The sequence below is a fragment of the Zonotrichia leucophrys genome, chromosome 9, assembly GCF_028769735.1.
Source record: "Zonotrichia leucophrys gambelii isolate GWCS_2022_RI chromosome 9, RI_Zleu_2.0, whole genome shotgun sequence".
Classification (NCBI taxonomy): Eukaryota; Metazoa; Chordata; class Aves; order Passeriformes; family Passerellidae; genus Zonotrichia; species Zonotrichia leucophrys.
Window position 1 is genome coordinate 5,642,379 of NC_088179.1, and position 142,675 is coordinate 5,785,053.

General features: G+C 51.5%; 2 protein-coding genes and 1 long non-coding RNA gene across 5 annotated transcripts in view; 1 reads left to right on the top strand and 2 right to left on the bottom strand.

Moving 5' to 3' along the window:
* Positions 1-27,222: 27,222 nt before the first annotated feature.
* On the bottom strand, positions 27,223-107,249 carry EPHB1 (EPH receptor B1). The gene is made up of 17 exons (XM_064721604.1): positions 107,005-107,249; positions 82,177-82,241; positions 78,101-78,782; positions 58,998-59,153; positions 54,604-54,939; positions 51,790-51,971; positions 49,991-50,153; positions 47,439-47,547; positions 47,167-47,231; positions 43,228-43,350; positions 41,900-42,147; positions 41,376-41,591; positions 39,131-39,280; positions 38,417-38,610; positions 37,797-37,952; positions 35,826-37,161; positions 27,223-27,562 (listed from the first exon to the last, which is right to left on the bottom strand). The coding sequence occupies exons 1-16, from the start codon at positions 107,060-107,062 to the stop codon at positions 37,053-37,055; spliced, it is 3,012 nt and encodes a 1,003-aa protein (XP_064577674.1). The 5' UTR covers positions 107,063-107,249; the 3' UTR covers positions 27,223-27,562; positions 35,826-37,052.
* A 22,525-nt stretch (positions 107,250-129,774) lies between these two features.
* LOC135451573 (uncharacterized) overlaps positions 129,775-142,675 on the bottom strand; it is a 24,183-nt gene continuing 11,282 nt past the window's right edge. The window contains exons 2-7 of one of the 2 annotated variants that reach the window (XR_010441360.1): positions 139,945-140,118; positions 136,747-136,901; positions 134,404-134,500; positions 132,826-132,916; positions 132,415-132,542; positions 129,775-129,897 (exon numbers count right to left, since the gene is read on the bottom strand). This is a non-coding gene — a long non-coding RNA (uncharacterized LOC135451573). The remainder of the gene's footprint in view (positions 129,898-132,414; positions 132,543-132,825; positions 132,917-134,403; positions 134,501-136,746; positions 136,902-139,944; positions 140,119-142,675) is intronic. The other variant, XR_010441361.1, reaches the window with a different exon arrangement.
* The window catches only part of KY (kyphoscoliosis peptidase), an 18,785-nt gene continuing 14,526 nt past the window's right edge, over positions 138,417-142,675 (top strand). The window contains exons 1-3 of one of the 2 annotated variants that reach the window (XM_064720917.1): positions 138,417-138,588; positions 139,519-139,581; positions 141,463-141,525. In XM_064720917.1, coding sequence (XP_064576987.1) covers positions 138,456-138,588; positions 139,519-139,581; positions 141,463-141,525 — 259 coding nt within the window. In that variant the 5' untranslated portion in view covers positions 138,417-138,455. The remainder of the gene's footprint in view (positions 138,589-139,518; positions 139,582-141,462; positions 141,526-142,675) is intronic. The other variant, XM_064720916.1, reaches the window with a different exon arrangement.

Here is a 142,675-nt window from a genome sequence, read left to right on the forward strand (position 1 = left end):
GGGAGCTGCCTGCTCCTCCTCTGCCTCACCAAGGGACAGACCTGAGCAGGGATGTTGATGGAAATCCCTCCTCACAAAAGCAAGGGCAAGTTTAAAGTGATTGGATTAAACTGCATTAACCTCTGTGTGGACATGGTCACCCCAGATTTAAGTGGCCATTGCTCAGTTTAACAGGAGCCACTTCAATGTGACCTAATTCACCACCTGAGTAAATAAGGCAAACCAAATAAAGGTCAATGACTGTGAAGAAGTGGCTACCCAGAAGAGGGTGACCCACTCAGAGCCTACCTATCAACACAGATTAACAGCAGACACCATCTCTCATCCCTCTGCTTAGAGCTCCAGCTTGGAAGAGCCACTGAGTCCTGGGTGGGAGCAGGACACCCAGAACCAGGGGGTCACCCTTAATTCAGGCAGGAGCAAAGATCACAAGTCATGTCAGCAAGAACAAACTCTCATTTCCAGGAGCTCAGCCTTTGAAACTCCTTGGCTGAGGCAGCTTGCCAAGAGATGGGAACAGAGAGGAGATGCTCCCACACACAGGGATGTGGCAGAGCACTACATTGAGCTGCTCCCTCCAGGTGCCAGGTTATGGCCATCCCAGTTTGAACTGGAGGAAGCTGAAGTTTGTGACCTGTCACAAAGATGCAGGTGATGATGAAATGCCTGAAACACTTCCAACCTTCCCAATCTCCTTCACCAGGGAAGGCTGGAAGAGGGAGGCTCCTGAACCCTCATACAGAGGTGATGGCACAACACCAAACTCAACTGGGATGTGAGGAATGGGAAATGGGAAATCATCATCAAAGCACGGGGCCAGCAAGCAGCAAAATGGGATTATACAGATTCATGGACTGCAGATTAAAAACAAAAAAAAAAAAAAGAGATTAGAGGGACCAGACAGAGATACTTTCTCCTACCCCCTTCCAGTGACTGGGGGTTCTGGGCACAACTGAAATGGATGGTAAGAGAGACCATTCCTGTGTGTTCCCTTCACAGAGCACCCACTGCTGCAGCTGGAGGCAGGGACCTGGGCTAGTCACCCACTGCTCTGTCCCAACCAGGCATTTGTGTCCCATTTCTTGCAGGCTACTCCTCCCCACACCACCCCATGTCCACAGCTCCTGGCCCCCAGGTGGCACATCCCCACTGATGTGGTGGGCAGGAGTCTCTTGTCTGCCTGTCCAGAAGAGGATGGACAATAGTAATTATTCATGCAACAGCAGCTGCTCTTTCAGCTTTCCCTGAGCTCAGCCAAGTCAGATGTTTCTTCTCCCTGTGCCATCCCCCCTCTTCTCCACCCTGTTCTCTTTCCCCCCAGTTTGTCATTCCCAGTGACATGCCCCACTGGTGACCAGGAGCTGGTGGCCATCTCTTTCTGTCACCAAGGGTCAAGGTGAGTGATCCTGCCAGGTGCTGCTTTTTCCAGAGGATGAAGAGCGACTGAGCCTGAATCCTAATGAGCTGCCACCCCTCCATTGGGGGTCAGTGATGCTTTACCAGTGTCAATCAAGCATTGAGAAGATAAAAATTCCCTGCTCTTCCCAACCCTGCAGAAGTCAGGGATGTGAGCAAAGACACCAGAGCAGCAGAGATGAGTGGCTGTGGTGGAACATGTACCCATCAGCATGGAAACTCCAGCTTAATCACCTACATTAGGTGTCCATTTCCATGAGATGGAGCACACACACAGGGCCAAATAGCAGGGCCTGAAATCTGGAAACATCACAGCTCAGGGCACAGGGATGTGCTCTGTGAAACTCTAATTGCAGGATGTTGGGCAGGACTGTCAAACAGCTGGCACAGCCACCCTGTCACCTCCAGGCCTGCTGCTACCTGACCCGAGCCTGCAAGCACAGCATCCCTTTCCAGACCCATTAATTCCTGCCAAACACTGCAGCTCTGAGGCAAGGCACAGAGGAAAGAAGGCAGCTTGCTAATGCTCATCACATCCCCAGCCCAAAGCAGCAGCAGAGCTCTCCACCAGCCCCACACCCAATTCTCAGCTGCTGCAGAGGATCTGATGTTTGAAAGGTTCTGCCCCTGCCCAACCTTTGGCTCAGGATCACAAGGTCACAGTTAAGGAGGCTCTGGGCTCCTCGTGGCTGTCACTGCTCCTCACTGAAGCTGTTTCATCCCAGCTGCTCTGGTTGCAGGGGCTGTTGCTGGGTTCAGCTCCCAGTTTTCCTTCCCTCTGTCCAGGCACGGCACATCCCTCTCTGGCAGGGAAATCAAGGTGCCGCAGCAGCCATGAATTATTGCTCACAAAAAGGGCCTGGTGCCCTGCAGCTCCAGGGTGCAGTGACCTCCATGAATACCTGTGCACACACCCCCTTTGAGGATTTGGAGTGTGAGCACCAAGGCTGCACAGTAAACCAGAGATTAATGCACAGCTGAGCAGAGCATTCCTAGGCAAGAATACAAAGCAGAACAAAGGCCTTGCCATGCCTTCATCTTCTTCCCCACGGTTTCATTTATTTATTTCATTCACTTTGGAAAAAACTTCCTGAGCACAACTTGTAGCTTACAGCCCTGGCTTTGCAAAACTTCAGTGTGCAATAGGAGACTCCTTCCATTGTAGGAAGCAAATCTCCTGGAAAGTCAAGTCCCCAGCAGACTTTTCAGGCAGTCAACATATTCTGGAAGCCTCACACTGCTTCCAGGGGTCTGTCCAGGCAGACCACTAGGGAAATCTACCCCTTAAAGCTAGTCATCTTCACCAGAGAGGTCTAGAGAGCACCTGGTTATTCAGCAAAACCCATTAAATTCTTGGACCCTTGGCAGGGGCCAGGGAAGGTATTTTGGGATCACTCTTCCACCTGGCTTCAAAGCATGGCAAAGCAGAGCCAAGAGCAAGAGGGAGAGCACAGCTGAGCATGGGGCTTCACATCACACCTTAGCAGAAGGAGATAGTCAGAATCACTGAGTCATTGAGGTTGGAAAAGCCCTCTAAGATCATCATTACCCCAACACTGCCAGGCCAATTACCCATGTCCCACATCCATGCTTATTTTGCCCTTCTCAGGACAACCTCCTCCATGCCTTACTCTACTTACAGAACACTCGGAATGCAGTTACTATAGAGGTTTTCCTCTCAGAAGGTTCTCAAGATCTTCCCCTTGCATCCAAACAGCACAGAATCACAGGATGGTTTAGGTTGGAAAAGCCCATTAAGACCATTGAGTCTGATTATTCCCCTAGCACTGCGAAGGCCAGCACTGACCCATGTCCCCAAGTGCCACATCCACACGCCTGTTAAATCCCTCCAGAAACAAATTCCACCACTGCCCTGGGCAGCCTTTTCTAATGCCTGACAACCCTTTCAATGAATAAATTTTCCAGAATATCCAGCATAAATATGATCCCAAGGCAGGTTTTGGGATGGCAGCTGTCTGCAGCACGGGTTGGGTGCTGGCAGGATAATCCTCTGAGAGGGGCACAGAGACACAAACACACTTGTGACTGTTTTCCAAACAACAACACAGGGTGGAAAGCACTCTGCTGGACTTGGATGGTGGAGGAGCTTGATGCCAACACAACTGGGCCTGACCTACTGACATTTCTGCAGGCTCCCGATTCCTGCATGGGGGCTGTCACTTTAAATTTGAATTGCCTGGGTATTTTCTATCACAACAGCCTGATATTTTTTCCTCATGAAGAATAAATATTTACAAACCTTCACTCTCGCCAACAAAAGCATTCTGTTCCAGAATTTTCTTGGGGTTTTGTTCTGTTTTTTAACAGTTTCAGAAATCATTGCTCAACAATTTAATTTCTCTTACTAAAACAAGCAAGACACAAAAAGGATGCACAAACCAGGGGAAGGATCATGGCAACTCTTGGCTCACATTCCAGTGTTTTCAGTGATGTGCTGAAAAATGGCTGAGAGCATCTGTAGGAAATGCAAAGGATAATAGCACAGCAACTCCAACCAAGGACAGGTCAGGCTGTAGGAAATGTGTTTTCTTGGTAAACTAATGAGGGCTCAACCACTTCACACAACATGGGGCTGTAAAGAGATGAAACAAAATGAGGCAGCGCTGCTCCTCCAGCCAGAGGAGCCAACTCCACGTTCCTCAAACATCTCAAGAGCTTGCAAACAAAAGCAGAGCCCAGCAAAGCAGTGACCAGCTCACCCTTTATCCACCCCAAAGTCTGTCATCCCTAAGGAGCTGGCAGCCCACCCACAGGCAGTGTCCCTGCCAGTGCAGCTCATTCCAGTGGGATGTGAGGGGGCCCAGTGAGGGAAGGGCAGGGTGGGCACCTGGCTGAACACCAGCTTCCAGCACCAAGCTGAGCCACCCACACCCCCTGCCCAGTGGAGCACAAAGGGAATCATGTTTCACATCACCAGCTGGGGCTGGCAGGAACATTGTGTACAGCTTTTGTATTCACACCTACCAAAAAAAAGTCTCATCAGAAACAGCGAGTTCAGACAATAGCTACAATAATAAATTTTGGGTGTGAAAAACCAGCCTTGAGGTGAGAACCTGAAAGAGTTTAGTCCATTCAGTTTGCTAAGAAGGAGGTTAAAAAGCAACTTGATTCCAAGTCCAGGCATTTCTACCCAAAACAATGCTAGTGGCTCTTGCTCACTACAATCCAACAGCCGCAGGCTGGAGTTGCAATGTCCAAATCCAGACCTGAGGTGAAAATTGCTGCCATATGGGTCCATGAGACTCAGATGTCTTTCCAGAGGAGAGGTTCCTACTCACTGACCACACAACCAAAATTTGGGGATGTATTCTCCTGCCTGTGTGATGCTGAAGCCAAGACAGCTCTTCCTGATTTCCCCAAAGTCCCACCCTCACCCATCCTGGCTCCAGAGGTGATGCTGGAGAGCAGCTCAGAGCCTCCATGGGATGTAAAGCCCAGGGTGAGGAGGCCACCCAGACCACACAGCCCCAGGAGCCTCTGCTGTCTGTGAGTTTGTTGTAGGATATCCCATGGACAAGCAGGGACATGGCCATGGCTGAGCTGCTGGGGGACAGCCAAGGGGCACCCAGAACCAGAGCAGAGCTCCAGCACTTTCCCCTTACTGTCACTGGCAGAAGAGAGCAGCCAGAATGGGCAACCAGGCAGCTCCTGTGGACAGAGAGATGGAGAGCCCAGGCTGGGAGCGATGAGATAAATTCTGGAGATAGATGATTTATTGCATAACCCCCACAATATGGAGCTGCTTGACTCTATTAGGTGGATGGATGGCAGGGAATTTAAGAAGAGAAATAGATTTTTTACTCAGCTAATTAGCTAAAAAGGCTTGTCTGGAAACACGGGCCCCATTGTGTCTGAAGTCTGCTGACACACGGCTCAGAGCCACATTTTTCTTCCCTGTTATTACTCTGCCTCCCAGAACATCCCTCAGAGACACAGAGAGTGGGGTGGGATCCCTGCAGCAAACCACTGGCACCCAAGACACCCAAAAAATGTTAAAGTGACATAATAAATACATGAGTTTATGTGTGTATACATAAATAGCTGCATACACTTCCAGGTATATTCATGCACCTACCTAGATATACACAAACATATTACTTATTAATACATTCTATACATGAAAATATCAGTATGCTAAAAAAAAAATAAAGTCAATGAAAGAGCCAAGTTTGCCATCAAAACCAGTTTGCTGCCTCACATTAGCCTTCCCCATAATTTAAAAGCAAACTGGGGGCACCTGATGAAACAAAAGGGCTGTAGATTGCAGAGAAATAAAAGAAAAATATGACTTGACCCAGCACAGTCACTCCTGGAATCCACTACCCCAGGAAGTCATGGAGACGCACACCAGTGGAACAGACATTTTAAAGGACTGGATAATTTTATGAGCATTAATAACATTTGCAGCTATGCAAGCTAATAAAATGTTACAAGGGTAATCAAACTTCATGCTTCAATGTGTAAGTTGATCACCTGTGAGCGCTGAGAAGGAATTTCCTCTCTGGTGCTGTTGCACTGAGCAAGTAGCCAGCTGCGCCACAGGGGTACACTTTTAATAAAAAAATTAAAATACTAAAAAAAATAAGAATCAGTGTCACTGCTCTGTCTTTGCTTGGTTTTCTCCTTCTGCATTAGCTGGCACTCAGCAGAGACCCCAAATATCAGTGAGAGCTTTGATATAAACTTTCTAAGGTGTCCTGGTGCAGTTTTGGGACAGCATATCCAACACAATCCAACAATAATATCACTTTACTCCTGGAGGGTTGTTCCTATAAGCTGGCAGCAGGAATTACACCAAGCTTAACCTGTCCTCCCCACAGCATGGATCCCACACTGACTCTTCATATTTCCATACTGGACAAGTTGTGTTGGCCAGCTAAGCACAGGCTCTTCCAGTAACTCTGAGCCCCATCACAGAGGAACTCCAGGTATTCCCAGGAAAACCTGGCAGCTTTTGAGCTCTCTACCAATTCAAAACTATCCAACATGTTATTTATAATATTCAAGCAGCAACCTTGGTGTTTCCAGTGTTTTCTAGCCTCAGAAGTTAATGCCCTCGTAATTAATGAACTGACAGCAAACGCGGCAATCTGCTGCCACAAGCTTTGCAAAAGAAAGACAGACTTTGCTCCTGTGCCTACCCTTCTGTTCCAGGGAATCCAGGCTCAGTTCAGCCAGCTGGGGAGGAGGCTGAAGGGAGGATGGGACATAACAGGAGCATCAAAATAAACCTTTCACTACAAAACAACAAGCACAGTGGGGTTATCAATACAAATTCAAAGGGTTGGAGGGGACGAGGGTGTGCTCAAACAAGGGACCTGCTCCTGGAGCCTGTTCTCTCCAAAACAAAGAGAGAAAATAGGTATTGCATAGAAGGGATATTGGTAGAACACATGCTCTAGGCTCTCCACCGTGGGCAGACCACAACAGGGTCTGGTGAGCTCTCCTGTGAAGCACAGCCATTGGGAACACAGGGTTACAGCTCCCTGCCACACTCCCTCCCTGCACCATGGTTAAAACCTGTCACAGCACATATCATAATTGAGATGACTACATACACAATGTATTACCATACAATTTCAGAAAGCTTTAAGCATTCTCCCGTACAGAGTAACACCTTACCTCACCAGAAGGCTTCAGACATCTACCTATACACAGTAACATCACTTCAGAAGGCTGTAAGCACTGGCCCTCCTTGTTCTTTAGCCCAACCTTTTATCCCCTCCTGTTGCTGCCCTGCCCCTGTGTGCCCTCTGTTCCCTTTGGTGGTAGGTCAGTGCCCCTGGGCACTCCATGGCTCATTGCTGTCAGTGCTGCTCACAGCTGTGCTCATTGGGGTTGAGGCTCAGCCCCACAAACTGTGTGCCTCCAAAAACCCACGTGTGTCACCATGGTAACCATGCCTGAACCATTCCCTAAACCCAAGCAGCCAGCACCCAGGCCTGGCTTTGCTGCCTGTGCTCCTCCTGCCCTTGGGAGCACCTTTCCCTGAGTCCCAGAGCCAGGGCTTGGAAGAGGCAAGACTCTCCTGGGACCGTAGGAAAATGCATCTCATCAGAACCAAGGGGTGCACCACTTATCACCTGGGGAGGGTTATTCACAAATTCCTCATTTGAGCACAAGGTGTGTTTGAAGGAGAACATGAGGATCCATTAACCACCCTGGCCATGCATGAGTCCATATTTCCTCTCCTTTCTATTTGTCCTTAGAGGAAGGCTGTTCAATATTCCTTTGGGAGAGAGGAGGCAAAGGACACAAGGATTGCATGTGCCAGTCACCCTTTCAGTCCCAAACAATCATTCTCACTCTGACAGTGTCCTCCAGGCCACAAAACCCATATTTTTCTGAATACACAGCACTAAGAATTGCACTCACTGCCCTCCAAAGACCTTTCCAAATGACATTCCCCCCTCAGCCTGGACAGCATTTGGCCTGGAACACGATATGCCCCAGGAAAGCCATAACTTTTCCATCAGGACAGGAAAGCTCTTTAAATCACGGTGAGAAGAGCGCCGTCATCAGAGTCCGGAGCTGAAACCCCATGTGATGTCACACACGTGAACCCAGCATGCTGACAACAGCCATGGGGTTTAGAGTTACAGGCAATAAAGTATGACATCATGATGACATCATGGAAGGAGAAATTCAATTCCCAGCCCAGGGGCTATCAGTTACTGCTTTATTCGAAAACCTGTCACTGTGTGCGTGAGCAATGAGCAGAATCCATCATTTCCACAGGTTTTATGGCCACCATAAATTTGGAACACTTAGGCCTCAGCCACCTCCCCGTGTCTCTCCAAGCCCATCTGTCAGTTCCTGCAAGGCTCCCTCCAGATCCCAGCACTACAAATCCCATTTCTGGGAAAACCAAAGCAGCTCAGGGCTGCTATGAGATCACAAAGATTGGGCTTTGGGGTGAGCAGGCACCTGTCAGCTCTGCACGTGGTTTCCCTCACTGCTGGGCTGACACAGCTGGATGCTCCATGGACAAACCCTCTGACACTTGCACGACCACTAAAAGCCACTTTAAAACCTGTTTTGATGAGCACTCCCAGGCAGATGCTTCCAGAACATCTCCTGGGGCAGGCTGCCCATCTCACCCCTGCCAAGGCACTCACCAATGTATGTTAATAAAGGATTAATTTCACAGATATTCAGCAGGTCGCAGAGGCAGAGGTGAATGTGCTCTCCAGTGAGTCAGGTGGAATATTTGGGGGTGTTTTTTATGATTAGATATCAATCTGTCTACTCTCACAAATATGATCTGGCTCATGTGGTCATACACACATTTAACTCAGTCTTCATAACACCTCAGGCAGCGATAAGGGATGGATTTCTCATAAGATTCCTGACACAGAAGAGGTGTCCTTTGTCTTTGCCTCCTTTTATTGCTTTTATTTCACCTGTTCCTGCAAAAAACAAAGCAGTGCCATGACCCAACAGATATTTCCTGGAGTATATCAGAGACTCTTGACTGTGTCATTTCCAGTCATGAGCTGGGAAACTTCTCCAGTGCAATGAGCCCCTACTTCCAATTTCCTGACCTCCAAAGCATTAGATTAGACCGGTCTGATCTTTACCAGATACCTTGAAAATACAGAAATGTCCTCTGCTTGCTCCCACCCAGGGCACAATTTCCCAGAGTATTGAAATAAAATTTAAATTTCCATTTCCATCCACTACAGCTGCATTTGTCCTGCTCACCTCTCACAGGTCCCCTGCAAAATTGTCATTCTATGCAAAAGTGACCTCGTGCACTACCAGTGTCCCTTGGGACCTTCTAGATATCCTTGACTCAACCCCAAAATCTCTGCCCAGGATGCTTAAAGGTGGTGCCTTTATGGGAGTTCAGCTGATAGACATCAAACACCATATCAAGTTATGACACATTTTTAACTCTTGTTGATGCCCAAAACAACCTTGTTGATGCCCAGAACAACCTTGTTGATGCATAATCCCTGGGGTTAAAAAAAGTCACAGTGACAGCTGGGCTCAAAAAATTCAAGTTCTGCTAAGGATCTGGCAATATCAGCTGGATCATAACCCAGAGCAGGGTTCACTTAATTTTCAAGACATTTCATGAGACAGTCTTTACACTATCTCAGTTCATTACTTCTGTGGAAAGATCAAGGATAACACTGGGGGTTGGAGATGAAAGAACTTGGCAAGTCACCTTCTCTTTTCTCACAGGCAGTGAATAACCAAAGAACAAAGCCACCTCGTTTAAGAAGGCTTGTTGGACAAGCCACTTTTGAGGGAGTCTGTTGGTACTTAGGGAGAGCAAAGAGCTGCTAAAATTCCTCACATAACCACCCCCTTCAGTTCCCAGGTCTTGCAGTCCCAAAATCCACTGTATCATTTCAGCTCTGCACCTGTGATTACTCGAAGCTTTTCCTGAAGTGTGACTGTGCACTAATACCCAGCACTGAGAAGGATTTTAAAATGCCAGTGAGTTTTTCTTAACACAATTTCCACGGTCCCCATCAGTTACACACAATTAACAGGTAATTACGGGCAGGTTCTGAGACAGCAGCCTGTGTGCAACACTCCCCCTGCCCAACGTGCCTAACACACCGTGCAGCTCCACCTTCACCAGCCAGGAGACAGGAAAAATGGGAAAGGGATTGACTCAATAACCTGAGACTTGCTGCAAAAATGTATCTCTGAGTTAAACATTCAGAGCATACACGACCAGAGCACCAGCAATTACTGGATTTGTTACTGCCTCAACTATCATGACAGGCATTGAAATAAATCTCATTTATATGACACACAGTCATCTAGAAATGCCTCTTTTTTTTTTTTAAGAAATTCTTTTAAGATGTCAATGCACTACACATGGCTCCGTTTTGAGACCTCTCCAGACTGGAGATCAGACAAGATATACAAGCCTTTCAGCCTGCCAAGTTTCATACTTGTTAGGAGAAGCCTGAATTCAGAATTTTCTACACAGCGCCTCCGTGAATGTGATTAAGGAAGGCCTCTTGCCACTAAATGTTGGCTGCAGGGATCCAGCTCCCCCTCTCCCACCATCCTGCAGTGTTCCCAAAGGCTGGGCTCATCCAGACATTCATGTTGTATTTCCCTCTCCAGCTCAGGCCTGGGATGCTTTCCTGGAGCCTGAAGCACAGCCCAGATGTTTCTCCTGGCTCTTCAGGCGTCCCCACCACATCTGGTACCCCCCATGCCCTTGCTCACCACACTGGCACAATCACAAGAGGCAGAAGACAGAGTGGGCTGGGGAGCCTCTCAGTTGTTCTGGTCCATGGAGGCCAAGATGTGAGCAGCAGGTCACTGATGCCCAAAGCTGTGCCAGGGAAGGGTTAGGCTGGATAGCAGGGAAAGGTTCTTCCCCCAGAGGGTGGTCAGGGTTTGGATGGGCTCCACAGGGAACTGGCACAGCCCCAGGGCTGCCAGTGCTCCAGGAGCATTTGGACAACACTCAGGGATGCACAGGGTGGGATTGTTAGGGTGTCCTGGGCAGGGCCAACAGCTGGACTTTGATCCTTGTGGGTCCCTTCCAGCTCAGCCTATTCCATGGTTCTATGAAACTCAAGAGCATCTCCCTCAAGAGGTCCTGCCTCCACTGGCATTCCTGAAAAACATGGTCCTAAGGCAACAGCTTCATCTTCACATCACTCTTTCCTTAAACACTTTGGGAAGGGTCATTCTGGCAGATGCTGTAGCTGGGAATCATCACATCCACCCACCAAGCAGCAAAGAAAACCACTTGTTACCTTCCTCCACTTACACATCCCGCTCCCACAAATTACAGCTCAATTAGGCTCTCCTAGAATCCATCACACAGCTCCAGGAGAATGTGGTCCCAGCAACTGCCTCTACAGGCAAGCTGAGGCAGTAAATAGAAAGGGCTAATTGGGGAAGGGGGGAGATGCTGTTTCCTGATGTAAAAATAACTGACACTTCCAGGAAATAATGGTATAAATAGAAAATTAAGCCATTCCTCCTCCAAAAATATTTCATAATTATGTGTCATAAAAATAATTAGGTTATGGTGAATTAGTACAAATGTTTACAACAAAATTGCCATGCAAAACATTATGGGTAATAACATGCTAATTGCTGTAGAAGCAAAAGCTGATTATGTTTCAGCAATATTAAAAGTTGCCAACTCAGCGCCACCATCCAAGCTCCGACATCTCTGAGCAGCACTGAGGACACAGGGAGAGCTGGTGAGGAGAGAGGGACATGGCAGGAGGGCAGCCTGAGCCCTGCCCTGCCGAGCTCTTCCCTTGCTGGGTGGCAATTCCCAGAAAGCTCACACCAGGTAATCCTCAGGGAGCACCCACGGAGGATGAGGCATCGCCCTGGCTCCCTGGTGAGACTGAGGGAACCTGGAACAGCCAGGAGGGGACTCAGCTGGGGCTGCCCAAGGGGTGGCTGAGGTCTGGTCCTGCACAGCCAGCTCCCAGCCAGAGCCAGATGGGATCTGGACCCTGCTCTCTGCAGATCCTGTTCCGTGCAGAGCAGCTGCTCTGCCCCACAGCAGCCAGGCAGCCCTGCAGGACCCCATCCCTGAGCCTGGGCAGGACCGTGTGAGGTGAGCTGATGTGGATTTTTCACCCCAAAGCCCTGCAGGATGGATCTCTCAGTCTCTGCACCTGCTCACTGCCTGGCACATCCCAGCTCTTCCCATCACTTCTGGTGCAGGGACATTCCTCCTGTTCCTGCCACACAAGTGTCCCAGAGGGGTCAGGTCCTGCCACCAAAGGATGGTCTCAGCCCCTGGCCAGTCCTAGAGCAACACCTGCCCTGTTCAGTTCATTTCCCTCTGCCCAGCAGGTTCCACAGGTGTCTGAGGGTGAGCTGCTCATGCCAGGAGGCTGCCACGGGATCTGTGGGATCTGCTGCAGCAGCAGACCCTGCCTGAAGATGGCTTTTGACAGCATCAGTGGCCTCCTGTGTGCAGGAGCCAAGCTGTCTGCACACACATCTCCACTGCTCACCCAAGCCAATGGTTTTTGGGTTGGATCCCCTTGATCCAAGATGTCTCAGGAGAATTGGGGTCTGAGTATTGCAGAGGTTTTCCACACATGCCCATAAATCTGTTTGGTTCCTTGTCCCCTTGTCAGCAGATGTGGCAAACTGCTCAAGGGGAGCACTGGGTAAAGTTAAAGGTGTGAATTTAAAGCACATTGCTTTAAAGTAAGGAAATCCCTGCAGACTGTTCTCACTCAGAACTGAAGTGACACTAATTGGGTTTACCAAGCTCATTTCCAACACAAATGCCGATAAACCGGATTACATTTCAGTGGGGGTGTTCACACAGAACTTCAACATATTTTAGCTAATCCTCTTTCCGAGTAAATTTCCCTTAAACCCTCTAAGTGTCCCATATTACAGTTTCTCCTGCAGGGGAGTTGCTGAGTTTTACCATTGAAAACTTCATCATCTTTGTCCTTGTTGTATTAGGTTGCAAATAAGAGTCTTTCCAAAAGGAAAACATTCTTCATTCCTCTTTTAGCAGTGCCGGGAGCCGAGGCAGTTCTCAGACCATTACAGACCTGGGAAAATTGTCCCAAGAGCAGGCAAAGCCCATCCTTAGTGCGAGATCTCCCTGCCCACGGCTCGGGGGCTGGAACTGGATGATCTCTCAGGTCCTTCCAACACAAACCACCCTGAGATTCTTTGTGTGGACCCCTGACACCTCTCCAAACCCCACACATCTCCAGCGATGACCCTCGCGTGACACCGCGGGCATTGATGCCGCTCCCAAGTTTGCAAATACTGGATGAAAGGCGCCATGGAAATGGTGGGGGTTATTTTTTTCTTTCTTTTTTTTTTTTTTTTAATACAAAGCGTCGTTTGAGATGTTAATTGGGACGCAGTTTAATGAGAGGCTGTGCGGTGAATGGGCCGGGAGCCGCTCGCGAGGCGCGGCGAGGCGAGGCGCCCTCGGAGCCGGCCGTGCGCTGCGCCGCGCTCATTATGCACCGAGTCACACCGGGCAGCTCCCGGCAGAACGCCGAGACAGAGGTAAACCACTGTTTGGAAACAAAGGAGGGCTCTCTCCATCCTAATTAGCGGCAGGTTGCAGGGAGCAGCGGCGGAAGGCGAAGGTCACTTCCCACAAGGCTCGGCTCGGGATGCCAAAACACCCACTTAATTCAGGCGGCTCAGCGGGCAGAGTCAGACCAGAGCAATTACACTGCCTGGATTTCCCCACGGAAGAGTTTAACAATGCAACTCTTGGAAAGAAAGGTGACTGCAGGAGCTCTTTATTCTGCCACCTCGGAGCAGGGGGAAGCGCAGCCCACCGCGCTGCCGCTCCGGCACCGGCACGGCTGTGGCTTTGTGCCTCTGCACCGGGAGCCGAGCTGGGAGGGCCGCCCTTCTCTCCGTTTGCTTTCTCTCTATTTTTATCTTGAGACATGAATAAGAGCAGATTTTAACATTTAAAAAACAAAGACAGAAAGAACCACAAACGTGAAGACCCTTTGGAGTGGGTTGAGTTCCCTCTGAATACTCCCAGTTTTCTTCCAGATGCTGCCGGTGAGAATTAACCTTTAAAGGAACCATCTGAGCATGAGCCCTGGGAGCCTTTTCGGGAGCAGCAGCTCCTCTGCTGGGGTAGTCCTTGCGTGGCTCAGCCCAGAGACTCAGCTGCTCTGTTAAATGGCTCACTGCACCCCAGCCACCTCGCACAGACAGCTCTTCCAAAAGGTCAGAGTGCCTTTTTTGCCCTCAGCTGATATTCCCTCCCTGCACACACCGCGGGTGATGTGAGACCACATCTGCCCTCCTATCACACCTCTCACAGCTCCCTCACACAGCAGCTCCCCCTCAAAGCATCTGCACCGCCCTTGGCAGCTTCTGCTGACGGCAGGAGCATCTCCCCGGGGTTGTGCAGGAACAAAACCACCTTCATCCCTTCCAAAGGCTCCAGAACAGGGAATTTTCAGTGGGAAAGGAAAACAGATTTTTCTAAAGTTTTTATTTTTAGCCTGATAAACAAGGGATGCAGACGCCATCTGGAAACCCCCTCAAAGGCTTCAGATCCAACATGTTGTCCAGACCCCTGTTCCCTGTTCCAGCTAACCAGCACATACTGGATAGGATCCACCCCAATCCATCCTTGGGTGGGAAACAGCTCCAGCCAGCAGCTCAGCAGGAGGCAGAGCAGCCATGGGGTTAGTGCAGCTTTCTTTGACTCGTTTGTGAAATACATTTCAGATCACAACCTAGAATCCTAGCTCTTCTTTCCCTCCAACATGCTCCACGTTGTTCACAATCATCCCCCAGCATGGAGGAGTCCAGCAGACCTTCTGCCTCCCACTGCTGAGCCACAGCTCCCTTGTGCTCCACAAACCCACCCTTGATGTTGGACCAGAGATGCCCAAAACATCTTTCAGAGCTGAAATCCCCCCTTATTTCCTCTCCCAGCTGCATCAGCAGTAACTAATACTGAGCACTGGCATTACAGGGCTTTCCAACTGTTTCCAGCAGCCCATAAAACAGCTGGCAGTGCTTGAGAGAGCTCTGTGTCTGTGTGTCACAGCCATGCCCACTGTTCCCAGCACAAGGAGCGAGCTGGCCCTGCCACAGGGCTGGGGACACACTGGGTGGATCTCAACAATATGCCAGTCCTGCTCGGTCACAGGCTGGCACCTATCCTGGCACATCTCTTGGCATCAGGCTGACTTTGCAGATTTGGGTGGCTGGAGATGAAAGTTGGAGTTTTCTTGCTCAGGAGATGTTTCCAGGTCCTTTCAGAGAGTGCTGAGAGACTGTTTTAGGTGCAGGTCTGCCAGGAACAAAGATGCTCAGCAGGGAAGGGAGGTTTTCCAGCAGGGGCGTGTGGCTCTCCACCAAGCTGGAGATCCCATCATCCCTCCCTCATTCCTGTTAAAATGCTGTTTGTCCTCTGGCTGCATCCCATGGGGATGTCAGCAGCTGCCTCTATTTCTGGAGGTCAGGTTTGCTCCTCAAACCTCTCCCAAGTGATAAAACCTGCAGTCAGGTGAAAGCACATCAGTACCACCACCATCCCCACCCCCAGCACACAGGGAAAGACACACCTTTGCTTCCAGGTCTCCCTGACTCCAGGTGAGATTTGGTTATGGCAAATCAACCAACATTCACAACAACCAAACTGCAGCCAGGGCCCCCTGTTTGCCTCTTCTCCCTGTTAAAAGCAAACTCAAAAAGTCACCAAGTACCTCACAACCAGCAATTCACAAAATTGGCCCCCTGCAGCTTCCTTCCCCTTGACATTCATTGCCTGCAGAGCCCAGATGAAGAGCTGTTTATCTCTCCTCCTCTTCCTCCTCCACACCTCCAGAGCCTCTGCTTCAAGAAGTTTGAGCTGCTCCCTTTTTCTGGGCAGCACTGGTGCTTCTTCACCCATGTTCTCCCCAGCCCCACACGTTGCTGGGAGATCACTCAGGAGACAAGAAGCTGCTCTGCTCACCAAACCTCCTCCAGGCATTGCACAAGGCATCTGCTGAGCACAGCACCTCATCCCAGCTCCACTCATGTCCTTTTTTTAGTGCATCTCTTGCCCCTACCTGGCTTGAGGAGAGGGGACAATTGCAGCCCAGCTCCCTCCCTTTGCAGAGCACCAGAGCCAGGGAAGGCCCTGGTGGATTTTTCCAAGGACAGAGCTGGTAGGACATGAGCACCATCAAGGAGCCTCCCACACTGGGCCAGCACTTCCAGGGATGTTCCTACACACCTGATCCACAGCTGCTGGAAACCACCTGGGAATTCCACCTGCTCTCCTGATGGAAAACACTCTGCCTGCTGTCTCCAGCCCTGCAGGTGGGAGGAGATGCCCATGCTCAGTGCTCTGCTGGCCAGCACAACCCTCCATGCTGAGGGACCTCAGAAACGCCCCTTCTCCACCGCCCACTCCTGCTCCTGAGCAATTAAACCCTGTCTGCCAGGGCTGGGCAAGATAAATGGTGTTTATTGGGATGGCTTTCCTGTGTGCCAAACATAAAACAAAATGCCAATCAATAGAGCTGCCTCACCTGATGGTTTTATTTCTCTTCTCCTCCCGCCCCCACTTTTAACTTTGCTCTGGAGCTCTCGGCGGGGTTTGCACCGTGGTGATAAACCAACAGATCCTCATTAACCCGTGGGCAAGAGCAAGAATTTGCCTTTTCTCTCTCTTTCCCTTTTCCCTTTTTTATTTTTTTTTAAAACTCTCCCTCTATCAATATTTGATGAGTGTAATTTCAAAGACTTGTTTAGTATGATCTCCACATAAGGAGTCCTTGGGAGTGTTTATCACGTTCGAGGTATAATTACATTCAAATGCTGAGACACAGTTGCCAGGGTTACAGCTGCTGGTGGTTCCTCCAGCTTTTGTGTGTCTGGGGTTTCTCACCGCCCCCCGTGCACTCCCACACCCCACGCGCTCCCCTCCTCTGGGGAAGCAGGGGAGGGGGATGGATGGATGGGAAGCTCGAGGAGTGGCCAGGGCAGGTCGCACCAGCACTCCCAGCCTGAAGGAAAGCCAGCATTCCCTTCAGGGTGTACCCAGTGCAGGGGTTTGGGGTCAGGGATGGGGTAGAGTTGAGCAGGGAGTTCAATGTTGCTGACAAAATATTACAGTAAATCCCTCCAGCCATTGCCTTGGGTCCTATCACTGGGGGAGGAGGGAGGTTTATGTTGGATATCAGGCAAATGTTCTTCCCCCAGAGGGTGCTGGGCACTGCCCAGGCTCCCCAGGGAATGGGCACAGCCCCAAGGCTGCCAGAGCTCCAGGAGAGTTTGGACAATGCTCTCAGGGATGCACAGGGTGGGATTGTTGGGGTGTCTGTGCAGGGCCAGGAGCTGGATTGATGATCCCTGTGCGTCCCTTCCAGCTCAGAATGTTCTACTGAACCTCAATGGCTGCAAAAGCTCCATGGAAGGGGAGGCAGCAATGCCTTTCCTTCATCCCTGGAATCCCCAGGTGAACTCTAAAGAGCCAAGGCATCAATTTCCAGTGGCAGAGGCCGGCAGAATCCCAAGGGAGAGGTCCAATGGTGCCAGCACTGGGACCTCCTTGCACTCTCAGCGTTCTCCACCCTGCCACAAGCTCCTCTGCTCTCACCAGCCCAGGAGAATCTTCTCAAGAGGTGTGTGGTGCTCGTGGACACCAACTCTGTGTGTGCCAAAGTGGGGACACAAACTGCAGCTGAGACAACATTGCAGGCATTAACCTGGCTTAAAGTAGGTACACACTAAGACAGGGATGGATGGATGGATGGATAGAGGGATGATCTAGGCTGTCTGCTGGAGATCTGGTCTCACACTGCTGGCCATGCAGAAGGGGAAGGAGCTGCCAGCTCAAGCTCTTTGCTGTCACTTGACCAAAGCCCAGCCACAGCCCAGTGCTGTGTGTGTGAAGCCTCCTGACCACCAGAGCTGGGAGCAGCCCCTGCCCCAGTCCCTGCTGCCAGTGTGGACCTGGAATGTCCCCAAGACTCTGCTGTACTGGGAAAAAAATTAAGACCTGAGCATTTCCACCCCAACACCAGATCCCATCCCTGCTGCAGCAGCGACTTAGAGATCTCCAGGCCAAGGGCAGTGCTCAAGGAGACACTAACACCAACCTCAGGGAAGGGGCACCCAAGGATAAGCCATTCCCTGCTCCTGGCCAGGCTCTGGGGCTGAACTCAGCCTGCCCAGCCAGATTCACCTCCCTTCCCCAGCCTGCACCCAGGAAGAGGCTCAGCTCCTACCTGGCACTTCCTGGACAGCGTCAGTAAATGCAGTTTCAGTCAGTAAATGGCAGCAAGGAACTGGGATTGAATTGCCTTTGTTCTAGTTCCAATTTTAAATAATATGAACCTTCCTACAATAGGCAGTGTTATCACTAATCCCCACAGTTGAGCCTGAAATAAGCTTACAAACCATGCAGTAGCACTGTGGGAAGAACAATTATTCCAACAAAGGATGGAGAGGGGAGGAAATAACCATGAGCTCCTTGGATTAGATGGAGGGTGAACACAATTGTTGTCAATTCACAATAAATAAATAATTATATTTTTTTAAAGCCACCAAAACACAAAACAAACAAACAAACACCAAGAACAAATGCAGCGTGAAGGCCCGGTAAAATATTCACAATTATTTCAATGGGAAAAAAAGGTACCTGCTACAGTCAATAGGTTGTAAAACAAATTCAGATGGAAGCTATTGCTTACCCCTAAATCAGCTCTAATGCACTGGCAAATGTGATTATCAGCATTCTGCAGGGAGCAGCAGCATCAGCATTCATTCCAGGTGTGCTCAGTGAAGGCTCTCTTGGCCACAGGTTCATTTGTAATTATTAAAATGCACCTTGTTAGCCATGCAGCGAGTCCCAAATTTCTGGGCAGCGGCACATGCAGTGTTTGCTTTAATTTATTCTGTGCAATTTCTGCATTATTTTACTGTGTCAATGCCACAGTGCAAATGAGAAACTCCATCTCAAAGGCTCCAAAGGGAAGAGAGCTGAGCACTCCCTGCTACTCGTGACTTGGAGCTGGCACGTTCCTTTGTTCCTGGGGAAAGCTTTTCATCAAGGACAAACAGCCAGAGAGCTGGCAGCCACCGCGGCTGTTCCCACTGCCACGGGTGGGAAAGGGACCAGCTCAGTGCCTGGGTGCACACCAGGGGGAAGGCAGTAATGTAGGGAAGGGAAAGACTGGGTATCACCCCAAGGACTCACAGCAGTGTGCTGCTGGGCCACCCTGCTATCCAAAATTACAGCAGAAAAATGGGGAGAGAAGACTTAAGATACCTTGCAGCATGAGATGTGAGAGATAACAAAATGGTTTGGGTCAGAAGGGACCTTAAAATTCACCCAGTTCCACCCCATGCAATGGGCAGGGACACCTTCCACTATCCCAGGCTGCTCCAAATCCACAGCCACAGCTGCTCTGGGCAATCTGTACCAGGACCTCACCACCCTCCAGGGTAAAATGTCTTCCTAATGTCCCATCTAAACCTTCCTCTGGCAGTTTAAAGCCTTTCCCTCTTGTCCAGCAACACCCCCGAGCCCTTTTCCTCAGGGCTGCTCTCCATCCTGTCCCCACCCAGCCTGTGTTTGTGCCTGGGAGCGCCCCAGCCCAGGTGCAGGACCTTGCACTTGGCCTTGTTGAACTTCACCAGAGGAATGGAGGATGCCTCACCTCCCTTATCCAAGAGCAGAGCAATGGCAAATCCAGGTGAGAAACCCTGAAGCAGGTCTGCCTCAGCTGGAACCAGGAGCTTTTGAGGAGAGGAGCACCTGGGCACAGCTGCAAGGGAAGATTGGCTCTGTTTGTTAAAGGGTTCAGCACAGGGAGATAGAGTCATGGGATCCAAAATCGCCCAAAATGCCCATTACCATTCCCAAAGAGAGGGTCAGGTGGAAATCTGATCCTAAGGGTTTTTAAATATGAGGTAGGAAGGATGAAGACATTGGGATGAGGGTCCAGAGTGGTGCAGAGAGCACTGCTTGGTGGCCTCACCTCCCAAGGCTGTGGCACCAGGCATGCCACTTATCAGGGGAAGGGAAGGGGATTGAGGTGAGCACGGAGCATGTCTGAGCATTCAAATTACAAGCAGGGCTTGTAAGGGACAGGATCTGACATTTAATGCCTCTGTTTGCAAAGTGCTTGACATTCACGATAACAGGAGCGGCACAGGCAGGCAGGGAGGGCTCTGCATTCCCAGGAAAGAGAGTGAAAAACAGCCTGGCTTTCCAAATCCACTGGCTGGGAATATCCCTGGGAGACAGACACAAAGGCAGGGAGCTGTGTGCCTCACACAAACACCTGCAGCACCCCTGGGATGGGCTGCCTGCAGACTCCTGGAAAAGTCACCTCATCCCCTGGTGCCCGAGCTTCCCTCCCCAGCAGATGGATGATCCATCCCTCTCACCACATCCACAGGAGATGTGCCACATGTGTGGAGCACACACCCAAAGCAGCCAGGCTTTGATCTTATCTGGGGCTCTGAGGAGCCATTAGAAGAGAAATAAAGTTCAACACTCAGTCTTCTCTTGGAAAGCTGCAGACTGGATGGAAATAACTTACTTTAAGGTGCCTCTCCTGACAGCAGTTCAGGGAAGAGGGGAAATCAGAGTTACAGCTAATGCTTGGCAGGAGCTGGAGGCTTGGAACCAGTTTTAATGCAGGGCTCAGCCTAGAGGTGCCACCACTGGTGTGGGCAGCTGGGTCCTCAGCAAGAGGTGCCCAAGTCCTAGAAGTGCCCAGATTGCCTGGACAGGGCTTGGAGCAAGTTAGGGATAGTGGAAGGTGGGACTGGATGAGCTCTGAGGCCCCTTCCAGCTCAAATCATTCCATGATTTCCTTCCCCAGGACAGCTCTTGTCCCACATTGGCCTCCAGAGGTTCTCCAGGCATGGCTGGAGAGTGGCCTGCAAGAGCAGATCAGTCTCAGCTGTTCCCCAATAGTCCTGGGTCCTGGCAAAGCTGAGCTCAGGAAGGCTGGTGACAAAACTACTCAGTATTGACACAAAACAGTGCTTTCACCATGTGTGAACACTTAATTCCAGTCTGGTGTTAATGGACTGTCCAGCACAGAGACAGGGCTTGTGTGGTGGCAGGGGAGGGGACAGAGCCCAAGGTCCCCAGAGCACAGCACAGATCCTGCTCTCTCAGCCATCCATCCAGCCATGTCTGCTCTTAATTACATTAAAATAACACTCTCCCACCTCATTTTTTATTATTAGAAATGAACAGATTTAAAGCATTTCCTCTCAAATTATGGTTCACCTGAGTAGATAATTAAAGGAGATACACTTTTATGTGTAATTACGCCTACTTCTGCTGCTGTATCAGGGCTTCAAAAATATTTGCAAAACAGCTCAAAACTTTTATTTTGTCAGTGCAATAATTGCTGCTTGTCAGGGCTATCGGTGCCAGCATCTGCTCAAACAGGAGCAGCATCTCACAGGCAGCCTTGCTGGGAGAGGGAGGAGTGTGGAGCTGCAGAGCATCCCAGGAGATCTGCTGGCAGAACAGCTGTGCACACCCTGCCAGGGAGCCAGCACTGAGCTCATCCAGGGAACAGCTCCTGGAAAGGAGAAGGATGTTTGTTTGAGTTCTGTGGGGAGCCAGGAGGCTGGAGGGAGGATGTTCAGGCTCCTGGCCTGAGCAGTGCAAGGTTTCCCACCCATCAGGTTGTGGAGACCCACAGGGACAAATCTCCACACACTGCTGGATGAATCTGGATTGGTTTGGCACACTGAAGGCTCAGCACAGAATCAGAATTCCAGGATGGCTTGGGTTGGAAGCAGGGACATCTTCCACTATGCCAGGTTGCTCCAAGCCCTCTCCAAGCTGACCTGGAACTCCATCAGGGATGGAGCAGCTTCTCTGGGCAACCTGTGCCAGGGCCTCCCCACCCTCACAGTCAAGAATCTCTTCCCAAAAACCTCACCTCAGCCACTCCCTCTTGTCCAAAGTGCCTCTCCAGCTCTCTTGCCTAGATCTCCCAACCCCTATTTATCCCCTCCCTGCATCTGGTGCTTTTGCAGAGGAGCTGCACCTGTGTGCAGTGGCAGCATCCACATCTGTGTGCAGGAGCAGAGGTGTGTCCATTCCCCTGACAAGGACAGGGAATGGCTATTTCTGTTCCTCGGGAGACTCCCTGTGCCTGCAGATGGAGCACTGGCCACCTCTGCCAGCAGCCAGGAGTCCCGGGCACTGGTCTGGTGTGGGATTCACATTCTCTGAACCTGAGAGAAGCAGTGAGAGAAGCAGAGAAAAGTATGATCAAAACAATTCTTATCTCATTCTCTGCTCCTGTGTTGTGCCAAAGTAGAATGCAATACGGAGGTTGTTTACCCAGAGTGATGGTGTTTTGTTTCTTTGGCCTGTCAGGGCCAAGTGTGTGTGTGTGTGTCAGGACTGTTGGGTGACAACCACGAGATTCTGTGCAGGGGAGTTGAGCTGGGTGCTTGTGCACATTCAGTTTAGACGTAGTGTAATACAGTATAATAAAGTAAATTATTAGTCTTCTGATATCAGTGGAGTCCTGCTTATCATTTCTCCCTGCCAGGGGGGTCACACTGAATGCTATAGTCCGAGGAGGGCACCAGTCCCTCTGGGCTCCCCGGGGGTGACATGGCACAGCCAGCCCGGCTGGGCTCTTTAATTAAAGCTGGGGGGTAATTAGCACAGCTCAAGGAGCAGAGCAGTACCTGGCACTGCCAGCTCAACCCATCCCATCCCGGCTGTGCCTCACATCCCACCGAAATTACCGAGCCAATTCCCCCTGAGGGCAGAGCTGCCAATCCTCCCTGAGGGCAGAGCAGGCCCGACACCTCCCCTGCTGCCCTCACAGCCCCGGCAGGGCCACCCGGGCTCGGCAGGGGAGCAAACCTAAAGAAAAGGGGTCCGGAAGAGGCTGTGGGGACACTCAGAGGAAGGAAATGGGGAGAAAGCATAGAAAAAGTTGCTGACTCAGCACAATGACACCACCTGAAGAGCAAGGGAAGGTGGGCGGGGGGCAGGATGGGGAGCCTGCAGGTCCCAGGAGCTCTTGAGACAGAGGCATGGGACCCAGCCAGTGCTTTCAGAGCCAAGTGACCAACCAGACACTGAACAGAGAAGGGAAGGTGGCTTCCCTGGGAGGATGGAGGTGCTGGGATGAAGGCTGAGCAGGGACCACCAGCATGGGGCCAGCACCAGGCTGGACATCCCCCTGCCCTCCATGCTGGAACACCCAGAGCCAGCTGATGCCCGTGGCCACTGCTGGGTGCCAAACACTCCTGGCTGTGGAACCCCAGCTCTGCAGGCCTCCCAGGCTGCCAACACGCTTTGAAGTCCCCAAATCCACACTTGAGCTCACTGTGTAAAAAGAAGATAAAATATCCCATCTCCCTCATAAGGGCATGGAGAAATAAATTCATTAGTGTTTATAAGGAGCTAAGAAACTCTGATTAGAGAGCCAGGGAAAGGGCCCACGAGGGAAATGAATAATTTGGCATGCAGGAAGAGGGTGGTAAATAATGCATGGGCTGCTGTGGCACCGGGGGAGGAAGGGCTGGGGAGCAGCTCCGGGTGTGGCACAGGGCCAGGCAGGGAGCACATCCCTCGGCAGGGGTGGGGAATGCACCTCCCTGCTATGCCTGAGACTTGAACAAGGGCATGTGGGCAGGGGGGCACTACTGCTGAGCCTGCCTGGGTCTTGAGCCTGGATATTGTGGAGTTTTGGGGAGATCTCCACTTCCCCTGTTCCTTAGAGGGGCAGCAGCATCTCCAGTTGGGTCCACAGAGCAGCAGAGACAGTCCCCAAAGCTGGGATGACAGCAGAGACATTTTCCTACCCACGTTAATGTCAGGGCACCTTACAGCAAAGCATTCCCGCTCCTCCAGGGCCAGGTGGGTGTGAGAGGTATTTCTGAGGGAATGTTCCTGCAGGAAAACATTCTGAATCCTCCCCATTGCTGAGAGCAGGGGCAGAGGAGCCCAGCTCAGAGCACAGGAGCAGCTCAAACATGTCCTCCATCCTGCCCAGATCCCAGGAGGTGGGATTTGCTCAGCCAGCTGGGTGAGAGTGTGTATCTGGGAGCTTCATAGAATCCTAGGAGGGTTTGGTTTGGAAGGGACCGTGAAGCTCATCCAGTCCAAGCTCCCACTATCCCAGGTTGCTCCAAGCCCTGTCCAACGTGGTCTTGCACACTCCCAGGGATGGGGCAGCCACAGCTTCTCTGAGCACCCTGTGCCAGGGCCTCACCAGGAAGGATTCTTTCCCCATATCCCATCTAACTCTGCCCTCTGGCAGTAGAAAACCATTCCCTGTGTCCTGTCCCTCCATCCGTTTTCCAAAGTCCCTCTCCAGCTCTCATGGAACCCTTTTAGGCACTGTCAGGGTGTCCAAGGTGTCCCTGAAACCTTCCCTTCTCCAGTTGAACATCCCCAGCTCTCCCAGCCTGGCTCCAGAGCAGAGGGGCTCCCTTGGGAGCATCTCCATGGCCTCCTCTGGACTCATTCCAACAGCTCCACATCCTTCTTATGCTGCAGGCCCCAGAGCTGGATGCAGCACTGCAGGTGAGGTCTCACCTGAGCAGAGCAGAGGGGCAGAACCCCCTCCCTGGGTGCTGCTGGTGGCTTTGGGGCAGCAAAGGGGGCTGCTGTGCAGGTTGGATCAGGGTAGTACCTGAAATCCAGCTTAAAGAACTGCCCGGAGTAAATCCTGCCCTGTTCCCATCACCCTGGAGCAGAGGGAGGATGTGGCGTCACTTAGGAGGGGTATGTGGGGTGACCACAGAAACAGGAATGAGCCATGTCACAAGAAAGTCACAGGAGGTGACTTTCTTGAGAGCATCCCCCAAAACCCCTCCCGAGAGCCTGGAGGAGATTTCAACACTGCAACAGCCTCAGACTGGCTCCATCCGAGCCCTCCCGGCTCTCCAGCACTGCTGAGCCTCCCTGGCTTGTCCTCCAGGAAAATCCCAGCACTCTTAATAGGCCATGAGGCATCTCCAATAATTCCAGCAGATGCTGCCAGTTAATGTGGGTTGGCACAGAACTTTATCATCGGCCCATATTGCTCCAATTACAATTTAGCCTATGGTCCTCTTGGGCTCATCTTTTATTTGTCTTTCACTGCCAAGTATGGGAGGAAGGGGAGGTGGGAGAGGCCAGGGGATGTGTGTCTGACCTCTCCCTCCTTCCCTGCCACATCTCTGCACAGCCAATACATTCCCAGCCACTCTCTTCCCATGGGATGGGCTGTCCTTGGGCCAGAGCTGGGCATTGGAATAAGAGCAAGAGTCTCTCACCAGAGTGCCCAGGGAAGCCCCTCATTGCACCCCATGGAGCTGAGCACAGTCCTGGCTCAGTTTTCTCCTTGCAGTGGGGTAAATAAGGATTTATTCCAGTGCAGGAGTTAGGCCAGCATCACTCTGCTGTGCTGGAGCACCAGGTGCGTTGGGATTTCTGGGAGCTGCCGCGGGGCAATCAGAGCCAACATGCTGCTCCCATTTTTCAAACCTGAGAGCCATGAAGGAAAGATTTTTCATTCTGAGGGTTAGGCTCTGTTCTGGCAGTGACAGTCGCCTGTGTCTGTATTGAAAGCTCAGGGAAAGTTTCTTTGGAGGCTGTGTGGCCCCATAAATGACATCTTGCTCCAGCTGGGACGCAGGCGGAGATGGTGACTGGTAATCCCCTGGGGGAAATCCAGCACAGCTTCCAGAGCCTGCAGCTGCATAAACCTGAATCGGGGAGTGAGGAGCTGTCAGGGACTGCCTGGCCATATCCAGGCTCTGCCAGGGGGCTTTCAGCTCCCCAGGGTCCTTCAGAGCCCCATTAACCACCACACTGACAGCAGAGCTCCCCCGGACCCTGTTAAAAGGTTCTCCCAAGACAAACTACTTCAGGAACATCAAGCACTGGCTGTAAATGTCTATTGGTTACTAAAGGGGAAAACCTCAGACTGACCTGTGTGAAAGATACATCCTCCCAGCATCCCAAATCCCAGAGGAATCAACAAAACATGAACACTCATTTAAACCACACCAGAAGCCCATTAAATCAAGTGCCTACTCAATTAAGGACACAAACAACTTCACTCTACCCTCCATCAGCGGCTGCCTATTTGCATCTTGAATATCCAAAGATGGCAGAGTCTCTGCTTTCATTTGTCGGGATGGGCTTGGCAAAAAGACATGCAAAACACCCAAAACTACAGTTCTGTCCCTGTGTAAAGTGTGTGGCAGACCTCCCTGTGGTGAGTCTGGGGCAGTGGAATCCTGCCTGCAGAGACTTGGAGTAATCTCCACCAGCACACAGAACTCACTCACTCACAAATCCCTGTAATAAAGACATCCCAGCTATAATAGCCCTGGAGAAGCAGAAAGGAGTTGGAAATCTCCTGACAGGAGCCAGGAGAACACCCTATATCAACACCACCACTGGTGGGACAATTATAGGATGCTGGGGACCACAGGGCTCTGCCAGCCCCACCTACAGCTGAAGCACTGCTTGCCTCCCTCTCCAGGGCTCACCCCAAAACCCCAGCCATGGGAACCCATAACCCCACCTCCAGAGCTCTCAGTGGCAGCTCCAATTTCTGAATCCCCAAATCCCAGCTCATTGGTGGCTGCATATTTCCAATTTACAAAACCTTTAGCCTCTGTTTCAGCCCCTGTTGTCAGCTGGAGGATGTTCCCAGTGCCAGCAGGACCAGCTGCTCTCAGCTTCACCTGGATCAGAAAATCAGAATATCCTGAGGTGGAAGGGACCCACAAGGATCATGGAATCCACCTCCTGAGCCTGCACAGGACCACCCCAAGAGTGTGTGTGACAGAGCTGCATGGGCTGTGTGATTGATCCCAGCCAGACAAAACGCCCAAGTGCAGCCAATGCACGAGGAAGACTCCATTTTCCAGCCATCATTTCCAGTAATCCTTAAGGAAAGCAGGTCCAGGACGAGGTGCACGGACAGGCTCCAGCAGGACTCGGGAAGCTCAGAGCCAGCAGGGACGGCACTTTGATCCCAGGCAGCGCTTCCAGCGCCGCTTCCCTGAGCCATGGCCCAGCAGGGCTCTGAAAGGCGCTCCCTCTGCACAAATAGCCGTGCCAGGAAAACTCCTTCTCCTGGCTTTTTTGCTGCGAGCAAGCTCCGATAGGGATCGCCGAGAATAAAGTCACTTCATTTACAAACCGGAGAGCCAAATCTGATAGACATCAACATTCGAGGTAAAGTCAAGGAGCGGTGGAGCGCTGCCAGCTCCCCAAATGAATATTCATGGCAAACACTCCCCCAGCTCCGAGCTGAAGAGAAGCCGGCAGCAGGAACGCTGCCCCTGGGAAGGGGAAGGCGAGGGACCAGGCTTATTTCATCCTTTTTATTGAGTGCAATTTTCTCTTTAGTACAATATTCTCTGAAAGATACTGTTACAAACTCCGACAATTTCAACACAATCAACAAATTGGGGAAGAAGGGGAGGGGGACGGGGGAGCAAAAAAAAAAAAATTCCAAGGGTTGAAATCTTTTACAGACATCTCACTGGTTATGTACAGGACAGGGTAGGGCTGGCCCGGGACACGCCGCGGCTCGGGGGGACGGGGACCGGGGCGCTGCAGGACCTCCCGGAGCATCCTGGCCTGGGGACAGCCCCTGGGACCCCCTCTCCGACGCTGCTGCCCCACTGCAATGCTGCACTCGACGCCCTGCAAGGCAAGAGGAAGGAGGAGAGGGTGAGAATAGGCACGTCCAGAGCTCAGAGAGCCACACGTCCTTCCCCGCGCCCAGGGAAACCCAAAGGATTCTTACAGCACATCCAGCCTCTCAAAATAAAAAAAGGAAAAAAAAAAAGAAAAAAAAAATAAAAAAGAAAAGAGCAGAGATTAATTAATATGCTGTCAGAAAAGTGATGATTTCACTGAAAGCTCTCCATTTCTCTTCAGGGGGAAAAGAGATGGAATTCTTTGTGAAGCTGAGTTGCTTTAGGGAGCGGAGGCTGGGACATGATTTTGGGGGTGGGAGGGTATCTGTGTCCCCCCGCAGCCAAGATGCCTTTCCACCCCCTCCCACTGCAAAATGAGCCCCCACGGGTGTAAAGCAGGAGCAAAACACCAGGCACCATCAAATTGCTTTTTCCAATGTAACAAAAAAAGAAAAAATTCCCATTTTCTCTGCTGCCAGGGGGAAACCAAAAGGTCTGGGAACCAGAGGAGCAGCCCTAGGAGCACCTTCTCCACACCCTATAACCAACAAGTACCACACAGCAGCAAAATCCCATTATTTAGCCACTTTGGAGAGGCAAAGATGCTTTTAATATACAATTGCACCTTGGAAACATAAAGGCAGCACATTAAATAACAAAGCAATTGACTGCTGGGTCCCTTTGCTGGGTCACAAAAAAAGGGGGCTCACTGGCTAATTATTGCTGGGCATCTCTGTGCCTCTCCAAACATACCAATGCTTTCAGAAACCCACCCCAGCTGTGCCTGACATTTCACTCCTATTAAAATTCATCATTCTCCTGAATGGAAATAATTTTTTTCTTTAGCAAACCCAGGTAGTAATGAAAGTTTTATTTAGTAATGTAGTGTTTCGTGGGAAAAGGGGCAGAGAAAAGGGAAGAGAAATTGAGATTATCTTTTTAAAAAGGGAACTTGAGCTGGGGGAAAAGATATTGCTGGCTATTTCTTGGGCGCAGGGGGCCACTTTTGGTGCCATGCTTGGAGGTTTGGTCTCACGGCTCTAATTAACGTTAGTGGGATCAGAACAGCAAAACACCTGGGAAAAAAGCTGTAACAGAAACACGACTGATGTAAGGATGCTAGAGCCGGGCGGGTCCGGGGAATGGGTGCGAGTCGCAGTGATTTCTATCGGCTCCGGATTCTGCCACATTAAAGCCGGACTGGAGCACGGCTCCGGCCCCGGGCGCTGCTCCCGGCCCCGCCACCGCCTTCCCCCGCGGCATTCCCGGCTCTCAGCCCTCCTTCCCAACCGCCCGGCAGAGCAGGGCTGCCCGAGGCTTTGGGGGTTGTTTGCCCTGGGGAACCCGCGCCCTGCCGGGGGTGGTGGTGGCTGCAGGCTCGGCTTTCCCACAGCAGCTGCAGCCCTTCTCTTCATCGGGCAAAAATGATCCAGGGACAGCCAAGGATGATTTGGGCTGATCCCAAAGGATGGATCTCAAGAGACACAGCTGGATGAGGACTGGGATGGGGGGGCTGGGGGCAGCACAGCTCATCCCCAGCTATGCAGCCACCGAGCCGCCTCCTCATCCTTCATCCCACCTCCTCCTCCTCCCGGCGTGGGAACCCCTGCGAGGCGGGCAGGGCTTTGATCTCAGCCTGTGAGAGCTGGCGTGACACAAATAGCAATGAAAGGGCCGCGTCTGTGCGGTGAGAAGGCGTTCCAAGAGGGAAGGAGCTGTCGAGCAGCGTGGCTGGGATGCAGGCACCGTGTCACCCCCCGGGCCTCTCCCTTTCCACACTCCTGGGAATGGGCAGAATTGCAAATACCCAAAATAATCTAGGATGGGTGGCTCTGCAAACACAGCCGCTGTGCCCGTGTGATGCCATGGAAAATGGTGGGAATGGGTAAGGATGGAGGCAATTCTGGGAGTGACCCAAAGCTGTCCCTGAGCACCAGTCCATTTCCAGACCCTCTGCAAAAGGAGACTCACCTCACCCCCTTTTCCCTGGGGCCTCCCAAAGCCCCATCCCCATCAGGGACATGACATGGCACTGCCACCCAGGCACTAACCCCAGCCCGAGTGCCACAGCAGCCTCTGTCTGGCTCCCAAATATTTAGGCTGTGGAACCTGAAGAGTTCAGCCAAAGCATGGTGGGGAAAAATAAGTAAACCAAGCAATATGTGCATGTTCCACATCTGCCTGTCCATAGAAGCCCCACAAGGATGTGATGTGAGGCTCACCTGGCTCCTCAGACAACACTTGCCATGGGCTGCACCTCCTGCTGTCAGTCCTGCTTGGCACTAATTAGCATTGATAATTGCACTGATGGTGACCATAATTTTCCTGTCCTCTCTCCCTACCTTCACACAAGGGTTCAATGGCCTAATGAGACCCCTGAGGATAATCAGAGAGGAGCAAGTTCCCCCACCACAATGGCAGCTCCTGCACAACTGAGGGGATGGGGGGGAGAGAAGGGAAAGGCACAGCCCAGCTGCTGGATGGGGAAAGCTCTGAGTCTTGTTTACTTGGGGACACAGAGAAAAGTTCACTCCAATTAATTTTTTTAAGTGGAAGGGCGTTAATCTCCTTACACTTATCTAGAATTAACGCAGCCTTAAGGAGATTTTTGCCTAATCCACTTCCACATGCGCCCCAAAAGGGCACTGTCTGCTTTGGGAAGGAGCAGAGTTCAGCTAATCCACTTAAAATTCACAGGGCTGGTTTGTTCAGATTAACCTCCTCCAGCACTAATCCTCCAGAGACAGGCCAGGAGACCTCAACACCATCCTGCCTCTGCCACTGACAGGGCCACCCCTCCACGGCTGTGTTACCTGCAATGCAGCTGATCACGTGTTGGGGTCCACAAGGACACGGAGATGTCCCAAAACAGCCACTACAGCAGAGAAATGCAGCAGGGTGGGACAGCCAGGGGCTTTGGGGCTGTTTGAATTCCAATGGCCAGAGGAAGGAGAGCAGAAGATGCTCAGAGACAGATGGGGAGAAGGGGGCAGCTGTGCCTGGCCTGGAGGGGTGCTCACAGTGCTGGTCCATGGAGGACAGCCAGCCAAAAGTGACAGCCCTGGGATGCCACTCAAGTGCCAGCAGCTCTGACAACCCCAAAAGGCACAGGTGAAGGGCACCATGGTCACCAGGACAGGTGCACTTCCCTCCCCAGCACCAATCTGCTGCTATGACAGGAGCCAAGACACCACAGATTGCTACGGCTCCCACCTCACATCTCTTCCTGCCAGGCAAAGCACAGGAGGTCCTCTCCTGACTGGAGCAGCTCCCCTTTCCATGTCAAACTCTGGGAAGGCAACACAGCCCATCAGGGCCCAGTGATGGACAGGAGCCAGCAGATCTCCCCTGAGACACAGAGCCAAACCCTGAGGACATCAAAAATGGGACAGCACAACCCAACAGCAGCTCTCACACCTCCCAGACAGGCTTTGGAGGAGATTGAGCTCAGCTGGGAGAGGCAGAGCCATTCCCCCATGGCAGGAGGGTTGATGATCCAAGATGATCCCAAGGAACACCCCAAAAATATGAAAAAGCCAAAACAGGAGCAACAAAGAAATCACTGATGGTGTGAAACAACTTGCCACAGGATCCTGTCAGTATGGAGCTGGCCTCTCCCCCATCATCAGCAAGAAGTTTCTGGAACTTCCAAAATTCTGAGGAGACTCACTGGGAATGATCCAAGTACTGGATCACTATGCACCCTGGCAGGATCCTTCACACAAGAGGCCCCACAGCAGACAACAACCTGACCACTAAATCCCCCTGCAGCTCCTCATGCAGTGGGGACACTGGGGCAGCAAGGACAAGCAGCACCTGGATGAGTGTTGGAGCTGAATGTGACTCCTTGGGCCCCACCCTTTCCAGCAGGAAAGGAGGACAGGTGGCCTTGCAGCTACAGAACATTTCTAGGTCTGTAAATCCATTCCTTGTCTCAGAAGCTGATTGATCCTTTTTTTTTTAAACTCAGATTCAATGTTTAAGAGTAATGATTTCCAAGTGAACACAGAGTGGCTCAGATATATCGGCAGTTTTTATGGATCAGAGGCAAAAGCCTTAATTCAGACCTTAACAAAGGGAAACGTGTCTGTCCTCATCTCAGAACAACGGCAGGGGCTGATGGCAGTGCAAAAAACCTTTCCTAGGTGATGCCAAATGATTTATCCCAGAACATGGGCCAACTGGGATGTTCCCACAGAGATGTCCTTGGGATGCAGGCAAACTTATTGCTGAGATTCTGCAACCCAATCCCCATCCCAACCCAGCCCTTCCTTCTCTCTGAATCTAACACCTGGAAAAGCAGAAAGCAGAAGAGATCCTATGGGACTCAGGCTAGGGGGAGGGATGGCCCTGTTTTCTCCTTGGCAAAGGAGCATTAGAGGCACCAAGAGCTGACAGGCTCAGAAATAATGGTTTGAGATCACTCTTATTTAAAAACCAGCTGCCTGCTGTTTTCATCGCAACCCCTGCTCTGACTTACAGAAATATTTAAAATTAAATATACATAAGTGCTTTCAAAGAACTGTTAATTTGAAGGTCATTAAATGGCATAAAATAAATTCCTTTTTTTTATCTGGAAAGAGGCACGTAATTATGCCATTAATACACGCTCTTCTTCCACATTCAAGCCTCGGAGATGCGAGGGGCTTGGGTTCACCTTCCCTGGCAGAGGCACCACATCTCCTTTTAATTACTGCCGTGGAGAAGCCTGCTGCTCCTCCATCACACTCAGGGATGGGCAGTGGAACAAGCACGGAGAAGCCCCAGGGGAGAACAATGCAGCTGAATTGCAAATGGGGATTTTTGGGGGGATGAGGGAAGTAACAGCAGGGCTGGAAATGTGGAGCCACTTGGCAACACCCAGTCCAGTTGTAAGGATCTTGCCCACTGCTTCTCACATGAGACCTTGGGCCAAGCTCAAAGCAGGGGTTTGGTAGCTAAAAGTCCCTTTTTTGATTTAACACTCTATGCAAAAAGGACAAAGCCAACCCAGACACACACACACAAAAAATCCCCTAAAAAGACACAAAAGGGTTGAGGTTTTTACAGTTGCCATAGAAATGGAGAGAAGGAGCTGATGACTGCAGAGCACCAAGTGAAAGCCCAGGATCAGGGGTGAGGGTGAGGTGGGCTCACCCGGGCACACAGCCACATCCATGCATGGATATTCATGTGGGATGCAGCAAAAGAGCAAGGCACTGTGACTGAGCTTCACTGGAGCAGTGGCAAGGGTCAGGATCCAACCCAGTGGGGCTCACCAGCAATGGGCCCCTCCCAACCCTTCCACATGGCACAAGAACCCATCAGGACCCTGTGCGATGGATGGAACCCAGCCCAGAGGAAAGGCACGTTCAGCTGGTCCTCTTTGATCCAAAACTCCTTTTTCTTCCCTTTAAACCATAACTCTACGGGCAGAAAACAGCTTCTGAGCCATCCCTTCTCCTCTGCGATCAAAGAAAGGAAGTCCAACACCAACCAGTGTGAATCAAAAGATGTGAAACTGGAGTGTTCATCTTTACACCAAGGAAGAGGCTCTCGCTGGAGTAGGAGCAACTGAGCAGCATCAAAGAGGTGCCACCCAAGGCAAGGCAAGAGCCTCTTCCTTGGCAACTGACAAAGGAAAAGGAGGAGCAGGTCAAACACAACAGTGCTGCCATGGCCAGGCAGGGACAGCACTGTCACTTCCAGACAGAAAGGCTTCAGTTTGGAAAACTGATTTTTGTGGAAGAAAGGCCTCTAAAGTAACAGAATGATCTGTCAGAAATCATCTGAAATTTTTATGCTGGTTTTTTTTCAAGAAAAAGCAAAAACCAAACATAGCTATTTTGGACTTTGCTCTTTGTTTTCCACTAACAGACTGATGGTCTTTCATGAAGTCTTCTGGTTGAGATAAAACAACTTTAATTGAAAGGCAAGAGAACAGGTGGCCTGTGGTGACCCTCCCTCAAGTATCACCTAGACAGCAACTCCCCTGACCCATGTTGGCTCTTCACTGCAGGGATTTATCTGAGCCCACCTGCACACTCTTTGCTCACCCCAGAGCATCACCGGTCTGCTGCTGGGCTCTTGCATGACCCTGGAGGGGACACATACAGATCCCAGCACAAGGCCAAGATGTAGGGACAGCTGGTGAGGAGTGGTGGCATATGGGAATCATGTGCTCTGACACAGCTCAGGAGACATCAGATGTTGGACAGCTGGGAAAGGGCAACAGAATGGAAGGACCACCAGCCCTGGCAATACCCAGGGCACTGCTGGTGGCCCAGAGCCAAGGAGCATCATCCCTGGGAAACTGAACCAAGAGGGTCTTGGCATCTTGTGATAGCAACTGAGCACCCAGACAGCCTGTTTGATCCCTCAGGGGTACTTGGCCTGCTGGGTGGCATGAGCAAGACTGATTCCCATATCATATTCACCACAAAATGGTCCCAAGCTGTGCCAGGGAAGGTTCAAGTTGGACACCAGGAAGAATTTCTTCACTGAAGGAGTGATTAAACATTGGAATGGGAGGTGGTGGAATGCCCATCCTTTGAGGTGTTGAAGGAACGGTGGATGTGAAGGAACGGAGAACTGTGGCACTCAGTTCTCAGGACTGGCTGACAGGGTGGGGATCAGTCACAGGCTGGACTCAATGGTCTCAGAGATCCATTCTCACCCTGTGGCACTGCATTAAAGGGTTTACACTAAAGCAGGGTTGCCGTGGTGTGCTGGGGCAGGGACAGCACTGCGTAGGCTGCAGCAGCTGCCTCACAGGTGCTCGCAGGGCAGGCAACAGCGGCAGGGGAGCCATAAAGGTGCAGTATTGATATTTAGCCTGTGTGGCTGTCACTCGTTCCTTTAAACGCCTTTAGCTTCCTTCTAATAAAAGAGAAATCATAAAAAAAACCCACAAAGGACCCTTCAGTGCCAGCGAATACCAATGTGGCGGGGCGGCGCATTAGCATGCGCGGCGCCCGCTCCATCTGCATGATGTGTTCCGTGTGACAACATCCCAGAATACAGATTTGGGCCGCCAGCATCCCGAGAGGTATTAGCAATCGCCTATCAGACAGGAAGAGGAGCAGTCCCTGCTGTTGTAAACAAGGGGGATTTTTCTCTGCCTCTTTCTCTGGGGGGAGTTCAGTGAATTGAAACAAGCTCATTCCTGCATCTTGTTAGTTCCCGTTCTTCGGCAGAGTACCTGCCTTGGGCAATGGAAGAATAAAACTGGAGGTGTAGAGAGCACCCCAAAGGGTCCTTCATCTGCTGGTGGTGATGAACCATGAGCACGAACGTGTTCCTCATGAATCACCATGAAATGAGCATGTGCTCCTCATGGGATACACGGGTCCACCCAGCCACAGAGGACCCTATAGCCCCAACACAGGAGGGACAGTGCTCCCACTCAGATGTGGACAGGTGCTGGCAGCAAGCAGAGCACAGACTTCTCTCCTTGTGTTCAGAGGCAGCAAGCAAATCTGGTGAGCATCTCCTGGCATAGATGGGAATACAATAGGGCAGATGGACATGGAGTAATCCCATGGTGTAGTTGGATATGGCCAGCCCCATGGCAGAATGGGAAAAACCACAGCCCAGGTGGGTGTGAGCTGTCCTCACAGCACTGATGGACACAGGACATCACCTCAGCACAGACAGACATGGGCTGAGAAGTAAAGCAGCCCCTATAACACAGCTGAACATGGGGCATCCCTGTGGCTCAGGAATACCTCCAGGACATGGATGGATGCAGGACATCCCCATAGCACAGGCAGATGTGGAGTATTGCCACAGTGGGGATGGAAGAGTGAGAGGGATGAGGGTGAGTGAGGAGGACAGAGGATCTCCATGTACATATGAACCACCACACCACCAAATCCCAGCTGGGACCTGCAGCCCCTGAGGCACAGCCAGCCCTTGCCACTGCTCTGCCACCACGCGGCACAGTGCCAGCGAGAGCACGGTGATGGATTATTGCAACTCGCACACAGCCCTCTAAGTAAAAGCCTTATTAAGAGTTCATTTGTTTTATAAACTCCTGGCGCGATCCGCAGGGGAAGTCAGATGGCCCAGCCTTACAATATTCTGGGTAAACACTGAACACGTGTTGGGCAATTGTAACCAGATCAATTTGCCTAGGAGACCAATGGAGGAACCAAAAAAAAAAAAGAATAATAAAGATTAAATTAAAATATGGGGAAACATCCACTGAAAGAGGCTATAAAGAAGAGCAGAAAAATACAGAGCAGGACGGATGGATGGACAGAGAAACACAAGACACTCGGACCTACCTCTGAAGCCATGAGACCTAAGTCCATAAATCAATATCAAAATCCTTAGGTCCACAAGATGGGGGAAAAAGTCCTCCATAGCCATCTTCCAGACATCACCGAGGCCCTGGAGGCCTGAGCAGTCCATTTCCCAGAGCATCTCTCCTCCTCCAGCAGCCACCAACCCAGTCACAGCCATGTGATGGCTCCTTCAGTCCCGTCCCATCCCCACCATGCCAGCCGGCCCTTGGCATCCTCCTCCCCACGTGCAGGATGCCGAGCCCATCCTCCATCACCAGGTGCTTCCAGGCTGCCTCCTGCCCCTGGGGGCTGTGGGTACAACCCCTGGCCCCGGGCCTGGCCAGCTGCTGGCTGCAGTGTCAGCGCTGGTCTTCGGTCATGGACGAGCAGCGAGTCCACGGAAGGTTGACAACATACACAGGCGCACGAGCGCGCACACACACACGGGAACACCTCTTTCCATTTTCCAGGATGGAGAGTTTGTTTTTTTTTTAATCCTTTTTTTCCTTTTTGCAAAAAAAATGCAAGCAAAAGAGAAAAAAAAACCAAAACCCAAGGTTTTCTATTGAAGGTACATCTCTTCTTCAATATGAAGACATTAACTGGATTGAGTCGGATCCCCCATGCAGTGGTCAGTGAAGTCCTTTGGTAGTTGCCGGAGCGGCACCCGGGTGGGATGGCAGGGAGCTGCAGAGACATCTGAGGACACTTCCACCCAGTCCGTGAGCAGAGAGGGGAGCGGGGTGAACCAGGAGGGCTGGGGCAGGGAGGAAGGGCAAAAGAAGAAAAAGGAAGGTGGTTCCTTCAGACAGGATGCTCCATCTCGTGCCTCTCCCTTCCCCAACAGCCCCTTCCTCCTTCTCAGTTTCGACCACTGCTCACCGGTGGCGGGATTGGAGTCTGGTCTCTAGGGTTTGGGTTTGCTTCCCCAACGCACATTGGTTTGTCTTCATTGATTTTTATGATTTTTTTGTGTTTTTCTTTGCTTTTTAAATATATGGTTTGTACATATTTATACGTATTTATACGCTGTCCCCCATGACATTGGTAAGTGTGCTTCTGTTGGTGAGGAACGGAAGTCACCAGTCAGAGGTGAGTCCCAGGAACATCCTCGGGCTGCAGTGGCAGTCCCCAGGCAGCAGTGGCTCCTCTGGCAGCGCTGCCCCATGTCAGTTCCTCCCCTCCCACCTCTGCCCTCCCCGGCCCCTCCCCGTGGGACAAGGGATGTCATGCCATCGAGGTCGGAGACTGGCTCATCTGTACTCGCATGGACTGCACGCTGTTCAGGATCTTCTTCTGGTGCCCAGCCAAAGTCACCCCTATTCTCAGGAGGTCTCTGGAAGACAGGCAGACAGAGGAAAGTCAATGGCAAGCTGAGGGTGGTGAACCTGGTTTGCTGTTGCTAAGGGACCTTATCACTCTCTACAACTTCCAGCAGGGTGGCTGTAGTCAGAGGGTTGGTCTCTTTCAGCAAGCAGAACCAGAGGGGACAGTCTCAAACTGCATCAAGGGAAATATAGATTGGATATCAAGAAGACGTTTTTTACAGAAAGGGTGATGAAGTTCTGGAATGGTCTGCCCAGGGAGGCGGTGGAGTCACCATCCCTGGATGTCTTTAAGAAAAGACTGGATGACTTAAAGATGGCACACAGTGCCATGGTTTAGTTGAGGTGTTAGGGCATGGGTTGGACTCAATGATCTTTAAGGTCTCTTCCAATCCAGTCATTCTGTGAATTCTGTGGAGGTAAGCTCAGCTGGAACATCCACAGAGCCCAAGCACAGCCCCATGAGCATCACTGAGAGCAGGGAGACACCCACACATTGACCCCCAAATAGTGAATATGGCCACCTACAGACTCTGGGTGACCAATGTAAGGGATGCTCACTCCTGTCCTTTACCCTGAACTGACCTCCCACCTCCCCAGCTGGGCAGCACCCTGCTTTCGGGCAGCCCTGGCATGGCCAACTCACTCAGATGTCATCTGGGCCACCAGCTGCAGGGAGGTGAAGCCAGCGGTCAGGAAGCTGTCCCGGTACTGGCTCATCTTCACAGCGCTCAGCCAGTCGTCTACTGAGGTAAAGGCAGTGAAGTCGGGGATGGAGCGGTCGAGGAGGGGCTGAGAAGGCCTGAAACAGGACACACCGCTGGGGACAAGCCTGGCTGGCACCAAAGGGCTGCCCTGCCTAGCACAGGGACACACTCCCCAATCCACCCCTGCTATCCCTGTGCTCCCCCCCAGCACACACACCCACGGAAGGCCATGAGGAAGGCCTGTCCCATGGGAACAGTGCCATGGCAAGCAGTGCTTTGCACGCTCACACGTTGTATTCCAGCTGTGGGAGCCACAGGGATGAGGCGTCGGCAGAGGAGCCACCACACCCAAATGGTCACAGACCATAAAGAATCAATAGCAAAGAATTATTGCTGTTGCTTGGCTGAAAACCGCATGTTCTTTGTCTGACTGTCAGGCAGAGTGAAGACAGAACTCCCCTGCCCCCATCTAAGGATTTATGGATTCTTGAGCTGCTCAGGGAGCCTTTCCCCACGGCGTGGGAGGGTGGCAGGGAGCAGCCCCACACCCAGCACTCACACAGCGGTGATGGTCGCCACAGTTTTGAGGCTTGCCGGGTTGCGGATCATTTTGTCGAGGGTGTTGACAATCTCGGTGAAGCGCGGGCGGGTGTTGCGGTCCTTCTGCCAGCAGTCCAGCATCAGCTGGTGCAGGGCGGCCGGGCAGTCCATGGGCGGCGGGAGCCGGTAGTCCTGCTCGATGGCGTTGATGACCTGAGCATGGATGAGGGAGGGGAAAGCAGATGAAGGGATGAAGGACTTGGGGGGCTCCCTGAGCTGCTTGTGCAGGCAGAGGGGCTGCAGGCAGTGGGGAAGGGACGGCCAGCCTGGCTGATCAGCAGCCGAGGCAGCGGGAGGAGCCGGGTGCTCTCCGAGGTTAATCTGCGCTCTGATGCTCCACGGCTGCAGTTCCTCCCAGCAGAGAGCTGCCACTCATTATCTCGGCGGATCTCGCCGGAGTGCAGCAGTCACACTTCCAAAGCTCCTTCCCCGCTTGTAAACCCTCTGAACATTTTCAAAGGCCCTGCAGCTTGCTGAAGTCCAATTACCAGCCCACTGGCTTTTCTTTCCAATTTCCCTCCTTGCATCCTCTCACTCTCCAGCCTGTTTCATCTCCAAACCGAGTGCTGCTGAGGCTCCAGGAAGGAGCAGAGAGCCCTTCAGGCAGGGATTTCTTTTGGGAATGAGCCCCCCTCCGGCCCCCAGAGCAGTGTGGATGACCCCCAGTGCTTACATCTTGGTTGGACATGTCCCAGTAGGGCCTCTCCCCGAACGACATCACCTCCCACATGACGATGCCGTAGCTCCAGACGTCGCTGGCCGAGGTGAACTTGCGGTAGGCGATGGCCTCGGGCGCTGTCCACCTGACAGGGATCTTGCCCCCCTACAGAAAAAGGGACTTCAGCTGAGAAACATCTCCTTAGGCAGAGGAGGCTGGATGCCCATGAGTTGGGGCCATCCCACACACACTCCAAACTATGGGCTCCTGGGGACCCCACCAAGGAGCGGGCATGTGGCACCTGATGGGATGAGGAAGCAGGAGCCAAAAACAACTGCATGAATGTATCTTGTACCTACCTAAATTAGCTGAACGAAACAAATGGGTTTATCCAAGCATCTACCCCACTGACTGACACCACCCCAATCCAGCTGCCCTGGAGGACCCAGCACATCAGTGGCCTGTCCCCAGGTCCATTCCCAGGGAGTCACCAGGTGACAAGGCTAAGCACAACTGGGCTAGTGCTTGTCACAGGTGAGGAGCCACAGGCATCCCCATCCTTTGGCCTTCAATGGAAACAAGGCTGAACTAAAAGCATCCTCCACAGATTCACCTGGGCTCCCACAGTTGCCAGAAGGTACTTCCAGCCCAACTTTTGGAGATGAAGGCAAAAAGCAAAACACCTCTAAAAGCAAATGGAAAGCACTGGTGTAGGAAAGTGCCTTTGGCAGAGAGCTCCTTATTTCTCCCAAAGGCTCAAAACCAGGCTCAGCACCTCAAGCCACCTTACCAAGCCAGGGTAGGTCCCAGGGCCAAAGGCCATGCCAAGGGCACAGGGATGTGAGGAGAGGCAGCACACACCGAGGGATTGCTCTCTGGGAAAGCTCCATAAAATAACTACAAAAAAAGCCAAGGGATAAGGAAAACCACAGACACACGGGAATTTTCTGGGGGCAGGACTGCACCGTGAATCGTTTAGCACAATCATTTTCCACAGCCTTTCCGAGGACGCGTCAGCCGCTCTTGAAGGATGAATGGCAAAAAATTTGATTTGAATAACTACAAATGGAGAAATTAACTGCTAGGTTGTTTTTCCTGCCTTTTCCCCAGAGCGAAAAGCCTGCTGTGGGAGGCAGAGTGATGCAATCGCAGGCACAGCATCATTTCCCAGCTGCCGGGGAGATCTATTATGGCCCAAATTAAATAAAAACACAGATGAGATAATCTCTTTTTATCTCTGAAGGTGGGGAAAAGACTAATTCATGCTTCATCTCAGCAGCTACTGCTGGGGTCTTTGAAGGAAAAATAAAAGCCGGGTGTCTGCTCAAAGGCTGCTGCCTGCAGGAAGGGTCTGGGCAGGGAGCAGAGCAAGTCTGGGGGGAACAGGAACATCCCATTGAGCAGGACAGGGACAGTGAGGGGCTGTAACTGGGCCAAAACATTTAGTCAGCCTCAAAGGCATGTCCCCGGCTTTCCCATTTTGGCAACTGGAGCCAGCCCTGGCACTTGGGCACAGCTCAACAGCACAAGGAACTGCTTTGACAGAGCTGGTGCAGCCTCGTGCCGGCACCCACCTCACACTCTTCTATTAATCCATTAGATGAGGTCAGCCTGCTCTCATCCCTGTCCCCTCTGGTCATCCTTAACACCCCTCAGGGGCTCACAAGCAGGACAATGGCCATGGTGGGGAGCTGGGGGTCCCCTGGGGTAGCCAGGAGCAGGGGGAGAAGAGAGCTGCTGTTACCTACAAATGAGTTAATTAAGGAGGAGAAGGATGTCTGGGGAATGGCAGAACTCCCGTTAGGCTTGGCTCTTTAATTTATGCTTGGAACAATTTTCCAGCAGGAAAAAGCAGACCAGACCTGGTGCACTGGGGGAAGGGGTGTTCAAACACCATCGCTGTGCTGCCAGAAGTTGCTGTGATCTCCCTGCCTCCCCTTCCCGTCTCTCCAGGGACTCCTCTGTGCACCTTTCCTCCACAGAGGAGAGGGAAGAGGCTTATCTGCAAGCTGCAGAAGGCAGAACGGTGCTCAGGGAGGAGGGAGGTGAAAACTTCTAAAGAGGAGGAGAAAGGAGGGAAAAGAAGATAATTTGCGGAAACTACAGCCAGGACCATGAGCTTATGTGGACCATGAGCCTCTGTGATGGGAACACTCATGAGGTATTCCCACCCATGGCAGACTGTACACTCAGCACCCTTCTCCCAGGTGCAGGACATAGGGAATGCTGGGCAGGAGAACATCCTGCAGGAGGTACCTACCAGGGAGCTGGTGTAGGTGGGGTCGGACGTGTCGTCCTGCAGGTAGCGCGAGAGGCCAAAGTCGGACACTTTGCACACCAGGTTGCTGTTGACCAGGATGTTCCTGGCAGCCAGATCTCGATGCACATAATTCATCTCTGCCAGGTACTTCATCCCAGCAGCAATCCCTCTGAGCATTCCCACCAGCTGGATCACTGTGAACTGCCCATCGTTTTGCTGCAAGCACAAAGAACAGGCACTGGGGTAAGCATCAGACCCCACAGTGGGACCAGGGCCACTCACCCTGACCTCAGGAGCATGCTGCACCTCCCCAGAGGACTCCAGCTGCCCTGCCTAATTCCAGCAGAGGTAGGCACCCCAAAAGACACATGCTGGAGATGTATGGCACACTCCAGCCAGCTCCCAAACTAAGAAAACAGGCTGGGATTTACAAATGGGATACTAACATCTCATTCCCACATCCCATAGCCCACGTGGCCCCACCTCCCACAGCTTCCAGGGAGATCCACTGTGGCCTAAATTACCCGCAGGAAGGAGTCCAAGGCGCCGTTCTCCATGAACTCTGTGATGATCATGACCGGCCGGCTCTTGGTGACCACCCCCTCGAGGCGGATGATGTTGGGGTGGTCGAACTGGCCCATGATGCTGGCCTCGCTCAGGAAATCGCGGCGCTGCTTCTCCGAGTACCCGGCCTTGAGAGTCTTGATGGCCACGTAGATCTCCCGCTTGCCGGGCAGCTTCAGGCGCCCTTTGTACACCTCTCCAAACTCCCCTGCAAGCACAAGGTGGAAGCATGTAGGTTGGAAGTGACCTCCAAGATCACCAAGTCCAACCTTTGATCAATCAACACCAGAGCTACCACATCCTCCTCCATACTAAACATTGCAAAGAGCAAGGAGTCGTTGCCCAGCTGAGAAATGGCAGCCAATTCACAGTTCAACAACACTCTCCTCTACAAATCTGCCCGCCTGTCCTCTTTAAAAGGGCCACTGTCTGCTGCTGGGGACTTGTTTAGGTTTGTAACCTTCTTCAAGGTGACAGAGCCCAACATCGACATAGGCAGCCACCTGTGCAAACCCCCACAAGGAGGATTTGCAGGGAAAGTGCATCCACACTTAAGGACTACCTCAAATATCAGGTGTCAGTGTTGTTAATCTCAGCTGCCTTTCTGCACATCACTTATCTTGGGGTGGGAAATAATTGGGCTGTTTACATTGCTGCTCTCTGATTTAAAATACAGAGAACGCAGGAGGGCTTTCACTTCACCAAAGCACAATTTGCTTGTGGAGGGATTATATTTAAGCCATGTTTGCTGCCACTTTGCCTTGATGAGCAGCAAAGGCCAGGTGATACATTGCTGAACTTGATCCCAAACAAACTGACTCATTGCTTCCTCACAGCTTCCCCTCCCTGGTTTCTCACTTTCTCCTCTAAGAGTATGACACAGTTATTTAAAAATGGCAATAAAACAGCACAGATCACACACACATACGCATGTGTGTGTATATTTACATATGCAGGGGAGTATGGCACAGACTAGAGTGAGGTCGAGCTTTTCTTGTTATCTCATGGAAAAGCCACATGGAAAATCCCAAGAGGCCCTGTGGTCAAGCCAGTGAATACATTCCTGGAGCCTTTCCCACCTCAGAGGAAATTTGAAAGCATGACACAACCTCATATCCACCCTAACCCACCACAAATCCAGCAAAGCCTGATGTTTAAAGTATCATTGAGGCCCTCCAGGTGAAGGACCGTGTGTGCTTCCCCAAAAAGTTGCTCCAGGTGGGTGCACAGCCACACAGGAGCAGCAGAGAGGGCAGGGAAGGATGGGCAGCAGGACACAGAGACCCACCTGCCCCAATGACCTCTTCAATCTTCACAAAGGACACATCGATCTCCTTGGCAAACTCTCGGACAGCTTCGTTGGGGTCCTCGTAGGTGAAGGGGTCGATGTAGATCTTCATCCCTGGAGAGCCTTGTCACAGGGAAGACAGGAACAGCAGCAAAAGGGAGAGAATTACAGAAACAGAGTTAAATAGAATTGTTTGGCTTGGAAGAAGCTCAAAGTATACCATCCCTCATGAGCAGGGACACCTTCCACTAAACCACTTTGCTCCAAGCCCCATCCAACCTGGTCTCGAACAATGCCAGGTTCAGTGGATCCCCACAGTCTCTGGGCAGCCTGGAAAACCAACAGCAGTTGTACCATGGCCAAGAACTGGAGACCCTTCTGTCCTTACACTCTCCACTAAGTGGCTGCTATCACTGTACTCACCTACCCAGACCCTTATCATTCCCTCCAGGCCACCAATTCACCCAACTCTGCCCTCCACTCCTCTCCCATTATCCTTCCTCCTTCTCCTCCATGGCAATGACAGCAGTTACAGGCCTGAACTACAGCACGCTGGCTTTACAGTGAAGGCTTTACGAGGCTCCACGTGTTAGCAAAGAAATATTTATTTACCCAAAAAGGCCTCTGATGGCTTTGTGGCTGCTACTAAATTGACAGAGTGCAGCAATTATGACCAACAAGCGGTGTGGATCCGTGGAATACGGCTTGGCCGGATGCCGGGACACGCGTGCAGTCCTGAGCCCAGGGCAATGTGTGGTCACAGGATCTGGGCATGCTGCAGGGACATGCACAGAGTGGGATCTTGCCCCTTTCCAAGGGGGAAAAAACAAAACCAGGTTCCCAGATGTCCCAAATGGGTTTGCAGATGTCACGTTTGGATGGCAGGGGCTTACGGAGCTGCCAAGGGCACAGTGAGGACACAGGGCTCAGCTGGACACCAGTGTTGTGGTGCCACCCAAAAGGGACCTGCAACGGGCTGTGGTGTCCCCCAGGGAGGTCAGCTTCTGTGCCATGTCTCACCCAAAAAGGGGACTGTGGATGGCATAGCAGCCCCTCAAGGTCATCTCTGGAGGAGACCAGGAGGGACATCCCTGCCCGGTCCCCTCCCCAAGGTATTTCACCCTTATAGGGATTAACAGCCCTCAGTTACACTGCTCAGGACCTTTCCAAGGCCATGATCCCATCACACCAGTGCTTCCCAGAGTCCCTGCAGAGCTGGCATACACTTGGATGCATGGACCACAGCATCACCTCTGCACCAGGAATCTAAATCAGCTCCCAGCTGTGAAATAATTCAGGAGGAAGCATGAAAGCCTCACAGTGGGCACTGCTGGTGCCAAACAGCCACCAGGGCAGAGCTGTGGGGCATCAAGGACTCAGGAAGGACCAGGCAGGAGCATCCTCACCCCCAAGAGGGCCCTTTGGGGCAGAAGTTCTGCACCTCAGAGGCAGGGGAGGCTGCAATGAAGCCATCTGTGCATCTCCCACTTCATAAATCCCTTTATGGCTCTGTCTCATACACTTTAACTGCCCCATAAATTCTTTTACAAGAGCAGCTGATGCTCCAGCCAGGATTACAAAGGGATTTACAGGATCGTAACGGAGACTAGTTCACTGATCAAAATATTGAAAGAACAGAGGAGAAAACAATGCCCAAGTTTCCTCTTCCCTGTCAACACAGGCTGGTTCTCAAACACCCTCTGTTAGGCTCAATAGGCTCAATAATCACCAGGATGAGCTCGCCTCTCATCCTCATCCCATCCAAAATGAAGGATTGGGCACCTAAACCCACTCCTCATCTCTCCCAACGGATTGGGCACCTAAACCCACTCCTCATCTCTGCCAACATCAGTCCCCAGCTCATCATTCCCACACCAGCAAAAGCTGGGTGAAATTCCAGGTACTGGAGCACACCACCAAAGGCACCCATGGAGAGCCCACCTGCAAAGAGCTTTGTGCTCTTAAAATCATCCCAAGAATCCTGAAAACTGGATTAGGTCATTTTTCACTACTACAGAAAAGGGCAAATATTTTATCACTCTTTAAAAGCTGAAGCACTCTGCACCATGACCCTGACTCCAGTGGCCAATTCCTTCTGGCATCACACTTCCTTGGCAATAAATATCATGGGGACAGAGAAAAACTCTTCCTGCTGAACTGTTGGTGCTTCAACAAGGAGTTTTTTTCCTCTTTCCCCAATCTCAAAGCTCCCAGTGAAGCAATGGAAAGGATAAACCACAAAAAATTACACCCTGAGAGACCCCACCTCACCCCAAAATCCACTTGGAGAACTCTGCCAGCAGCAGGTGATCCCAGGGGGCTGCTGGAGGGATGGCAGAGCTGTGCTGGGAGGCTGTAATTGCTGTGCCACTGAACACATGGTGATTTGTTCCAGAGGATGCTCTCATTACTCCATTAGTTGCTCACCACAAATTTCCCACCTGTTTTGCTCTGCACTGACAGAGTGCCCAGAGGCTCACTAACCTTGACAGGGTACTGCTGGCACCCTGGATTTCTGACACCAGCCATCACAGCCCCCAGTTTTAGAAACACAGAACAGGCACATGCTGCAATTGCTTTCCTACCTAGGTTGAGCATCCTGAATTTTGGGGTGCTTGGAGCCAGCTAGGGATGCATGTGTAGTAGGGAATGCTTCAAAACAGGGGGAAAATGTGAAAAATCAGTCTGTCTGCAGCCTAATGTGAGTTTATCCATCAGGCATCAAATTGACCTTGCCCTGCCCCCCTACAGTGCAGCAATGTGCAGAAAAGAGGGAGGAAAAGCACAGGTCTGTCATCACCCAGTGATGTTTGGAAAACAGTTTATTGTTTCCCAGGAGGTTCAGGGCCCCCCAAAGTGCTGCCATCACTTGGGAGGGTTCAGTGTGATGCCAAGAGGGTCTAAAGAGATCCAGAGTGCTTTGCTCTCTTGGCTGGGCTCTCCTGCTTGTCTCCACTCCCTCTTTAGCTCTCTTCAGCCCTCCTGTTCTCAGCCAGGCCAACTGCTCCATCCCCATTCCTCCCCTCTGCTCATTCATACTGCTCCCTGCCTTCCCACCCATCCTTCCTCCATCCCTGCATCCCACACCTCTTTCTCCCAAGGAGGCACCCAGGACCAAGATGGTTCTTCCCACAAGCAAACTGCACTTGGGAAGCAACTCTAGGAGAGCAAAAATGGGATTTACATCCCACAGGGATGGGACATGGAACCAGCAGACACCAGGAAAATCCTGGCCCCCAAAGCTGCTGCTTTGCTGTTTTATTTTCATTTGCAGTGCTGGCTGCTGGAGGGGCACCAGAGCAGACATTACACACAAATACATCAGGAATTAATTCTGCTGCACAGCTCCACCAGCCACAGAGGTCTCCTAGGGAAAGCTCAGGCTCTCCTAATTGTTTGCCAAGGGAATCAGCAGCCCACAGCCAGTTAAACATTCCCAGTCACTGGCTGCACATCCTTCCCAGAGCAAGGAAGACAGCAAGTATCAGTCACACAGCCAGGACAGCAGCAATGCCAGCAACCTCATGCTTCCAAAATCCAAATCCCTCTAAATGCTCAGCATCAAGACCCAGGCAGAGCCTGTGGCAGAAGATCAGGGGCTCACCTTCCCTCTGAACACCATCTTTCACCCTTCTTTCCTCCTTTGGGAGTCTTCACAGCATCATCTCCCCATCCCTTGTCCCCTGACATACCCCAAATCCATCACCATTCCCCAGATCCCTCCAGGTACTCTTCCACCCACAGTGCTGCACCACTGCAGCCCACCCTCCCCACACCCTGACAGACACATGGACATCTCCACTCCCACCCTAAGGTCCTGTCCATCTGCCATGGGGCTCCCACAACTCCACAGTCCCCCTTGGAAGGGGAGGAGTGGGGCAATGCTGGGAGCACGTTTGGGAGCATCTCCAATCTGCGTTTCCCACTTTCCCTGCTCACCTCTGCCGGTGCTGTAGTGCTGCAGTTTATCACTGTACACGGCCTCCTTGCTGTAGGCACGCTTCCTGGGAGAAGAGGGGAGACAACAGCCAGGATTCAGGCAGCAGCAGCTGCTGGTGGCCCCAAACCACTCCCCTGCCACCAACACTCCATGAGCAGTGGCATTATGCTGCTCCTCCTGGCCACATGGGTCCCCCATCCACCCCTAATCTGCACCTTAGCACCTCCCCTTGCAGGGACACTGATCCCACACTGATCCCACAGGGACCCACCTGCTGCAGACGATGGAAATGGCCACCAGGGAGACGATGAAGACCACCCCAGCCGCTGCAGAGCCCGCGATCAGGGGCAGCTGCTCTCTCAGCTCTGACTTGTAATCGTCTGTGAGGGAAGAGGGACAGGGTCAGTCCTCCCTGGCACCTCACAGAGTGAGAGCAGCCCTTGGCAAGGGACCCCCTCTGATCCCAAGGGGGCTGCTCCCAAGGCAGTGGGACCAGGGGGATCCAGGCAGGAGATGAGCCACTGCCATGTTGCACTGGTGTATGCTCGGTTCATACACCTTTGGCTTAAAGACAGGGGAGAGAACATTCTGGAAATAACATCAGACCGATGTGCATGGGCCCAGTTTCCCAAAGGTGGCTTTGTCCTTGGCTTTGGCATTTCTCTTTTCTCAATAAATTCATTTATTGAGCAACCTGATCTACCAGAAGGTGCCTCTGCACAAGGCAGGGGGCTGAAACAAGATGAGCTTTAGGGTCCCTTCCAACCCAAACATTTCTGAGACTCTATGATTTAAACCTGTTGGCCACTTAGACCAATTTTAACATGGGGTCTCACAGACACAAAATTCCTACAAGTTGTAGGAAAGGAGGAGACCACCATTAATAACCAAACCAGCCAAAGAATGCTGTGCCAAGACTTCACCCAGATCAGACCTCAGAGAGGTCACATAAATTATATCTAAACTCATACAATGGTGAACTTTGGGAGTGAGGCTCAGGAGAACCTGGGAACCCTTACCACCTACCCTGCTTGTAGGTTTTAATATATCAAAATTTGCAGAGCCATGGTACCCTCAGCCTCCCTTCCCCATCAAGAATCCCTTGGAACTTCCTTTGTCTGCTCAGCCACCCCTGCATCCTTCAGCAGCAGGTTGGGGTGAAAGCCAAGGTGGCACCAGGAGGACAGGATATGCCTGGGGGAACCCCCAAAAAGCTACAGGCACCCTCCATGTGTCTCCTTCATTTTTCCCTGCCCCATCACTGGTGTGGGTATTCTCAACAGGCAGTATCCAGCAGATCCCACATTCCTGGGGCTTCTGTAGCATTCTAGAAATACCCCTCTCTCCAACGCCCCATCAAGGTCCACCAGGCTGTGCCACCAGCCACATGCAAGGGTTAAAATAAAACTCATCCAAAAGAAAGCATTTAGCACTCTTTTATCTGTATTTTCTACTCTGCAGTTAATTACTGGCAACTAGATTTATCTCTTGCATGCTGCTTAAATCCTGAGAAATTCTCATCTAACAATCAATTATTATTTAATAAGCTACACAATCCATTCTTATTAAATTTCAATTAATTGCTTATTTGAGGCAGGATTTTTCTTCTCGCTTCTCTAATCCTGAATATTTGAGGCATTGGAGGGGGGTTTATTACCATTTCCTTCCCTTTGGTCACCCAGCATGGCTTTCCTCTTCCCACCCCAGCTGGCACTCGACACGAATGCATGCTTGGGGTGACCCATTTTAGGGAAGAAGAAAAGCTTGAGGGATGAAGAAAAGCTTGAGGGAAGACAGGCAGTGAGGCTGGGAGCCATGGATATCACCTAAGCAGAGAAGGAACCACACCAGCAGCTACAGGGAACAGGCTCTCAGCTGCTCCCAGGGTAGGAGAATGTAGTTGTTTTGGTTCACCAATTCAAGATTTCCCCAATTTTAAAATTTCCCTAAATTCACTAATTTCACCTCCCTAAATTTCCTCCTATTCCAAACCATGACACAGGACTTGTTTCACTCACCAACTTCTGGATAAGTCTTGAAGCTGGGACTCATGGAAAACACTCCCATGAGTTAGTAGTTTCTAAAGGAAGCCAGTGTTTGTGGGTGCAGGGAAAGGCTGGGGCCAGAACAAGCCATGAAGGTCATGAGCTGGCCCAGCACACCCCTTTGGCATGGTAAATCAGCTTTCAGATGGGTCTGACCATCCCAGTTTTGCCCTGATGGCTCAGATGGACTCCAAGTATCCCAGATCATTCCTCCAAGGGTCTACAGCCCTGCTCCCACCCCATCACACCGTGCCAGACTCACAGCTGGCGCCAGGGGCTTCTGTCCCCACAGCTCAAGGCAGCAGGGACAGAAATAAATAGCGGTGGAAAATCTGGAGCTGGGAGATTGAGAGTGGATCCCTCCTCCCACCGGCAGTTAATGAGACACCACCGTACATCACCTGGCTCCTGCCCTCTGCCTGCTGGGACAGAGTTCTGTGTACACAGGCTCCTTGAATGCCATCAGAGCACGTGGAGACACCGCTGTGCTGCTGGGACAGAGATTTGTGCACACAAGCTCCCTGAATTCCACCAGAGCACATGGAGACACCGCCACGGCGCTGGGACAGAGATTTGTGCACACAGGCTCCATCACTCCCACCAGAGCTCACAGAGACACCACCACACCGCTGGGACCGAGCTTTGTCCACACAAGCTCCTTGAATCCCACCAGAGCACATGGAAACACTGCTGTGCTGCTGGGACCGAGCTTTGTGCACACAGGCTCCCCGAATCCCACCAGAGCACACGGAGACACCACCGTGCCGGCCGCACTCACCGTCGGTGAGGGTCTGGAAGCACATCTTGCCGCTGTACTTGCCGTAGCCGGCCACGGTGCGGGCGCGCACCTGCACCACGTAGACCATGCCGGGCCGCAGCCCCTCCAGGCGCGCCGTGTTGGTCTGGCTGCGCGCCATGGACGAGTTGTACTCGTTGTGGTCCTGCGGGCACCCAGAGAGAGCCACCCTCAGTGGGACAGGGACAGCAGGAGGGCAGCCAGCTGTCCCTACTGAGGGCAGGGATGGGGTTCTGCTGCAGGGGGATAAGGAAGAGGTTCTGGTTCTGTGTCAGAAGCATCCCTGACCCAGAGGATCCCACAGGAAAGGCTGGGAGAACTGGGATTGTTCAGCCCGGAGAAGGCTTTAGGGTGTCCTAATTGTGGCCTTCCAGTACCTGAAGGGAGCTGCAAGAAGGATAGGGATGGACTATTCATAAGAACCTGGAGTGACAGGACAAGGGGGAATGGCTTCCCACTGACAGAGGGTACATTTAGGTTGGATATTCAGAAGAGATTCTCACTGTGAAGGCAGTGAGGCCCTGGCACAGGCTGCCCAGAGAAGCTGTGGCTGCCTCACCCCTGGGAGTGTCCAAGGCCAGGTTGGATTTGGCTTGGAGCAACCTGGGCTAGTGGAAAGTGTCCCTGCCTGTGTCAGAGGGTGGAACAAGATGAGGTTCAAAGACCCTTCAACCCAGGACATTCTATGATTTTATGAAACAGGACCCATGAGGAACTGGGGAGGCCCCTGCAGCACGTGCCTCCCAGGCAGCCCCCGGTCCCACCAGAGCAGGGAGAATGGAATAGCAGAGGGAAACAATAAGATCATCCAGAGCAAAAATAATTTATGAACAACAGATTCCTCCTCTTCAAATGATTGACGTCCTTGTGCATTTCAGAAATATCCCACAGTTATGGAAACCTCATGTCCCTGCCCACAGCACGGGGGTTGGAATTGAGCAATCTTTAAGGTCTCTTCCAACCCAAACCATTCTGTGATTCCTCTAAACACCATAATGTGCCCTATGAGACCCTGCTCAAGCAGGTTCAAGGGCAACTCTCTGCTGGGATCCCCAGCCCCTGCAGTCCTGCTCTGCTGGCACAGGTCCTTGGCCTAAACCTTGCTGGAAACCTCATGCAATGACAGTCTCCACTGTCATTTTTAACCACATTCCCCAGTGCTTTGCTGGTAAGAGGCTGCTGATGAGATCATCTAATTATTCATACTTAGAGGAATTCATTAGAGCTGGCGAGACACAGGAGAGATGGAACAGCTTGGGCCAGGCACGGTTCATCGCAGGGCTTGGAAGCGTGTCCCCTGCAGGACAGGACAGCTGCCAGGGACAGGACCAGTGGCAGGCAGTGACCCGGGGCAGGGACAACCTCCATAACCTTCCCTGGTCCTCTCCAACCCCCTCCCCTCCTCCTGATGCCATCCCCATGATTCAGGTTCATCCTAGCAAACACCAGAGCCAAGGCAGCCACGGGCACTGATGTGCTGGACAAATGCTGCCATGGGAAAGGAATGGCTCAGGTCGGACAGGGCTCTGAGCAACCCAACCTAGAGAGAGGTGTCCTATGGCAGGGGGGTGGAAGTAGCTGAGCTTTAAGGTCCTTTCCAACTCAAGCTGCTCTGTGATTTAGCATTTGCAGTCACAACTCACTCCCACCTTCTGCAGGCAGCTCGGGCGACCTGGTGCCTGTCCTGCCTGCCCATTCCCAGCAGAGCCTGTCTCAGAGCCCAGTGCTGCTGCCCCTGCCCCATGCCCCAGCCCAGCCCCCAGCAGGGCTCCCCAGCTCACCGGGGCCGGCCTGGAGCCCACAGTGCTGCCCACGTCAGGCGTGCAGATGCGGCTCAGCTTCTCGTAGTAGCGGATCTCGTAGTCCAGGATGATCCCGTTGGGCTGCTCAGGCTGGGGCCACGACAGAGTGATGCTCCTCATGGTGGCACTCACCTGGTGCATGATGGGCACGGTGGAGGGGGCTGCCAAGGAAGAGGAGAGTGAGAAAATTAATGGAGAGAGATAGGAAAAATAGCCTTGAGGGGGGGGAAATCCCCATGGCATCCCAGATCTCCCATGCCTGTGGCTGGCTTCCCCATGGGACCAGCTCACTCATTAGCAGTGGGAAGACTGCATCTCAGCAGCTTTACAGGGAAGCAGAGCAGCAAGTCACTGAGGGAATTCTGCTATTTAAACCAACTGCTCCTTTTAATTAGGGGCTTGGAAATTCTTGGTGTTCCTTCTCCCTGGGAGTGCTTGCTCCAAGGATGTCTCCCAAGGTGGGAGAGACACAGCAAAGCTCTCCCCAGTGGGGCAAACAAAGGTTTGGTGACAAGGTCCAGCTCTGAGTGACATCTTTTGCTGTAACAGCCTCTCTGGGGAGCCAGCACTCAGCACCCAGGGAGCTGTGCCACAACTGCCACCCCACATGCTCTCAGAAATGGGGTATGGGAGCAAAAATCTGCCCACCCTGAGGACAGTGACAGGGAACCAGGGCAGGGACACCCCAGCCCAGCTTTGGCCTCAGAGAAGCTGCTGGGGCTGCTCTCAGGGTATGCTCATCCTCAGCACCCAAATTTGCTTCTCCCAGGAAAACAGCAACACTGTCCTTCCACCATTAGGGACACTGAGCCACTAAATCAGTCAGGAGACCCTTTTCCAAATGCTTTGTGCCCTCCAAGCTATACTTATAAGGGGCAGAGCCAGCCAATACAGCCCTAATCCTGCACTTAATCCATACTTTTCCAAAAGAAAGGTATCCAAGTCTGTCCACACCCAAAGGGGCACTGGCATGTCCTGTCCACAGAGTCAGCTCCCAGTCCAGCCATCTCTGCCCTCCTCCTCCCCCTCACCATGCCTACAGTGTTGGGCAGGGAAAATGCCTCCCCTCCATGAATCCCAGGAATACCTGAACACAGCACAACCTGCCTGGGGCACAGATCATGCCATGGAGGGAATCTGGGGCTGGCAGGAGCCATGCTTCTCATGGTTCCAATGGATGATGTGGATAGTTCAGCACTGCCTTTGTTTACCCAGAATACTTAATAATCCTATATTATTTTTTTAATCTCTCCACATCTGCTCCAGGAATATGCTCGTGGGATGAAATTAGGCACTCTGATTGATTGCTGTTTTATTAACTCCCATTACTTTGGATGGGGCAGGGGAAATGGTTGGAAAAACCCTCTGCAAAGCCAAATTGATTTTAGAGGAAGAGCACCAATGCCGTGGATATCCCTGGTGAATTTCCATCAGGTTACCCCACAGCCCAGCATTTTCATGTTTGTAATCAGCCTTTGCAGGACAAACAGGGACCACTAGGGTACAGACAGACAGATGAGGGTGACCTGGCTGTTCCCAGCTCCCCATGGTGGGAGAAGAGCTAAGAAACACCCCAAAAATCCACCCCAGGAAAAAAAAAATCCTGGAAACAAGAGGCAGGTTTGGCTGCACGTGGTTCAGCAGACAGCAATGCCAGCCAGGCACAAGTGTAGATTTGTATTCCCTGGAGCCAGGAGACTGAAATATTTACACTGGTTTACACTGAAATATTTACACTGAAATATTTACACCAGGTTTCTCCATTGTGCTATCCAGAGGGAGCAGGATGGTGAAGGCTGCCTGGCCTGGCACAAAGCAGGAATTCCCATTCCCTTTTTAAACCCAGAGCACATGGGTTTCCATCCCCTGTGATCCGCAGGGCAGCCCAGGACCAGTTGCCCCCTTGCCATCTGCACACCCACTCCCCCAGCATCCCTGTTTGACCCAGAGCTGCTCATTCAGCTCCTGATGCCTGACTGGGGACAGGAAAGGGAGCCTGGGAAAGGAGACAAGAGGAAAATTATGGGAGAGGGACGTGCCAGAGCAGACAGAGCCTGGACTCAGCCCCAGGATGCTGCTCCCTCTGTGCTGTAACACAGTCAGACAGCGTTTCAAGGCTGGATTCACCCCATCTCCCTTCTCCCTACTGGAAAAAGGGTGATGCCATTCATCCCCAAGCAATCTAGAGGGGGATAAAAGCAGGTATCAGATAACCCTCCCACCCTGCCCAAGGCACAGGCAATCCTTCCCTATCCCCATTCCTCTTCCTCCCTCTTCTCCTGGCCATTCTCCCCACTCAGGGCTGGGGTTACCACAACCATCACACACCCTCACACCCCCAGAGCTTTTCCTTTTGGACACAGAGTTGGCAGCCAGCACAGGGACAGCCAAACTCCCTGGTGTGACTGTGTTCAAGGGGTCTTAGGATGAGGGAAGAGATGAGGATCTGACTCTATGTTTTAGAAGGCTGATTTATTATTTTATGATATATATTATATTAAAACTATACTAAAAGAATAGAAGAAAGGATTTCATCAGAAGGCTGGCTAAGAATAGAAAAAGAAAGAATGATAACAAAGGCTTGTGGCTTGGACAGAGCTCACTTTTACTGGCCATTAATTAGAAACAACTAACGAGGGCCAATCAAAGATCTACTTGTTACATTCTACAGCAGCAGACAACCATTGTTTACATTTTGTTCTTGAAGCCTCTCAGCTTCTAAAAAGGAAAAGTCCTACAGAAAAGATTTTTCATAAAAGATGTCTGCGACACCCCGGCAGCAGCGGGACTCACCGGCCTGGTTGGTGGTGATGTTGACAGAGACGTGCTGCTGGGGAAAGGGGCTCTTGCTGGACACGCCATTGACAGCCTGGATCTCGAAGGTGTAGGGGGTGTGAGCCCAGAGGTTGCTGATGAAGACGCGGGTGTCGGTGAGCCCCAGCTGGCGCGGCACGAAGTCCACGTTGTCGTCGCAGCGGGAGCAGGCGCGCCGGTCCGAGCGGCACTTCTTGCACACGATGTTGTAGGTGACGTCGTCCCGGCCGCCCGTCTCCCGCGGCGGGTGCCACTCCAGGATGATGGACGTCTCGTTGACGATGGAGATGACGTTGCGGGGCCCGGATGGGACACCTGTGGGGAAGGAGAGGCACTGAGACAGGTCCTTGGCCTCCCATGGAGGTTCCAGCACAGGAAGGACACCCCAGGGCTCTGCAGGATCCACACCTCCTCCCTCAGGAGGGATTGGTGTCCACAGCTTAGCTTAGCTCAGGATCAACTTCCCACATTGGCAACGCCAATCACCTGCACTGCAAACAAGTTTCCCAGATGGAGACGACAATTCCTGTGGTATTTTCGGGGTCCCCCATCATGGGGAGGAAAGATAAATCTGATTCCATCTTCTTAGAAGGCATGTATTATATTATACTATACTGTACTATACTGTATTATATTATACTATACTATATTATATTATAGTATACTATATTACATTATAGAATGCTATACTAAAACTAAACTATATTATATTATAGAATGCTATACTAAAACTACACTAAAGAACAGAGAAAGGATACTCACAAGAAGTATCCTTAAGAATAGAGAAAGGATACTTCCATAAGAAGTTAAGAAGGCTTAACAAGATACTAATGAAAAACTCGTGATTCTCTCCAGAGCCCCGACCCAGTTGATGGTGATTGGTCATTAAGTCAAAACAATTCACATGAAAACAATCAAACAACCCCCTGTTAAATGATAAACAATGTCCAAACACATTCCAAAGCAGCAAAACACAGGAGAAGCGAATCAGATAATTATTGTTTTCATTTTTCTCTGAGGCTTCTCAGCTTCCCAGGAGAAGAAATCCTGGCAAAGGAATTTTTCAGAAAATATGATGGCAACAAACTCCTGTGCCACAAACCCACTTAAGCGTCCAAAAAAACTCCATGTGGAATGCACACAGATCCATCCATGAAGTTGGATCCATTTTAATCCCACCAGGAGATGCTGAGATAACTGCAGTGCTCACATGGAGAAGCACCTTGAGCAGATTATCCCAGCAAGAGAAAAATCACTTAGCCAGCACCATGGAGAACCAGAAAAGCAGCAGGAGAAGAGAGAGTCAAAAATGGAAAGTGTTTATTAAGGGTTCAATATCTCAAGTTGGAAACCTGGGAATGTCCCAGCATGGAGGAAAGCCAGCACCACTCCATGGTTTGCAAGCAGCTCCCATGTTGGACAAGAGAAGAAAATTGCATTGATCAAAGCTGCCAGGAGCCATTGCAAATGCTCCAGAGGATGGGAATTGAATGTGGCTCCGACGGCAAGTGCTGCTGCATGGGGGCTGCAGTCCCTTCATGAGGAACCCAGGAGAGCAGCACTGAGGTACAAACACACAGCTGCACAGACCCAGGGAAGGATCTGGGGTCAGCCAGGACGGCTCCGCAGCCAAAACCACAAAACTCAGCTGCTTGGTTATATTAAATAAGGGAAGCAAGGAATTCCTGATGCTGGCTGGGCTGGGGGCTGCACTTCCAAGAAAAAAAAAGGACTTTGCCATGATACAGGGAGCAATAAAAATGATGGAGAACTTGACCTGCAAGGAAGGGTTAAGAGAGAGAAGCACACTCTGTCTTGGGGAAACCCATCCCTCGGGAGCCCTCCTTGTGTGTGTGTGTGCCAGGGAACATCGTTAGGGCTGTGGATAAATCAGCCTTGTTGAGTGGCCAGGGATGGGCAGGACAGGGACAGATTCATCAGCACCATGGGGATGTGGCTGGTGGGATGGAGAGGTCATTCTGCATGGAGACACTCTGGGAGCCCCTCTAAGCCACTCCCGTGGATAACACAGATGAAAGATTTTGTTCCGTCCAGAGAAATGACAGCTTTAAAAATAAATTAAGATATTAATATTGCATTCCCTTTAACCCTTTTCCTCTTTAGGAGTCAAAGTGTCTGTCATGGAGCAGCCAGCAGTGCAGCATCCTCATTGGAAAAGGTTTTCCTGTACTTGAGGCAGCACAGCACTGCCAGGCTGCCCCATGGTGATGTCACAGAGAGTTACAGGAGGGTTGTAGGGGCCACAGCAGGAGCAGAACAGAGAAAAGGACCTTGATTCCCCAGGGGAACAAGACTGCAGGCTCACAAAGGCTCATATGAGTGATTTACCCCCAAAAATCTGCAACCTGCCTCATGAGCCTTAATCCAAGTCCTTCCTCCATACCTTAAGCTGTTAATATCTTTTCAAGAAAAAGGAAAAAAAAAACGTATTTCTTCCCCTTCCCAGCAGCAAACTGCTGCCTCCCCAGATTCCTCCCACTTTAATTGCAGCCCCTTCCCTCCTCTGCAGGGGCCCAGGAACTGCAGGGATCACCCTTGGAAGGGTTCCAGTCCAGGGCACAGCCAGCAGCTCCACAATGTTATGCACTCCTCTGACACAGAGAAACTTTGTGGGTGAACAGATGGCACCTCAGATTGGAGCACTACAAAATCAAGCACTGACGAGAAGAAATAAAAATCAGCAAAGACACTTTTTTTCCTGTATTCCTATAGTACAGCACTGTTATAAATCAGTTATGCAACGAGGCATAATAAAGATCTGTAGATTATCTGTAGTTGTGCAACCTGCTGAATACCTGTATGAGAGCTCAGCTGATCCAGCAAAACACACAAATCCTTTCCTTGTTTCCTTGATGTGTGCTCTGAGCACTTCCCAGCGTGGAGGTTCTGGAGCATCCATGTGCTCCAGCTCCGCAATAGGCTGGTTCAAGGGCCTGGAGTGTATCTGGGGGGGATTGAGGCCTGAGTTTCCAGCAGGCTGAAGAGCACAGCAGCTCCTTCCTCTCTCCTGGGCTTTTTTCCCACCAAAAAATAGGCCTGAGGACACTGCTGCCGTGCCAGGCAGCTTGGGCAGGCAGCCGAGCAGCGATGCATCGCTGAATACCAATGCTTAATGCAGCCTTCCCCCTATTAAAAAATACTCCATCTGCAAGACTATGAACAAGACAGCCAGAGCAGATAACTTGAAATCCTCATTTATCCTAGGTACTATCTCCCTGCCATCACCACCGCTGCCTGGCTGATGTATAAATCCCAGAGGCTGCCTGTGAGGTGGGATGTGGAGCCACCCCATCCCTCCGCCTTGCCCACCCAGCCGTGCTCTTCCTCCCATCCACAGTGGGACAGGGGGAGAAAATAAAACAAACTCTACATGGATTGAGACTTGATCCCTGCTGCTGCCCCAGGAGGGAGGGGAGTGTTGGGAAGGATGGAAGTTTGACAAGAAAGTCTCGCAGATATGTATGCTTAGCAGAAAGATCTTTAAAGGTAGAGTCTGATGAAAGAATAGAGATGGAAGGAAGTTTTGTTATAGAAGAAAAGAATTGCTGAGCCAGTCTTACTGGCTAACCAAGGAGGCAAAGGGTGTGTTAGTTAGAAGGGGTTTTTATGACTTAGAGCAAAGGATAAACCCATCTCAAACAAGATGTTTTTACCAAGCAGAAAGAGAGCACAGGCAAACAAGTCAGCAAAGTCACAAGTAGAAAAAAGGTCTCAGAATTTTCCACTGCAAGAAAACTGAAAAACAACTTCTAGCTTAAACTGTAATGAACTAACTTTAAGTGATTGGAGAATAGTAACATGAATATGGTAATTATAGCAGTAATGATAGGCTATAGATAATAGTTAAGGTATAGATTGGTTCTACTATATTAAGATGCTCAGCAAAGAAAAGTATATAATGCATTGTAACCAAAAGAAAAGTGTATAATGCAACGTAACCAAAACCAAAGGGTCTCCAGGCCTGCCTGCAGCTGGAGCTGACAGCTGTAGGCACAGGCTCTGTCCACCCTGGGCTGCTGTAACATTTTGTATACAATAAACTGCATTTTGTATACAATAAACTGCATTTTGAAGAGCTGCCTGGAGTCCCACATCTCTCATTTAGGCTCTTGCAGTGGCGCCCAACGTGAGGCACCATTAGTAGGAACCTGATTTAGGGATTTGGGACTCCAGGCCTGGCTGCAGCTGGAGCTGACAGCTGTGGGCACAGCTCTGTCGCCCACGACCCTGGACTGCCGTAACCTCTTGGATGGAATAAACTGCATTTTGTATACAACAAACTGCATTTTGGAGAGCCCCTGGAGTCCCCACACGCCCCGTTTGCGGAGCCCCTGCAGCCCGGCCATACTCACTGGTGCAGGCGGCGGCGGGCGGGTCCCAGTCTGCCCGGTAGTAGCCGTTGCGGCAGGCGCAGAGCGGCGAGGCCTCGGAGCTGGAGCGGCTGTTCGGGGGGCACGGCACGCACAGCCCCGCGCCCTGGCTGGCCTTGAACGTCCCCGCGGGGCAGGCTGCAAGAGAGAGCACAGCAGCTGGGTCTGAGCTGTTCCTGGACACAGGGGAGAGCAGGTCCTGTCCGTGGAATGGGGTGGAAGGGAAGGAGAGGAGAGGAGACACAGAAAAGCTTCACTCTTATAAACGGGGTAGCACCTTCCCGTGGATTAATGGCCAGAATTTTCCATGTTGGCTGTGGATTATTCCTGAAGCCACTAGCACCACATGGCAACAATCTTTAGCCAAGCAGAGCAAGGGGGCTGCAGTAGCTGCTTTGCTCCCTGCTGCTTGCACCCAGGCAGGGATATGGCAGGGGGCTGTGGGACCCCCACCCCCAGCAGCACCCATGGGGGCATGGACAGGCAGAGGCAGGACAGCTCCTCTTCTCCTGATCAGTCCCTTACACCATCCCCAAACAGCCTGGCTCAGGACCCACAGCTCTTTTTCCACACAAAATTTAAATATTTAATTAAAAAGTCGGTGTCACACCCATGACAGTGTGTTATGGGTCCATCCTGTTCATCCCTCGCAGCCTGGGGCTGGAGCTTCCCAGCCTCTGAGTTCATTCAAGCAGGAAATGGCATCTAATTCATAACAGAGAAGATGTTCCAGTTACAGTGAGGGTTTAATCAGCCACAGGGGAGGTTTCATTAATCAACCATCTCGCTGCTCTGTGGAGAGAGGGCGAGGATGGAGTGACAGGGATGGGGTCCCTCATCTCCGCCCCACCCCACCCATCCTCAGCGATGGGCACTGATGAATGATGCTCATCCATCCCTGACATCCAACAAAATCTGATGGAACCAAAGGCTGCAGAAGGGAATATCTGTATTTTGGCACACGTACCCAAGGGGTCAGACTTCCATCCAGCCCAGGAGAGAGTGTTCCTGGCCTCACAGCAGGGTGGTGCCAGCCCTGCCCCTGTGATGCCGTCCCCCAGGGCACAGCTCTGCAGAGAAACACCCGACGTGTCTCATAAACACGGCGATGATTGAGATAATGGAAAGTGCCTCTTAGCCCCTGTCTGCTGCATCAGGATATGAGGCATCTCCTAGCAGCCATGAAGAGGAAATTAATAGGAGCAAGTAGGAGTAACCACTTTGATGCAATTTCCTTGGGAGATAGTGGACCATCTAATCTTTATTGGAGCCCTTTAACCTGTCATTCAAAACTCATGAAGGCCTCCTGCTCACACAGCCTTCCCAGATATTAACAGATGATAGAAAAGAATAAATCAAAACAATATTTTACAATTTTATTATTCAGAAGATTCCTCCCCCCAGCCTGAGGCGCACAACTGGCTGCAATGAACTGTCTCTTTGCAGTGGCCCTGACAGCTGGGTGGAGATGTGACATTCCAGAGGAGCCAGCCACCTTCTCCCACTGCCCTTGCTCTTCTCCATGCTGAGTCCTCCACATCCCACCACAGCCACCCCATGCACGTGGCACCTTAAGGAAGCACTCAGGGCCATAACCCACCACCTCATGCAGTGGGCAATGAGACACACAGGGCCACCATGCAGCCCAGAGGGTCTGAGGGGACCTTCAGGATGCTCCACAGCAGAAAGCAAAGCGATTCAGACCCTTCCCCAATACACACACAGAGCCCTATTCCCATAACAGCACAAGGAGGCACAGAGTTACAGACACACACAGCAGGAGACAAAACCACAAGTAGACACCAAGGCTTTGAGTGTATCTCCTTCCTCACCACATCCCAGCAGCCTCGTGCTCCCACAGGAAGAGGAAGCACCCATGAGACAAGCAAAGGGGGACCTGTGGGCTCTGGAGCTGGATGATGTGTCGGACCTGAAACAGGCCAAATTCTCTGGAGGAGCAGGAAGGGGAGGGCAGTGGAACCAGGGAACAGCCACCTGAGTTTTAATGGAAGAGGATGGAAGAGGGAAGGAGGATGATGAGAGGATTGCAGTGCTATGAACAAGCCTCAGTTTAAAGCTTGAGGGCATGGTGGTGGGCTGGCTGGAGAGGTTTGTTAATGTTTAATTACAATTAATCCTAGTGATGCTTTGTCAAAACACCTGAACATGGCACCCTGCACCCCAGTGTCCACAGGTTTCAGTTATCACTTCCCTTATCCACAAATTCCTGTAATCTGCAGGCACGTGGGTCTTAATTGCTATTATTACCAATTAGCTTTTCTCTCCTATAATTACACTGTGCTTGCCTAAAGCCTCCCACAGTTTCAGGGAGGTGGATGCCTTCTCCTCCCTCCCAAATACACCGTGGGTGCAGCACTCCCCTCTGGCTGCTGCCCCTGTGTCTTCTTTCTGGGGGAGCTGAACCATGAACCCAATACCAAAAACACAGCACAAACCCCCAGGGCCCTGCAATGCCGTGGTGGGATCCATAATCCCTCACATGGCAAACTCACAGTCCAAGTGCAAGGCTCAGATGGAGCACTTGAGCCCAGGAGGGAGCAATAAATCACCCCACTAATGGCCAGTGCAACGTTGCCCTAATTTAAGGGCTGCTCCAAGAGCTTCCCAGAGCTGGCAAGGCCTGCATCCATGACAGGGTGTCACACAAGAGCAGGATGAGGCTCTGCCTCAGCTTTTCCTGTGGGAACAGGCTTTTTCTGCCAGTGCCCAGGCTGTGGCACAACCTGCATCTCTTCAGCCCGGAGGAGAATTAATTGATTGTTGATTATGGGGGCTGGATAAGATTAATGATGTGCTTAACTATCCATTTCCTCACATTTAGGCACCAGGGGTGTGTTTGTAAATGCTGAGGCACAGAACTCCTCCGTGCCGCTCAGCAGGGAGGATGCTCAGCACTTAACCCCCCCACAATCCAGAGCTGCCCACGGATCCATCATCCTGCCTGCACACCAGGAATGCTGCACATCCCAGGTGTCAGTTTGCCAGCAGGACTCCTTTTCCAGGGCTGACATGTCTGGGGGTGGCAGAGAACATCACTGAAACTCAGGCTTCTTGCAGTGAAATGTCATCAGTGGAAGTTTGGGGGGAAAATAGCTGCAGGTTGCTGTCACATCCAAGGGGTGATTGTAAGGACATGGCCACAGGGCTGGATACAACTGGGACTCCCAGCCAGAGCTGAACCTCTCCTATCCCCCCTCAAAGGCTCAGAGGAGAGATGTGTCACATCTCTCATACAAGCAAACACCCAGCGAAGGCACCACAAAGCTGTGTCCCCACTGCCACCTCCCTCTGCAGCTCCGGGAACCACAGAATGTGGGAATGACAGAACCTCAGAATGTGAGAATAACCAAATCACAGAATCTGGGAATCACAGAACCTCAGAATCTGAGAATAACAATCACAGAACCACAGAATCTGAGAATAACAATCACAGAACTTGAAAATGACAGAACCTCAGAATGTGAGACTAACAGAACCACAGACTCTAGGAATCACAGAACTTCAGAATCTGAGGATAACAGAATCAGGGAATCAGAGACTTATGGAATCACAGAACTGGGGAATCTAAGAATGCCAAAACCACAGAATCACAGAACCACAAATATGCCGAGTTGGAAGGGATCCCCAAGGATGATCAATCCAGCTCCTGGCGCTGCACAGCCACCAGAACAATCCCACCCTGGGCATCCCTGACAGCATTGTCCAAACTCTCCTGGAGCTCTGGCAGCCCTGGGGCTGTGCCCATTCCCTGGGGAGCCTGGGCAGTGCCCAGCAGCAGGATGGATTATGGAAGCACTCGTGCCACACAGCAGCACTCTGAGGGCTTTCCACTGCTCACACTCTCCTGTATCCTGCATCATTGTATTCCAGGTGCCAGGAGTCCTAAAAAGAGCCAGAGATAAGCAGGATCTCTGGCTCATCCATCCCTGCTCCTGCCCAAGGCAAGCCACCATCACAGCCTCTGTGGAAAGGGTACAAATGTGGGGATATTCCAGCATGGGGGTATCCAAGCGTTTCACTCTCAAACCAAATCCTCTCAGTTAGCACCTGGAACTTGCACTTTTTAATTACTCTCTCAGGGAAGCTTAAGTCAAAAGAGGAAAAAAAAGAAGAAAGGAAGTAAGAAAGGAGATATTGCCTCTACATTAACTTGCTCTAAAGCTCTCTGGGGAGGCAGAGTGGCATTTCTCCTTCTCAGATTTTAAAAAAGGAGCTTCTCCAAGGAATTACAGATTCAGCAGTGATTCAGAGCCCTGACCTGCCCCAACCCTGAAACCAAGTCAGCAGTGCCTCATCCATCCCATGCCCCTCTGTCCCTGCTGTGGCAAAACCAATCCCATTTTCCAGGTATCCCAAAATCCACGTTTGTTTTGGGTTCCCTTTTGGGTCCAGGGCAATCCCAGTGTCTTTCAGCACACCTGTGGCACTCTGGCACAGCAGGTGATGAAAAGCTGTGTTAGAAGCAGCAGCGCTGCACGAGATGATGCCATCAAGCAAACTGGAGGTGTGGAGAGCACTGTCAGGTGCACAGGCACTAAAGAGCCTGGGTGATCCAGCCTTGCTCCAAAAAGACCTGTGGAAGCACCAGCAGCTCCCCTGGGAGATGGGCAGCAGGGTTTGAGGACAGCACAGGCCAGGAAAAAGGGAGAAACTGTGGCTCATTGCATTTGCAGCCTGCCAGAAAGAGATTCAAGGCCCCACTTCCTGCAAACAATAATTTATCTTTAAGAAAAAATAGTGGCATCTCAACCCAACACCTTGTGCACAAGGCTCATAATATTTTGATGAAATTCCCAAAAAAAGGGAGGAGATGCTTGCTAAAAACCCCTTGTGCATTTTGTAGACACCACCGATACAGAATCTATCTTTAAATGCATTAAAAAATAAAATAAGGAAAAACAAAAATCAATTTTTTAGCCTTCAAACAGGTTAGCCCCAGAGAAGGGTGCTTTAAAATGCTCTCCTTGCCACCCTGCTGTCACCCTGAGTGGCCGAGGTGGCAGCTAGGACACCCTCCCAGCTGAGAGACACCATCCAGGCAATAAACACCCACAGGAAATTGTGTGCTGCAGCAAAGTGTCACTGAGAGGGTGCTGCGACTGCAGGGCAGGCACCTGGCACAGCCTCCCAGGGCTCCTGCTTGCCCCCAGGGCAGTGCCAGGGGCTCTGCTGACACCCTGTTCCCTGGGGGGGGCACACAGATCCCAGGCTGCCACCCAGTCCTGCATTTGGGCTTCAGTGCTTTGATATGAGGCTGACACAGGCAGCAGGTTGGGGGAAAAAGCAGCAGAACTGGGCAGGTTGTCAGCCACAGGCAGGGGCTGTCAGCTCCCACCTTCAAAGGGTGACAAGGGCGCTGCTCTCCCACCCTGCTTTCATCTCCCTCCACACATCCCTGGTGCCAGAGGTTTGATTGCATCCCTGCATGGAGCCCTCCTGTCATCCCTTCCCTCCTGCCTCTCTGCTGGGGAGGGGGGCTGCCAGGTTGTTTTGTGAGGATTCTGCCCCCATCCCTGCTTTTTAATGATCCGATTGCCTTTTCTATTAAACCAAGTGTTTCTCCAGGAACCTCTCAGACTGGCACGGGGAGCCCAGCAGGCAGCCAGCAGTGCCAGGGGTGCTCTGCCATGCCACCCTCCACCAGGCACCCACAAATTCATCCTGAGAGCTTTCCATACTGCAAACAATGCCAAGCCAGGAGAGCTGGGAGGGCACCTATGCCAAGAAAAGAGACTCAGCCCCTAAACACCCCATCAGCCACCAAACCCCAGCATCCAGCCTCAGTGTAGGGAGCAGAGTGTGACCCAGGTGGAGGAACAGGGAAGTCCAAGCATTCCAGCCCTGAAGTATCCTGCTGCTCCCAAGGAGGGAGCTCAGCACAGGACACCAAGCCATGCCAGAAACCACAGCACATGGGGACAGGATGTCACTGTCATACTTTCTGAAAAATCCCTTCACCAGGATTTTTTCTCCTGGGAAGCTGAGAAGCCTCAGAGAAAAATTAAAATATAATTATCTGATTTGCTTCTCCTGTGTTTTGCTGCTCTGGAATGTGGTTGGAGATTGTTTATTCAATATGTGAATTGTTTTAACTTAATGATCAATCTTGGTCCAGCCCTTGGTGTCAGGACTCTGGAAGGAGTCACAGGTTTTTCATTAGTATCTTGTTAAGCCTTCTCTGACTATCCTTTCTCTACTCTTTAGTATAGTTTTGGTATAGCATTCTTTAATATAATATAATGCAATACCATAAAATAATAAATTAGCCTTCTAAGAACATGGAGTCAGATTCATCATTTCCTTCCTGCCACAGGGGACCCCAAAAAAATACCACAGACAGGACAGCCCAGCAGAGCCTTGTCCCAAAACCTCATTTTGGTGCAAACTTCACCATTTTGTAGCCGAACACACCAAATTTTGGATCCCCCAGAGTTGCTCCTGCCTTGGGGGCCATCTGAATCACAAACAGCACCTGCCCCATTGTGTTGCCTTCTTTCAGCACTGTCTAGGCAGGAACTCATGAGATAAACTCATGAGATAAACATGAGCTTCCCAGCACCGGGGCTGGCATCCTGCAGGCACAGGCTCCATCTCTCCCTGCTCCACATGATGCAGCTGCTTAATTAAACCAGCCCTCCACCTCGGGAGGAATAGGCTTAGATCCGCCTTGGGACACATGTAAATTAAAGTCAGAGCCAGCCTGCCATGGTTTATTCATGGAGGGAAGTAAAATTCAATGTGGTTTTACCTTTCTCAGGGCTTTTTTTCTCTGCTTTTCTTCTCACAGTTGGAAATGAATTGGAGCAGGGCAGGATTTCAAAGGTGCTTGCAGGGTAGGGAGCTGTGCAAGGCATATTAGAGGCAACAGGAGTGGATGCATCCCTGTTCACCTCTCCCAAAAACCCACCCCTCTCCCCAGAGGAGCAAATACCTGGCTGATAGAGCAAGGTGCTCACTGACTGAAATGCTCACCAGAGTGAGCCCCATGTGCTTTGCTGGAAGCAAAACACAGTCCACGCTCTCCCAGAAGCAGTTTTCCCCCAGAAAGGCTTACTTGGAAAAATTAGGGGTCTCTGGATGCAAGGGAGCTCCAACACCAAGTGCTCAGGTGACACCATGGCCCTAAAGAAGGAGCTGAAGCCTGGAGCAGGGCAGGGAAGCAGCTGGCGCAGGCTCCCACGTGCCTGGCTGCTCACTGCCTGCAGCAGCCCAACAGGTCCATGCTCACCCATTTAATCACCACTCTGGGCTCCACTCTCTCTGTTTTTCACGGCTGGGAGGATTGTGAAGGTCTGAAGGGAAAATCTGTCCCAGATGGATGGGAAGAGAAGAGAAGAGCAGGCACGCCCTGGGCAGACGGTGCCCCAGGGATGCCAGCTTGCCACGGAGCAGGGAACTCACTCTGCTCTCCAGAACAGCTAGAGGGGGAAAAAACCCAACACTTGTCATGGCCACTTCTCCAAATCACTGTTCTCCCACTCAGGTTTTGCTCTGTTTTAGTTTCCACTTGGCTCCAGGCTCACTGCCCAGTCCCATGCCACAGTTCCCTGACCAGAGCTCCACTTCCTTGCCATGAACCAGCCACTCTGAGTGATCAAAGTGAATAAATTAATCCAACTCCAGGCAATTCACACACATACACAGGGAGGGTCACGGCAGAGAGAGCAGCAGACACGTGGCCATGGCAGTGCCAGGCACAGGCAGCTCCTCACCATCCTCACTGCCCCAGCTCATTAGTCTGAGTCAACAAATGAAAGGGGATGAAGCTGTCATCGAGGATTTGATGCTATTTAACCTCCTCATATTCTTCCTTAAAAACAGATTTAGCAGCTGCAGCCTGACACAGGCTCTTCCCTCTGCCATCCCTGCAAGCAGGAGCTTCCAGTGCCTAAAGGGGCTCCAAGGGCCTGGAGTGACAGGACAAAGGGGAAAGGCTTTACAGGGACAGAGGGCAAGCTTACATTGGATACTGGAAGGAAATTCTTGAGTGGGGAGGCTTTGGCACAGGGTGCCCAGAGAAGCTGTGGCTGCCCCTGGATCCCTGGAAGTGCCCAAGGCCAGTGCCTCACCACCATCTGTCATCCACAATGAACCTCACAACGAGTTTGGAGGAAAAATATGGGGGACTGAGATTCAGGCCAGGACTTCTGTCCCAAAATCACAACCCCAGAGATGATCTACACCCACTCCAGGCATCAGGCTCCATGGAGAAATAGTTTTTCCCTCATGAACCACATCAATGTGAAACTCCAGAGATGACAGACAGAGACTGGAAGAGCCGATACTTCCATGTGCCACCTTACCCAGGACATTGTGTTAACCCCTCAATGCCTGCATAAGCCATTGAGCCACCTCATCAACAGGGAAGTGAAAGGGCACAACAATTCCTGGAGGATCCCCAGAAGAAGCTCTTCCCCAGGTACAGAGCTGCAGGCAGGGGCTGTGGTTATAAGCCCCCTGAAAAAAGATGCATCTTTCCTTTGCAAGTGGGGATTTTGGAAACCACCAATGTCACTCCATAATTCCAGCCCCTCTTCTGACTGGGAAATTGGGGTGGCATTGCCACTGAGCCCCCCAAAGCACAGTCCCCTCCTGGCTGGGAAGAAAACATCTCCCATACCCAACAGAAACCAATTAAGCACCTCTTCCTCCTTCTCCAGCTCATGCCACGCAGTGTCCCCTCAATCTAGAGAGCATCAAGTGCTCATTAATTACATCTGAAGTGGTTCCTCGTTAGTGCTGACACCGTGAAGGAAGAGTCACCTCAGGATGGGGCTGGGGAGAGTTTCAGCCACAGGGCCAGGCTGGCACAGGCAGGGACATGGGGACACAGAGCTTCCCTGTGTCCCTGCCACAGCACTGCAGGACATCCTGCCGGGTCACACTGGGGTGGGCAGATGGCCCAGCATGGAGCAGGACATTGCCATTGCCATCCTGCTGGAGCTGAGCCCTGGGGACTCTGGTTTGGCTGACTGCTCAAGGATTACATCCAGGAATAGATCTGCCATGGGAGAACATCCCAACCAAGGCACATTCCTCATCCACCCCAAGAGTACCACGCAAGGAATTAATTAGAAAAACAATTAAGAGAGCTTCCCAATGAATATTTATAGCAGAGCAAGCCATAATTACTATTCCTGGGAGGAAAGGCGCCCTCCTACCCAGCTGCAGAGAGGACACACAGCACCAACAAGGGTGGCACCTTTGAAAAGCCCTTCCAGTCAAACCATTCCATGCTTCCCACACTGGGTCACCCCTATGGCACAGTGGGGAGAGTTCCTGGGCAGGTAAGGACCTCCTGCAAGCAGTGTGAACACCCTGGCACTGCCCATTTTGGTGCCACCACTGGGGACAGGACAGATGTTCAGAGCTGCAGGGTGGAAGAACACTCACTGACCCCACCTCTGAGTCCAGACAGCTTCTCCCTGCCTAAATTTCCAGCTGTGTCCACGCTGGTGATAGCAACAAGCAGGCACAAAGGAGTTGTCTCCTCCATCCTCAACATCTGCTGCACATAAGTCAAAGCCACCTGAGATTGCAGGGATTTACTGTACATAGGCAGCTCTGAAAGATTTTCTTAGCTGTGAAACATAATTTGCACCTTGGGCTCTCTAAGAAAAAGTTGTCTTCAATAATAACACACGATTAAGAGCTCAGGAGCAGATCCTATGTGAAGCAGGAGATCTGTGATAATCCCAGGTCTCTCCTGTCACCCCCCTGCAGCACTGCCACCCTTGCTTGCCTGGTGTGCTGAAACAGAAGCCCACGGCAAAAACAGGAGATTTGGGTTTAGCCAGAGAATGACCAGAGAGAACCTTTCTGCCATACCCAGAACCATTTCAAATTCCTGGTTTTTATCAGTGCAAAAACCATAAATATCAAAGTAATCCCTGCTTGTAAGGAGGGTGACCAGGTCCCTCTGCACTATGGACAGAACAAATGCCAGTGAGCACCAACCCTTACCAAAGCTAGGGCCAGGGCAGATCTGTTGAGCCTGGATATGTACTATAATAAAGTACAAAATAAAAAATAAAAGCGTAAGTCAATATCATATCTCTCCTCAAGGGCAATTTCCTCTCTGGGCTGCAGACCCAAGAGAGAAATTCAACTCATAATTCCCCCTGTATATCATTTTCCAGGATGCCCCTGCTTTTACAGACAAGTTTTAGGCAGCAAAGCCCAAAGACCAGAGCTGAGGCTGGAGCTCTCCACCTTCAGCTTGGCACACAGCTCTGTACCCCACAACTCTCCCCCCGCACAGCAAGGAGATGGCACAACACAGAGTATCACCATAACTTTGCAGAAGGCTTCAACCCATACAGAGTAACACCACACCACTTCAGAAGGCTGCAAGAGTCTGCTCCTCTTGTTCTTTAGCCCAGCCTTTTATCCCCTCCTGTTGCTGCCCTGCCCCTGTGTGCCCTCTGTTCCCTTTGGTGGTTGGTCAGTGCCCCTGGCTCATTGCTGTCAGTGCTGCTCACCTGCTGCTCACAGCTGTGCCCATTGAGGCTCAGCCCCATCCCAATCACCACAAACTCTGTGCCTACAGCCCCTGCCAGAGCATCATCCCAGAGAGGCCCCAGGGAGGGAAGGGATCAGACAAGACAAGGACAGCGTTATCCCAGGAATTGCTCCCTGCTCACAGGGGAGGTGGTGCTGGGAGCCCAGCCATGCCCAGGCAGGATGCAGCCACACTGAGAGCACCAAGGTGACCAGCCCCTACTCCAGCTCACAGCTCTCCTGCCTCCAATCCATTTCATACAACAAACATGACACAAGCAGATCATTCCTGCGCTGAACACAAAAACAAAACAATGAAGCTCCCTCCATGCCATTAATGAAATTTTCATGGCTGCTGCTGGAACCTAGGGTGGGGAAACAGCAATTCCCCCCTGGGCTGGGTGCAGAACTGAATTTGGGTTATCCACAGCTCTGGTTTGATGCTCCCACACGAAGGCAGGGCGGCTCCTTGGCCGTGAGTGCAGCTCTGGCTGAAGATGGATGGGTTTTCCCATGGCTCCTCCAAGGAAGGGCCTGTTGGAGAGCACAAGCCACGCTGTGATTTAATCTCCCCGCTCCCCTCTGCACACATCCCCTGCCATCTGAGGCACCGGGCGTGACAAATGGCCCCTTGTGCCACACTCAGGGCTGACACCACGGCACCGCTCCATTTGTCACCATCCGAGCGCGCGGCGGGGCTCGAGAGGGGAGCAAATTAAACCCTCCCATTCTGCACTGATTACTTCTGCCTCATCCTAGAGGGCCCCATCCTTCCTCAGCAGGGTCCCAGCTGGCACATCCAGCCCACACAAACTTCCTTAGACAGCCAGGGGAAAGCAGGGCAGCTCCTTCCACTGGGCCATGGAGTTTTCACCACCCTGGGTCTCTCACTTACTAAAACATCATCAGTGAAGGGCTGTTTCTCCAAGCAGGAGTTGCAGGAGACCCACAAAGCCCAACTGCAGCCCAAATGAGCCCAACTACAGTCCCACTGCTGCCCAACTCAGCTTCCAAATGATGCCTTGCACAGGGGAGTGGTGATGAGTTATCTCATGGCCTGAGGGGGGAAAATCCATTTTATTATTATTATTATTACAGAATCACGGAAACATTAGGCTGGAAAAGCCTTCCAAGGTCACTGACTCCAAACATTAACCCAGCACTGCCAAGGCCACCACTAAAGCATGTCCCCATGTGCCACATCCACACAGCTTTCAAACTTCCAGGGATAGTTATTCCATCACTTCCCTGAGCAGCCTGTTTCAGGGGTTGGCAGCCCTTTTGGTGAAGAAATTTTCCCTAATTTAGAATCTAAACCTCTTGAAGCCATTCTCCCTTGTCCTATCCCTGCTCCCTGGGAGCAGAGCCTGAACCCCCCCCAGCTGTCCCCTCCTGTCAGGAGTTGTGCAGAGCCACAAGGTCCCTCCTGAACCTCCTTTGCTCCAGGCTGAGCCCCTTTCCAGCTCCCTCAGCCTCTCCTGGTGCTCCAGCCCCTTCCCCAGCCAGGGTAAAAACTCCTTTTTTTAATGTTTGAAATTATTACTGTTACCCTGCTGGGAGCTGTAGGGTGCAGCACAGCCCCAAACAGGGGTGAGATCCCCACCCCTTGGCAAGCAACCCGCAGCAAGAAGAGCCATTCCCAAAGGAGCTCTCTCGTGACTGGAAAAAAAAAAAACAACCAACAACCCAAAAAAAAAAAAAAAAAAAAAAAAAAACCAAAAAGGAAAAAGTTATAGAAAGGCTTTAAAAGTGCCTGGCTGAGTCACACGGTTTGCCAGGTGCTGGCTATTTGCAAACAAGGGTGAAACAATGCGGGTGCCGGACATGGGCTGGATCCGGCGCTTCCTTGCGGCTCTCCCATTGTCCAGGAGAACAATCCCTGCTCCTGCTGGACAGCAAAGGCAGCAGGGTGAGAGCCAGGGCTCCTGGGCTGGCTCACTGGCTGGGGAAGGCTGGCCAAGATGGGTGGGTCTCACAGCCCACTGCTGCAGGGATGTTAATGGAGCACACATTGAGCTCTGCACCCCAAAATTCCCAAAAACTTAATTTCCCCAGGGTCTACAGCTACTACAGGAAGTTTCCTGACTGGATCATTAACAGAACAAGGGTTTGGAAGCAGTTTTATGCCTCCATTTGCAAATAGTCACAAGGAAAGACCCTTGGGTGAGTGGGAAAATCAAAGGAGGATTTTTCTTCCCGTTTTAAGGCTGGAATCAATGTTATTAACATTCAGAATTCTCATGGTAGGGAAGAAAAATACATAAATGGCCCATGGAACAATTTAAGGAGGAAAAAATTGATAAACTGGAAAACAAAGCCATACATGGAAGCTAATCCCTAATCCCTCTGAGGTCACTGCTGTGATGGTCCAGGTTGGGAATCCCAACCCTGCAATGCTCACTTGGCCCCCACTCACACCTCTGTTTTCTGTGTTTCTCCCTTTTTCCTCCTTCAGATGGGTCTGGATCACAGGGATGGTTTGGGGACAGGGACAGGGAGTGGTGGCAGTGGTGCCCAAGCCTCGTCCCCAACAGCAGCCAGGCCCCATGGACCCTCCCCATCCCTGTGCTGGGGGAACGAAAAGGGCCTGAATCCATCAGAGACACATTTGGGCTAATCATGTCTAATTAAGAGTTTCATTAAAACCCATCACACTCATTAGAAAAAAAAAAGTTAACAAGGTTTTCTGGACATTTTCCTTGCAAAATTATTACAGAGGTTAATGGATGCCTTCACTAAGGCATAATTTAGGAAAAAAAATCACACTTTTTTTTCTTTTTCTCTCTCTTTTTTTTTTTTTTGTCTTTGTGATTCCACTGTTTCTCCTCCTCAGTGTGGCCGTGGTAAAACTGGGCTGCCTGTTCCACCCAGTGGTGGAAGGCGGGAGATCGCTTCCAGGCAAAGGCAAAGCCCCTCCAACAAAGGGGAGCATCCCTCCATCCCTCCCTCCATCCCTCCATCCCCCAGCAGGATTCAGCAGGAGCTGCCAGCACAGCCCAAGCAGGGAGAGCGGCTTGGGCTGATGCAGGATGGGAGAGGGGCAGGAAACTTGATATTGTGCCAAAAATCAAAAACAAAAGGGAAAAGAAAAAAAAAAAAAAAAAAAAAAAAAAAGGCCCATTTTGAGCAGTCAGAGGTTTGTGGCTCAGCTAAGCCTGGAATAAAACACTCCCTGGACATGTGTGCTGCTGTTCTAAAAGCAGCTTTTGGGATGGTTAGTGGGGTAGTGTGTCACAGGTGCCCAAGCCCCAGGGAGCAGAGGCACAGCAGTGCACAGGGAGCAGGAGATCCACAGCCCCAGCGCGCTGACTGTGCCCAGCCGTGGGATGCTGGGCTGGAGGAAAGCTTGGAATCCCAATTCCAACCCTCAGGAAACATTTTCCCTAGAAAAACACTTAAATCATCCTGAGCATCACTCCTTTCTACCCAGCTGCCAGGCAGAGACCACAGTGTGCATCAGCTGTTTGTCCACAGGTTTGGAAACAAACTGGGTGACCTAAACCTGGTCCCCAGTAAAGAGCTTCAGGAAGTGCTGATGGGTTTTAAGCCCAAATATTTATTTTTTGTCCCCAGCCCTGGTTCTACCTGGCCCACTCTGGGATTCTGCTGGCCCCATCCCGTGCCCTGCTAAACCAAATCCAAGGGGAGGTGGAAGGAAACAAGGGCAGGGGAAGCAATTTTTTTTACCTCTTTGTTCTTCCCCTCCTGCTTTAGAGGATAAAATCTCAAAAAAATGATCACTTAGAGGCCTGGAAGGAGCTGGAATGAGATGCTGGAGTGGTGGGGAGGAGAGAGATCAGCACAGAGGCTGGAAAGATGATGATTTCCAGCCACGGGCAAGTGCACGGACCAGCAGATTGGAGAAAAAAAATGAAAAATCAAGCCATCCTTAAATGCAAAAAAATTGGCTTTTCTGCAGTCCCTGTCAATGCCTGGTGTGCTCACCCTGCCCCAGGCATCCAGGCAGCTGGACATGGAGCCGCAGCACACTGGGATGGGACAGATACAGATAAAGGCACGGGGAGCAAGGTCCTGTGTCCCCATGACCTCCCTTGCTGCCATTCACCCAAGGGACAAAACCAACATCACCTTCATCACCAAGGAAAACCTCTCCTGGGTACCCCAAAATGGTGCAGGGTCACCAGGCTGGACCATGGAGCAGGGAAAAGGCAGGCAAGGGCACAGCCAGAGCCCAAAAATTCCCAGTTCTCAATACAACAATTGCATTGGGAAAATCTGACAATTCCCTTGTTTTAAGCGATAGCAAATTGTTCTACTAATAATTGCAGAATGTTTGCAGTTATTTAAAAATCACTTTATAAATCACATTGTTTCCAATCTTCTGTGATGGATAAGGAGAGGGAATCAATAATTATCACCAGGGCTGCTCGGCAGGAGGGGAGGATAACAGGGGAACCAGCGTGGAGCCGCTCACTCCTCAACATTCAAGGTCGGAGCTGCCCCTCCCGCTGCTCCTTTCCCCATCCATTCCTCCACACAAAAGGCAGAAGGGAAGGACAAACAGGAAAAGGAGACAGAGCACTCAAAGGGATGATGGAGATGAGGATAAACCCACACAGAGCTTTGGCAGAGCCCAGCACATCGGCCAGCAGGTGAGGAAGCACGCGGGACCTGGCTGGAGATGGGATAGGGGAGCGGCTGCTGTGTGGAGAGCCAGGGATGCCTGGAAGCAAGGCTGCTGGATGAGCAGCCTTTGCATTGCAGGCAGTGCAGCCCAGCTTTGCTCTTGTTTTGTGGGGTTTATTTTGATTTTTCCCCCTGCCAGGTCAGATTTGCAGCTGCTGGAGCAGACAGGCAGCAGCGGCAGATCGGAGGCTCCCGAACACGCCAGCACAGGAATTCGCCAGGAGGGGAAAACTGAAAGTGAGACAAGGCCGGGAAGCAGCAGGACTGCTCTCTCACCCCTTCTTCCTGAGTTTATAAATACAACATAGAAACTCAGCACAAAGGTAGTTCAGTCCCAGACTTTTTCCTTCTTTGTGCACCCGAGTTAGTGCCTGGCACTGGGAAGGTCAGAGAGAAACCCAGTGTGATTCCAGCAGACAGAAACAGTGCCCAGTCCTCAAACTCAAAAGGGATAAAACCAAGAGACACAACAGCCAACATTCTAGTGAGGGGTTCCTTTGCCATCATCAGGTTTCAAACACCAGGAGAGAAAGGGTTTAAACAATTTTCCTTGGGGAGAAAAAGCGAAATCCACCCAGCCTGCTCATCCAAGGTTTCCCCCGCCTCCCAATGATCCCTGCTGCCACCTTCCCTCCCACCTCCTCCCCAGCACCATGATGCATTGCCCCTTGACCACACAAGGAAGCCATAAAGCAGGGCTGAGGGACGGAGCAGAGCAAGACAAATGGATTTAATATCAGCCCGAGGAGAGCGTGGGCTCTCTCGCACACCAAATGAATTATGCATTTTGGATTGAGGCAGAGCCTGCATCTCACACTGACCCACCGCCCCCAGGGCCACAGGTGTCCAACGGGATGGGCTGGGCAGTGCACTGGGAATTGGCACACAGCTGAGAGCTGTGCCAGGGAGCCTGTGCCAAACCAGCCCGGGATGGGAACAAACAACGGGGCTGATCCACACAGAGAATTCCCCTCTCTCCCACACCCACCCTGGCACCGTGGTGGGAGCAGCCCCCCATCCCTCTGACCCCAAAACACGAGGATCATCTGTCTCCTCAGGGCTCTGAGTACCCCCAGAAGATGACGTTGTGCCTGTGACTCCCCCAAGCCCCAAGCGCCACTAAAAGCCAGGATTAATGAATCCCTGAGTGCCCAAGCTCCACTGTCAGCACAAACCCATTCCAGTCTAATGGCCCCTTGATGGGCACAGCTCCTTCCCAGGGGAGCAAGGATGAGACAGAGCTGGGGGAGCCAAACAATCCAACCCTATCTTTTTCCCCACCACGCAGGAATTAAGCCTATTTTTTCAGCCTTCAAATACTGAGGGATTTTCTTTTTTTGTTTTTTTTTTTTTTTTTCCTTGGTGACAATTCCCACGGGCTTGCTAAGTGTCTCATCTCAGGCTGATGAAGGCTTGGAGCAGATGTCAGGAGTATGTGCTTCCAGGAGCCAGGGGGCAATCCTGGCAGCTTCCCTGCCAGGCACACCAGGCAGAGGACTAAAACCCCTGCCTAGAAAACAAAGTCAAACAGCAAACCAAGGCATTTTTATTTCTAAACTTTGCCATGTAACACCTCCTGCCCACCAACCTTCATGAAGGGCAGCAGTGGGCTTGGGTCTTCCCTTGCCAGCTCCAAGGCCCATGGGGATACAAGGAGGAGCTTAATGGCCAATGAACTACCACAGAGCCAGAGTCCAGCCCAAGGTCAGATTTTTATTCAAATGTAGTTAATTTTCCCAAATTCAAGATGCTAACCCTGGATCAAGCTTTTAGGAGGAGTTTTAGTGAACTTCCAGGGGCTGAGGGATATACAGGACTTGGGTTCCTCAGCAGCATTGAGCAGGGCTTTCAGACACACAGTCTCATTCAATCCCAGCCTCTTCTCTGTCCTGCTGACATGGGAACTGGAAAATACCTGGAGCTCTCCTCCACAGACAGCATCTTACCAGCACACATGGAATCATCAAACAGCTCATTCCTGTCATCACAGACGTGCTTGGTGCCATTTAACACCTGCTTGCCCTCCACCCACAGCATACTCTGGTGCCTTTCAGGATCCTACATGCTGCCAGTCAATCTATAAAGGATATTCCTACTCCTTGGAGCTGCCAGGATCCCTTAATCTTCCCTTCAAGGAGTCTGAATACAAAGCACGCTCCCCATGCAAAGGCAGAATGCTCAGCAGGAGCTCAGCAGTTTCTCCTTGGGGATCAGTGCTGAGGAGTGGGAGCACAGCTGGAGAAAGGCACCAGGGCACAGAAAACCCAACAAACCCCCAATTTCCTGGGGTCTGCATGGTGGAGTCTCATGGATGGCATGAACACTTGACAACCCTGCTGGAGTTTGCACAAGGAAGGGAAATAACAAAAGCCATGGAGATGTGTCTAACACCCACTCTCAGCAGGTTTGCTCCCACACTTTTCATCCTGCTGTTGTCAATCCTCTGCCCCTCTCCAAGCACTGAGAAGGTGCACCACAGTCCTCCCAGGGGTCAGGAGCACTCAAGACCCCACCTTCCTCCAGCTGGCAGAAAGGTCAACACCACCAAAACCCACGGTTTTATATTGTCACTGTTTTCCTCCATTCCTGGCAAAGTGACATTACTTCCCAATTCCAGTGTTTAGCTAAAATTAGTATTTGTTTTCCCATGATGAGAAATGTCATTTTGCCATACAACCATGTGTGCTTTCTGTGTGTTGGTTCAATAGCAGAGGAACGTCTCGCCAGAACCGCTCTGTTTGCAGAGAGCCCTCCCTCTGACTGAGAGCTTCAGCTCCTCACAGGAATCTCCTGGTGGGAACAAAACCACCCTAAAGCTCAGCCACAGAACTCACAGGAATCCCCCAGCCATGCTGTTTGAGAAGGGATTCTGGGGGTTTCCTGGTTGTCAGAGCCCTGGCACAGGAAGGTGTCACCACCCCCACCTTCGCCAGGTGGGAATGAGGCTTTGCGTGGTGAAAACCTACACAAGTTCCCCGGTTTAGAGCAAACCATCAAACAAGCTTCTCCACAGCCTGAATCCCAGCTTTGCTGTTTCCACATATCCAGAGTTACAGGGTGGAGAGGAAACACCTTGAGGGACTCCCCAGGGAGCATCACAGCCAAGCCTGGTGGCACACACATTCCCCCAGCTGCATCAAAAGAGATCCAAGTTGGACCTCTTCCCATCACAACCTGCCAAACCAGCCCTTAAGCACTTCAACCTTCTTCTTCCCAACCCTTCCTTGTCACAATGGTGTTAACTCTCCAGAAGCTATTTGGAACTGATAAAACAGGGTGAGCAAAAAGCCCTCTCCTCTCCCCTCTTTCCAAGCAGCATGCAAAACCAATACCTTAATTTGGGAGAGGAGAGGGAAAGAGTGGCCTATAGGGAAAAAAACCCCAACACTCCACTGGTGTTTGGGAAATATTCACCACAAGGGCAAAAGGAGATGAAAAGCAGTGAGCACTGTTTCCATTTGCATCACCTCACACTGGAGGACTCCAGCAGGCAGCAGCACAGGAGGTGGGGAACCCAAAAACCAGCAAACAATTCCAATTAACACAGGGAATCAGAGCACCCCCATGGCAGCCAGGTCTGATGGCAGCTGCCCAGCTCTGCCAGGGAAATAATCAGGCAGATGACAGAACCTGTCCAGTGAGTGCAGCACTTTGAAGGCACCACATTACAGAGGTGACTTCCAGCAGGGTGGAAGCGGCACCAGCAGTGCCAGCACTGCTCACCAGGTCTGGCCACTGACTAGAGCACACTGAGAAACCACAGGCTGACCACTGCTCCCAAATTCCTGCTGTAATTTCCTCCCAAATTCCTGGCTGCTCCCTGGAGCAAAACCACCTCAGGGGAAGTACTGCCCACCACACTAAACGGTTTGTTTGGGGGCAAGCGCAAAGGGCCTGCTGCCCAAAGCCACCCTTACCTTTGCAAGCCACGTTGTTCTCGGGCTCGTAGCCGGCCTTGCAGGTGCAGCGGCCGATGGGCACCATCCACTCGCCATCGCCGTTGCAGTACAGCTTGATGGGCACGTCCACCTCCTCGGCGTTGGGGATGCAGGTGCCGCGCGCCGTCACCAGGGATGTGCTCTCCGCGCCCGTCATCGTCTCCGGGAAGATGGCGAAGTTCTGCACCACGCTGGGGCACTTCTTGAAGAAGACCCTGACAGACAGCAGAGACATGCAAGCCCCGTAGTCCTGGAAAGCCAGGTAAAAGCCATTGCGGGTCAGGGGCCCGAAACTTCTCACTTCCGTGTTCACCTTCATCAGCCGGCCCCCAAAGTCCACCTGGGAGAAGCTCTCGTCAGCAGCGATGGTGTCCACTTTGAGGTAGGGTGCCTCCGTCCAGAAGGCTGACTTCTTGGTGGCAATGACAGAGTCTGTCTCGTAGTAGTAGAGGTTGAAGGTCTCCTTGCAGGAGCCGGGGACGTTGGGGAGGCTGCTGCAGTCGCGCACAGTGAAGCGCATCTCGGTGTAGATGCGGTGAGCCCCGCGCCGGTTGATGAAGGTGGTGAGGAGCCAGTTGTTCTGGTTGGGCTCGAAGACGTTGCACACCTGGTACGTACGGATGGTGTTGAGGTTCTCGTCGTAGCCACTGACTTCTTCCCACTGCAGAAAGGAACAGGGAGAGGTGGTGAGGAGGAGGAAGAGGGACCGGCGATGGCCACTCACCCCGCACAGGGCAGGGCTGGGAGGACAATCCCAAAGCTCCACAGGGGATGAGGAATGTGGTTATGGACACACAATGTGATGCACATGCAGAAACACCAACCAGGCCAGGACCAGAAGAAATCCCCACTCTCTAACCCCTCCATGCCTCTCCCCATTGCTCCCAGTTGATGTTAAAATGTCTTTCCCACATCAGCAACTGCCTTATCTGCCCTGAGAGGATGTAAAAATGGGAAGAAAGATGGCCCGGGCATCTGGAGGCAGGAGGGAAGGCAGCCCATGAGGCTACAGCTTCATTAAAGGCCGAGCACACGGGCTGGAGAGTGAACCTGACCCCAAGCTCCTGGCACAACGGGATCATTTCCCCCGGCAAAGAAAACCAACTAAATAAAACATTACTGCTGTGGAGAGAGGGAATATAGATTTGCAATTCGATTTATAGAAGGGCATTAATATAATCCAGGCTACAATTTCAATTAAGGGACAGCGGCAAACTGTGAACAGTCTATGATGGCATTAGAGTCCTACAGACAGATTTATAACCTCATAATCCATTCATTTTAACTAATCCATGTTTACAGTCTCCTCATAACAGCATTATTCATATGGCAATCTTTAAGCAGCTCCCTCAGTATCAGGGATAATTTCCAGGAGCAATGCTGCAGCAGCACTCATGCCTGTGTTTACACAGGGCACAACGGGTGATGCCACCCTGCCCTGTCACACTGAGTCCTGACAAGCTAGTGCACCACAACCAGCCCTGAAACCTCACAGATTTTTTCCCTCTTCCCTTTTCCATTGAACAATCACATCTCTCAACTCATCCTTAAGCTTCCCTCCTGTGAACCACAGCCTTGATGTAACAAAACACACGTTTTTGTTTTGTTTTCAAAGCAGGGCCCTCCTCACGCTGCCAACAAGTGCAGCAGAACATTCACTCCCAGGCCCACCTACTCAGCCCTGCTACACTTAAGCCAAGATCAGAACTCAAGGTTGTGCATTGTTGTTAATCCATGGTTACCAAACCAGCAATAAAGCCTCCCTCATCCAGCCCAGTGTTCTTCCTTCTCATCCCATGCCAGGAAAGCACTGCAAAACCTCCTCTCCCCCCTGTGCACAAGGCATGGGGATTCAGTGCCCCTTCATTACCAGACACCTTTTCAGAGCAGAGCTGTACAATCCTCCCTGACCAAGGGGGTTGCCATTGTTTGCTGCTCCCACCTGGGCTTTGCATCACAGCCCTGCCTCCAATTAAGGCCAGACAAGGAGCTCTCCTCCAGCATTAGCACCAGCCCCACGGCTCCACTGTCTTCACTGCAGGAATCCTCCTCTTCATCCTCAAAAACCTCAAAGCCTCAAAACTCAGAGCCTAAACCTGCCAACAAAGGTTTCCTGCATTTAGCAATAACATGAAATGCCCTTGGAAAACCCTCAGCAGAGACCAGGGCCAGATCCTAGCACTGCTTTGTGCATCCCTTTGGGGTGACCACTCCAGGTACCAGGCACTGGGAGCAGCAGGTCCCTGTGGCTGGAAGGATCCACAGTGCCAGCAGCTGCTGCCACCAATGCTCTAACAGCAACAAATGCATCATTTTGATGAGATACTACTAAATAACTCACAGGGAGCTGGGGATTAAGTCAGTGTTGTTCTCTGTTTCCACTGTGATTTAAAGCACATCCATCAGGAAGAGCAGAAGGAGAGCCCACATCCTGCCACAGCCCATCCTGGGACACCACAGCTTTTTACCCTGGCTGGGGAAGGGTCTGGAGCCCCAAAAAATGGCTGAGGGAGCTGGAGAAAAGGAGGCTCAGGAGGAACCTTCTGGCTCTGCACAACTCCAGCAGGAGGAGACTCAGGGACTAAGGGACAGAACAAGAGGAAATGGCCTCAAGCTGTGCCAGGGAGGTTTAGATTTGATATTAGGGAAAATTCCTTCCCAGAAAAGGGTTGTCCAGCTCTGTCACAGCTGCCCAGAGCAGTGGTGGAGTTCCCATTTCTAGAGGGATGTAAAAGCTGTCCCTATAGCTTTTGTGGCACTTGGAAATATGAGTCAGTGGTGGCCTTGGCAGTGCTGGGTTAATGGTTGGATTTGATGGTGTGACAAGGTTTTTCCAACCTAAAGGATTCTGTGATTCGATGATTTTAGATAAAAGACTTGGCATTTTAAATACCTTTTGGAAGATTTAATACACACTCCTGCAAAGCAGAAGCCTCCCCAGAACTCTCAGAGGAGCGAGAATTGGGTGGCTGCAGGGAGGAACGGAGGGATGGAGGGATGCACACAGTGGGATGCAGGGATGGGGCTGGGGAGGGGCTTCACAGAGTTGCTCTGCAGAGGGTGAGACCACCCTGCCTTACAACACAAGCTCCCTGCCTGCCTCACACAGGCTTTCAGTGACAGCAGCTGCAGGCAGCTATTTATATCCTGTCTCCATCACCTGCACGTGCCCCTCCTGCATTTTTCTGGCAATTTATCTGGGCCCAGAATTTTTCCAAAGCAATTCAGCAGCAAAATACCCCAATTCAAGGGGCTCTGAGATGTCTGGAGTGGATTTCATGCCTGCTGCAGGTGTGGCCCGGCTTTGGTGGTGGTGTCCAAAATTTCTTTTGCAGACTTGGCCAAGCCAGTGACACCCAATCAAAGATTCAGCCTGGCATCCTCTCCCCTCTGGTGCCACCAAATCCTGGAGTCCCCAGGGATGGGCCCTGCTGCTGCTCCCAGCCTGCCTGTCCCACCGTGGTGCCCATCCATCAGCTCACATCCCCTCCCACCTGCAGCTCCATCTCTCACTTTTCCTGCCAGGAGAATGTGAGTCAGGTTATTTTATGCTTCCATTCCTCAAAGGCTCGTATTATATAAAAAAGATGTTTTAAGTGCCTCAGGGTGTTTGGTTCCTCATTACTTCATAAAAGTGACATTAATAGCCAAGGAAGAGCACTGCCGAGTGCAATTATGGATGATGTTCCAGGTATGAAAGCTGTTTGGAGCCTGCTAATGTTTCCTAATTATAATCCTTTTGGCACAGGGAGAGGGAAGGCACGAGCAGGGGGATGGAGAGCAGTGATGGGGCTGAACCCTTCACGAGGAAGGAGGACAGGAAGGGAAAGAGAAAGCATGGAGATGGAGACAAGCTCCATCTTCACCAAGCCCCAGGAATGGCTCGGGGAAGGATGCTCAGCCTGGCTCAGCCAGGCCCTGGCACTCCACACCAGCCCTATGGGGCACTGCTGTTCCCACTGACTCCTCTGGCTTCCCACCAGCATTTTACCCCTCTAAATAGGGAAGTTAAAAACGTGGATCCCCCTAGATCACATAAGGACAATGGAACTTACCCCTGAAGGTGGGTTGGCAGTCCAGCCCAGCTCGGCCGTTGCCGTCCGCGTATCCATCAAAGTTTCTGAGGAAACAGAAGAAAAGGAAAGTAGTTATTCCCTAAGTTTTCCATTATTTTATAGCACAGAGATGTGGGAAAACACTCAGTTGCTTTCCCAGAGCATGCACCTGACCCTTGGAGAGCTCAGGAATCATCAGCAGGCGCCTTAATGGACTCAAGGCAGTTTTGCTCTGGGGCAAACGGTGCAGGACAAAACTCTTCGCAAGGAGTCACGGCCTGAACCCAGCTCACACTGCCAGATCTGACCCTTCCCTGCCCAGGAAAGGAAAATACTATCACCAACACAAAGAAAAACCCTAAAAACCAAAAGACGCTGTATTTCATGGAGTCACATCATTTCCTACTTTTAGATGGAAAACAAAAAACCAAAACAACAAAACACAACAAGAATAATAGCGAGAGCAACACCATAAAGAAACAGATGGGGAAAACCCTCCAGGTTTTATTTATTTGTTTGCAGCAAGCAGACATGCAGATTAATTGCCTCAATTCCTGCATCCCAACCAAACAGGAGGAGATGTGCCGCTGGCAACTGGCAGAGCTGAGCATCTCCAGTCCCTCCCCTTTCCTGCCTGGTCCCAGGTACTCACAGCAGTGCCAGGAAAAGAGGTGCAACCAGAGAAATAAAGGTCAGGAAATAAAAATCAGCCCAGGAATCTGTGCTGCCGCCGGGCTGCTGCTTTTTAATCTCTCCAGGGCTGCTGCAGCAATCACAAGCGGGAAACAAGGCTCCAATTAATCTTCCAACCCCTCCCTTCGCCGGCCGCTCCAGGATGCGAGGCTGGAGAAGCGTGACCAGGAACTCCCTGCCCTGACACCAGTGATAAACGCTCCCAAAACCGCTCCCTGGGGCAGGGAGAGCAAGGCAGTCCCCAGGCATGGAGTGAAAAGGGCTGGGAGCTGGCAAAGCCTCTGCACCCCAAACAGGTCCCAGGATGCTGCAGTGGCACTGCCAGGGGTGCTCAAAGCCCACAGCCTCCCTGCTTTGCACAGTGCCAGGCTGCTCCTGCCCACCGTGCCCTCAGAGAGGACAAGTTTCATTCCTGCTCCACTTGGGAAACAGAAAAGCGTGGTGACCTTCACGCTGTCACATGTCACTTCATAGTTTTGGTCATTTTCCATTTGGCAGAAGGCAGCTAAAAATGAATTATCCCAGCTTCAATTCCTCTCCAGCCTTGAATTATGGAATCCAGGAATGGTCTGGGTTGGAAAGAACCTTAAAAGCTCATCCAGTTCCACCCCCTGCCGTGGGCAGGGACACCATCCACTATCCCAGGTTGCTCCAATCCCCATCTAACCTGGCCTTGGACACTTCCAGGGATGCAGGGCAGCCACAGCTCCTCTGGGAAGCTGTGCCAGAGCCTCATCACCCTCACAGAGAAGGGTTTCTTCCCAACATCCCATCTAACCTCTGGCAGTGGGAAGCCATTCCCCCTTGTCCTGGCACTCCATGCCTTATCAAAATGGGGCCAGGGGCTTGTGCTCCAGACCTCCAGCAAGTTTCTACTGTCATCACCCTTCACCTTCCCACCACCTCCACACCTTCCTTCCCTTCCAAACAGCCCAGGCCCTAATTAAACAGACATTAATCCTTGCAACAGCCCTTCAAATGAACAGGAAGATGTCTACAGGCATAAATGGGTGTGGAGGTGGAAGCCACAGGCCATGCAAACATCTCCCTGCCAGCGGGCTGCATGGCAAAGGATGATCTGAGAGCCCCTAAAACACTTGGTGTTCTCCCCCAAAGCAAACAGGGAGTCCTTGTGCCACACAGGGGAAACTGAGGCAGCACAGAACAGGGAGACACGGGGACCATGGCCAGGCTGGGACCCAAGCTGGCTCATCCACCCTCTGTGATAAATAAGGACAGGCTCATTACAGGAAGGGCACTTCTTCCAAAGGTCTATTCAGAAAGACTTTTCACTCCATCATCTCCCTTCCTGTCCCACACACTCAGAGCTTCCTTCCCAGCTCTGACAGAGGAATGTGCTCTTGATAAAGCACAGCTGCTCTGCAGGACAGCAGCACGCGAGGACCAGCCTTGCTTTGAGATGATTCTCACCAGGACCTTCCCAAAACCTCACCCCTTCCCTCCTCCTCCTGAGGTCCTCCCCAGACACTCCACATTCTGCAAGGAAAGCAGGAAGGCACAGCAGCAATGCTGAGGATGACCTCAAAATAACTAAGATAATAGAGAAATTAATTAACAATAAATGAATAAATGGAAAGAAACCGCAGGGAAGCTTTCACTTTGGATACTCCTGGAGTCTCTGGGTGATTCTGTGGCCTGTGATCAGGGAGCTCACATCCAAGAAGTTTCCACCACAGATGCAGAGCAGTGATGCAAAATGTGGAATATGTAAAATTTTCTTAAGAAAGGATGTTCATTAATGTTTGATTTGTAAGTTTCAAGCCTAATCAACAAGAAAGGAGATTTCACTCATGAAACAGCGGGTCACAAGCTCTAAGTGATGTCCAGGTGTTGGAAAGAAATTCTTTTAGAGGTAGAATTGCCTTGCTAAGATCTAGGGCTCCACGTTTCAATGATTTCAGTCCTAGGGGAGACACTGACAATGCTCAGGAAGAAGGACGTGTGTGATGTGCCACTGACAATGGGCACACAGAATGCAGAACTTCGAGGCCACAAGGACATTTGGCAGAAACCCCAAAATAAGGGAAAAACTGATAAAGCCAACCCAGCTGGGTGAAAGGTAATTCTGGCAGGGGCAGGTCATGACCAGTGACTCACAGACCACTGACCCAAGAAACCACCAACCCAAAAGAAGAGAAAGACTGATCATATGGACTAATTAGCATGAGAAACGAGACAGTCTTTAACCAACAGAAGATAGAATATTAATTAATAAGAGAATATTGTAGCCAATAAATGCTAGCTCTTTTGATTGCAAAAATGTATAAATAGTAAAAAGCTTTGATAGTTGGAGTGCTTGAACACCACCAAGCACCCAGGCTTGGGCAACTCTGAAATAAATAATCAATGTCTCTCTCAAGTGTATAATTATTGGCTTGCTGCATACTGGATTCCATTTTTGTGAACAACATTTGCACTTCCATGGCTCCATGTTTCCAAAGCAATGTGCAAAGCAAAGGAAAAAGCGGGCTGAGAGCCTGGCCCCCTATAGACCATCTCCTGCACAGATCCTGTCCCATCTCCCAAGGGCACTGCCATAGAGAAGAAGATCCATAAACTGGAAAAATTATTAACTCGGGAGTTTTTTGTTAAGTACAATAAGATGGTTAAATCCCCCTTCGAGTTCAAATTCCTGCTGAGTTCACCCAGCCCTGTGACTGCAGAGGCACTGGCATCAGAAGGACATGGCTCAGCAACTTCCTATTGACCTCTCCTATTTCCTCTTGGAGGAAACCTTGGCTTTTACTTCATTTTTTGAAATGAAAAAGTGACACTGTGACCTTGGTGGGGCACTAATGGCCAGGCTGCTCGGGGCTATGGCTGCTGAGCACCCTCCTTCAACAGATCCCAAATTCTTGTAGAAAAATGGGGAAGAGACGGAGATCCCAGCACCCACATCTGCAAAATATCCCTACAGGCTGGGGGACACAGGATCCACCCCCCACCCATCCATCACTTGGGATTGGGCAAGGAGGACAGGCAGGGAATGCTGCTAATGAGGGGATTAGTGCACATCAGTGCCTGAGCAGCCCTAATGAGTAGAGAAGCCACATGAACACCTTGCACCTCCCATCCCACCTGCCTCGCCCCTCCGTGAGGACCAGGCCTCGTTAATTGGCATGGGGTATTAATTAAACCCCCAGGGGAAGAGCCTTTCCCTGCACCTCTGACATCCAGCACAGCATCACTGCCCAGGTCGAGTGAACCCTGTCACCTGGATCCAGCAGTCCCACCATGCCAGCTCCGTGCCCAAGGCAGTGCCACCCTCTCCCCTGCCCCAGGCTCGCTCCTCCAGCATCTCCCTCCACCCCTGCCCACCTGCACAGCGGGTACCTGGGGGTGCTCTGCCATCAGGAGGGAGCTCACTAAGTTCACTGGGAGAAGTGTCTGGGATCAGAGGCTCTGCTGGCCAGGTTGTGACAGTCCAACCCCTCATTAGGGAGAGAGGAGCTCTGCTACCAAGAGCTGAGCTCTCTTGGAGTGAAGAATCTTCAGCTGTATACAGTAGATTTTCTTTAATGGACACATTACTTTAAACTAAGCCTTCACCATCTGTTCCAGTCCCTAATTATCAATACAAAAACAAACGTCTACTCACAATTACACTCGTAACAAGTAAAGATGCCAGCAATTAGAATGCACCAGCTTCCCTGCACGGAGCAGCACATCCATCTGGGATGGCACTCTGAGATCCAGGCAGGCAGGGCTCGCTGCTGTCCCGGGCTCCCCACACCCTCCCGAGGAAACCTGGGCAGGGATGATGCCTGCGGCAGGATAAGCTGCGCCTCAGAGGAGTGAAGGATGGGCTGGCATCCTTCCAACAGCAGGGAAAAAATAAGTTTATTTGGGCGAGAATAGCCTTCATCTCACACCAGCTGATGCCGCCTTGCCAACCACTCTTCCCGCAGGATTGAAGCCTCTTCCAGAAAAACCTTCCTGAACTGGCCAAAATGAAGCAGAACTTATTGCCCAAAACTCCCAGCCTGAAACCCGTATTTCAGACCTCCCAAGGGCAGGTTCTTGCCCATCATGCTGGGACAAGGTGTCACTGTTCCCTAGAAGGGGGTGGGATCTGGCTGCAGGCAGACACACAAAGGGAGAGGGCCAACCCAAACTAACCCAACCTGACCGCGTTTTGACGCTGTTATCTGGAAGGAAAGAGATACAACAACAAATTTTCTGCTCAGGGAGGCCACAAAGACACTTCTACAAGTGCACCACTCCTCAGTAATTGCCTCGGGTCTCTCTCCCAAAGCAAGGAACAGCAGCTCTCTCCCTCCTGCACGAAGATAACGGCAGGAACCAGCCTAAGGCGCTCGAAAGCAAATGCTTGGGCATATGTAGAGAGACACAGGCTTGTCTAAGACAACCAAGAGGAAAAAGATAGAAATTAAGCAAAATAAGGAGAGAGGAGGCTTGATAACAACAGATGGGGAGAGGGAGATTTGGAAAGTATGCCAGCTGCTGGAAATAAGCCCCCCATGATACGTGGGGAGCAGGGAGGTGGGTGCTGATAGCTGAGCCTTTGGAGGGAGGGGAGATGGGAGGGCAGGGCACACAGGGCTCAAGTCTGGGGGGTAAAGGATGCTCCACAGGTGGGATCCTCAGAGACCCATCCTGAGGTGCCTCAGTAAGTGTCAATGGCATCAGCACAAAATCCAGCCCCAGAGCACATCCCTGGGCACCCACAGCATGGTTTTCTGAAGGGGAACAATAGCAAGACTTCTTTTCCATAAGGAAAGCACTATATTTTCCCCTCTATTTCACGCTCATAAATGCCAAGCTTGCTTCCTACCTCTTCCTACCCTTCCGAGAGCTTCAGCAAAATCAGCCCAAGGCGAACGCACAGCTTGGGGAGCTTCTGTCCAAGTTTGGTGACATTACCAGGGGAAGGGAATGACAGGGAAACAGCGCCAAGACGCTTTATTCTCAAGCCTGGTGCTAAATAACATTAACTGCTATGGTATCACAAGTTCTGCCTTCCCGGGGCTGCTGTGACTTCGAGCCATGTCCACGTGCAGGTGGCACCATGGCTTTCATCATCATCAATCCATACACCTGTGGTGTGCATCACACCTCTCAATGCCAATGGAAGGAAAGTCCCACATGTGCCAGCAGAATAATCAGAATTTAATTCTCACTGTTCCCATAGGTTAATTTATCCTCCACTCCACTCTGGTGAGATCTCACCTGCAGCACTGTGTCCAGCTCTGGAAGGACATGGGGCTGCTGGAGGGAATCCAGAGGAGGCCAAGAAGATACCTAGAGGGATGGAGCAGCTCTGCTACGAGTTAAGGCTGAGAGAATTGGGATTGCTCAGCCTGGAGAAGAGAAGGCTCTCATAGACAAAGGGGCTTCAAGAGAGCTGAAGAGGAACTGTAGAAAAGGACATGCAGTTACAGGACAAGGAAGAATGGCTTCCCACTGACAAGGGAGTACATTTATGTTGGATATTGGAAAGAAATTCTTCCCTGTGAGGGAGATGAGGCCCTGGTACATGTTGCCAAGAGCTGCTGTGGCTGCCCCTGGATCCCTGGAAGTGTCCAAGACCAGCTGGATGGGGCTTGGAGCAACCTGGGATAATGGAAGGTGTCCCTGGCCATGACAGGAGTCATGAACAATAGGAGTTTTAAGGTCCTTCCTAACCAAACCATTCTGGGATTCTATGATTCCATGAAAGCATTCAAGCACACACCAGGAAGCTGCCTGAGTAATTCCAGGTTCCTCTCTATGACCACACTTCTAACCACAAGTCCAGGGTTGCCTGTGCAAGTTTTTAACATATTCTGAAATTTAGACTAAGCTGAGAAAAAGCAGGAACACAAAATCCATACACTCGGCCACAAGGATTTAGGCAGTGAGCTGCTGGAGGCACATCCCACCCCAAATATCTCTTCTGCTGAGGTCTCCCCATTTGGTTCCTGCTTGGAACTGCGTGTGGGGGGGTTCCATGCCGAGCCAGCACAGCTCCTGCACATCAGGAATGCTGTGGCATCTCCCAGACGGTTTAATTACAGCACTGGAGCGGCAGCAAAGGTACGAGCAGGATCAGCCTCTCCCCTCCAACAAGAGCTGCTGCTCTTCACAGCTTCCTGAGAGCGCTGCCTTCCCCAAGCCGCTTCCAGCATCTCTGCGCTTTCAATCAAAAATATTACAGCAACAACTAATTACGTCCCATCATTCCCAGGGCTCTCTGCCTTTAATGGTGCATTTTGCTGCTACACAGCGACGGTGGAACGGCTCTGGAAGTGCATAACGAGCTCTCCCCATCAATCTCCCACGGGTTCGTTATGAAGGATTACCCACCGAGTAACAAACCCTGCCACGGAGGGGGAGGATGCGCTAAACAACAACAAGTCAACACAAAATATTGCCTTCCTGCATTTTAAGGGTCTGTGCAAACCTCTCAGGAGAGAGGAGCAGCTGAGCCTGCTCTGCAAAGACATCCCAGCCATTGCCAGCATGAGGAGACCTGCGGTGGCCAAAAAGCCCCTCACTTCCAGCTGGAAAGGGAAGGAATTTCTATCCATCAGGCGAGAAGGAGTGTGCTGTGTCAATTTGTGATGGGCTGCATTACGCTGTGGCTGCACAGCACAGGCCGGGCCTCCTCCGGGATCCCCCGTCAATGCCATGGATTTCAGCAAGCAATGAAGATGCATCGCAGCAGGGCAGGCGATAACTTAATGAAGCTCAGATTTGGGGGTGTTTGCTCAGCAACTACAGAACAACTTTATCAATAAAGCACTGCCTGCTGCGCTGTGGGATGAAATGCTCTAATTGCAAGTGGCAAACGCTCCCCACATCGGGATACGTTAAATTGAAATATGCCGGTTGATGTGCCTGAAAGCACCCAATCAAATACCTGCTTCCATTTTTCCAAGTGTTCATGCATTCATACACATGCACAGCAAGAGAAAAACCCAAAGCAAAACCCCAGCCAAAAACAGTTCAGGAGGTGATGCAAAGTCAGGATCATAAGGACCAAGCCCTGTTTACAACTCTCACTCCACCTCCAGCCCCAGCATCTCCCCTTGGTTTCCAGGCTCCAAAGGGACTTGACCCAGCGTGGGTACGTGATGTTGGACAAGCTCAGACGAAGCCATACAATCCATTTATCATAATCCTACCGAGGAGAGAGACAGTAAATCAAAGAGACAACCAGCCTGCAAATAAATTACTGAGGGGAGGGAGAGGGGGAGAGGGATAGAGAGGAAGAGAGAGAGAACTGCAGAGGGAGAGATAAGGGAAAGGGAAGGAAATGACAGAGAATTACCAAAAAATGCATACATCACAGGAAAAAAACAAACAAAGGAGACCAAATCAAATGGAAAGATAAGAGAAAAAAGATAGGGCTTTCAATACCTTTTGTCTTCTAAATTGCAAACCTATTTTAGAAAATTTGGAAACAACTATTTTCAACTATCAGGAACTCATTTGCTCCTGTCATGACAGAATCAGTTGCTGATATCATACTTTTTATAATTGCACACAGGCCCTGGATACCCAAAATCCACACACACCATACACACAGGTCACTGTCCATACATCATCATTTACAGTTTGGCAACTCAAAGTCAAGCAGCAACCAGGGCTGAGACAGCACTTTAATGAAAACCCTGTCCCCCCTCCCAAGACAGACCCAGCCATGCCAAGGGCCCATTCAGGGCAGGCAGATGATGCAGTTTTCTTTCAGGAGAACATTTTCCAGAACAATGTCACTATGCATCTAAATCCCCATCCCTGCTTTCTCGAGGCTGGGCTGCCAGCAAACCTCTCAGAACGCCGCAGCCTGCCCCAGAAATCACCATATGTCAGGCTTGGCATGCAGCTCACTTCATCCTCCACAAGATGTGGAAGAGGAACTCAGCCAACCAGGGATGGGCAGAGGCTCTCCCAGAAACCTTAACCTCCAAAAATCTTTGTGAGATTGCCTCAGAGAAGGTCCAGCTAAGTGGTGGGGAAGGTCTGGTTTGAAGGAAAGATCACTTAGGTTGGGCAGAGTACTCATCTGCCCTTCAGCATCCATGAGGTCAGCCCTCAGGAGCACAGGGCAAAGCAGATGAAGGCTGAGGGTCAGGTGCCTGAGGACACACTGTCTCTCGTCCATGTAGTCAGGTGGTACCAGTATAGGCTGGGCACAGCAGCCTCACATCACTGGACTCTCTGGGTGGAGACCAGCTGGCTTGGACACCCATTTCACTAGCTGAGAGAACAAGGAGGAGCCAGAACCCCACCCATCATATGTCCTGGGGGAGCACCGAGTCTTGAGAATAGTCCAAACATTGTTGGGTAATAACACCAACAACTTCCTGTTTTCCACTACTTTTCCACAGCTCACATCTTGGTCAACATCCAGTTACCCACATGGGCTGCATGTGGTATGCTCCAGCCAGGTGAAATGGAAACAAGTCAGCTCACCCATAAGGATCTATTCTGCCAGGAGCTCCCCTCTTGGGTAAAGGGAACTTCATCACACTATCAGAAAGCAAACAACTCCAAAAAGAGATAAAAAAATAATAAATACAAGCAGCCTTGAGATTTTGCAGACAAGGGCCATTTGAAGCCTAATGAGTTCTGTGGAAGTGGGCTCCTTATCAGCTGGGATTCCCCTGGAAATGAGAGCCTCTAAATACAGAATTAGTCATCTGAGAAGATAGAGCTGCCATAAACATCAATAGCATCTGCAATTACACGTGCTAGGATGAATTACAAGGATACACAGTCTTCATGCCTGGATCCACGGGGCCCATGGGATTGCAGGGGATCTCCCAAGCAGCAGGCTCACATATGTCTTACAGGGGCACATGCTTGACTCCAAAGCCAACTTCCAGTGCTGGAGTACTGTGGGTGCACTGAGCTTTGGTGAATTCCTGTGCCAGACCTGTCCCTGCCTTTCCCCACAGCTCTCCTTCCCCGCTGGATTTATTTTGCCTTACTCCAGGGTAGCACCGCCTGTGAGGAAAACTCTAAAAATCAAAACATTTATCCTGCGTTTCCCTACACGCCTTTATCACATCTTTAGAGATTCAGGATGAGTCACTGTCTTGGACCACGTTCTCCAGAAAAGCTTCACGTTCGCTACAAAACCAGGCATCTCATGGAGCCCTAAATGTGAAATGCCAGCCCAGCTGTCAGAGAGCCCTCGCACCCAGAGCTGCACCTGGCACCGTCCAGCTCCTATTTACTAGATCTTATTTTAAAATGTCACAGGGATTCTGCGTGAGCCACAAACATGACAGACTGCTCAGAGCAAGCACTGCCAGGGCTCTTAAGCTTAGCACAGGCACAACTGTTCCCAGTGCATCCAAGGGCTTGGTGCTTCCCCAGTCACCAACACTTTTCACCCCAGCACAGCCCAGCTGCAGCCACACTGATCCTCTATTTTTCAATGCAGCTTCTGACGCATACTAAAGCCTTCTGGGGGGCTAGCCAAAAATTTCACTAGTAAGAACTAAAAAACAGCATTTCTGGTCCACCCACGCACAAGGGATCTCAGGGGAAGAAGAGGGAAAGCAGCAGGGCGAGCGTGGAATCGCACCGGGATGCTCGGGCTGCGCTGGGGATGGCGAGCGATCCGCAGCTGCGGGAGCAGAGCCCTCAAGGAGAGGAGGTGGAAATACTGAATCTCAAACGGAGCAAGCTGCAAAAGCGCCGCCCCCCAGCCCCGTGCCGAGTGTCATCTCCCCGGCTTCTGCACCATATGGAGTCAGCTCGGAGTGCAAACGAGGCAAAGAGCAATAAATCTGTGCCACCACAGCAGCACGCGGCTGCCGGCAGCACAGGGAAGCTCCGTCAGGACACGGATGGGACGGGGGAAGGCTCTGCCTGCAGCCCTGAGAATGCCTTGGTGGAGAAGCCCATCACCCACTGAATCCCCACCAACAAAAAGGGACGTGGCAAAGCCAATCGGTCCATTGGAAAGGGCAGAGCACCCCATTAGCAGACCCTGCTGGGTTCTTTGCTCTGGCTCCACATACAAATGCTGTGGAATTCTCAAAATGTGCTGGAAAGTCGTCCTGGGCTCTCCCAGCTTTGCCTTTTCTTCTTCTTCTTCTTCTTCTCCACTTTTAGATTTAGACAAAACAAGCATCAGCCAGGATCTGTAACCATCCTGCAAACCACCCAAAAAGCTTTCCTATCAGTCTGAGCCGCCTTTAGCTATGTACACACGCAGCTGGTCTGGTGAGTGTTTGCTGAGATTTCCAAACACCGATTCACACAAGGTGCCAGCTCCACAGGCCAGTGGGGCTGGGTTAAATCCTTGACTAAATTCACCAACAACAATGAGCAACTGTAATCACCTTGGAAGACTCTATTCACCAACAAGGGTTCAGGACCCTTTGCTGTAAGCTCATGGTGCATCATCCAAATGGTGCCAGAAGCAGTGGGCAAACAGCTGCCTGCCCCCCAGCTCGTGCCAGCACAGAGACAGCACCAGGGATCCCTCCATGCCAGGAGCCTCTTCTGTGAGAAGGGAAGAAACACAAGCACTCCTCTATGTCAAGCTTAAATCACAAGATTTTGCTCCGCGCCATTCTCAGGCCGAGCTTGTCCTGCAAGCTGCAGTGCCCAGCTGAGCTGCACAGGCACAGCTCCCACAGGCCCTGGGGGTGAGGAAGGGGAGGAGGAAGAGGAGGATGCTGGCAGGAGGTGCCACTTGGCAGGCAGCCTGCCTGGCACACCCCTGCCTCCAGCCCCAGCGCGTGCGCAAGCTGGGAAAAGGCTCCAGCATGAGGACGGCCATCTGCGTGCCGGGAGCCGCGCCAAAGCCGGTTCAGGGATTAGTTCTCCCCCTCCTCCTCAGGACAGCCTCCTGCCCAAATGCTGACTTTACACACGGGTGACACCTCACCAAAAAACTTCAGCACAACTGCAGGAGGTAACCAAGGAGAAGTCCCCCAGTCAGGCAGCCCAGTCACTGACCAGAGCCCAGGAGGTGCCTGCGACCTGCTGCAGGTGAGGGATGGTCCTGGCACTGCCAGAACAGCTCCATTTCATGCAACACCAGCTCTGCTCATTTTTAAAGCATTGCTGGTTGATGATAAAGTTCCCCTGAAGCTCATCTCCATACCCACCTCTTCTCCTGATGACGGTGACCCATCCTCCCTGATTGTGGTTTCCTTGCTGAAATAAATCACTTTAAGTGCACATTGTGCTCAGGGTCTCATTACTGTTCATCATCTTCTGCGCAACAGAGCTGTCACATCCTCGCAAATTCTGTCACCTGGGCGACACAGGAGCCATTTGGGAGGGCAGGCAGGTGGGAAGAAGGCACCCAGGGCTTGACAGGGTACCAGCTTCCCATTCCCCTCATCTGCAGCATTTGAATAGTGGGCTCGCACCCCTCATGGCACAAAAGCTCAGGAGGACAAAAGCAAGAAGGAGCAACACATGTCCAAGATGGGATCAGTGCACCAAGGCCCCAGATGGATGGTAGCAGGAGTGGCACAAGCATCTTGATGGCCAAGAGGGCCTTACTTCAGTGAGTTATGTCCCTGCCAGAAAACCTCCTCCAAAAGAAGTGGAAGAAACTCTCCTCCCCCAATTTGGAGGAGAAACATCCAAAGAAGGGAAGAAAGAAGAGCCAGGCACAGGGGCAGCAAGATGGTCACCAATCCTTCTTCTCCAGGTAGATTCTAGGCAGCACCATGCTCACCTGTGATGAGCTGCCTCATCACAAATGAGTGCTTACAACTCCAGGAGGTTGCTCCAGATCAATCCAGAACAGAAGACTGGGTCATGCTGCACATGTAAATTAAAAGCTCTTTGCCAAAATCCCACAAGCACCCATCAGATAACAGCAACACAAAAGCACCATTTGCCTGTCACATCACTTTTGAAAGGCAAACACTCAGGAGAGAAAGGGAGTGATTAATGCTGCTGCTAATCTTGGAGCGCCCACAAAGATGGGTCTGCTGGGTTTTTGTCAAGGGCAGAGTGTAAGTACCACCAGCCCCAGATAGCCAGTGGTCCTGTGAGGGCTGGGACCAGCCTGGAATAAAAGGCCAACTCACACAGCCAGGAAGGAGTTGCTCACCCATAGCCATGTGGCCAACTCCTGCATCCCTGTGCATCAGCACAGCTCCCTGGGGAAAGAGGATGTTTCCCAGCCTGATGTCTGGGAGCCTGCAAAGGTTTGGGTTTCCCACCAAATACTCAACACCTACAAAAATCCTGGAGCGCAGCTGTGGAGAAGACACACTGCTCTCACACTTTCCTCAAGTTTAACATTTGTACTTCTCTAAAATTCTTCATCTCACTCATCCCATCACACCTTCACAGGAAAACACCTCCCACTGCTCTGGTGACCAGGGCAGGAGAAGATGCCCAGAAATGTAAGCAGGAGAAAAGCCCCACACATGCAGAAGAAGATCCCCAGATATGTAAGCAGAAGAAAAGCCCCACAGATGCGGCAGGAGAAGACCCCCGGACACATCATCCATCACTGCCAGGAAGGGTTCCCCAGGTGGTCCCTGGGGCTCTGCTCAGCTCTCCCAGCACCCCACCCCAGCACCCCAGGCATCCTGCTGCAGGCTGGGGACCCCCGTGCCCCCTGCTCGCCCAGGGCACTCGCACACATGTTCGCACACGCCGGCACGGAGCGGGAGGGGAAGCCGGGCTGCAGGAATAACACAGGCACACAAACAAAAGAGCACAAGCCATTAATCTGGGTGAACCAGAGGAAATGAAATCATTATGTCTGCAGCTACAACATCCCGAGGAACAAATTTCCTGCCTGGATAATAAATGGATTCTTTTGTTTCACATTGGCCCCAACCACGTGACACTCTTGGCCTATTCCTCATCCAAAACATCTTGCTGTATAAATACCCAGACGGGTTTGAATTTCAGCTGCTAAAAATATGTTTTAATTATAATAATATATAATAATAATAATAACAACAAAAAAAATCTGGATCTACAGGCTCCCCTCGCCTCCTAAACAACCTCTGAAGACTTTCCAGCAGGCAGGCAAGCAAACAAAAAGTCCCAAATTGCCAAAAAAAGCTGAACAGTACAAATGCAGCCTTTAAAAAATGACTGAGGCACCTGAAAGCAGCTCCAGGTTAATGCTTGCAATAAATAATCCCTGCCAGAAAGAAAAATGACGGGTGCATGAAGATTTGAAGCACGATGGCCCAGAAGTATCTCCTAAGCACCTCCCAGCAGCGGGACAGGACCAAAGCCACAAGGCACATCAATGACAGCTCCAACTTTGGGGCTGTGCAGCTTTTCTTCTGAGCCAGGTTTTCTTCTGGTAGCTCACCAGGGCTTGGGATTTGTCCATTGCATGGATGGGGGGAATGCAAGATCTGGCCTCCTCTGGCTTGGCAAGGTGCTCCTCAGCTGCAGGAGTCTCCAGGGATGCAGACCTTGAAGAGAGCTGTGTGAATGACTGGTTCCAACTGTTCCTTTAATCTGCAACTCCATCACATCACTCACTTAAAACCACTTTTGCATCTAATTGCATATTTTGCTTCTGCTTTCAGCTTCTTTTTGCTCGCCTTCCCAGCTTCACCAACACATTGCAAGCACTGCAACAAGTTTCAAAACAAGAAGCGGTTTTGAAGCCAAACATCAAAGCGCCTTGGTCTTGCACAAAGTCTAAATTGTTGGATGTCAAAGAGAGACCTCCACACAGGGAAACATGCTCAAAAATTCCCTCCAGCTAGCAGGCAACCATGAGAAGAAGATCCAATCAAGCCCACCATGCTCACCCACTGCTCCTACTCGGGGTTGAACTTGTTCTCCATCATCCCAAACATCCCAGCACCCAATGACTTCTCTTCAATTCCACACACACACAGAGGAAACCTCTGGTGCATCACACCAGCAGAACCTCAATTTTGTTTTCCTTTTAGGATCATCTTTAATTCCAATTATATTTTGGATGCTAGGGAAAGCATACAAAAACAGTTGCTGCCTCATTTCTATTGCTTATCGCCGCTGTTACTTCAAGGAAGGGGAGGAGGAGAAAAAAAGAAAGGGAAAAAAAAACCCCAGTCCTTGGAAACTAAATATTTACACACCCACATAAACTAATCCCAGCAGATCCAAGGGTGGGAAGCCTATTTAAAAAACATCCCTAATTACTTTCCCATTTTAAAGGGAATAATCTGGCCATTAGCTTGAATGCTTTACTTAAGTAATCACTTATTTTTCAAGAGGAATAATCTGCTGGTGTTTGCACAGACAGGACAGGGGACTGAGAAACCATTTTTATACCCTTTCCTCAGGTACAGCTGCTAACAGCCAAGTGACATGGAGGGGCTGATGGAACCGAGGGCAGTCAGGAACTCAACGCATGCCACCCTTGGGAGGCCACCCCTGGAACATGGACAGGGCCACCGCATGATCTGACACCTTGCTGGTCCCTGCATTGCACCACAAGGAAACTGTTGGGAAAAGGGGGGATTCTCAGGGCAAAACGGGAAAGAAAAATGGGAACAGACACCAAACACCTCAAAAGGCCACCAGTCCCCTCACAAAGATGCTCTGGCAAATGTCCCCATCCCTCCCAGCAGTGCCAGGAGCAAGGAAACACAGCAGGTTGATATTGCAAAACACTGATTTATCAAGAGCATATTTCAGTCCCTTTTTGCTGATGTATTAACAAAACGTTCTCTTATCAGAAAATAAAGTGGTTTCTGCTGGAAAAAAAATGTCAGTAATCCGGACATAGGGATATATTGAAGGATTCCTAACAGCAAAGCAAAGAGCAGCAATTTGCTAATTGGCTGCTGAAGGAAAGGGCTGGAACCCTGAGGATGGGCAGAGGTTTGATTATAAGACACGCACGGTGGATCATTTAGAAAGATAAAACCGCGCTCGCTCTGCCGCAGCCAGCTATTAAAAGTGGAGAATGTTATTTCAGGTAATAAAGAGCAGGACCTGAGGACCAGCCTGGGAATTCAAATTTACAACTTGTATCAAATTCATCTGCTGTAAAACTCCACCTAGTTTATAAGTTTCTCACCAACTTCATAAAACATGTTTTATTATTATTGTTTTCTGACTCTCCTGCCTTAATAAAATTCCTCTCCCAGCCTGTGTGGGTGTTGCATTATAAACATTTGCACTTTGATTCATTCAAGACTGCAGAAAGCTTTCAAGGTAACCTATTAGGAATACTTTAAATGGTTCAAAGACATCCCAGTTTCCCCTGAATGCTGCAAAGCTTTAAAGAACAAAATAAAAACGTGTCTTGCTGCAAACCACCTCCAAAAATCTACTGGGCTGGTGACTCGGGAGATGGGAGTGACCACATAGGTCAGTGAAGAGGGGTCCAGAGTGGGAAAACACACGAGTTATCAGGGCACAGGCTAAGGTGGGCACCCACCCATCACTCCCCAAGCCCCCTCACCAGGGAACTGGAGGGACTTGTTAACAAAAGATTCTCCCAGGGATGATGTGAGTGCATCCCCCTGGCAGGAGGCAGGCAGACCACTTTTGGGGATGCTGCTGAGTGGTTCCCACTGGTGGGAGGCAGCTGGACTGTTTTTAGGGATGCTGCCAAGTGGTTCCCACTGGTGGGAGGCAGCCAGACCATCTTCCCACAAGTTAAGGATCTGAGTGTGCAAAAGGAGGGATTTCCTCAGCGCTGATCAGCGCTGGCACACAAAGCAGGGCTGGAAGGAGCGTCCTTCTCCAAGCAGCCCCTTTTCTCCCAGCTCAGCCACAGCCCAGTGAAGTCAAGGAGCAGCTTTCCATGGCTTTGAGCAGGCTCTGAGCAGCCTCCCTCCCGTGGGCACGCAGCAGTGCCGCCAGCGCAGCAATAACCCACGCACGGCACGAGAATAAAAGCTGAGTTTTAGAGGGATGCTGAACACAATGAGCTCGTGCCCTGAGAACTCCCAGCAGCAGCAGCCACCTCCTCTCCTCCACTGAGTTAGCTGCAGCATCCAGGGGTCAGGGGGCACTGCCAGCCCTTGGACAGAGCATGGGAGGGCTCAACCTGAGCTGGGTGCAAAGAAAAAGGCACTGATGCCTTTAATTCCTGCTCAGCTGCTGCTTTTCTCTGCTTGACTGAGCAAGAGGGAGGTTACCTGGCACAATGCACACGGCTCAAGGAGCCACACACCCCTCCCCAGGAAACACAGTACAGAACTGATCCTCCTTTATTTCACTGCACCAGAAATTACCACCTTACAGTGCATCTCTGGTCACAATAACCTCATTGTATGTGACTTCCCAGCGCCTCTGTTTAGAGTCTGATGGCCTCAAACATCTTAGACCCCCACCAGCAATTTCAGCTCAAAAAGCAAAGCACAGGCAGCAAAGGCCAGGAGATTCACCCACTTGTGTGGAGCTTCTGGAGAGCTTCAGCCAAACTCCACAGGCTGGGAAGAGCTCTGTGCTCCAGGTTCACTTGCAGCCAGGTCATGCCCATAATTTCCAGGACTAATAAAAACTGCTTTAAAAATAATCACAGCATAAGAGCAGGGATGGAGTGGCGACGTGGTGAGGGCAAACACACCTATGGAGCAGCCTCTCCAGCTCCATGGGCACATCAGGGGAGGGAAAGGTCCTGGACTAGTCAAAACCATTACAAGAAGCACTTCTGACAGTACAATTGTGACAATTTTGTTACTTCCAAACACATTTGTTTCAAATGAAAAGCAAAGCCACAATCAAACAGAGCACTGCAAGAGCATCCCACTTGTGCTCTCTCCCTACACATCCATCCTGTCCCTTGGGCATTTGGAAATAAGAAAATACAAATTTTTGGTGAAAGCAGCAAGGTTAGCCCCAGAGTGCCTCCAGCACATCAGGCTGTCTCCCTCTCAGTTTCCCCCATTCAGAGGGCAGGGAATGCCCAGAGCAGCCTCCCACAGCCAGCCCCATTCTTCTCCTGCCCCCTGAGGACACTGTTTCCCTTTTAACTCTTCTGCTGAGTTCCCAGTTTTCCTGGGGAAGATGTAATTCACATCCCTCTGCCTGTTCCACAGTGATTTAATGTCTTTTGAGCAAAATGCAATTATCCTCATATCAACAGGGCCCTAGTGAGGATGATAATGAGGCGGCTCCAGCCCCGCAGCTACGGAAGTGGCTGAAGCCAGCGGAGGCCTCGAGTAATCAAAGGCCCATCCCTGGCCTCTGATTGCTGAAAAAGAAATGAAAAACCTCCATAAAACTTCAAACACAGCCTTTCCCTGCTCCATCCCTCCACCCTTGGTGTGGTTTTAGCAGCAGGAGACAAGTGACCAACAGCAGCTCTGGGTACCCCCAGGTTCATCACAGCCTCCTGCATTTTGGGTGTCACCTATGCCAGAGAGGGAGCACAGGAGGGCATCAACCTGCTGCTCAAAGCAGCCCTGTTTGCCCAGGTTTTGGGGCTCAAGAAGCACCCTCTATGCTGAGTTGAAGGTGACTTGCCCAGGACACACAAATAAAGGTGTCCCCCTGCTCTGTGGTACTCACATGCCCTATGAACAGAGAGAAGCAGAGAAAAGAATGAGCAAAACAATTCTTATTTGCTGCTCCTGTGTTTTTGAACATGTGGAATGTATTGGAAGATTATTTACCTGAAGGGATTGCTTGACTGGATTCTGGTGGACATTGTTTATGTTAATTAGCCTGTCAGGTCCAAGCTGTGTCAACTTTCTTCAGTTTAGTATAGTTCTTATTAGTGTCATACAGTGTAAAATAGCTATAGTATAATAAAGTAATTAATTAGCCTTCTGATATCATGGATTTCTGCAGATCATTCTTCCCAGGCATTGGGTTTGCCCTGTTGTAAATACAATTCTGCTCAGGAAAGATGTGGGTGTGCAACAGGTCTTGGGCTTTGCAGGACTTCAGAGGCTTCCTGGGAGACAGCAGAGCCAGGAGCAGGGAGCATCCAGTGGGCTGAGCTTTTCATCCTCTCATAAAAATAATATATAGTCAGGCAAAGACACCAAAACCTGGCTGTGCTTGGAGCAATCCAAGGAAAATGCTGGTTAGGTTTGAATTATCCAAAGCTTGGTTCCCAGTTGCTGCTGGAATGTGGCACATTGGGTACCAGTGCATTGGAAAAGCAGGTGGGATGAGGGAAGGGCTTTTGAAGCGAGAGTATCATAAAACAAACCTTTGAAGTAGTGATGAAACCCCCATCAAGGATGGCAGGAAACAGCCTGGAAGTGAGGATTTCCACAGCCCCTTACCTATTCCCACCCTCCACTTTTACTCATTGCATAACAAATTACGCTTCATCAGCTCCAACCACCAGTAACCCTGACTGGATGCCTCCCCAGGTAATAAACATTTCCTTCACCAACTAATGAGCACATACCTGGGGCTCTACTGATGCCTAATTACTTGGCCTGGATATTTCAAAATTTTAAATAAATAAATTAAATCCTAGAATCCCAGAATGGTTTGTGTTGGGAGAGACCTTAAAGATCATCTCGTTCCAACCCCTTGCTATGGGCAGGGACAACTTCCACTAGATCTTAGTAATAACCTAAATAACCTTAATACTGTTAAAAATCACCAAGATTAACTTAATACCATTTTTTTCTCCCCCCATCCAGAAAGGCCTTGAAAGGACTCATTCTGCTTATTAAGGGGAATGACTGAAAAGAGGAAAAAAAGCAAATTAACACTCATCAATTAACTAGAACCAATCTTAATCCTCACCTCCTCCAAACGACTGCTCTCCATGACCATCCATTGTGACCTAAGTGCACAATATGGAGATGTCCACCAAGGGATGCTCTGGGACTCCCTTCCTCCCAAACCAAGAGCATCCCTGGTTTAAGTTGGAAGAAGTGAGGCTGAAGGACATTCATCTTCCTTGTCCAGGGCTCAGCACAAGCCCCTTCCCCTTTGAACTGTTGCCTCTGTGATTTTTCACTGCGGGGCTCCCAGCAGGAACTTATTAAAGCCAGACCAAAGCACGTCTTGCTTTAATAGTAATTAGGTCACCCTGGGTTGTGGGCTTAGCAGGCAAAACTATAATTATTTAGAAACATCAAGTTTAAATGCCAAAGAATCTTAATGGAGCTGAGCTAATTAACCAATTTCAACTAAGTAACTGATTAGCTTAAAAAGAAAAAAAAAGATGAATCAATGATCATAGACAACAACATTTTCCTTTAACAGCCTTTCTTGCAGCAATTCTCAATTGCACAAACTGAGCCCAACAACCCCTGCTAACCAAATATTATTGTAATTAAATATTCAACAGAAAGCCTCTTCAATTATTCAGAAGACTGATAACACTTGGATTATAATTGGGGTGGTGGGAGAGGTTTCCAGAAGCAGGGATTGCGCGCACCACCCAGCTCCGGTGGCTGACGCAAACCCAGGGCTCGTGGCATCAGCACAGGGCACCCCTCCCGTGCCTGGAACCAACCTGGGGGCAGAAACGTGAGCAAACAGACCAGATGGTGCACAGGCTTTCTGCATTCCTGCTATTAGAGCAGAAATTTAGGGGACTAATGGCCAGTTTCCAGGTTTCACACCGTTTTCCAGTGGTAGCGTTATTCCCCTGACAGAGGGCTGGGATGAAAAGCAGGCCCTGGTGTATCATTATAATTCACTAAGCAGCATTACCATAGGAAATTACAAATTAGCTTTTCAGCAAAGGATAGGGACGTATTTAGATCAGCCATAGAGAAACTACAGAACCTTCCAGCCCATTCATCAAAGCTCTTGTAGCTCCAACTTTCAGGGAAATGAAACAATAATAAATATTGAGCAGGGAAAGTTAATCTCCCCTGAATGCACTTCAATAATTCAAAAGTTGTGAGAAATAAATAAATAGAGCACAGATCCTTTCGTGCCTACAAAACACGTGTCCTGTTTTTCTCACTATTTCTCATGATGTGACTTGGTGGGAAAATGGATGGTGACCAAAATAAAAGAGCTCCAAAAACTCAGCTGTGGCTGTGAGCAACGTTTACAAGGAAAGGAGGGAGCCCATCCATGCTTACCACTTATCTGGAAAGCCATGGAGCTGATTTGGGCAAGAGTTTGCTCCCATTGTCCCTAAGGAAAAGGCTGTGCTGCCTCTACCTGCTGTGTGTCCGTTCCTTTCCCTGCACACTCCCAGGCAGCCTCTCAAGCTGCTCATTTTTGGAATGTCTGTGGGTTTACCCCTAAAAGCTGAACAATGCAACAACCAGCTCAGGGTCCATAACCACCCAAGGTCCCAGCTCTTTCCTGACACTACTCTGCCATCACTCCATCCTTTTCCACACTCTTCTGCTCTCACACCAACCTGGGACCTCTGTAAGCAACATTCACTCCAACCTTCCACCATTCCAGAAGGAGATTCCTTCCCAAATTGCCACCCAGCCAACATCCAACCTTAACATTTGCCTTGCCCAGGTATTGTGTGCATCGACCCTTAATAGCTCTGTTTGCAGCAGAACAAGGTCAAATTGAAATGTGCTTTCAAATCTTAAGTAATATTTGGGGAAAGCATTCCATCACACAACCCCAAGTATTTACTCAGCCTTGCTGTGCGGTTAAATGGCTCCTCACACCAACACTGTCTGGAGGGAACAAACCAGCACTGGGGTCTGAGACTTTGCTGACCAGATCAGCATCGCATTACCCACTGCCCAAGGTACCACGTCCCCCTTTCCATCAAATCTGAGCATTTCTTTAGCTTACAGAACCCACCTCTGCTAGAAACAACTATTACTCAGCACCATAGCCTGGATCCAGACAAACATATTTGGCCTCTTTCATCATCCAATATCTGTATTTTCTTCTGATTTCTAAGACCAATGGACGGGTTTTATCCTATCCTGTTGTGTCAGGAGCTGCACCCAAGATGGGTTAGAGGAGACCTAGCAAACCCTCTGGCAGTTCACAGCACAGCAGTCAGGGATGCTTAACACACAGGAGAACATGCAGCACTCCAATATCCAAAAGAACAGGAAAACACAATCCCCACCTTGTCCATGAGCAGAGATACTGGAAGTTAGTTAAAAAAAAAAAAAAAAGAAAAAAAAAAGACAACATAAGCACCTGCAGCATCAAGCCCCTTTTCCATGACTTGACAAAATACCTTCCCTTCAGGCTGACAAGATTTGGGCTCACTCATCATGCCAGGAATAAGGGTTCCCCCCTTAGGGCTTTCTTTTTCTCCTCAGTTAGTTTGAGCAAAGAAAGCAAGAGTAACCGGACTGCTGAACAGTAACACTTGCAAATTCCCATGAAGGTTACCACTTGCATTTGCAAATTCCCTCCTGAAGACTTATTTCTGGCTTCTCCTTGAGAAGGGCTCAGCTCGGGGTGGAGCAGCTGGGCAGAGGTGGGAGCCCACAGGGTGCTCAGGGAAGCTCCTGCTCGGCACAGGCTCCGCTCGGGTGCCTGGCAGAAGCACAGGAAGCCCAAAGGATGCCTGCAACAGATGTGTGCATGCTGAGCCAACAGGGAGGAGGGCAGGGCAGGGCAGGCATGGAGCACAGAGCACGAACCAGGGACGTCGCTCTCCAGCCAGATCCCGTCCCTGCTCCTCTCCCAGGCAGCAGCTCTGACAACGGTGTTTAAGCAGGGGAAGAAAACTAAGCTGGATTCACCAGCCCCAAGCAGAGCTTTTCACCTCCCTCCTGTGCTCTGCTTATCGTGATGCTGCAAGCACAGAGAGAAAACCTGGGTTTTAAAAGAGCAGGCGCAAGGCAGGGAGATGCTGGAGAGGCGAGCAGGCCAGGCAGGTGAAACAGAGCAGGTGGAGGAGCTGCACCGAAATGGTCACCAGCCCCATCTGACCTACCAACAGCTCCAAGCCTAGTTAAAACATGTAATGTCAGTCCATTACCACCCTCTCTATATGCTAAATGGATTATATTTGGTTCAGCTAACACAAGAGAGAGCACGCGAGCGGCTCCTGAGTGATTGCAGGCTGTGGGAGAGACAGGGTATTTGGTGCTGTCATCTTCTCACATCCTTCTTCCTATTTGCAAGCCACAAAAAATTTTTTTCAATTATTACAAACATCCAGGTGTCCAGCAGAAAAAGGTCAGCTAAGCCACAGGATTTAGTAAAAAATCAAGGAACCATAAAAAAAGTCAGGTAAGTGACTCTATAACATCCAGGTTCGCATGCGACAGGCAGTGAGTTAGCAAGGTTTTATGGAGAGTAACGAGCATGGCTTGGAGGCAGCCCGTGCCCTGACTCCAGCTGCATCCTCCTCCCCCTCCAGCCGGGTCCAGACCTCCCCCACCATCACAGGAAAGACTTTTTGTCTGGCTGGCTGATTTGGGATGCAGGGAGCCATGCCTGGCTCGGCTGCCTCTGCAGCTCAGGGCAGAGCAGGGCACCGGCCGTGGCTGTCAGAGAGGGCTGCTGGCTAATCCAGCCTCGCCGATGCTCCGGGGGAATGCCAGACCCCAGGGCAGGGCAGGTCCTGCGACACACTTCAGATCCATTAGAGAAAACCATGTTTCAATCCAGCAAATTCAACCTCTGTATCAAGAGATCCAGTAAGATTTAAATAAACCCCATAAAAAGGCATTTTCTTTATACGACCATATCATTAGACTCTCGCCTGAACTCCAAACCGGATTCGATTGCTCTACCTCAGAAATCCCCCATCCAAAATTTTCCCTGAAATCTGAGATCTCTCCTAGGATACTACTTTACTATCCAAGCAACTTCCTGAGCAGAGTAGAAATATCACCACTCCTCGACAGGTTCGTCCTGGGCAGGGACACCGACTGCACCAGTGCTCCCAGGGAGACCCGGGCAAGCTGGGGAACACTGTGGGTGACACCCAGGAGTTTCCCCAAAGCAGGAGGGAGCCCAAGTCTCCCGTGCAGCCGCAATTCCAGCAGCGTCTCAAGCCGCTGTCGCTGCCAGCCAAGCGCTGCTAACAGGTCTCGCCTCTTCACGTGCGGCGAGCAAACCGCGCTCGCTGCATCACGCTCCGGCATGGCACCAGCACTCCCACCGCCAGCTATTCCCGCAGAGATGCCATGAGGCAGCCCAAGAAACACGAAAGGCAAACACGTGTGCCAGCCAAAAGCCAGCGGGAAGGGGATGCTGCATGGAGCGGGCCTGCCCGCCGCGATCCGGCAGCCGCGCTTGCGAGCGGAGAGGAGCTGCGGCCGAGCCCCAGCGGAGCAGCATTCCAGCTCCCGAACCAGCTCCTCGCTACCGGAGCTGAGCCGGACTCTCCTGCCATCAGCTTCCAGCCATACTCACATTAAACCCCCCAGGAGGGCCCAGCCCCGGCAGGTTTGAGACCCCGAGCACCATCTCCCGCACCCCGCCTCTCGCTGCTCACAACCCCGGGGCTGCACCACGTCCCCTGCCCGCAGCCACCGCTCCGCCGCTGGGCAGCCCCTGCCGCGAGCTGCTGCTGTACCAGCAAAAAAGGTGGCAGCGGCAAAATAAAGAGAAATAAAAAAAATAATCGAAGCGATACTTCAAGAGCTGTGCTGGACACGGAGCAGCGACACAGCACCAAGGCTGGGGCGGGCTGGGCTGGCTGTCCCACCAGGCCGATCGCCCGCAGCCTGGCTCTGGGCTGCAGGCACCTTCCTGCGGGAGATGGGGAAAAGATCCCAGCGCACTAGCACGGATTGTGCTGAGAGAACGAGCACGCACCTGCTCCGTGGCTCCATGGCCGGGGAAAGCGTCCCCGGGCTCAGTTCATGCCCAGAAACGGAGACCACCTGCCCACGGCTACCGGCGCATCCATCCCCCGCCGGGGCTGCGAGGAGGAGGAGGGTGGGCAGATGCGGCTCCGCGCACCGCCACGGCCCCCGAGCCGGCCCCGGGGACCAGAGGGGACCCAGACGGGACTCCGGAGACGGCCCCACCGCGGCCCCGGGGACCACAAGGGACCTCGGAGGTGACCCCAGCGCGGCGCCGAGCAGGGCTCCGCAGGGAAGGGGAGCCGAGCCGGAGCTCCCCCCACGCGGATGCGGGCGGGTTTTCTCCTCCATCCCCGGCCCTCTCCCGAGGGCACGGGCTGGCAGTGCCGCCCGCGGGCCGGGTTACCCGGGCTGGCACAAGAGGCCGGGGCCACGGGGCCAGGATCCAGCCCGGTGCCCGTGCCTTACGGCGGGGGAGTCGCTCCCTGCCTGCTCCCCAGCCGCAGACGCCGCGGGCGGCGCAGAGACCCTCGGCTCAGCATCCCACCCACTCCCGGTAGTCCCGATCGCCGCTCACCTTCCACGGCGGCCGCGGCGGCGGCCAGGCAGAGCAGCACCACCAGATCCGCAGCCATCGCCTCCTCGGGCCCCGCAGGCGTCAGCCGCTACCGGCGGGCGGCCGTGAGCGGGCATGGGGGGTGCGTCCGCGGGCCGGGTGGCTCCGGGGCAGGGCGGGCCGGGGCCGCGGACGGGACGGGCCGGTGGCGGTGCCGGTGCCGCTGCCCGCCCGCCCGGGTCACATCGCCGCCGCGAGTGGCGCGCGCGGCCACGCCGCCGCCGGCCCCCGCCGCCGCCCGGCCCCGCCCCCGCCGCCGCCCCGCCAATCCCCGCGCCCGCTCGGCCACGCCCCCGCCACAGCCCCGCCAATCCCCGCGCCGTTCCCCGCCTCGGCCACGCCCCCACGCTCTGCGAGCGCCCGTGCGAAGGGGGACGGCGCCCCCTGGCGGCCATGGCCGCCCCTCACGCCGTGCCTCCCCTCAGCGGCACCCGCGACGGGGCGGACCCGGACCCCGCGGAGCCGGGACGGGCGGCGACAGCACCGGGGACGCATCGGAGAGATCACAGCGCCGCAATCCCGCTCCCCTCTCTCACCCCCAAAAGGAATCTGGAGCGAATTCACGGCCCCACAGAGACAGGGCCCCTGTTCCCAGCCGCCCCCAACGTGGCCGCTTCCTTCAGGCTCAGAGACCGCAGGCGCAGGGATCGGGCACGACGCGGAGTCCCCTCAGCCTCCTGCCTTCTCCTGCACCGCGCTCCCCCTTCACTGGGCATCGCTCCGGGCGCCGCGGCCACATGGGCACCCGGCAGCAGCGGCCTGGCTCGGGGGACGCCGGGATGCTCAGCCCCTCAGCCGCAGCCCCGTCGCTGCCAGCCCAGGGCCGTGCCCTGTACGCACAAACCTAGCCAGGAGCCATCTACACCCGCAGCCTCCACAAGGAACCACCCAGGAGGATGCTTGCCCGGTCCCGCTCACCACCCACTGCCCCAGTCAGCCTTGGAGGGCTCAGCATCCCCCGCTGCTCCGCTGCCCACCCGACAGCAAAGCTGAGCCTGGCCCGCCCCGTCAGGGATCCCAGCACGTCGGGGTTAGGGACAGCAGCACCCGGGATCGGGAAAGCAGTACGGGCTCATTCTGGTCACGGCCGCACGCCACGCTGGGACCAGAAACCCTGCAGAGACACTGAACGCTGGAATATCATCAGCTTTTCAGGGAAAGAGCGTGCAAAAAACAGTCAGAGGTGCCACGGGAACAAGAGTTTTCCTTTTGCGGTTGTGCAAAATATATTTGCAAGCAGCTCCTATTCAGCTGAGCAAATAACAGAAAAAATTGCCAAGAAGCTTCTGGCTAAGTTTTAAGGAAATTTGCTTTCATCTTGACAACCCTTCTTCATTTCCTTCCCATGAATATCTCAGCAATCCAGTTTACTCACTCAGAGGATCACAGAAAGAAAACTGTGAAGTAAATGTCAGTATTATTTGCATCTTTATCCAGTCTGCCATAAAAGCAACACCATGTTATTTATCTGATCTAGCACAACTCAGTAACAGCTCAAGTATAGAATATTCATGATGTGCAAAGCAAAAAAATGTTAATCGTTTGAGAATACAAGAGACGAAGAGCTGAGCCTGTGAGTTATCCAGAGAAGTGCCTCATTTTGGGGAGGGGGGGTTTCCTCCCAAATAATAGTTGTCAACTGAAAACCTTGCATTCAGAAACTAACATTTGACCAAAAAAAGCCTGACAATTTCTGTAGGGTAAAAAAAAAAGAATAATACATCAATATTCTTCTGATTTCTTTTCAGCTGGCCAAAGAGTTGGCTGCGCTGGGTGAAAGCCAGCTGTGTTTGTTCAAAACGTTTTCTGTTCTGTCAGCCCTGCTCCGAGTCTCCCAACAGCGAGGCTTTGCTTCTCCTGGAGGACACATCTCCAAAAAAGCCGTGTACCATCTGGGGGTGGGAGTGGGAAGGTGGCAGCATCCTGTCACAGGGCCACTCTTCCTTGCCCACCCAGTGGGATTGTCACCACCTGCCCCAGAGACAATGCCCACCAGCATCCCCTTGGAGGGCACATCAAGGGCATTAAACCCTGATGGGGTTTTGGGCACATTTTGCTCTATTTTCCTCTCTGAGCCAGCCGTGTGTGGGAGGCAAACACCCCATAGAAGGCAAAACCACCCTCTGGGCTACCAGCAAGCTCCAGTTGTGCCCAGCAGGCCCCTGTGAGGGAAGGACACAGGGCACAGACCTGCTCAGAGCACGAGCAGCCCGCAGAGGGAGGGCTTTGGGTGGTGCTGTGCCCGGGGGCACGGCCGGGCCCTCAGTGCTCACAGCCCGCAGCAGCACATGGAGATGGCGGCAGTCGGCTGCCAGAATTAGCTCTGTCTTAATTAACAGCTTTGCCTTTGTTCTCAGATGCTGCTTCAGGAGATGCCAAAGCCTTTGTGGAGGATGAAGATCTGGGATCCCAGTGAAAGGAAGCATCAAGATTTATCATATGGCACAGCACAGATCTTTGCAAAAAACCCTCGTAACCACCTTCGAGAGCAGAGGGGTCACAACCTGTGCCAGTCCCTGTTCATCCCCACACACTGGTTGTGACAGGAGCAGATGAAGCACAAACATGAATCCCACCAGGCCATCTTTGTGCTCTGGTAGCAGTAACCATGCTACAAGGGAGGCTCTAGAGGGGTCACCCCAAATTTTTCAAGCTGGGAAGCAGCAAGCCCACACTCTGGGAGCCTGACATCTCCAGTGGCAGTAAGTGGGGGGTGACAAAGGCTCCTGCCCTACACCAGAGCCACCACCCAGCTCAGACCGAGAGCTCACTGGGATGGTGCCCTTGGTGGCAGGAGAACCCTGTGAGCCACACGCTAATGTAGGAGCAGCTTAGAGCAGGATAAAGGTCAAACAAACCTCCCCTGCATCAGCCTCCCAGAGCAGCAGAGCTGGCAGAGCACACAGGAGCCTCCCCAGCCAGGACAGACACAGAGCTAAAGCAGCCATGACACTCCTGGTTTGTTTTCCAGCCAAGGCCAGGCCTGCAGGGAGGGCAGGAAGCTTTTCACACAGCGCAGGAGCGCTGCTCCTGCATCCCTAATCCTGCCAAGGCAGCACAGGCTGCTCCCAGCAGCTTGCCTGTGCATTAATTGTAGAGGAAAAGCCTGCACCTACAGCATCCTCTCAAGAGTCAAAGCCTGGTAAATCCTCTCCCTGATAAGAGAGGCAGGTCCCTTCAATATTCCAGCATTCCAGACTTGTCTGTTGTGCACCACATAACAAGAGCTAGGTGAGACAGGTAACAAGGGCAATGCTGGCAAGCAGCATCCAGCCCGTGCAGCACCTTCTGCGCAGCTGAACCCCTTCCTGTGAGTCTAAATAAATGTAATATGATGTAATAACATTAATTAGCAGCATTAAACGTTCAGTGTATTCAAGGCACAACTCAGCCACTTGGCACAGTGCAACCCAAACTGCTTACTGTTCTCCCAGGGGAAATAACCTCAGGGAGACTTCTGGGCTTGAATACCATCGGGAAGCTGAAGGGAGAGAGGGAGGGAGAGAAGTTATTGTCCTCTCTAGGCATTCACAGAAAATTCAGGTGTCTTATCAGAGCAGAAGAAGCTGTAGGAAGGACAACTCTTTTGTCATGTGAACAATTTGAGGACTAAATTGAAGTGAGACGTGAAGAAAAAGTAGGTGAGATGAAGGTTAATTTGGAAACCAGAGTGAGAACAGAGGGAGCTGGGCTATGGAAGAGTCTATTAATTCCCTGGGCAAGAGATGCAGCCTGAGCCAGGCCACAGAGTAACTCCTAGCACAGTACAGAAAGATAAATTGCAGGTTCTGCTGGTGGAATATTCTGTTTATTAAGTTCCAAAATAGGAGACAGTCAAGTGCCAAGTGCCTCGAGCCTCTCAGTGCCTGAGAACATATTAATCACTGGTGGGAGCAGTGTTCAGGCAGCTCAGTGTCACACCAGGCACCATGTAACAGGATGGACACACCACATCCTCCCCTCCACACTACCACAGAGATGGGGAACAAGGCAGGGGAAGGCACCTGCTCCTCCAGCAATGGACAGCAAAGACAGATAAAGATCAACAAGTTCCTTTAGGAGCAAAAGAATCCACTTTGATTCATAGGTGCTGCGATTTCTGCTACCTGGCTTTTCCTCTTAACTGGGTTTTTCTGGGCAGTTGCAAGTCCCAGCAGACCTGCCAGCTGTGGGACAGCACAAGCACAGATCAGCCATGCCCCTTTCTCCTTGTTTTCCCTTTCTTCCTAGGATCTCCAGGTGGAAGGATCTCTTTGTTCCCTTTGAAGGCAGAGGATTAACAAAGGCAAATGCAAAAGAGAAAAACAAAAACTCCTTTGTCTGAGGATGGATGACATCTTTTTATCTGTTTCTAATCTAGCTTCAACTTCCATTTCTTTAGGAGGGGAAAAAAAAATCCAAAGATTAAATTTTATGCCAAGGCAAGCTATAATAAGTGACAGAAACACTCCATCTCCGGGTCCCTGCTAGCTCTGTGAAGTCAGAACATTCACAAGGAAGAAAGCAAAATATAGACAGACAAACACTTTCAATGGAGATTTAAAATAAAAACTCTCCTCATGTTCCAAATGCAAAAGCTACAGAAAAATATGTCGCTTCTCCAAGGAAATTTCATTATCTTGAAGCGAAATGCAATTTATCTTTGGAAGCTTAAGAAAAAAAAAAATAGCAGGGAGGGGAACCTGCCACAAGAGTTTCACTTTATCTCAGCGTTGGGTTTGTTGCAGTCTGAGCTGTGTTCTCACATCTGGAAGCACACAAAGGGTGGGAAGTTTTAAGGTGCAAGTCCATCCAAAGAAGGAGGGAAGAGGGAGAATGGTCCAGCCCACTCCATATCTGCTGCTTCAGGGTCCCATTCAGATATTTTCCTCCTGAAATCACACATCAGAGTGCGAAAAGCTGCCTTGGATCAGGTGCTCACCTCATGCACAGGAAACTTGCCATTTTTTCCTGCTTTATTGTGATGAATTTGCTATTGTCACCTTGATCAATGGTCCCATGAACACTATCATAAGGATAATATGATTTTTCCCCCCTATCCTATCACTCACAGGGTAATTACATGGCTGCTTGCACTCAAGGGCAAGTGCATGTGTCCTGCACCCTTGCACAGAGCACACAGGTGCCTGGTACTGCTGGCATCAGGGCACTAACAGCAGCTTTTCCCAGGTAAACCAAGAATATTCAAGGCTCAAAACCCACTAGTCACACACACAAGGCAGTGAATGTCTCAGCAGGCATTGCAGCCCCCCTGCTGTACTGATCATCAGTCTCACAGACACAGGAGGTGAAGACCAGAAGGACCTGCTGCACACCCCTGGCCTCCCTGCACACCCCAAACCTCACACAGGAATTCTGCCCTGATCATTTCACTGCCTGCAAGAGAAACCTGCCTCCCAGCCAGCTCTTTACCAAACCACTGCTTTGATAGCCCAGGGACAATGTGAACTGTCCCAGCAGTGCCCCTGGGCCCCTCTGGACAGGATCACAGGTACCACAGGGCAGTTGGCAATATCCAGGCAGCCCTGCCCACCGCCACTCCCAAGGGATCAGCTGCCAAGACCACGAGATGCCACGTCCTGGCTCCCATCATGCACACCCTCCTGCTCAGGCAGGGGTTCACAGTCATATGAGGAGCAGCTGAGGAGGCTCAGCTTGGAGAAAAGGAGACTCAGGGAGCACCTTCTCACTCTCTACAGCTCAGCAGGGTGGAGCCAGGCTCTGCTCCCAGGGAACAAGGGACAGGACATGAGGAAACGGCCTCAAGCTGTGCCAGGGAAGGCTCAAGCTGGACATCAGGAGGAATTTCTTCACTGTAAGTGTGGTCAGGCATCAGAAAGGGCTATGCAGGGAGATGGTGGAGTCCCCATGCCTGGAGGTGTCCAAGGAACTCCTAGATGTGGCTCTCAGAGCTCTGGGCTGGGTGACATCACAGTTTGGACTCTGATCCTGGAGGTGTTTTCCAACCTCAGCGATTCTGTGATAAGCCTGCTAGTAACCTGCACGTTCCTAGCTCTGTTCCATGAATCTCCATCCAGGGAGGGGAGGAAGATTGCTTTCTTACAGGAAGGAGGACAGATAACTTCCAGGGACAGGATAAGTGCCCCATCCTCAGCTCCCAGCCCTCCACACCACAGCTCAGGGTGTCCAGACACTCCCAGAGCCACACACAAGTGCAATTCTTTAAGCAGGCTGCTGCAAGAGGAATAAAGGGAGTCCTCGCCAGGCTTGATTGGCAGGAGACATCAAGAACCCTTCAAGAGGGGATTTGAGGGAGTTTTGCATTTCAAACAGGGCAGGCAGGCAGAGGTTTACCCAGAGTGAAGAGAGAAGCAGCCAGGCTGCTGTTTCATCGGTTAACATCTGGCAGCTGCACAGCTCAGAGATAATTCTGCCTCCGTCCTCCAGAGAGTTCGGATCTGGGAGGGATGCCAGAGATGTGGCAACTGGGAGGGGATGAAATTCCTTCACAGAATCCAAAACAGGCAGGGAAACATCACAATATTCTTCCTCCCTTTAAGTAAGTGACTCTTTGATGCTGACTGAGCCTGTGGAAATGTGTTTTGTCTTTTTTTTGTCTAAGTGGAAGCAGGAGGAGAACAGAGGGGGTGATACAGGTGGGGGAAGAAGAAACACAGCAACAGCTTTTTTTTTTTTTTTACCAAAATCAGACCTTTTTGATCAAAGCCTGCAAAGACTTTTGATCAGAGTCTGCAAAAAAGCTTTTAATTGTTACCCGTGTTTCTATTTTTATAAGACAATAAGGACATCAAATTATTTCCATTTAGAAATACTGGCTTACAGAAAACCATCAGGAAAATACAGATTTGGATTAAAAAAGAAAGCTAAAAGAGATCTTTCAGCCAAAACTTGAAACTTAATTCAGAGGTAATTCTGAAAATTAACTGTCATGTGTTATAACAGTTTGTGTAAGACCATAATTTGTGACCAGATTGTTTCATTGCGATCACAAGGACAATCCCCACCTGAGCAGCATCCTGTGCTCTCCATCTCTCTGCCAGCTTTGCACTTGGGGTGGCTGCAGCCAGCTGGGGACAGTGACAGCCCTCACCAGGAATGGGCAATACAGCAGCAAGGCAGCTCTTCAATTACAGAGGAAATTGTCCTAATGAAGCCTGAACACATATGCCTCTCTGCAGGCATTTCTCCCGTGAATGCCACAGCTCATCCCAATCCCTTTGCGCATCCCTGGCTCAGGGCATGGACAGAGGAAGGAGCAGCTCAGCTGGGCCATCTCAGAGTGGCACTGGAGGTGAGTCTCCAGCTCCACACCCAAGCACAGGTTACTGGGACAGTCTGTCCCCACTCCCACAGTCTCAGCACACCCTGAGATCCCCAAGCCTGAGCAACCGCAGATTTGGCCATGGATCTGCATGGATCCCTCAGACTGGGGAATGGGCTCCTGGCTGGCACAAATCTGGGGAGAAACTGGCAAGGAGAGCTGCTCAAGGCTTCAGCCAGACCAGCCATCTCCTCCCTCACTTACTCATCAACCAGGGCTGGGGACCAGCACCCCGTGTCCCCTCGGGCCACGCAGGTGGCTGAGGTTTTCCCCCACCAACCTCTGGAGGTCAGCAGCCGGCAGCACTGGGGCTCCGCACTTGCTGCCGCTGGAGAGAAATAAAACCCGGCCCAGGAAAGCAATGGAACTCGGGAAAGACCCGGTGGCTTGGATACAAGATGCTCTCCACACACCATAGGTGACCCCAAACATTTGCAGGGGCTGGCACACATCCTCCCTTCACTGCTCTCCTTCCCTGCAGGCATGCAGGAGTGCAGGACCTTCCTCATTAACAGGAAATGATTAATTTCCAAAACCTGCTTTGCCCATTTAATATCTTCAGGTCTCGTGCCAATTTGTCCACAAGTGAGCCCCATTCTGGGAATAGGAATGAATCCCCATTTCACTTTGCCAGCCTCCAATGTCATTTGCTCATTTCATGTCTGAAGGACGCTACAGCAAACCCTTTACAGCTAAATCATTACTGATTTTACAGAGGTTACAAGTTGCTGGTGATGTAAAAAAAACTCTTGGTAAATTTATTACACAGAATCTGACATTGTCCTGCATAAATCTCCATGTTCATGGTAAATAACAAAGGTTTCTAGACAATGTGAGACACCAACAAGAACTAAGAAAAGTGAACTGGAGGTATGGAAGGAAGCACATCTAGACCCCCTTGTGCAGAGCAGAAAAGGGAGTCCCTACCTTCACCTGGTCCAAAAAGGTAAAAACCAAAAGAGGAAAGCAGCAGAAACCCTGCTTTTTCCAGCCAGGCAGGGAAAGGCAGAAGGTCTGTCAGGACAAGGTAGACACCTCCTCCCAGGGACATGCTTCCTTGAGCATCACCATGATATCATGGGCCAGTATCCCCCCACACTGCTTTGCTGTGTGCCAGAAGCTGAATATTGACCAAAAAGGTGGATTTGCCCCACAAACAAGGCTGTGGCAAGCTGTCTTCTGGCTGGGTTACAGCTCACTCTTGGTTAGCTGGAAACAAGAATTCCTGCCCACTGGAAAAAAAGTTCCCATTGCTGTTTCCATGCTGCTCTCTAGGAAAGCTAAAGTCTGACTTTCAGTGAGGATCATTAATCTCATTATTTTTAGATGACATTTCTAGGTGTGTTCTCAGAGCTCCAGGCTCACAGCACAAGCACAGACAAGTGGATGGGTCCATTGTGCACCAATATAAGATCACTCCCCAAAATGGATGGAAGCAGAGGACAGGTAACAAGTCTGGAATTGTGGTGGTCAAAGAGGACAAATGGTCACCTGGCAGAGGACATCTCCCACCCAAGGCAGGCTATGACATCCCAAGAGCTCACTGACAGCTCAGCCACATCGCTCAGGACAGTGGAGCCAACTCCAGCCACTGCTCTGGTGGAAGGAACAAACGGCCCCTACTTTGCCAGAGGGGATGAGAAGCATCACTTCAGCTACTCAGAACCTCATGCAGCACCCCTGGGCCCCTCTTTATCCCACAGCCACGTGGCAGCTGAGACTCATTTCCTCCTAGCAGGGCTCCTCTGCAGCTGGAGAGCCCTGCTGGGGAACACCCACAGACTGTGGGCATCACCTCTCCCCACTGTCCCATGTCCAGCTCTTCCTCACCAGGGGACAGCTCCCAGACACCAGGTGAAAGCTCTCCTCCTGCTGCATCGGGAGGAGCTCCTGGGCTTTCTAAGCTGAGGAAGATCCTTTAAAGTCAGGAGGAGGGGAGGCTGTGGCTGTGCTATCCCTGGAAGTGTTGAAGGCCAGGCTGGACCGGGCTTGGAGCAACCTGATCGAGTGGAAGATGTCACTGCACACAGCAAGGAGGTCTGAGATGATTTTTAAGTTCCTTACCAATCCAAACCATCCTGTGAGTCTCTGACGGGGTTAGGTTGATGGATCATGGCATGCTCCCATCTCAAACTGCTCCACACTATGGCTGTGGCCAGGTAGCAACAGGGCTGGCACCAGGACACTGTCCCCATCCATCAGCATCTCCTTCAAACCAGCAACTTTCCCACAGCATTGCTCCCACTTTCCCTCCAGGAACTTCTAGCATATCCTGGTGACATCATGCTACACCCCCTTCCCTTCCCTTTCATTTCTTTCATCAAAGTTTCTTTTCATCTCCCACCTCCTTGCTCTGGGGTGTTTTGTTCACCTCTTGCTGCCCGCAGAGCTGAGCCACTGTGCTGGGAAGGGCTCTGCACCCAGTGTGGAGGTGGGAGCCCTCCCAGGAGCAGCAAACACGGCCTCAAAGCCCTCCTGAGCCTCACAAGCTCCCTACAAAACCAACAGAGCTCTGTGGGATGAGCTGCACATCTTTGTCTATCAGACAAGCACATCCCCAGAAAATGGAGACTTATACTGAAGTGTGTTTAACACGGGCTCAAAACACAGTGTTTAATCTGTGGGAGTCTCCAACCCCCAGGCATGCTTGGGTCATGCCAGCACAGACATCAGTGATCCTGAATGCTAAAGGAAGAAACAGGGAAGAAGATCCCCCGGGCTGGATGGGCAGACACAGCTGGAGGCACAAAGGTTATCTCCAGATTGCAGGTGAGATGCTCCCACCGGCAGGGTGTGGAGATAGTGCCACACCAGAGCAAGACCTGGGAGAGGGAGAAGAGATAAACCTGAGCAAAGCAACACTTTTCAGCCTCTTTGGCAACAACAAAATCAAGCTTTCGTTTCAGATTAGCTGATTTTCGTGTGAGTTTGGTTTTGTCAAAGGTTAGTACAACCATACAAGTTTGCATGTGTATGTTTGAAGCAGAATACTGACCCCTTTTGAGGCTATTCAGTGTTACATTTAGCTCATTCTCTTCATTTCTCTCAAAATAATTGGGAAAAATCTTGCAAAGTGTGGCCAAGCCTCTTCAGAGGGATAAAACACAGGGTTTGCTTCAGCTTTGCTGCTCCAGACCATGTGGCTGGAGGCTGCAGCACACAGGCCAGACTGAACTGGGGGTGCTAGGAGAAAAATGCATTTTTTCCCCATTTGCACTGAATGTTGTCATTTTGCCAGAATCCAAGCCCCTGCAGCTGGTTGCAAATTGTCCATCAAAGAAAGAAAAAATCCTTTGCTCCCCCTCAGCATCAGTGAGCCAGGACAATATATGCCAGGGCCTGGGAATGGAGATAATGCCACTATTTCAAGGCCAGGCAGCACCTCGAGGCTGACACACTCCACCCCTACCTGTACCTGCAATTTTGCAAACTTCATAAATGTACATATTAAATAATCTATTTACCTTTTTTTTTCTAAAAAAATAACCACAAGTTGAGAGGCACGGCACAACAGACAACCTTAGCTGTGAGCCGCTGATTTTTCTATGATACATTACATCCGAATCCGCCAGTGCCATGAGCAGAACGTACCAATTTGGGTAATTGGTGAGGGCCTGAGAGCATGCACACACTGCTGATCTGCCCTAAATGTATATTTACAGTGCAGGTTGTTTGCATTTCTGATGATCTCCGACACCAGAAGTTAATCAGCTCCTCCAGTGCACGCAATCAGCTCTGCAGCATTCTCCTCTCTGGTGTGGGGGAAGCCGCTCAAACTGTGATTTCAGAGCTGCCAAACACCATTAAATGTTCAGTGGAGCAGGGGGAGGATGCTGCCAGGACCAGGCACTGCCCAGGTGCTCCCTTGGGCCAGAGGACACCTGGGCAACAGAGGGAAACATGAGAACAACACTGGAACTCAGTGCTGACCAACGCTCCTGATGGGCCAACCTTGAGGCTGGTTTCAATTTAAACCTGAGTGCCAGCTCAACTCTTCCCACTGGATGTTAGCATTCCCATTTCCTCACCTAAAATCCACTTGAGTAATCAACTGTATAGCTAATGACTGGGGCACCAAATCAGCAAAGTACTTGAGCACATGCTGAAGTCCCATTGAGAGAAATTAGACCTAAGCAGACACTCTGCTCCAAGGTGAGGGGGCTTTGTGTAAAAAGTCACAAGAAGCCTGTTCAAAACAGGTGTAACAGAGCATGGAAGCAAGCCATTCCCACTTGAGTGGCTTCCAAGCATCCTGCTCAGCACCCACAAGGACCTGTCAGAAGCATGGGAAACCCAGAGCTTTAGACCTGACTTTATTTTTCTGGCAGCCAAGCCTGAGTAGGCTTCAGAGGACAGTCCTGGAATGTTCAGGTGACTCCCAGATCCTAAATACAGGAGAGCACCTCCTGGGATGCCCTGAGGAGGCAGCTGGGGCATGGATGAAGGGCACAGCACCCACAGACACCCCATGCAGGACCGACACAACCAGTATCCCCACACTGGGATCCCCCAGCGAGCCACAGGCAGGCCCTGCCCAGCCCTGTCCCGGCAATGAGATCCAGCACTGCTGAGCAGCAGGTGGGCAGGGTTACAGCCCAGAGACCCCAAAAGGAGCCCCCCTGGCAGCAGCACTGCCCCAGCTTTTCCAAGGAAGGACTGAGTCTGCACATTCCCCCCAGGGCCATGCTCCCACCCTGGCTACCCCCTCACGCCTGCTCCCCAGCGGGTTCGCAGAAATCCCACATCTCACCCCCCAGGCACCTCCCAGTCACGCTCCGAGTGACGGGAAGAGCAAAGATCAAGTTTCCCTGAGCACCAGAGAACAGCAATGACGTTTGGTCCTGCCAAGGACAACACCTCTCTCTGGCAGGTTGTGCAGGTAACCACCTGGCACGGTGAAATTGAGCTGTAACTTACCTTAAATGTGGGATTTTAGAGCCCCACGCAGCGTTAATGTGTGTGTATCAATATGTATATACATCAATAACCAATGTGTTCCAAGGAGACAGTTTCCCTGGAAGTTTTCCAGCATTTGGATATCTTTATTACTGTGAGTTAGGTCAAAGCCCTAACTTGCATTAACTGGCACAGCTCTGCTGAAATCAATACCCCTACGCCAGCTCCTGCTATTTGATGAGGTGGCCCAGAATCTCTGTATTGGTTTTACTGTCTTCCTTCATCATCTGCCCAGTTCCCCTTGCCCAGCTGTATTTTTTCAGATGATTTTAATTTTACTTGTGAAGTCCTGGGCAAAGGCTGCAAGTAAAGAGCAACCAACCACAAGAGCTACACTTGTAAGTGAGCAGTCCAGTTGTGTTCACCATCTCAGGGAGGATTTGCTTTCTTTGGTCTCCCAGCACTTGGAGATTACTCCTTGATTTCCTGGAGATCCCCATGTCTGACATTTCCCCTAATCCCTCTTGGTGTCCAGCTTAAGGGTCGAGCACAAGACCAAGCTGAGACAGGGACTACCACAAGGCATTCACGCTCTCCCACGTTCACCCAGGGTGCAGAAACACCTGTAACAACCAGCAAGAAGCCTTTTCTTACAACAGCCTCTTGCAGAAAGTCAAAAGCAAAGTCACAGACACCTTTCACTGCAGCAGGAGGGTAAGAGAGAAGGCCCTGCTCAGCCTCCACAGGGGGAGTGAAGCAGTTTACGTGCTAATCCCAGTGTGAGCAACCAGAGCTGGCACCAGCCGGGGCCACTTGTCTGACTTCAGCACTTGGCAGGGAGGCACGGATGAACACAAATATGTAGCACAGACCCTGGCTGCCCAAAGCCACGGGTCGTTTGCTGTCAGCAAATGGAGCCAGACAGAAAAATAAATACAGAGAACATCTTGAATTTGGACAGTGGTTCCTGCATGGCTGCAAGGCTCAGCAATGCCCCTGCCCAGGCTCTTCAGTGCCCACAGCACATCTGATGGTGTGGCCAAAGGGAGGGACCAAGCTGCCATCCCTCCCCCAGCTCATATGTGTCCATGCAATGCTTCCAAGCTCAGGGATTTGTTATTTCTGGGGGAAAAAAACATAATCCTGAGGCCAGAGCAGAAAAGGAATGAGGGCAAAGAAGGGATTTTGGCAGGAGAGTGCTGGAGGGTGATGCTGTGAAAGGGTTCTATTCCAGGGAAGGCAGCCTGATGCTCCCATGGGACACACAGTGCTGTCCATGTTGACAGCCTGGATCCAAGTGTCTGTCCCCACAGATGCCTTTGGAAGCACCACCTGTACATGTGCAACATCCTGACACTCCATGCCAGTGTGACAGGGCTGGCACAGGGAGGGAGCAAGGACGGGATGCAAGGCAGCAGACACATCTAAATAAGGCCACAGAGGTAAGGGCAGGATCACTTTAAACAGTTAAAGTTTCATTTTAGTAGATACCACAAGGGGGAAAACATTCCCAATGGTAAAAAGCAAAACAGGTACCTTCTTTTTGCAAAGAAGTTTTTGCAGCCTGCCTCCCTGAGGAAATAAGGCATGTTTATACCCAGCCAAGTCTGGACTCCTATTTCAAATTCTCCCATTAGGCTTGTCCAGCTCGAACAACATGGATCTACAAGTTTTTAGCAGGGGTTTACCCCAACTTTCCTCCCAAAAAATCATTATAATTAGCATTTCTGTGATTGGATCACACAGCTATCTGCTGGAAAAATCAAGGCAGAAGATGACAGTGCCTTGATGCACTGGACACCTCATGCAGCTCCATCTTTATGAGTCTGGACTTTGCACGGGGGTACACTCAGTACCACTTAAGCAAATTGGCTCAAGGACAGCAAATTAAACAAAGCCAAGCAAATCAGCTCTGAAGAGCCTCACATCCTCATGTCCTTCCAAACTTATTGTGAGCCAGGCCATTTTCTCATGTGCTCATGAGGGAAAATGTAATATATCATTTTGCACACCCTGACCTATCCCCAACCCTCCCAAGCATTTGCTGGCAAACCATGGCACTGGGTGCATCTGATCCAAAACCATCAGGGAGAACTTTCCTGTTTCCAAAAGGACAGTTCAGAGGATGGAAGGGTTTCTGACTCCTGCTGGGGGCAGTGGGAGTTTGGTATCATCCACAGATTCCAGCATTTTGCATTCCTGGAGTGAGGAAGGTGCATGTGCCTGAGGGAAAACAATGCTGGGTGAAACCCCTGTGGGTCACTAAATAGAACCACTGCAAAAAGGATTTGGGCTTTCCTGGTCTGTTCTGAATCCCAGTCAGATTTGGGCTGGAGGGGCAGCAGCTTCAGCCAGCTCCTGTTGCAGTCCCCCAGCACAGGAGAATTAATAATTAAACACAGGCCAAGTGAGGAATACTGGGTCTTGAAGGCAGCTGCAATATTTCCATTTTAAAAGGCAGGAGGGCAGGTGCTGGAAGTTAAGTGCAAATTCACCTCCCTTCTGCACAACAGCATTCCAAATAAAATTATTAGGGATGAACTAGTCATTTTCATTTACATTTCCCATGGTCAATGGCATATTCTGACTGCCCTAGGAATGGAGGAAACAGCACAGGAAAACTCCAAGAACACACACCATTCCACCAGCAGTGAGTGAGTGGAAGGGATTCTTCCAACAGAGCTGGATGGAGCTGCTCCCCCACCAAAGCACCTCTTCAGAGCCTTCAGCTGAAACCAGCTCTGAGCCTCTGAGCTCCCTCCACTGTGGCAGTGGATTTGCTCCAGCCTGAACAAGGCAGCCCCAGGGCTGGTTCCCTGCAAGCTGGGCTGGCCCTGGGAGCCCTCAGTATTAATAAACCTGGTGGCTCAGCCCACCACCCTGGCACAGGGAACCTTTTACTCCAGTGTAAGGCTGCTCTTACCTGTCTGTATTCAAACATCAGGTGTCCAGAATCCCACCTGGAGCCACCATAAAGCCAATGGCTCTGAGCCCCAGCCCTGCCCTCCGCGTGTTTTCCAGCCCGGCCTGTCTGTGGTGCCCATGCACAAAGACAGGCAATGTCACCCTCCCGTGCTCCCTTAACTGCTTATCGATCCCAAAGAGCCTCCAAATGGAATTCTCTGGCCATCTATCATCCTCCATAGCCCAGGAGATCCCCTCTATGTTATAGAGCAGACATCTCAGTTAGAGCTTTATTTACTGCCAAGCAGCAATTAAACCATGCCGGTTCGATTTATGGCCGGCACAGATAACCCCACTCAACACTAGCCAAGGCCAGTTTAACTTTCAGATACTCATCTCTTGCCAGCTTAACCTGTGCATTTTCTATACCTCTAGCCCAAATTCAGACTTCGTCTCTTCAACTCTTTCCAGTACAAGCTGGGAAATTATTCCCTTGCAGGGTTTCTAATAGATTTCCATTGTGTTCACTGCAGTCCTGAAATCAGAGCTCAACTCATCAGGCTTTGTTTTCTGAGAGCCTCATCCTGAAGCTGGTATTTGGGATGTTGGGGATTTAAATGTCCAGCTTCACGCTCAGGACAAGATATAAGGAATGACAGGAGCAAGGCACACCCATGATGTCATTCCACTTTACAGGCACAAGTGCAGGCACACCTTGGCTGGCTATGGGGGATCCAGCTGAACATCCTGCCAGCCTTGGCAGAGGGGGTAGAAGCAAGGACATCCTCCCAGCCCCTTCCCAGCAGGCTCCAGAGCTGCAGAAACCCAGCACACAAAACCTCTCACTGGTCCAAGCCTGAGCTGCTATTCTAGCAGTTTGCCATGGATAATGTTCATACTTTACAGCTTTACAGAAAGTCACTGAGATTGATACAGATCTTCACTTGATTAATTTCTCCAGCTACTAGCAGTGGATTAATCCAGCTGGAGACTGATTTAACTTCTTAATAATGCTCAGATTTTCCACATTGTCAGTGATTTCCCATTACCCACAGTGGTGTTTGGGTAGCAAGGTGGAGCACCCCAACATCCCTGCATTGCTCCTTCCAGACAGCAGAGCTGCCAAGAGACACTGAGAACACACCTGGCTGACAGGTGTCCTCTCCAGCTAACAGTCTGTGGGGTTTAAAGAAAACCTCTTTTTAACTAGTTCTATGTCTTGGCAGGACAGAGCACTGAGACTGGGGAGAGGGGAAAGTGCTGCTTAAGGACTTACAGAGCTGCTGCATGACACCAGTTTTAAAGCACATCATACAAGTGGCTGCTTTTGCTCTCAGGGCTCAGTTTAGGTCAGTAACAGTCTTAATTTCACATTTTCCCAATTGAGTTCTTCTGCCTTTGGACTAACAGCACATGTGCCCAGTGTCCTGGAATGTGACCTGTCCTCCCCTGCAGCACTGCCTGCACCACCTGGAGCTGTGGATGCAGCAGCTCCTGCTAAAGAGTTGCTGTACCCTGCCAGCTCTCCTTTCCTGCTGATTAGCTGGAATTCTCTGTTCTTGGCCTCGTTGTCCCTGGCATTGAGATGCTTCCCTGGCTGATGGCCTGAGACCACTTTTGATGGCCTTACAAAGACAATGCCAGCACCTCCTCAGCTCCTCACACACTGCCCAGCACCCAGCACCAATCAGAGCCACACAGCAAGAGAGGTAAATGTCTGAGAATGCTTGTTTTGATTAATCATACACTTAGAAAGGTTCTAAAAATACATAAAGAAAGAAAAATACCAACAATGATAGGCTGGCTATTTCTGAGCTAATCCTTGCAGACAGAGGTGGCCTGCACCCTGCCTGCCGGCCCTGCTAAACCAATGTTGCCTCCCAACTCTGAGGTCTAATTTAAGTGAGATTAATTTGGTGTTTAATCTAATCACTGTTCCTGCTGTCTACAGAGCTCCTCGGTGATAACCCAAGAGATCTTTCCAGGCAGCCACAGCCCATGCCAGTAAACACCTGCTCCTTCCCAGGTGCCACCACCCAGCACTCTGCTTCCCAGTCCCGCTCTCCCTTTTGCTTTCACTTCCTGCCCCAGCTCATTTCCCTGTTGTCCCTCTGTGCTCCATGGCACCTGCACATTTGAGCATTTCTTGGTGCATTCACACATGGACATTCCATCAAAAGCACCACACCTGGCAAGGTACAGGGACCTTCTCTTTTATGAGCTTCCATAAATGACAATGACACTCACTTGAGCTGGCAGGTGCAAAGATCAGCCCTACGTATTTCAAAGATCAGGACTACGTATTTCATCTCATTTCCTCCTTTCCCCATAACTCATCCTAGCTACCCACAGGAAGCAAAGCTGCAACAACTTTCACAGAATACCAGAAGATCTTGCTTGCATCCTCACCAGCATGGGAAACTTCCACAGCTTCTGCATCACCTGGGCAAGGAGGTAATGACAAACCCAGCAGGGACTGAAGGTGTCTTGGCAGCCACTGGATTTTAGAAATATTGCATTATCCATAGGTGAGATGGGAGCACTGGGATGGGAGGTGTGCTGGAGGCTGGAAGCGTTGGGACATCCCTGATACTGCAGACCTGCCCACTTATTTGCTCTCAGATACTGAAAACTAGAGGGGAAGAAATGAAGTTCTTTTCTAGCCCTTCAGACAATGTCTGCATGTTATTTTAGCATCTTCCAGGCAGGACAGCACTTTTGTCCCTGCCCGTGGAAGGGGGGTTGGAACTAAATGATCTTTAAGGTCCCTTCCAATCCAAACCCTTCTGTGATTCATTCTATGATTTATTGTACAGTGGCAAATTAATTTAGGAGGAAAATAAAACCATTCAGCATCTGAAATAGAGCATTATTTCCTGCAGCATTAATCGGTGGCATCAGTACCACGTAATTTGTTACCGGTGGCACATTTCTGTATGGCTTCATTTCCTTAAAAGCATGGGAATTAATGAGGTGTTTGTGTTGGGAAGGGCCTGGCAGGCACTGAGCAGAGTGTGGGCAATCACCAGAGAGGCTTCCTGGCATGGAGACACCATGGTGGGTTTGTAAAGCACAGGGAAAATACCAGAGCTCTGCTGCCCTGTGGGGATTCACCTGCTCGGAGCAGATGTGGCTCCAGCAGCTGAGCACCTGCCCTGCTGTATTTAAGTGCAGAACAAGAATTCACCTCACTTAAGGTATGTACAGCAATACTGAATCATCACTGCTTGTTTCTCAGAAGCTGAGTTACTGGGGATGTCTTTTCCCAGAAGGAAGTCAATCAGGGACCATCCAGCCCAAGGGTGTCACTGGCCTGGGGATGTCACTGGCGCTGTGAATCACAGCCCTTCTGCTCATGCCATAATTGTATTTCACCTCCTTATCTTGTGTAGGCTGAGGAACTCCAGGAGGGAAAACCCCCATCCATAGGCAGGGATCCAGCCCAGGGGAAGAGCTGCTGAGGGGACACTCTGCTGGTGGGGGTTGGTGGCTGACTGGTGCATACTGGAGCCGTTCCCAGGAAAGGGAGAGGTGGGAGAGAGCTTGAAGCCAATATATTGAGGAGGGCGATTCTGCCACTCTGTTCCACTCAGGTGACACCCCACCTGCAGTGCAGTGTCCAGCTCTGGCGTCCACAACATGAAAAGGATATGGAGAGGGTCCAGTGGAAGCTGGAGTCCCTGTGCTTTGGAGCCAGGCTGGGAGAGCTGGGGGTGTTCACGTGGAGAAGAGAAAGCTCCAGGGACACCTTAGAGTCCCTTCCAGTGCCTAAAGGGGCTCCAGAAAAGTTGGAGAGGGACTTTGGAAAAGGGATGGAGTGATAGGACACAGGGAATGGCTTCCCACTGCCAGAGAGCAGGGTTAGATGGGATATTGGGAAAGAATTCTTCCCAATGAGGGTGGTGAGGTCCAGACTTCCCCCAATTTAGTATTAACATGGGTTACCCTAAAAAACCTTCCCATGTTTTACAGGGGTTCCAAATGTATTATCTATTTTATACACATACATTATAGATTTGGATAAACTTGACCTTTTAAGAGCTGCCCTATACACTTGCTGAGCGTTACATATAAACTGAGCATGAAATATTTCAGCCAATAGCTTCCAGATGATGTGTGGGTAAAATTCAGGGCTAGGGAAAGGAGAGGCAGCCTCAGAAAGTCATATGCTACAGAGAAATGTGTCTCTAACCTCAGCTCTGCACCCTCAGACCTGTATCCTCCCTCTCCAAGACTTGGGCAGGGGCTCAGGTGACCGCATTAGGTGCGCTGAGATCCCTGAGGACAAAAAAAAAAAGGTGTAATGGTGACTTCAGCTGCCAAAGTCTTAAATAACTAAACACTTTTGGGGCTGGTCAGAAAACAACAGGAAAGTTATAGGAATTAGGAAAAAAAGTCCTCTGTTTGATATTTTCTCATGAACACAGTATAAAAGACCTTTCCTACAGGTAATCTGGTAGCTCCACCATCAAACCCCCACTAAAGCAGGGCAGAAGCTGCTGAGATCCCTGGGTCAGAGCTGGTGACTGGGGCAGTGAATCTCCCACCGCAGGCATTGCAGTATTAACATTTAAAAAATCACGAGACCTCAAATATCCCAATGCTAAGTCTCATGACCTTTAAGTCAACTAGATTCAGGTTTCTTTTTCTTTGACTCTTGCTGCGCTTTTGGGATGGAAATAAAAGACCTTTTTAGGTTTAGCGAACGTTACAGGGAGCCTCCACCACCCGTTTGTTCCCACATTTACATTCCTGGTCCCCTAAATTCAGTTCTCATAAGTGCTGGTTTATTTTCAAGCAGTTCTTTTTCATGATACCTCATTTTGATAATTCTTGCATTTAAGGCAATTCTTGACACATTTTTAGGCTCACATTAAATGAGTCTCCCTTTGAGGTTTGCTCTGAGCAAAACCAGCATTATGGGAGTCCTGAGGTTTGTTCAGGATGGCTCACAAGGAGTTAGGAGTGGCCTTATGCATTTATGGGTTACAAGGAAAGCCAAGGACTGCAATTCAAAGACGGTATTAGAAAATTCCTCAATTCTGAGGTCCTAAAACACAGCCCCATGCTGTGCCATGCCCGTGGGCACACAATACCCCAGCAGTCCTTATTCAATCCTCTTAACACATTTCTGCCTTTGATAACACACTCCCCTGAAAAACCAAACCCCAGCTCAGAGAAAGCCATGCCTTGGGCTGCTTTAGTTTGGTTGGCTCAAATGAAAAATGCAGAGTCAGGTGTTTGTCAGCTGCTCTATAGTGCTGAAAAAAGCCCTCTCCTGCTTTTCCTCTGCGTTGCCAAGGTGTGTACCTGAGATAAAAGCCCCGTTTCTGACCGAGGCACTCGCTGCTGCTCTCCCCCATCCATACCATCATCCCAAGGCACCTCATTGCTCCTGGCCTTTGGCATCACCTGCTGCCACGAGCAGGCAGAGACCCCCAACCCCGCCTATCTGGGCTGCAAAGAGGCACAGAGCGTCCCCAAATCCTCTCCCACGTTCAGCAGCCCCCACTGCCCTCCTCGCTGCCCTGCCTGCAGCCTGGGGCCGATGGAGCCGCGGGCACGGGGACAAGGGACATGGGCTCAGCCTGGCCCAGCTCAGCGGGCGGCTCTGTTTGCACGTACAGATAAATATACACGAGGCAGAGCCGAAAAGCCGCAGTCAGCTCCCCTGCGAGCCCTGCGGCTCCGGTTACGGCGCTGCCCGCGCCCCGTGGCACGGCCGCTCCCGGCGCAGCCGCCAGCCTGGCACGGCACGGAGCAGATGGTCAGAGGCGCTTGGCCCGCGGCCGCCGCCAGCCCCCGGCTCCTCGCCGCCTCACACGGTGCTCACCGAGGGCACCTGGGCCTCCCGCGGGCCGGGCAGGACACCGTGCCACCAGGGCAAAGCCGGAGCAGTTGCTGGCGTGGCAGGGGTCAGCACGGAACGGCCGCCAAAATCACAGCGCCCCTCCCAGCACCACCATCTGCTGTGGAGCATCCTGATCCCGCTCCGGTGTCAGCGGCAGACTGGGGTAGCCGCGGGCGGAATTTGGCGAGCAAAACACCCTTAAGCTGGATGGCGGAGGGACCTCCGCAATTCAGGCAAATCCTCAAAAGCCACAATCACCCAGTAATGGCCTACCTGCAGTGGCTGTTGTTGTGCAGGTTTGTCCTGCTGCCCAGAGCTCCCAGGAAGGATCCACTGCCCCGTTTGCTCCTCGGACAAGGGCACAAGGAACAGAAGGGGCACAGCAGGATCCGTGTCCTGGGCTGCAGGGAGAGCAGGGAAGGGGTGGCAATGGCAGGAAGCAGGTCCTGTGCCTGGCCACCACCCCACAGACTGGGGACAGGGGGCTGGAGTCAGATCCTGCAGCCAGGCCGCAGGGAGAGAAGCCATGTGCAGGTATTGGCTGCATGCATCACTTGGTGCTTCCCTGCCCTCCCCGTCAGGGGCTTTGCACCCTCACCAGCAACCTTGGCCAAGAGCAGGGGTCACTCTGGGCAATGGCACAGGAGCCCCCATGGCAGGGCAGAGAGGGGGCTCAGGGGTGCATTGGGGTGCCCCAGGGAGTTACTGCAGCACCAACATGGCCCTGAGCACGTGAGAGCCAAACAGCTCCAAACTCTGCTCCAGGAGCCCCGAGAAGAGCACGGCCATAAAGAGCAGAGGCAGCCGCGCTCCAACTTCCTGGCACTCGGGGAATCTTCCTGGATCATGTTTCGTTCATGTGTCCTTGGCTCATCTCTGTACAGTTGAAAAACACTGTAAGGGGAGCCAGAAAATTAGGACAGCTGAGGTCAAGAAGCAAAACCCAGGGAGCCAATTCCTGCTAAATTGGAGAACCTATTGCTTTTACCAAACCTGTGTGTACAGCTCTGCTTTGCTGAGAGGCCCCTGCAGTCAGGGACAGCAGGACCGTGGCGCCACCAGAGCTCCGTGTTGCTCCACGACAAGGTCCCAAGGAACTGCCAGTTCCACTGTTGTGGGATGGTGGTGGAGTCACCATCCCTGGAGGTGTTTGAGGAATAACTGAAGGTAGCAACTCACTGCTCTGGTCTGGTTGGCAAGGTGGTGATTCTACTACCAATCGTAGTAGAATCCACCCCATTCACCAACTTCGACAGCGAGGTTGGATTCAAGGATCCTGAAGGTCTTTTCCAACCTAAAGGATTCTGTGATTCTGCCATTTTGGGTCACCAAACGAACCAGAAGGCAGGCAGGGTGCTGGCTGTGTGCTGCCTCCATGCTGGCACGGCTGGGGACAGGGTGTCACTGCAGTGACACTCAGCATTTACCGCTTTGGCTCTGCATGTCCTGACCTGCACTAGCGGGAAAGGCTCCCTGCCCCGGGGGATGTTCCCAGGCACTGCCACGACACAAATAAATAACAACAATGCTCCGAGGGTGGCGGTGGGTGGGGCTGTCATCTGACCCAGAGGCACCGATGGAAAGAGTGAAGAGCTGGAACCTGGGTTTGCCCCCAGCACTGTGAATGCTCTGGCATTCAATCACCAACGGGAAGGGCTGCAGGGTTCTTTGGAGAGGAGCTGTGCTGGCACCAGCATCCACACAACTCCAGATTCTGCTGGGGTGACCCAACTCACCAAGCGCAACCCCCACACCTAACCAGGAGCTCTTCTCTTACCTTTTTTATGGTTGCTTAGAGTGGTAAAGATGCTTTGCCTCTCCAGGGTATTCCCTCACTGAATAAAGACTGCTCCTCATTTCCTTGGCTCATTGGGGTTGGGTCTTCTGAGCTTGAATAAGCCTAGAGCAGAAAAGGACATAGATCAGGGGAGCAAGACATGCCCTCAGCCCAAAGGCACCAGCTCCAAACACAACTCTGACCATGGGCAGGGAGGAGGAAGAAGCAGCTGCCATGTGCATGTCCCCAATGCATGTTCCCTTGCCCCCCTTGTGTTATCCAGTGGAAGAAGCAAAACACAGGTCTGAGGGAGCACCACTCCCTTGCAGGTCTGCAGCTCGGTCTCTCAAGCACTGAGAAGTGACAGCCATGTTTTTCTTGCAGGCTCTGCCCAGGCTGTGCAAGTGAGGATGACAACAAAGCCAGCGACCTCAGTAAGTCAGTGGTGAGACCAGCACTGGAGTGACAAACCAGGTGACACTGGTACTTAAAAACGTGACCTTGAGTACAGCACCCTAGGGTTCATGGAGGACATGGCCTTACCTCTTCTGCTTTTCCACTTTTGGGGGATCTTGGGAAAAACAAAAAGAGCTTTCTCCAATTCTACCAATCAGGAGGGATAAACTCCAAGTGGTGCTGTGTGGCGGATGCAACACCAGATTGGCACTGGCACCAGCCCAGCTCCCCAGCTTCCAGGGAACTAATGAATGTTCATAGAATCAGGGCATGGCTTGTGATCCTGTGGGCAGGGACACCTTCCACCAGACCACTGTCCAACCTGGCTTTGGACACTTCCAGGGGTGGGACAGCCACAGCCTCTCTGGGCAACCAGTTCCATGAAGTTATAAAATATTTCTGGAAAGACAGAAAAGAACCAAATGCCAGGCTCTGCTGGGCACTGTGGCAAACCTGGGGCTTCTGTGGGCAATCTGAAGGGGCCAGGGAGAGGGAGGCAAAGCAGAGCATCACTCCTGGGGTAAGAGCCAAGGCACACTCCTGCCCTGAGGCTGAGCCCATCATGTTTCCAAGAGGAATGCTGAGGGAACAGCACTGTCCTTGCAGCTGCCTCAATGACAGGAATAATGTGCTGCAGAGCTGAGGGGAACAATGGGATGATGATAATGAAAGTACAGGAGTGAAAACTCATTACTGGAGATGCTCAGGAGGCATCCTGAGGGATCCCCTTAGGCTTCCTGGGCTGCTTTAACCCTTTGGGCGTGGCTCTGGTACTCAGGCCATTGTGCTGTGCTGCTGACTGTGCTTTCCTCTTTTCCTCCCATTTCTTTATGAAAACAACTTTCCCTTTCTCCACACAGAGCACAGTGCACATCACAGCACAGACCTGCTGTGCCCTTCAGCACTCGGCTTCCTGGGACTGTGCATGCAGAGCAAAAAGCATAATGGGGTTTCTGGGCAGCTGGTCCAGAAAAGAGTCCAATAATATTTTCTCCAATTCCAGCAGTTCATATGGAGATGGGAGCAGTGACTGGAGAAGACAGGCAGCCCAGCTCCACAGGTGAGCTCATTCCCTCCCAAGGGGAGAAGCCTTCCCTGACTGCTTTTGGGCCTCCTGGAGCAGAAGGAATGTATTTCAGCATTGTTGATGTTGCTTAGGATGCCCTGGCATCCTGCCAGGTTCCTGAAAAGTTAGAGATGCCCATCAGGCATCTCCATGGCAACTCTGGGATGCTGATCCCAGCTGGGTGCAATGTCCATGTCGGAACAGCAAGCTGCCAGGTTCATCTTCCCTGGACTTTTGGAAGGGCAGAGGGAACTGAGAGGGGCTCTGATTCCTCTTGATGCACTCCCAGGCTGCTGGAGGAGCAGCACATCACACACCCAGGGCCTCTGACCCGTGGAAGGAGTCAAATGACTCTGCCAAGCTGGAGGCAAATTTCCTGGCAAAGGCATTTTTTTGACAGTTTTTTTGGAAGGTACCTGGTAAAAGAATTTTTGGAAGGTTTGGCTGGTACAAAATGATTTGGTGTTTTGGGCTGCTCCCACAACCTGGTGGGTGTTTCATACTCCAACTCATATCAAACACCCCAGCATCCCCATGGCAGGGCAGCAGGAGTACAGGACACCACTGTGGTGTTGGGATTTTGGGTGGGAATGGCAGCGACTGCCAACCTGAGAGAAGGTGTGGCCCTCAAGGAAGGCAGGAGATGCAGAAAATGAGGATTTCATCCGTACCTCCAGGGCCTTAGCCAAAAGAAATGAGTTTATGTGCAGAAGAAATAGTCCAGCCTCCCCTGGGGAAGCATTCTTCCTGCCAGCCAGTTTCACATGTTTTGAGGGACACAACAGACCTCCTTTGTGCCACTCCAGTCCTGGGCACACACAGAATCAGCAGGGTTCCAGGGTTCCCAAAGGCAGCAAAACCCAGCCTGACTCATCCTAATTAAATATGTGTCTCTTTTTGGCATTGTCACCCCTCATCCCATCCTGACAAGCACCAGATTCTCCACTCAAGAGCCCCTGAGATGGTGTTTTGGTAGCCATAGCTCAGAGGGGTGCCCAAAGAAACACCAGGGGTACTTCTTCCAACAGAAACCTTGCAGCAAATTCCAACTGTTCAACTCCTACTCTTGACACTGCAGCAAATATGGACAGAGCTTCTCAAAAACAAGAGCCAGTTACCTCTAAACTTCTCCAAGGCAGTGGTGAACTTGTTTCTGTTGCCAGCGTTGTGTCCTCAGCTCATCCAACAGCTCAGGTGTCCAAGATGACCGTGAGAGCATCCAGCTCCCTCCACAGCATCCTGGCACCTTGGGTTAAGGAGAAATAGCCCCAGTGAGGGCTGTTCCATGACCTTGCCCCCAAATGACCACTCAGGTCCCTCAGCTCTAGCCCAGGTAAACCCAACCAGGGAGCCTGTCCTCCCAAGGAGCAACAGCCCCACTCACAGGGTGTCTCAGGAGGGAAGGCTTGCAGCTTCAGCAGGCTCCCTGTCACTCCAGAAGGGATGATTCCTACTGTGCCCACTTCCCTTCAAACACCATGACTCACACTGAGCTCCAGGTATTTTTTCCAAACTTGCCTTCCATTTACCTTTGCCATTGTATTAGAGAGCACCAGGCTGGCTGGACAGTCAAGATAACTCCTCTGTCCACTGGATCACCAAGAAGGGCTCTGCTCATTCCTGCAGCAGAGAGAAGTTGATAAAATGCAGGAAAAGTACTTTCTGCATCTCCCAGGATATGCCATGCTGCTTGTTTAATTAGAAGGGGCAAAACTCCCTCCTGAATAAACCAGAAATAGCCTTCTAGGGAAAAAATAACCCTGCCTGGGTATTCTGGGGGATTCTTTGAAAGAACAGCTATACAATCTCCCCCAGTCTTGCACAGTACAAGAGCCAGAATTTTGGAAGAGGAATCTGCTCTGGGGGAGAAACCTCCTTCACCTTTAATGCTGGTAAAAGGAAATAGAGTGTATTTTCCTCTCCCCCTTCATTTCTCCTCCTATGTGTTTTCATCTGCCCATCTTGATGCATTTGGTGTCAGAAGGCAACTTTGTGGGGAGTACTTGACAATAAAGCACATCCCCAAGGGCACAGCTCATGAATAATGCAGATTATCAGGACACCTTAACAAAAGAACCCCAAACCCTCTGCAGGGTCCCACAGGCCCCCACTGCCTTCAAAAGGTGAGTTTTTTGAAGATTATACAAGGATTAATGTCTAATGACTGCGTGCAGCCCGGCCAGGACCACTCTCCTAATGCAGAAAAGGCAGCAGCAAACCCAAGCCAAGCAGCAGCTTAGGTCAATGATCCATGCTGGGACAGGCAGGGCAGTAGAGCTCTGGAGAGCCTGGCAGCCTCTGGTGCCCAAAGCAGCCAGGGCAGGAGCAGCTCCCCTCTGCCAGTGCCACCCGGCCCCTCCTGCAGGTCTCTGCCCCGGGGCATCCTTGTGGCATTTTGTGGTTTTTAAGAAACCGTAGCAAAACACCTGCTGAATCCCCAGCTGCTTCCACAGCTTGTTCTTGGAGGAACAAAGCAGCAGTGGTCACAGCAATGTCTTTTGTCACTGAAGGAAGGGAGAGTGGAAATTACCAGCAGAAATATCTGCAGCTCTCTCCCGGAGCACTGAGCCCCGAGCACACCCCGCTGCTCACACAGCTGTTCCCACAGCTCTCTGCAGGCTGGCTGTCCCCAGGCTCCTCATGGAAGGAGTGCTGTGAGCCAGGGAGCAGCCAGGCTTGCCTTTTATCCCCAGCAATCCCTCTCAGAATGCAGGGCCGCCTGCCTTAGGCTCACCCACCTGCGGGCAGGTATTTCTCCACAGGAGGCAGAATTCCCCTCCAAAGCATCACCCCCGCTGAGCCTCCCAGGGCTCACAGCATCCACTCCAGCCCTCATTGTCTCCCTGACATCTAAACACGTCCTTGACCTCCCTGGCAGGGCTGCCCCTGCCATCAGCTAGCTTGTGTGGATACCAGGAAACTGAATACATGGGCTTACAGCTCAGTGGAAAGTTCTGCTGCCGTCTTAAATCATAAAGCACAGCTGCTGACACAGCAGAACTGCAGAATGAGGCATCTGAGCAGCCTGGCTTGGAAAACACCAGCAGGAGAGTAAGGGCAGGGAGGGAGAAAGGACAGGGAGGCCAGGAGAGCAGATTAAAACTCACCAGAGTGCAGCTGTAATGTGTTATCCACCATGGATGTGCCCAGCCCTCCAGAGTGCATTTGCAGTTGGGAAAGGAAACAGGAGCTGAGATTCAATGTCTGCAAATGCAAAGTAATGGCTGGTTAAAAAAAAAAAAAAAAAACTACAAACCCCAGACTTCAAATATATCTGCAAACACACACATGATGATGAGCTCAGAATGAGACATTCTGAGGAGGAGAGGGATCTTGGGAGTCTGGGTGGAAAGTGCAGTGAAAGCAGCCAGCTCCTGGGCGGTGAACAAAGCCAGCCTGAGGCTGGGATGGCTTGGGCAGGGAGGGAATGGAGAGCAGGGCAGGAGCCACAGGCACATCTGCACGTGCAGCATGGCTGGCCTTGGTCTCCCACCTCAAAAGGGACACAGCAGAGCTTGCAGGGCTCAGAGGAGGAGGAGCAGCAACAGGGAATAACTCCTGCAGGAAGGCTCAGAGATGACACTGGAGCTGCTTCATGGACAGCGCAGCTGGCAAAAGCAGGGACACTTTGCTGTGACACAAGGAATGCCAAATGAAAGGCAAAAGTTTCAAATAATGGGTATCAGCCATCAATCAAAGGGGTCATCAGGATATGTTAGTTCCAAATTACATGAAGGGGAGTTCACCTTTAGATGACTTTGCTGTTGCCTGCAATGGAGCTACAGGCCCAGGCTTTCTCTCCAGACAGTGGAGAAGGCCCTGAAACACCAGGGTGTAACATGTGCCCAAGGTGGACAGCCAGAGCAGGTCACCACAGCAAGGAGAAGGGCAGCCCCAGCACTTCCTCCAATGCAGGCATCTACAACACTTGGAAAAACATTTGGACAGCCTCACCCATGGCCCTGGCAGGACCAAGATTCCCAGCAGTCTCTCTTTGACAACCAGAGGTGGAATATCTTCCCAACACACCTTCTGCTAGAGCCTTTACAGGCCTTTGTGAAATCAAAACACCTGCACAAGAGTCACAACCCTTTCCCAGGAACACAGCCTGCAATTTCCCTTTCCACCCAATGGGATTCAAATAACCTAATTCTTGCTCTACATTCATACATTCCCTCTCTCCTCCAGATCCCCCCAGAGAAACACCAGCCATGTGGTAAATACATGTAATCATGGCTCTGATAGCAGATTTTGCTTTCTGGCCATTAATTCTTCTCCCTGGGACCTTGGTGAGCATTTGAAATCCTGCAGCAAATCCAATGAGCTGCCTTTATTTGAAAATCAACGTGGCATAAAAGGTTTTCTCCTTTCCCTCCTCAAAATGAAGATAATTTTTAGCTTCAAAAATATCCTGGCCCATGGACAGATGTTGCTGGTCATGTTTTTATCTCAGGCCAATGAGGAGGTCACTGTTTTCCTTGGAAAACCCATGGAGCAGGAGGGCTCAGTACTGCATGGGAGGCAGCAGCACCCCCCTCAGGCATAGCCTCTGCCTTCATCATGGTACATGGCACAATCACCATCAGAAACCTTCCCTTTGCCCTCTCCAGGAAGAATAGAGGATAAAACAGGAGAAAGGAAAATGCAAAAGAGCCTTTCAAACCCAACCACCCTGTAGACTGGCATTTCTAGGAAAGCAGGAGCTCCCTGGAGATGCCTTCAGTGCGCTGGAAACACCTTGTGGCAGGACACGGGCATGCAGGAGGGAAGCAGAGTGTGCTCAGGCCCTGGGCAGCCAGGCTGGGAGCAGCCACCTCATCACTGAGAGAGAGCAAAGGAGGTTTTAGAGATTTGTACAGCCTGGCAGGAAGGGCAGAGCCAGCAGCCCCCAAAGCAGCAACCACCACATGCTCAGCTGTGGAGGCTGCAGCTCAGAGCTGCCAGGGAAGGAACATCTGAGCTCCTCAGCTGGTACCACCAGAGCGTCCACAGCGAGGTCAGCTCAGGTCCCAGCATGGCCTGGGAACTGGAACTGGCTCTTGCCAACATCCCCAGATGTGAGCCCTCACATCACCAGGCTGGAGAGGAACAAGGACAAGAGCAGACCTGGGGGAGCAGCAAGGCCAGGACACCCAGGGAAATCCCTGCAGATGGGAGGCAGGAGCAGAGTGAAGAGGGTTGGAGCAGATTTTGGTGCAGGACCTGGGTGACACCAGGTTTATGATTCAGCTGTGGCAATGAATAGCTCAGGAGAGCAGACTGTCCCAGCTGGGATGTGAGGGAGAAGGGCCACCAGGAACACCCCAGGTGAGCGGCCGGGGAGGAAAGGGTGCTCCAGCCCAGGCAGGAGCTGTGGGGCTCAGTGACAGGTGACAGGGGGGTGCTAAAGGCCAACAGGCAGATGGTGAAACTGTGATTAGAAAGTCACTCCAGCCATAAATCTCAGGGACCTGAAATGGAGATGGGCAAGCCCCAGATGGCTTGGAAATCTGCTTGGCAGAGTCCAGCATGGCTCAGCGTGCATCTGGCCCTCCTTCCTCCTCATCCTCCTCCTTCTCACCAGGTTTAACCACCTCCAGCCAGCTCCTCACAGCCAGACCTGACCCTGAAACAAAATTAAGGGCACTCCTGAATAAAAAATTCCTCTAATGCATGAGCTGAAGAGCAAATCCTGGGCCCCAACAACATTGTCATCCATCCTGGCACAGGACCCTGGCCAAATTGTTGGGGTTGCAGGCACATCCCAGCCCTGGTGCCCCTGTCTTGGCAATAAAGCTGTGCCACCATCCAGGGGGCACAGGGGGCTCAGCACTGTACCACAGGGCACCAGCAGAGCTGGATGGATGCAGGCTCCCTGCGGCCACAAGCTATTTCTGGACATGCTGAGGAGCTGCTTAGGGCTGGATTTGCAGGCAAGCACAGGGGCATATCAGCTGTCTGTGCTCTGGAAGGGGCTCAGGAACAGAAAAGGGGCAGGAGATTGGGAGGGGACAGGTTTTATATAGAGATCCACGGGAAAACCCGTGTCTCCAAACACAGTAACCTAACACCAGGTAGTAGTACCAGCTCCTGCCCGTGGATCCAGGACAACAAATTTCCCCACCTGCAGGCAGGAGAGCCCACTGCTCTCACACTCCTGCCCGGAAAGCACCAGCAACACCCACAAAAAGCCCCCCTGTCCATGCCAAGCTCCTGAACTCCCCTGTCTGCCCGCGGGTGCCTCCCACAACCTTTCCCCGGGCTGCCGGAGAGCCCTGCAGCCCACAGGTGCTGCCGCTCCCCCGGGACCCCCGGCCAAGGCAGGGGCTGGCAGCACGGCCGGGACAGGGGCCAGGGGTAAAATTAGAACGCGTGTCCCTGCCAGCCCCTTCTGCGAGCTGCAGGGACCAGCTGAGCCCGGCTCACCCGCACTGTAACCCTTCATGTCCCCCGCTTGGTGGGCTGGGACAGTTACTAGAAAGCCAGGGATTTGCAGGGCTTTGCTTTGTGATCAGCCGTGCCCAGCTACCCCAGCCAGCCGGGCTCGCAGGCTGATGGGGCACAGAGGTGGGGTTTTTGGATCCTGTGGGACGCTCAGGATTGAAGCCTGCAATTCCCTTCCCTACTGTCCCTTTCCACAACAGGCAGTCCTGCAGAAACCGATCCTCCCCACTTCAAAGGTTCGTGTCTCCTTTCCAGCCCCTTCTCCCCACGGCTGCCCTCCTGCAGCAGTTATTGTTATTATTTACGCTCCTAAGCATCCTCTGAGTTCTGCCGGGGGACAGGATCCAAAGAGAAAGCCTTTTAAGGATTTGTGCCAGCGCCGGGAAGCGAATCCCCCCCAGCGAACAGTGGTGCTGGGGGATTTGAGTGTAGACAAGTGCTTAAAGCTGAAAAGGGCAGAGAGAGGGGAGGGAGCCGGGGGCACGCTCTGAAACCAGACCCCCCCTCCCGCCCGAAACGCAGCTCCTTCCTCTGCTTTAGGAAACGGATCCCTCCTGCGATTTCCTTTCAAAGGTGACTTGTAACCTCTTCATTAGGGTCGGCTTTGGCAGCGCCCGATGGTGCAGCTGGCAGGGCCGGGGCCGCGCGGGGCGGGAGCGCGCTCGCCGTGCCAGGGCAGGGCAGCACTCGCGGCTGCTCCGCGGCGCAGCGGCACCGGCGCCCCGGCCATGCGCTGATGGGTACCATGGACTTTAAGACAGATGCCAGTGCAGTCACCATCAATCTGCTGCTTATTGTGCGCCCCGAGGAGGCGGCGAGCAAGGAGAAAGGGCAGCGAGAGGGGCAGACGGAAAGCGGCCGAGGCGCAGGTAACATCGCGCCTGCGGCGGGCGAGGGAGGGCAGGGCAGGGCTGCACACGGAGAGCAGAAGCAGCAGCTCTGGAGCAGGATTTGGGTTTCCTTCTCTTTGCACGCATGATGCCAAACTCCAAAATGCCAACTTTTTTGCAGAAGCCCAGCGCGTCTTTGCTGGTACAGCAGAGCCTGGAGCTGCAGCCTGTCCGGCTGCAGGCGTGCAGCCCCGGGCGGGGACACACGGGGACACCAACCCAGGGCTGCGTTTGCACCTTGCTGTGTCCTGCCCCAGCCCCGAGGCGCCCCACGGGCTCTCTGTGTGCAAAGGCAGCAGGGAGAGGGCTCGGCAGTTTGCAGCGCTCACTGCCCTGGAGTACAGGAGCAGAAGTGTTTTGCTTGCAGCGTGCCCAGGCTTTGTCTCCGAGGCTCACTGTCCTGAGCCATTTATAGCTCCAGTTTGGGACAGTGTCCCTGGCCCAACTCCCTGTCCTGCAGAGGGTCTTCCAAAAAGCTGCAGCTGTGCTCTGCAATTGCAAGGGGAGCCTCCCTGCAGAAGTGAGGGGAGGAGAACAAATATTCTGCTCTAAATCCTGGGGGAGAAGCTGAATTTTCAGACAAGCAGTCCCAGGCTAACAGCCATAGGCAGAGCTATCACAAAGTTGTGTCCATGCTCCATCAAGCACAGCATTCAGCACCTGCTCAAATCAGAGCAAATCCCACCAAAGCAGCTTAGGCCTGGACTATTGCACTTTCTGCCCCCTGGTATTTCATACTTTAGCAACAAGAACTGCAAGCCAAGGCTGCAGATGAGACAGAAGGTGGATCCTGATGACACCTGGCACCAGCTGGGGTTGCATGGAAGGGTTTGGGGTGTTTGGCCTTCAGGCAGCACCAACACTGCAGTCCAGGAGGACCCTTTCCAATCTCCCATTTCTATCTTACAGGTTCCAAGGGTGATGGCAATGGAAACAGCAGATCACAGGCACCTCAGGGCACAGGCCTGAACGGTAGGTCACCCTCTCCCTCTGTGAGAAACCAGCCCCAGCACACAACCCAACGCTCAAGCTGTGCCTCTCCAGCAGAAATGTGCTTCACACACCCATCCCTCTCCAGTGCTTTCAGGGGAGGCACACGGAGGGCCTGGCAAGCATCCCCTCCCTGCGTGCTGCCCCATGGACAGGATGCAGGGGAGGCCCTGCCGAGCCCCCACACCTCCATCCCTCTGCAGGGGTTCTCCTGCCACAGAGCTCGGTCAGGTTACAAGTGCACAGAGCTCTTACATTTCACAGCCAGCTGATGGCAGGGGAAATTCAGTGCCCCCAATTGCTCAGGTTGCAGCTAGAGCTTCCAGAGACTTCCCCAGTACTCACACAGCTTAAAGGAGGGTCTGGGGGATGCAAAGAACCTTTTCAACCTTCTCTCTCCACCAGTCCTTTCTTCATCTCCCCCCTCAGAGACCAAGCACAAGGCAGGTGGGACTGCTGACCAGGAATGATGTGGATTCTAGTTCTCAATGTTCCACTGCCAATTCCCAGGGTTCTGCCCTAAAATAGATGAGGAAAAACACCTGAGGAGGTGATCCCAGAACTATGGAGCAGCTCCCAGGGAAGAGACTCAGATCATCCCTCTTGTTTTCCTGGCAGTCTAAGCCTGCCATGGCATAGCAGAGAAAGGCAAGGGCAAAGGTAGAGCAAGGCACAGGTAATTCTCATGGGACTACACAATGGATTTCAGTTACACCAAGGAAGAACTTTGCTTCCACAGGTCAAGCAAAAGCCATGGCTGCTCCCAGCAGGATGCCTGGCAGGAGCCCTGATCCAAGTCCCTCTGTAATCAGTGGTGGCTGGAGGCTGCGCACAGTCTGGGAGCAAACAATATTTCATGGCAAGGCACTACTTTGGGTCTTTTTTACAAAGCAGATAACAAAAGCCTCCACTCCAGGAAGCAGATAAATATCCTGCTTTCTCTCCCTCTGTCATGCTCAAGAGGTTCTGCAATCAGAGCTGCAGAGTCAGCCTCCTCTACGAGGGAGTAAGAGGCTGGTATTGATCCTTTCCCACCCTGAATTACTGGCAGGGGTATTTAGCATGCACATGGGAATTAAGGTAGACCCCTTGCAGGTCTACCTTAAGCACAATTTAAACTCCTGATAGGGGAGAATTCAGGCACCAGAGGAGCAGGCAGATCTTTGGCTCTTCTGGCACCACAAGGGTTAATGAATTGCCCTTTCCCCAGCCATGTCAGTGTCCCTATGAGGCCTCTGACACCTCTGCTGCTGCCACAATATTTGCAAGCTTATATAATGCCCAGCCCCACTGGGTCAAAGAGGCTGTGGCCCCACTCCCATCGCTCTGGGGACTGATCCTTGTCATGGCCACATGGCACAAATGGCCTCGGACAAGCTGTGACATCCAAGCTTCCCCCTGGCTCCTGGTGGGATGGGGGTCCCAGGGCACTTTGAAAAAGGGTGAGAGATCCTGGAATGAGGGCTCTTTGTCCCCTGGCATTGCTGCCTCTCCCTGTGTGAGCCCTGGGCACACCGAGGGCTGCCCACACCTCCCTGTGCCCCAGCACTGCAGCTCCAACACAGCCAGGCTCTCCCAGCAGGGAGAGGTGAGGATGAGCTGCTGACAGCCACACCAAAGTTCCCACTCTGCCTCCAAGCCCCCAGCATTGTCCTTGTGTCCCACCCACCTCTCCAAAGTGCCCTGCCCTGAGCTGGGCTGGAGCATCCCTCTCTCTGCTGAGGGTCAGGCACCCCAGACCTGGGGCAATTGAGCTTCCTGAGTGTTCCTCACCTGACTGCTGAGCAGGGCAGGTTTAACCCCATCCTTGCTGGCTCTTTGGCTCTCTCTGAGGCACTGAGCTGTTCCCCTTTGTGCCCCCAGGCCGGCGTGGCCCCGCAGATCCCTGTGAGCAGACACCACCCATCACTGCAGGCCCTGACCAAGGTAAGTGGGGAGCCAAGAGGCAGAGCAGGGCTCCACTGAGCTCCCAAAAAGCTTCTTCTACAATAAAATAACCTCAGAATGTCCCAAAAGAGAGAAAATATCCCACCCTGGGACAGCTGCCCCTCAAAGCACTTGCTGGCCACAAATCACAAGGAGAACAGCAAGTGCTTCTCCGAGCTTGAAGCAAACTGGTCTAGTGGCAGGGACTTAAAGCAAGAGGATTTTTAAAGTCCCTTCCAATCCAAACCATTCTATGAGTCTTTATGAAAGATATCTCCATCAAGACTAATTAAATAAAAGATCATAAAAGCACCAGCAACCATTTCATACCACCAGTTTTTAAAGCAATGATACAGCACATTGAAAAATTCCTGTGGAATTACATTTTTCATTTGTTAAATGACTTTTGAACTCATCAGCAGAAGGCACTTATAACCAGTAAGTTTGTTTCTTGAAAACAAATATTTTTAATTTATGGGGGGAAAACTTAGTAAGTGAAAGTTGGGGGCAAAAATCCACAAAAAAGCAAAATAAAAATAATTTTGAGCAATAAAAAGGACCTGAAAATATGAAAAATTTAAGGAAATCAAAGCATTTGCATAAAGCCTTCTCTTTGAGAAACAGCTTCATTTTATCTTTGAATTAACTGACAGAATAGACCAGCTCTGTTCTGACACTCTGATATCTGCAAAAATCCTAGAACTGGAGTCAAACTCTAAGATTTAGGTTTTTACAGCTTACACAGTTTTTCTTGCTTTCTGGTTTTGGGCCTTAAAGGACATCAAATCTGTCTGCATAATCACAGGAGAAACTTCACTTTTCTAAAGGTAAAGCCAGCAGAAAAACTTATTCTTGGATGAAAATGCAGATTCCCACCTAATTAGCCAGTTCCAAAAGTGCCTTTAAAGGAAAAGCCCAAATGTCATGAGATGTAGGTGTAGGAGCATGGCTGGATGGCAGCCCCGAGGTGCATTAACATCTTGACCTTCAGTCTCCTGAGTAACTTCTGCCTGATCCAAAAGAGAAGCCCAGGAGCACACGGAGCTCCTCCAGGGAACCTCAAGAGCTGCAAACCCTTCTGAAACACCTGCCAAAAAACGCAGCCTCTGTCAAAAAGTTCAGGTGGTTTTTGTAAGAGATTCCCTCACTC

Bases quoted from the DNA above. Each gene is read 5' to 3' on its own strand.
- EPHB1 (XM_064721604.1), bottom strand. From the start codon at position 107,062: ATGGCTGCGGATCTGGTGGTGCTGCTCTGCCTGGCCGCCGCCGCGGCC. The intron at 54,940-58,997 runs GTGAGTATGGCC...CCTTCCCCACAG, and splicing joins GCCCGCCGCCGCCTGCACCA to GTGTCCCATCCGGGCCCCGC. The intron at 41,592-41,899 runs GTAATTTAGGCC...TTGTGCTTGCAG, and splicing joins CCTTGGACTCCTTCCTGCGG to CAAAACGATGGGCAGTTCAC.